Below are 102,500 nucleotides of genomic sequence, written 5' to 3'. Positions count from 1 at the left end.
GGCCTTGTCTGACCCGGTGACCGCCTCCTGCCTGCCTGGCCCAGCTGTGGCACCTGATGCCCTGCCCGGGCTGGTCTTTCCGTGTCACACCGTGTCCCCTCGGGGTCCCGCCCAGGTCCCCAGCCTCTCTGGGGCTTGGTGCTGGGCTCTGGGCGCTGGGCCCTGGGCTCGCCTCGGGTGACACCGGTGGGTGACCTCCTTCAGGCCTGGAGCAGACAGAACGGGCAGTGCCAACGAGTCGCTGCCGGTCGCCACAGCTGGCCTGGAGAGCCGAGGGAAATCCCACAGCTGCGTGCGCCTTGCCCCCCGCCTCCTGTTTGTCCGCAGGCCGAGGGTGAGTGCAAGGAAGGCGGGAGCACAGAGCACAGAGACCCCGATTCAGGGACTGGGTTCAGGGGGCTGAACCGCAGCTCCTGCTCCGGGGGTCCGGGACGGGGGTCCTCCCGCTCGGTGCTGCCCCCTGGAGTGTGGGTCCTCACTGCACCTGGGCCTGGGCACCTGCTCATGGCGCCTTTAGGCCGGCTCAGCGGATGCCCGGAAGGCCTGGCACAGCCTGGCACCATGCCACTCTGTGAGCCCGAGCTCTGGAGGAGCCTGCGGGGCACGCGGGCGGGAAGGGGAGGCCCGGGGGGGCTGTGCAGAGCCGGGGACACAGCCGTCTGGCTGCACCCGCACTGCCCCGGGCTTACCGGGCGAGGCGACGCCAGTGACTGAGGGGGATGTGGCTGGGGGAGAGGCTGTGGGAGCCCCGCGGTGGGTCCTGGGCACCCAGCGAGGGGGGGCTAGGGCCGCGGCACCGGCTCTGGGGAAACAGCGCCCCCTCCTTTCTCTGTCTTCTCTGAACCCTTCAGTGCCAGATGCTCCCCAGCTCCATGCCCGCAGGCCTGTGGCCATGACTCAGCGCCCCTGGAGCCTGAGGCCGCCCCCCCACCCCCCACCTCCAGCCGCCACCCAGGCTGCGGCTGGTCAGACGCCGGGTGTGGCCGAGGCGGGCGGCCGGAAGGGGCGTCCGGGGTCAGTGGCTGACAGGAGTGACGAGGAAAGGGGAGGTGTGGGCGGGGAGGCGGGGCAGCAGGTGCACAGCCCTGGCCTTGGCGGAGCCCAGGACCCTCCCAGGCAGAGCCAGGGCCCAGGGCCAAGGCCGCCGACAGCTCCAGGAATGAGCCGGCCTGGAGGCGGTCTGTCAGCTGCTCATCTGGGCTGAGAGAGGAGACCTCTTCCACTCCACTTCCTCCTCCTTCTCCTCCTCTCCTCCCCCTCTTCCCTCCCCCCCCTGCGTCCTCTCCTCCCCCCTCCCCCTCCCCCCTGCGTCCTCTCCTCCCCCCCTCCCACTCCCTCGTGTCCTTGTCTCCCTCTCCCCTCCCTCCCCCCTGTGTCCTCTTCTCCCTCCCCCTCCCCCCTGTGCCCTCTTCTCCCTCTCCCCTCCCTCTCTCTCCTCCCCTCCCCCGTGTCCTCTTCTCCCTCTCCCTCCTTCCTTCCCTCCCTCCCCCCTGCGTCCTCTCCTCCCTCCCCCTCCCCCTCCCCCCTGCATCCTCTCCTCCCCCCTCCCACTCCCCCGTGTCCTTGTCTCCCTCTCCCCTCCCTCCCCCGTGTCCTCTTCTCCCTCCCCCTGCCCCTGTGTCCTCTTCTCCCTCCCCTTCCCCCTGCCCCCTGTGTCCTCTTCTCCCTCTCCCTCCTTCCTTCCCTCCCTCCCCCCTGCGTCTTCTCCTCCCTCCCCCCTCCCTCCCTTCTCCCCCTCCTCTCTCCCTGACGCTGAGACCCTGGTGGGAGGTGAGACACAGCGATGGAATGTCACTATTCCCCTCCGGGCGGCTACAGCCCACAGCTCCCTGGGACCCCAGCCTCAGCCTGACCTGCCCCCGGGTGGAGGCAGGGACAGCCTGGCCCAGGCGCATCCTAAACGCCCTCCGTCTGTTCCCCCGGGGACTCCGTCAGGCTGCTCCAGCCGCGTCCTCACTGGGGGAGGAGGAGGGTGTGGGAGGGGTTTTGTCTGCAGAGTTCATGCAGGACCAAAGCCTGCTCTGGGCGCCTGGAGCTCTCCCTCCCTGCTCACTGGGCCTCCCTGCAGGCCAGCTCACAGCGGATGCCGGGGAGACCTGGCACAGAGCCTGGCACCACACCACTGCTCTGAGCCCAAGCTTTGGAGGAGCCTGTGGGGCAGGCGGGAGCCAGGGTACAGGAGCCGCCCTCCGACAGCAGCTCCTGCTGCGGCCGCTGGTCTTCCAGGCAGTGCGCTGGGCCGAGGCCAGGACCGGGGCCCGGGTTCCAGGCCTCAGGGCCCGGCTGGGGCCCTAGCTCTCTCCTCCACTTCTTTCTGGTTCTTTCCGTCCAGCCCCTCTGCAGAGCGCGCCCAGCCAGCTCTGACCCAGGCGCCCAGGGACGGGGCGGGATGGGTGGGGATGGTCGCCTGCCGGAACCCCTGCAGCCAGAGTGGAGGGGGCAGGAGTGGGAGCTGGGGTGCCACAGCCTGCGACCAGACATCCCAGCCCAGAGTGATGGGTGGGGGAGGCGGAGGGCCTGAAGGCAGCACGGGAGCCCCATGGGCACTGCCCGCTGTGGCCAGCCTGGCGCCTGGCATTGGCGCCGTGGACCCTGGCAGAGACCCCTCGCTGCTGCCTTGGCTGCCTGGGCTCCGCCACTCTCCACACGCTGCCTGACCCTCAAGGCGGGGGTGGAGGGTCCGGGCGGAGGCTGCCCAGGACGGGGGTGCAGGGCGGGCTGCTGGGCCTGGCAGACCCGGGCCACTCGGTGCAGGTCACTGCCCGGCCCCCACGGGCCCCCGGGCTTCTGTCCGGGCGCCTCAGGCCAGCAGGTGCGGGCCCTGGAACATGCACCCCAGCAGCCTCCTGCGGCCTGACTTCCAGGGGGCTGAGCTGGTGGCCAGTCCCCGCCGCCCGCGCCCCCTGGCGGCGGCTGTGAGCACTGCAGGGAGGGATTCGCTGGGAGCACAGCTCTGGGGAGGACCCAGTCAGCAGGGTGGCCGCGGGCTGAGGGACAGGAGACGGGGCGCCCCTGGGGGAAGGAGAGGGACCTGGGAGGCCAGGGCAGAGCTGGGAGGGGCTGAGCCAAAGGTGACCAGACATCCCGCTTTTGGCGGGACAGCCCCAATTTTTAACAATTTGTCCCGCCGCCCGTGGCGTTTTAAAAAAGTCCGGATTTTCGGACTAGCTTGCCGTGCATTCTTTCCAAAAATCGGGCTTTTTTAAAATGCCGAGGGACAAATTGTTAAAAATCGGGACTGTCCCGCCAAAAGCGGGACTTACTGGGGAGTCGGCAGGGTCACTGGAGGGGACCACCGTAGAGTTTCTACAGCTGAAACTAGAGGGGATTTCTGGAGAGTACCCGTGGTGCCATCCATTTAACACGCTTAGAGCGCTCCTGGGACAGGCTGGACGGGGCCATCACTGGTCACGGTGACTCATGGAGTGGGTCCTGGGATCTCCGGGGGCTGGGGCTGGGGCTGGGGCTGGGACTGGGGCCGGGGCAGGAAGTAGCTGACCGCTGGCTCCGGTTCTGACATCCGGTTGCCAGTCTGACTGGCTGAGGGTATGGAGGTGGGTTGTCTGCTTCCATGGGCCTGGGGCTGACCCCCTGAGGCCGGTGTGGTGTTGTTTACCCCACGCTGCTTCTGTGGTCAGCAGGTCGGAAGCTTTGTCCTGAGCCTCTTTGAGGCCGACCAGATGGTCATGGCGCGTCTAATGGGCTTCAGGCTTCAGGGCGTGGGCGTGGGCGTGGGAGGGAGGAGGCGGCGGGGAGCCGGTGCGGGCTGGGCCGGTGGAATCAGCAGGACAGACAGGAGAAGGTCCCGCTGAAGACACAGGCTCTGCGAGGTGGCACAGGGGCGTCCGGAGCTGCGGGAGCCGTGCTAACAGGAGACGGGGTAAAGAACAGGGCTGTGCCCGCCAGCGTGGCTCCGGGTCTGGACATTGACCTATGAACCAGGAGATCAGGGTTCGATTCCTGTCAGGGCACAGGCCCAGGTTGCAGGCTTGATTCCCAGTGTGGAGCGTGCAGGAGGCAGCCCATCCGTGATTCTCTCTCAGCATTGATATTTCTCTCTCTCTCCCTCTCCCTACCTCTCTGACATCAATAAAAAAAAAATAAAAAAATACATATATATATATATATATATATATATATATATATAGAGAGAGAGAGAGAGAGAGAGAGAGAGAGAGAGAGAGATTCTCAGGCTCATGAGAATCAGGGGAGCCACATGCTGCTGAGACAAGGGGTGCTGTCTCCTGGGGGTGAGGGTTGGCCTACGACGGAGCTGATGGGTACCTGGTACCCGGTGCAATACAGAGCAGCTCTAATCAATGCTGCGTCCCATCGGCGAGGGGTCGGCACGGGGGAACTTCAGTCAGAGCAGGAGCCACACAGCTGCTTGCAGAAAACACCTCTACAAGTTCTGCTGCAGATCCAGCCTGAATGCTGGCCCCTGATGCCCAGGTCTCTGCCACAGGGCCGAGAGGCATTCAGCGCAAACCACACACCTAAGTTGACATGTTTTGGTGGGCACGTTAAAAAAAAAAAAAAAGGAAAACATTTGACTTTGCGCAGTGAGCCCATGGTGCAACATAGAGTCTTGTAACACAGAAACCCACACCCGAAACCTGTATGCACCCCAATAAATGTAATGTAAAAAAAGGGAAGATAGAAAGTGAAAATAATTTTGGCAATCTAGTTTAGTGACCCCAATATAACAGAAATATGTATTCCAACCTGTGATCATGTAAAAATGAGACTTTCAGCTTCCTTAGCAGGAAGTCTTAGACATCCTGCAGCCACGTGCAGGGCACTGCTGGGGCCCCGGATTCTTCGGTGCTCAGCTGCAGCCTGGCCTGACCCCCTCTCCCTCCCCTAAACGGGCCTGGCCCGCGGCCGCAGCGGGTGCCGCCGGCCGCGGGTCAGGACCTCGGTGAGGGGGCCCTGTGCCCAGGCCACCAGCCCTCCCGGGCACGCTCCGCCGCTGCACTTCCACCGCCGCGCCGCCGGGCGTCGCCCTTTCACGCGCACCTGGGGCGTGGGCGGGACTTCCGGGTGCGCGGAGGCACAACTTCCGGAGGGAGGCGGAAGAGCGCTGGGTCTGCGCCGGGGTGTCCCGGGACGGCTGCGGGCCCCCGGGTGCAGGACAGAGCCGCCGGGCGGGCCGGCCGCGCTCGGGGTGTCGGGGCCGCCGGCCTGAGGGATGAGGAGGCGCCATGGCCAGCGACGGGGCCAGGAAGCAGTTCTGGAAGCGCAGCAACAGCAAGGTCCCGGGCAGGTGGGTGTGACGGGCGCGCCGGGCTGGGGTCAGGGGTCAGAGGTCGGCCTGCGGGTGGTGCGCGGCGTCGGGGTCCCGGGGCGGAGGGGCCCGCGCGGGGCGAGGGGCCCGGGTCGGGGCGCGGGGTGTGGGGGCGAGGCCGGAGCGGGGGCCGCGGCCGGACCGTGTCCCGGGCGCCGGGGCGGGTCCGGGCCGCGGGGCCTGGCGGGTCCGGCTGGCGGGGGGCGGGGGCGGGTCCGGGCCGCGGGAGGGCTGCTCGGGCGGGCGCCGCGGCTCGGACCCGCCGGCCGGCCGCCCTCCGCCCCCGCGGCCGCCGCTCTGCCGGGAGCGGAGTCCAGGGGAGGCGCCCGGGAGCCGGGTGGCCCCTCCGGCCTCAGAACCGCCGCCAGCTGGACTCGCGGCAGGAAGCAGCAACAACAACAACAACAACAACAACCGGCCTCCGGCCGTGACCGGCCGCACCCTGGACTCAGAGTCCTCCTCCGAGAGGCTGTCCCCGCCCGCCGGGCCCGCGGGACCGGGAGGACAGAGCAGACACTGTCAGGCGGCGCGGAGGGAGCAGCGCTGGTGGAGGGAGCAGCGCTGGTGGAGGGAGCAGCCCGGAGGGAAGAGGGTAAACAAACGCGGGATTTCTAAGCCCAGTTTTGTCTGGAAGCCGAAGACTAAGATGCTGGACATCCAGAATCGTGGTGTGAGTGTAAAACTCCCAGCGGACTCACCCCAGGCACGGCTTCGGCAGCAGGTTCCTCAGAGACACTGCGGTGAGCGCGGACAGCCAGCTGTGGAGACGGCTGTGTCTGGGCAGGAATTGTGACTCTTCAGATGAGGGACCCGCAGGCTGAGCCACTGACTGGGAGGGGTCCACCGAGACCCTCCTTACCCTTAGGACCGTGCTTGATTGAAGAACAGGAGGAGCTCTCACTGAAACCAGTGTTGGGGCGTCCCGGGTGATGTGAACATTCTGGAAGGGCAGCAAGTAGGCAGCCCCAGGAGCCACAGGGACAGCGCTCTGGGACGTGGACTCGGGGAGGAACCACGTGGCATCGGAGCACACATTGCCCGCCCGGCGTGGCTCAGTGGTTGAGCCTCGACCTTTGAACCAAGGTGTCACGGTTCAATTCTCTGTCAGCGCACATGCCCGGGTTGTGGGCTCCATCCCTAGGAGGCAGCTGATCCATGATTCTGTCTCCTCATGGATGTTTCCATGTCCCTCTCCCTCTCCCTCTCCCTCACTCTCTGAAATCAGTAAAAACATATTTAAAAAAATTAAGAAATGCACACGTGGGTTTTAGGTTTTCAGTCCGAATGAATGAACCACTTAACCAGTCAAGATGGAGGAACAGAGGAGCTCCCGAGCGTGGCTCTGACCTTCGGATGGATGCCTGTCTCTGGGTGATTCACCCTCAGATTGGGTTCCCTGGTGCCCCCCAAACCCATGAGCCTGTGACTGGGACCTTGTGTGGTGTAATCAGATCAAGGGTCGTGCTGTGGGTCCCAGTCCCGTGCCTGGTGTCCTGCTGAGAAGAGAGAACCTGGACAGAGACGCACATCTCGGGGAGACGGCATCTGAAGTGGAGGCCATGCTTACCTGCCAGGGGCGCCGTGGGGCTTGGGAGCCAGTGGGAGTCACAGGCAAGGGGACCTCCCAGAGCCTTCTGAGAGGGCGTCCCCGACACCTGGACTTGCTTCTAGCCTCCAAGCTGGGAGAGGACGAGTGTCTTGTTGGGAGCCGCTGAGTTGTGGCCGCTGGTTAGGACGGCTGCGGGGTACGCGGGCAGCCCTTGCCTTTCTTCCCATGTTCCCAAAGAGCCTTTTTCTCCGCCCGTGTCCGTGTCCATGTCCGTGTCCGTGTCCTGCCGTGTCCGTGCTGTGCCGGAAGGGCTGTGACAGGCGTTTCTGAGAGCAGCTCCGTGTCAGTGACTGTGCGGGGCCAGTGCAGGGCCCAGCGGGGTGGCCCGCGAGGCCTGTGCCGCTGCCCTGTTTCCGCACCCCTGCCCTGTGGCGGCCTTGCCCCGGCAGTGCCACTGCTTCGCGGACGGAGCTGCAAAGGTTGTCCTTCTCCTGCTGGTAGGTCAGTGGTGACCGTTGGCCAGAGGCACAGTCTCTACCCTGGCCGCACGCGCTGTGGGGTCCCCGCCAGGCCCCGGGGCTTTGCCGGCCCTTCCAGGTGCTGCGTGATGGTTCAGCTCTTCGCTCTGAGTGTGGCCCCGAGCCCAGAGGAACTGGGAGGGGGGAGGAGACGCCCACCGCCGTGCAGGCCGTGAGGGCCTTTATAGGGCACAGCCCGCCCGGCGAGAGGCTCCTCAGTGACCGTCCCTCACGCTCCCCCTGACCCGATGGGCCTGGGCGGTGTCCCTGGGTGCAGGCGGCCGCTGACCGGTGCTCGGCAGGTGTCTGGGGTTCGGAATGGACCAGACGCGCTCTGCGTCCACACGGTGCTCACGGGCTGGTGTGGAGCCCCTGAAAGGTGCTGAGCAGGAGTGTTTCCCATCATGCCTCAGGCCCTTCGGGACCGGCCTGCTTGGTCCCCGCCCCGTCTCCGGCCCTCCTTGCCTCAGCCGTGCGGAGCGGTCTGACCCGCAGGCGGCTCCGCGCTGCCCGTCCTGGTGATTCTCGTCTCCAGCACATCCTGGCCGCCGCCCGCCCGTTGTTACTGTAAACGTCCCGACCAGCGAGCTCCTGCGTCCGTGCGCCGGGCCCGGGTGCCTTGTGTGCACCGGACACCGGGCTGCTGCTGCTGCTGCTGTTCTCCAGGGACGGGAGCTCTGCAGCCAGGGGCGTGCGCCCTCGCCGCCGTCAGTGCCGGTAAAGGGTGACCCCCTGTCTCCGGGGCCCCAGAGGGAGGCTCGGCTCGGTCAGGGTCTCACCGGGAGAGGCGGTCTTGTGGTGCCCGCCTCTCACACCTCGTTCTCCCCACACGTTTGGTCGAGGCCTTAGCAGTTCTCTGGGGGAGGCGGTGAATGGCCGGTGGGGAGGCCGCTGACCAGGCCTCCTTTCCGGTTAGTCCCGTGGGCCTCCGGGCACGTGGCTCCTGCTCCGTCAGCGACCGCACGGGAGCCTGAGGGCGCGGGTCAGTCCGCCCGCTGACCTGCGGGAGGCGCTCCGCGTGGCCTCAGTGGTGGAATGGGAGGAGGCCGTCACCATTTGGAGTTTGGTAATTTATTTGCACACCCAATATTTCCTGGAGACATGTCGAGGAGACAGACCGGAGCCATGCTGTCCCAGCGTGCAGCTCCGTCCGAGGGGTGACTCGTCCAGATGGGAAGCAGGGAGGGGGGTGGAGAGTCCGGAGGCGGGTGCGGTGGGCGCCTCTCCCTCGGGCCTCCCGGGACAGGACGTGCAGGAGGGGAGGCACACCGCCGGGAGGCGGAGGAGGGGTCCAGGCCGTGCAGGAGGGAGGGGAGGAGGAGGGGAGGGGGAGTCCTGGGCGCACGCTGGGGGAGGGGCTCGTGGTCACAGGAAGGACGTGGGCTTTCAGGCTTTCCTGCCAGACAGGCCTCTGGGGGCTCCTGGGCGGATGGCGGGACCTGCGGGGCGTGTGGCGATTCCTCGGGCTGCGGGCTGAGGCGGGGGGGCTGAGCGGGAGCACCCAGGGGTGAGATGGTAGCTGATGCCCAGCAGCAGGGAGGCTCAGACACAGGAGAGGTCCGCCTCTGACCCCCGGGGCCTGTCCTTTCTCGGGCCGTTGACACGCTGGGCTCCCGAGGGGCCGTGGTTTCCGCAGCTGCAGTTGGCACGCTGGCCACACGGAGCGTCAGGTGCCAGGACAGAGCCCTCGCAGGCGGGCAGTCCGCCTCCTTTCCGCCGGCCCTGCGTGCGGGAGGCCAGAGGGAGAGCGGCCGGCGGTGGCGCTGGGTGAGCTGAGCGGGGGAGGCGGTCTTCCTGGTGGACCCCGGGGGGGGGGCTCCCAGTGTCCGGCCCTGACCGCTCAGTCACGGCACCGCCACGAGGAGCCGAGCAGGTGAGACCTCAGCAGGGGGGAGGGCAGCTCCCTCCCGCAGACACAGGAGCGCCCCCACGGCCGGGCCACGGCCGGGCCACGGCGCGGGCACGGAGGCGTGGCCTCCCGTGGCCGTGGGGGAAGGGGACAGTGAGCAGTAGACACGCCAATGTCAGACGTGCTCCGACAGCCACGCTCTGGGAACGCACGTGGGCAGCGTAGCTGGGCCCTCGCCGGGGAGGCTCATGTCCTCCAGAGGAGGCCTGGCGTTGGACTCGCCACACGGAGACCGGCGGCCCCGGGGAGGAAGCTGGGAGGGGAGCGAGCCCAGAGCAGCGGCTCAGGTCCATGGAGGAGCTGGGGTCTGGGTCCTGAGAGCCAGGGGCCAGAACGGGGTGGCCTGGAGGAGGGGGAGAGGAAACGGGCAGTGGTGGGTCACAGGCTGGACAGACGGTTCAGGCCACACTGCAGGTGGGACTCGGGGCACTGGGGGCTGGCACTGGGCGCTCGTGGGACCACCGGGTCTGGCCGAGGATGGGTGTGGTCAGCAGATAATGGCCCCAAAGATGCCCACGTCCTCACCCTGGGACTGCGGAGCGTCACGTTACGTGGCAAAGGGGAGTCGGTGGTGAGTGGTGTGGCACCCCCTGCTCTGGGTGCTGGCTCGGGAGGAGGGGCCAGGCAGAGGGTGCGGAGGCCTCCGGAGCGGGCAGCCTCCTGCTTCCAGCCGCAGGGCCTCCTGTTCTCTTTGGGCTCGGTGATACCGGGTTAATTTCTGTCCCAGGCCGGTCACCAGAGCCGCTGAGGCAATCATGTCCCAGAGGTGGTTTGCAGGAAGGGGCAGGCGCAGGGCCCGCAGGGGCCTGCAGGGGGCGCTGTCAGCCCTCTGAGTTGCCTCCAGAGGCGCCAGCACTGAGAGGTGCTCAGGAAGGCAGAGAGCGGCAGGGGGAGCAGGCGCCATGGGGGCTCCGTGTGACTGCAGGCCCGGGTTTGCGAGGAGCCTAGTGATCCTGGGGGGGCCCTTCTCCGGAGGAGGCCCCGCCCGGAACACTGCGGGCGCGGGGGTTCTGACGCAGGGGTGACATCGCGCTGGGCTGAGGCACCACTTGGTGTGCCGTGTCTGGTGGTCGGGCTGGGCGGGCCTGCTTGGCAGTGGGCATGGCTGAGGGCCAGGTCGGAGCTCTGCAGAGGGTTGGGGCCCCAGAGCCTGGCTGGGCACCAGCAGGCCCGCAGTCTTGGACCTGAGGGCTTCAAAGCCTCTAGACGTGTGTAAAGATAGCCGGGCCGGTCCTGGGAGATGCTGCCATACTGTGCGCATCCTGCTTGCTTTTCAGTGTCATGTCATGAAGGGAGCCTATCTTGATTCGTTAGCTGTGGCTCAGTCATGTGTGTTTGGCTCATATTCCATTGCATGTATATAGTCCAGTTTGTCTGCTCCTGTTTCAGATAATTCCTAAAACTTAAAAAAAAAGGGAAGGTGACAAACGCCCTGGCCCTGGCCCTGGCCCTGGGGGTGGGGCCGTGTCCTGTGCTCCTGCCCGGGGGGAGCCGGGGTTCCTCTGTAAAACGGGAGTTACTGGCGTGCTTCCAAGCAGCACGATTTATTAGGAAGCTTATTGGGCCGTGTGTTTGTAAAAGAGACTTCATGATCTGAAATGAGGTAGTTGCTTCTTATTTTTCTAAAATGGCTTCAGCTGAAACTTGTTTTTCTTTTCAGCTATGCAGGGCCCCATAGAGATGAAATTTTAATGAGACGAAATGAGGTTCCTTTTAGTCTGAGGTTGAACTTTGTTGGAACATTTTCTGCTCAATAAACACAAGTGGTTGCCCATGAAGAATTAATGAGCTCGCTGCTGGGGGCGGGAGGCCTGCAGCCCGAGATAACGCGGCCTGGCTTTCCGAGCTCGGCACCGGCAGGCGGCGGCCGCTCTGAACCGTGTCAGCTGCCGCGGCTCCCGGAGCAGGCGGATGCGCTGCTGAGTGCTGTTTGTACATGACTTTGCGGTACTCACACTGCTTTCGTACATGGTTATCTCACTTCATAGTCATTCTTTAAAAATGTTTATTGATTCCAGAGAGGAAGGGAGAAGGGGGTAGAGAGAGAGATCAACGATGAGAGAGAACCATTGATTGGCTGCCTCTGTATGGCCCCTCCTGGGGATCGAGCCCGCAACCCGGGCATGTGCCCTGACCGGGACTTGAACTGTGACCTCCTGGTTCAGAGGTTGATGCTCAACCACTGAGCTATTCCGGCCAGGCTTCATACACATTCTTAGTGCCATTTCTGGGACTAGGACGCTGAAGCTCAGAGCAGTTAGTTGGCTAACAGTGTGCCAGCTGTAGCTGTTGGAGGTGAGACTCAAACCCAGGCCTTTAAAAAAACTATTTTTATTGATTTCATAGAGGAAGGAAGAGGGAGAGAGATAGAAACATCCATGGTGAGAGAGACTCATGGATCAGCTGCCTCCTGCAAGCCCCCCACTGGGGATTGAGCCTAAAACCCATGCTCGTGCCCTTAACTGCAATCGAACCTGGGACCTTTCAGGTCCCAGGCCAACGTTCTACCCACTGCGCCACACCGGCCAGGGCAAACCCAGGCCTTTCGATTCCTACAACTGGAAACCGCCTGCCAAGGTCCGGAGGCCTGGGACGCTCCGGGAGGGCCTGCCTGTGGCTGTGGTGGTCCAGGCAGGCGGGCTTCCTTTCCCAGGAGGAGGTGCTCATGGTCCTGAGGGCCAGGAGCTCAGGCCTGACTCTGGGGGCGGCTGGTCCGCTCCCCCACGCCTGGGTGTCACCGGGCAGCTGGGCGGCCGGGATGCAGCGAGAAGGCTGGTCCCTCACGTGTCTGGCGGATGCGGGCGGTCAGCTGGCACCGCGGGCTGTGTGGGGCGAGGCTTGCAGGTGGGCTCGTGTGGCTGGCGTGGTGGCTACGCTACGGGAGAGAACCCCGCGGACCAGGGGCAGCCAGATTGCCTTAAAGAATTACGTTTGTCGAGAGCCACCTAATACCTTCACCCCTTTAGAGGCACACACAACACATCCACCAGTTACAGCTTTGCTCCTGTGTTACAAGAGTCGTGCACTCATCCTCACAGTAGTTTAGATGATGCTTACCGCTGGACAAGAAGCCCTGTCCCCTCTAGCTGTCCCCAGTCGCCCCTTCTCCCCCCAGCAGCCCCTCATCTATTTCTGTCTCTAGTTTGTCCGTTCTGGACATTTTATACAGAGAAAACATGACTGGCTTCTCGCACTTAGCATGTTTTCAAGGTTCTTCCGTGTGGTGGCGTGTCCGCACTTCACTGTACAGCGGAATAGCATTCAATTGTGTGGAGATAGCATGTACTGTTCATCCGCGTCTGTGCGGACGGGCGTTGGTGGTGCTGCTTCTGGCTTCCCTGGCTGTGCTGTGCAGACGCCGTGCCGTCCTGGGGGGAGTGCCTGGTCATACGGTCACTCTTCTTAAAGACGTTCGGGTCTGTCCGTGTGTCCCCACCGGCGGCCCCATGTTCCATCGCCAGCAGCGGGCACAGGGGCTGTTCCCGTTCTCTCGTTCACACGCGGTGTTATCCGTCTCATTGTAGCCAGCGAGCGTGCGTGAAGTGGCCGCTCACCGTGGCTTTCATTTCCTGAAGGACCAGGTGCTGAGCTGCTTTCATTGTTTCTTGACCTATCGTGTGTCTCTGGAGAAGCCGCTATTCAAATCCTTTTTCCTTTTTAAATGAGTTCTTCTTTCCCTTTGAGTTTGGAGAGTTCTTCGTAGGTCCCAGATGCAATCTCTTACCAGGTATGTGATTGCTCCCCCCATCTCTCCCCCTCTGAGGGTTGTCTGTTTTCTTCCTTTATGGGGCAGAGTTTTGTGGTTTTGTTCACACACATGCCCTGTGCGCACGGTCTGTCCACCGCTTTCCCGCTGTGCGGCCCGGCCCTGGGGCTGGGGACTGATGGCAGCCGGGCCGCCCCTCCACGGCGGCTCTGCGGGTCTTGGGCGGTCTGGGCACTGGAGATCTGTTCCCCTGGGCAGCGCGGATGCTCCTTGCTGTGGACCAGACACTCCGACAGCCAGAGCCGCCGGGCAGCAGCGCAGGCATCGCCCGGCCCTGAATCCTCTGCGCCCCCTGTTGGCGGTGCCTCGGGCTTCCCCATTCCGCTCCGTCTTGACATCTTGGTCGTGAACTGCTTGGCCTCTTTTTGACAGTCTTTGGTTTCACGAGGGTCTGAGGGCAGCCACGGTGCCTTCAAGGGAGACAGGACCCTGGAAACAGAGAACAGCGGGAAGAGGCTTCACACCGGTCAGCGCCATCGGCTGCCAGCCGCCGAGCAGGCAGCGTGCAGCTTATCTTGTTGTTACTGCTCTCGGCGTCATCCTGGGAAGCCTTTGCCTAATGCTTAGGCCTTTCATTTCTCTTAACGCTGTGTTTGAGTTTTCAGGGTCTTAGTTTCACATTCCTTTACGAAATACATTCTTAAGTGTTTCATTCTATTTGATGCCATTATAAGTGGGATTGCTTTTTTAATTTCATTTTTGGGATGTTCCTTGCAAGTGTATAGAAATGTAATTAATTTTTGTACATTTCTCTTGTATCTTAAACCTTGCTGAGTTTTTTTTTTTAGTGGATTTCTTAAGATTTACTGTACCCAGTGACTATCATGTCATCTTGTTCGGCAGTCTTCCTTCTTCCTTTCTCATCTGGATGCCCTTTATTTCTTCTTCCTGGTTCTCCGGACGGCCCCCAGGACCGTGTGGAGGAAGGAAGGGTGCGTCTCGTTGCCTCTTCCAGCCCTGGCCCGACGTGAGCTGTGGGCTTGCAGACGTTCTTGCTCAGAGGGAGGGCACGTCCTTGGAATTCCAGTTTGTGGAACCTTTTTCCATGAAGGGTTGTTGGCATGTTTACAGTGTCTGTTCTGCTGAGATGATCTTGTGGATTTTGTCCTTGAATTAGTGTGGTATTTTGCAGTAATTGATTTTTGGTTGTTAAACTGATACCTGAGCAGTGGATCGGAGGCCACCTGTCACTGCTTGAGCCAGATAATCAGAGGCAGGTTGAATCACGTGTGAGTGTCTGTCCCAATAACGCCGATAGTGTGGGGAGAGCCGTCGGTCACCTGGAATTCTGCTCTGACCCCTGGCCAGCTGGCTGATGACATGCAGGCGGTAGTCAGTGAGCTCCTGGTCAGCCTTCTTCCTGCGGATCACGCTCCCTGCAGGTGGCTGTCCGTGGTCTGGGCTCCGCTGCCCTCTCTCCGGGCCTGTCCTTGTAACACAGCCTTCCGTGTCCCGGAAGTCCCTGTCCGAGGTCAGCACAGTGACTGCCACCAGCAGCTGTGGTCCTCTGCTGAGGACATGCCCTCCCCCATCGACACGGGCCTGGCCTGGGGAAAGGAGGCTTATGCCGCACTCTCAGCACTAAGGAATTACAAAGAAAGAGCCTTGCATTCCCTGGGTAAATCCCACTTTGTTACGTCGGACAATTATTTTTTTAATCCTCACCTAAGGGTATGTGCCCATTGATTCTAGAAAAAGGAAGGGAGAGGGAGAGAGAGAAACATTGCTGTGAAGGAGAAACATGGATTGGCAGCCGCATGTATATGCCCAGCCTGGGGATGCATGGATTCTGCCACCTGAGCACGTGCCCCACTGAGAATTGAACTCGCAGCCCTTCGGTGCACGGGACAATGCTCCCACCACGTCACCTGCCCGGGCACACACACTTAAAAACGATCCTGCCTGGCCAGCGTTGCTCAGTGGTTGAGCGGTGACCTATGAACCAGGAGGTCACGGGTGTGCTTCCTGGTCAGGCCACATGCCCAGGATCCCCAGTAGGAGGCGTGCAGTAGGCAACAATCAATGATTCTCTCTCATCATTCTCCCTCTTCCTTCCTCTCTGAAATCAATAAAATTATATTAAAAATGACCTTATATTTCGTCCACTGGTATTTTGTTTGACTTTTGTATGTATATTTATAGACATACTAGTGGCCCAGTGTATGGATTTGTGCACACAGAAAGGAAATTAAAAGAAATATTTTAAGGTTGCTATTCACCCTTTCTCTATTATAGAAGTGTCAGAGATGAAGGAAAATTGGTAAAATGTATATGAAAATGGTATATCAGTATAAGTTGGTTAATAAATAGATAACAACATGATATAAAAACAACAAAAACGATATAAAAACCATGACTGATGAATTGATTAAGCTTACTCTGATGCCTCCCTGTATACCACATGAAGAGCAAAAGCACTTTCAGAGCGCTTGACTGATGTCCCTTGCTTCATATGTATCGCACAGGCATGAGCCAACATTATTTTTAAATTGGCAGTGTGTCGGCCAGCCAGTTGGATGGACATACTGCTGGTCACTTAGCTTTTTAGATATACACCGAGTGGCCAGATTATTATGATCTCTGAATGCATAATAACCTGGCCACTTAGTGTACATCCTACATAATTCTATATAATCAAAGGCTAATATGCAAATTGTCCCTCAACCAGGAGATCGATCAGCAGGCAGGCCCACGTCCCCTCCCCTGGCCAGGCTGTCCAGACCCCACCCATGCATGAATTCATGCACCGGGCCTCTAATATATTTACACACACACACACACACACACACACACACACACTGAGTGGCCAGATTATTATGCGTTCAGAGACCATCATAACCTGGCCAGTCAGTGTCTAGCATGGGTTGGTCTGCAGTGCCCTTCGCTGGCAGTGTGCTGGTTTGGTCGGCATCGGAGTGAGCTGGGAAGTGTGCCCTCTGCTCCCAGGTTTCAGAGGTATTTCTGAGGCTGGCATTCGTTCCTCCTCATTACTGGTGGGAACCGACCAGGGACAGCCGGGGCTGGGCTTTCTGTGGTGTTTTCATGACTCACTCATGTCTGTCAGATGTCTTCCGTTGAATCCCGGGGTCTCAGTCTTTCTGGGAACCTCCCGCTTACTCGGTCACCGCGCTGGTCGCTGTGCAGCTGCTCATAACGCTCTCCCGCCCCGGCCTGAGGCCTGTGGGGTGGACAGGCCCTCCCTCCCCGCGTCAGGAAGCGGGGTCTTCCCTCCCCTGTCAGTCCGTCTCGCTAAAGGTGCTGACTTCGCTTGTCTTTTCCAAGGCCGGCCCTCAGGTTCCTTACGGTTTTCTCTGCCATTTCCCTGAGGCCACGCCTTTTAAAGAAGCAGCTCAGTGAACACTTTCCCGTTCAGACCAGCCGCTCAGAGAACCCTGAGCTCCAGCGGGGTCCGCCTGGGGGTGCCTCTTCTCTGTCCCCCGAGTGGCCGGCCCGGCCTCGCGCACGGCTCTGCCCGTGTCTGCATCGTGCTTCCACGGGAAGTTAAGTGGAAAGTTGGGCTGTGGCTAAAACGCCCCTCAGAAAGCAGCCCACAGGACAGCCAGTGGCTGCACCGTTAGGCTGCTCAGAAAGCAGTCTTGGCAGAACGTGGCAAAAAGACGTGAACATGACCGTGAACTTCACACGCGTGCAGGGTGAGGGGAAACGTTGCCTGGAGACCCAGAGTCTTGGGCGGAAACGCAAACCCAGTGTCGGGTTCAGGTGTGGCCCCCGGGGAGGCGGCCGGGGAGAGGCGGGAAGGGACGGGCGGTTTCAGCCCTCCGTGGGCCGCAACGCCAGGCCCCGACACGGTCTCACTGCGAGGCGTGTGCGCGTCCCTGCTCGCTCCCTGGCTTTGTCCCCGCTGGCTGGGCTCACCTGGCGGGCTCCCCGTCTCCTTACCTCCCAGCGTCTGGAGGCCTCCGTGCGCCCCGGCAGTGTCTCCTCCCCATGGCACAGCCCACACAGGCACCGCTCCACACACCGCTCCACGCACAGCTCCACGCACCGCTCCACACACCGCTCCACGCACCGCTCCACGGCCGCGGGAAAGGGGCCCCTGGAGGGACCTGGGATTGGATTGGGCCCTCTGGGTCCTCCGGGACAAGCTCCAGGGCTTAGTCTCATGCACACTCCCGAGGCGACAGCACAGGTTCTGGAGTCAGGACGGGACATCCGTCAGGGCCCTTGCTCTGCCGGCCACACGGCCTGAATGACAGGAGTCCTCTGACTCCAGGAACCAGTAAGACAAAGGTGACGCCCCTCGGGGGATGGACAGGGGCCTGGCAGGGAGTAGACGGGGAGCACAGTGGCAGAAGGTGCAGGAGCTGCTCCCTCACGCCTGGTGGAGGAGGCGTACCGCAGAGCCCGCTTCCTCCGTCAGGTCCATGGCGCCCGCAGCGTGGCGGGGCTGCCGGAGCGGCCCTTCTGCCCTGGCCGTGCGCCCGCAGCCCCCTGCAGCCCTGCGTCCCCGTCCCAGGCCTCCCTGCCTGGGCGCGCATCCTCGGGGCAGAGTCCGGGCCGGCGTTTGTCCCCGGGTGCTGGCTGCTGCTTTGCAATCACAAACCCTCGATGGCAGCTGCGTGCCTGGCGGTCGGCCCTGGTCGCCTGCGCCCGGCGTAGCCACATGTGGGACAGTGGGCGGGGAGGTGTGCTGTCCAGGGCTGGCCAGGCGGTGATGAGTCCGCTGGCGCTCATTCCGTCAGCGCAGATCTTAGAGACTGGATTCAGAGCACTGATGGAGTTCCAGGGAATCGCAGGGGACGCGGGGGAGCCTGCATGCCCTGCTCGGGACTGTGCTTTCACGTGGACGCGTGCTGCCCAGTGTTTACAGCCGCCGAGCAGCCGTGCAAAGTAGGTCAGTGCGTTTAAGGAAGCGGAGGACAGCACGATGTGGGAGCTAGGCGTGCGCTGTTGCTAAGTAAGAGGGGATCTCATTCTGTTCCGACAAATGAAAACATCCGTCTGGTGCCTGACAGCTTGCTCTGCGTCTGTCCTCCCAGCCCCGCCGCGTCAGCACGTCCTCGGTCTCTCCCCCGTGCCCCACGGCAGGAGCACGCCTGCCTGCCGGCCTCACGCAGGCCGGCGCTCCCCGCCAGCCGGCAGGCACCCGCCCTCCTGCCCGCCGCCCGTGTGGGGCATTACTCCGTGTGTCTCTCGGGGTGTCTGGGCGCCTGGGTCCCAGGCCTCACGACGGTGTGCGGAGCGGGAGGAGGGAGAGCCGGGCTCAGGGTGCGCGCCCGCCGGCTCCTCTGTTAGGAGGGAGGCCCGCAGGATCAGGCAGGCCGGCCTCCCTCACGCCTGGTGGAGGAGGCGTACCGCAGGCCAGCACGCCTCTCATGTTGGTCTGCAGCTTCGTCTGCTCCACTCCCTGGCTGGCCGTGCCCAGGAGGCGGGGCTGCACAGCTGACCACCTGGTTGCTGCGCGGGTCATGCTGTTGCATCTTATTCTAAGTTTTCCCAGTGAGCGTCAGGCTGTTAAATAAACCGCTGAGTCTTTGAATGTGGTGTGTGCCTCTTCTGTGCTCGAGCATCGGCTTTAGACAGCTGGTGCCCGCTGGGCGTTTCCTGGTGCCACTTCATGGTCTGTCAGGTCCTGCCTGTGACACGAGGCCGTGTGCAGAGGCTGCTGGGACTGCCCTCGGCTCCAGCAGCCCTGTCCCTGTGGCGGAGCCCGAGGCCGTCCCCGTGGCCAGCCCTGTCCCCGTGGCGGAGCCCGAGGCTGTCCCCGTGGCCGTGCCCGAGCCCTGTCCCCGTGGCGGAGCCCGAGGCCGTCCCCGTGGCCATGCCCCAGCCCTGTCCCCGTGGCGGAGCCCGAGGCTGTCCCCTTGGCGGAGCCCGAGGCTGTGTGGACACAGCTGGGGCTGCGGCCTTCGTGGGAGGGCTGGACGCCCGCTCGGCTGTGGGCTGGGCCTGGATGGGCCGGAGGGTGGCCGGAGTTCTTGCCTGGCGGGTGCCCAGGGCTGGCCTTGGTCCCGCGGCCGCCGTGTCCAGGGAGCGACAGGAGCTAACGTGCTTTCCTTCCTTTTGGACCAGCATCCAGCACGTGTACGGCGCCCAGCACCCCCCTTTTGACCCGCTGTTACATGGCACGTAAGTGACGCCCGCTCTCCCGGGGGCTGGGGGTCCTGGGCTGGGTGGCCCTCCCGCTCCCTGGAGGTCCTGGGGGGAGGCGTGGTCTTCCGCCAGCAAACACGCGTTATACACTCCTGGGGGCGGGCGGGGAGATGTGGAGCCCGAAGTGGGGACATGGAGCTGGCTCCTCGGCCTGTGGGTGGTGGTGTCCTCGCTTTCCACACACCCCGCCCGGCTGCCCAGGGATCCCTCCGTTCTGGGTGTTCATTCCTGGCCACAGGTGGGCGAGAGGAACGTGTGGCCCAGTGGTCATACTGTGGGCATCATGCAGCCTCGGGAGGGGGCAGGGACGCTGGGCGGAGAGAAGGTGGGCCCTGCCCATGAGGCTCGGGCCTGTTCTCAGACCGTGTCCCCCTGCCTGACCCCCCGGCTGGCTCTGGGCTGCTCCCCTCCGCCAGCTCCCGGAGGGACAGCGGAGCGTGCTCACCGGGCTCCGGGCCAGTGACTGCCTTGCCTTGCAGCTTGCTCAAGGCCGCGCCCAAGGTGCCCACCACGCCCGTGAAGGCCAAGCGAGGCAGCACCTTCCAGGAGTTTGAGAGCAACACCAGCGACGCCTGGGATGCGGGTGAGGACGATGACGAGCTCCTGGCCATGGCGGCCGAGAGCCTGAACTCGGAGGTGGTCATGGAGACGGCCCACCGCGTCCTGCGCGACCACAGCCAGCGGCGGGAGCAGCACCAGCTGCAGGAGCCCCCGGGGCCTGGGCGGGAGCAGCACCAGCTGCAGGAGCCCCTGAGCCCCGGGCCGGAGCCCACGCCTGCGACAGAGCCGTCTCCGGTCGCCAGTGGGGACCTGCGGCTGGTGAAGTCCGTCAGCGAGAGCCACACGCCCGGGCCTGCAGGTGGGCTGGGGCTCAAGCTGGGGTGCATCCAGCAGGGAGGGTCCTTCCCTTGGCAGCAGGAGCCCTGCCCTGAGGCCTGAAGGGCGTCATCCGGGCCAGCAGGCTCCCCGGCAGAAGCAGGTCAGCTCTGTGCCGGCTCTCAACCTCTCTGGCCTCCCCTGAAAGCAGTTCTGGCCCGGGGTTACGGGCCGGGTCTAGACATTTCTGGTTTTCACATTGGGGCCGGGTGTTGCCGCTGCACGTAGTGGGCGCAGGGCAGGGGTGCTGTGCCATGTCCCTCGTGCCAAGGATGGGCCGCCCCCGGGGAGCTCCCCCTGCAGGTGCGCAGCAGGGCGAGAGGCGTGCCAGCCTGGTCTGCCGCCGGCGCTCCTGGTCCTCTGGGGACGGCCCTGCTGGTGCCAGGCCCCCAGCGTGTCTTCAGCGGCGGCACGGAGGAGAACACGGCAGGCCTGGTTCTCGGGGACCCGGTGCTGGCACGGGGAGGCTGCCCATGTGTGCCAGCTGGCACTCCGTGTTCTCATTTCCGTGAGACAGATGGGACACGGTGGCGGACAGGATCCAGCAGCACCCGGCGTGGGAGCCTGGCATGATGTCGTGGAAGCGGGGGCATGGGTGAAGGCTCCGGGCGGGGGACGCCTGGGGCTCCAGGGTGAGCCTTCTGGCGGGGAGTCCCACCAGCAGGCCAGCCTCCTCCCCCGGAGGAGGCTCATGTTGGTCTGCAGCTTCGTCTGCAAGTTCCAGAAGACGGGCCTTGTTCCGGTCCGTTTCTGTTGGCATCCGCTGTCCTTCCCTAGTGCTGTCCTCAGGGCCTGGTGACCACGGCCTCCCACTGTGTCCTGCCCCCTCCCCCACCCCATCCCCCTGTGCTCCACCCTCGTCCCTGCACAGGGACGTCCAAGCCAGGCCTCTGCTCAAATGAGGAGCTGTGACTTCTTTTTAATTTTTAAAATGTTTTTTTTTATTTATTTTTTTATGAAAGTGAATTTTTTAAATATACTTTATTGATTTTTTACAGAGAGGAAAGGAGAGGGATAGAGAGCTAGAAACATCGGTGAGAGAAAAACATCAACCAACTGCCTCTTGCACACCCCCTACTGGGGATGTGTCCGCAACCAAGGTACATGCCCTTAACCGGAATCGAACCTGGGACCTTTCAGTCCGCAGACCGACGCTCTATCCACTGAGCCACACAGCCAGGGCTGTGATTTCCATTTCATTTGGTTGCTCACATGATGGCGTTTTGTAATTCATGTCCTGGGGTGTTCCACTTCCCAAGGCTGTCCAGTCAGCACTGCCTCTCCTGCTTTGGGACATGCCCCCCAGCATGTATGTCGGGTGCCTGTCTGTCATGGGTGCGGCCATGGGGAGCAGCGGTCCCCTCTGCAGTGCCCACGGGGCCCTCAGCCTGGGCGGACGGCCTCCTGGGGCTCACGTGGTGCTGCCTGGGCTCGTAGCTGCCTCCTCGCCCGCGCCCCTCCCTGCCTGCTGCCCTGCCTTTCCCGATGACGGTCTGTCTGCGGAGGCCCGTGCCTGGGTCAGGTGCACTTGCTTGTTTAGGGAGCCTTTGGGCTCATGGCAAAGTGCATCCTGGCTGGGAGGGCTCAGTGGGCACGGCCGGTGACCGCTGTCCCCGTCGCTGACCGTGGCGGAGCTGCGCCCGGGGCCTGCGTGGCTGCCCGCAGGTGGCGGTTAGACCCGCCCTCAGGGACCCTCGGGGGACGTGCTGTTTCCCACGCTCCGTGGCAGGAAGACCTGGTGCTGTCTTCCTGTTTCCTCTGGCGTCAGTCACCGTGCCTTCCACGCCCCACCTGCCTGGTCTAGAGGGGGGCCTGAGACGCACTCTGCCCTGAGGGCGCGGTCCCCCCCCTCCGCAGCCCTGGCTCGTCTCCGAGTGCAGGTGCCGGCCAGCACCTTCGCCGCCACCCTGCGGCCTGAGCCTCCTGCTGACGCTGTCCTGTGGCTCCTGAGAGGCGGCTGAGGAGTGGGTTCTGGGGCGAGAGCCTGAGGCCGCCCGGTCCTGCCCGCGCTCCCCAGGCAGTGGGGGTGCTCCCTGCTCTGTCCACTTGGCTCAGGAGTGGGGTTGTCCCTGCTCTGTCCACTTGGCTCAGGAGTGGGGGTCTCCCTGCTCTGTCCACTTGGCTCGGGAGTGGGGGTCTCCCTGCTCTGTCCACTTCGCTCCCCAGGCAGTGGGGGTGCTCCCTGCTCTGCCCACTTCGCAGGCTTTTCTGGAAGCTTATCTGGGCCAGACTCTGCCCGAGGCCGCAGATGCCGTCCGTGCCCGAGGGCTCCTGTGCGAAGCCTTCCCCTCCCCTTCTGTGATGAGCTCACTCCGGGCCCAGGAGCTGTGGGTGCCGCCTCCCCCGCCTCCCGGCCTGGTGGCAGCTACCACTCACAGGCATCAGCACCTCCCGGGGTCCTCGCCCGTTTCCAGGCACTGCTTTCACTCACGCTCACTTTCTGCTGGAGGATGGGACAGCTGCGGGCTCAGAGCCTGCCGGCCTCTTGCTGCTGGTCCCTGTGGGTCTCGGTGGCTCTTCCCTTTGGCTGTCGCTGGTTCTGGCTGCTGAGGCGGCATGCTCTCTCCTCACCCCTGCGGGGTGTCTCCGTAGGCACAGGCTCCGCCCCGGGGAGGGGGCACGCAGTGCTCACGCCCTCCGCCTGCAGCCGTGGGCTCTGCTCCTGGTGGCGGAGACCTGGGAGGCAGGCGGGGCAGGAGCCTGCGCAGTGGTGCTGCTCACACAGCGTCCTGGTCGCCGGGGCGCCCTAGCCTTGCCCGCTGTCCTCAGTGCTCCCCGTGCTGCGGCCCCTTCATGGGTGACGGGCTTTCCTCCGGCTCAGGCCCCTCCTCCCAGCCGCGCTCACAGATCCTCCGGCTGCGCCACCCCGCAGCCCGATGGGGGCGTTCTGGCCGCGGTCAGGCCCAAGGTCGGAGTGTTCTGGTTGTCTTTCCTGCTGCTCTGGGGCGTGTCTGTCACTGGGGGTGACACCGGGCCAGCAGAGCGAGGTGACCTCACAGAGGATAGCGAGGTCAGTGCTGCTCGGAGACCAGGTCTGCCCCCGCGGCGCTGTGGGAGGGACACGGACCCGCAGCGTTCACGGGAAGGTGGCTCGTGGCCGCCCTCCCACCCTCACCCTCTTCTCTCCCGCAGAGTGCGCCAGCGGCCCTGCCCCTCTGCACAGGTCCCAGTCGCTCCCGCACGCGGCCAGCGCAGCCCTGGGCGGCCCTCCCGACCCCGGGACCCTCAGCAGCTCGGCGCTGAGCGAGAGGGAGGCCTTCCGGCTGGACAAGTTCAAGCAGCTCCTGGCCGGCCCCAACACGGACCTGGGTGAGTGGTTCTGAGGGAGGCGGTTCCCGGGAGCCGGTCTGTCCGCGGCACGTGCTGCTCTTGCTTCCCCGTCGCTCCCCTCGTTGCTCGTAGTAGCCATGTGCTTCCATCACGGACTTCCTGTTCTTTTCCTTAAGTCCCGGCGCCCTCCCTTGGCCTCAGAGAGCCACTGGTTAGCTCTGCCTGCTGAGCACTGGACCTGGCTGGTCACTGCCTGGGCGCGGCCACTGGCGTCTTGACCATCGCATCTGCGCCTCTCTGCTTGGCCTCCCCGTGGGGGCGGAGTGTGATGGCTATGGCCCTGCAGGGGGCCAAGGCCAGCAGCGGCCAGCAGGGATGGTGCAGCCAGCAGGGGTAGTGTGGTCAGTAGGGGTGGTGCGGCCAGCAGGGGTGGTGCGGTCAGTAGGGGTGGTGTGGCCAGCAGGGGCAGTGTGGTCAGTAGGGGTGGTGCGGCCAGCAGGGGTGGTGCGGTCAGTAGGGGTGGTGTGGCCAGCAGCGGCCGCAGGGGCAGTGTGGCCAGCAGGGGCGGTGTGGCCAGCAGGGGCGGTATGGTCAGGGAGGACAGTGCGGCCAGCAGTGTGTGCTTGTGGGTCGTGGCGCCGTGTGGACGCTCTGAGGCTCTGCTCGCTTTTGTCTTCTGGAATCCCCTCGGGTCACGCCCTCCCCAGGCTGGGGCGGCAGTGTCCTGGTCGCCTTGTCTTGCTGTTCTGCGGGGCTGGAGCGTTCAGGATGGGCACCAGGTCTCCTGGCGGGCAGAGGCCGGAGTGGGGCTCAGAGCCCCAAGGCCGGCAGTGCCCTGTGCGGCCACCAGGTGGCGCGTGAGGCCCGTGGATAGACAGCAAGGAGCTGCTGGGGGCTCGGAGGCTGGAGCCTGGCCGAAGACGAGGCAGCCGCGGGGCCGGAGGCTTGTGGTGTGAGACGCTGCTGCCCGGTGCCATTCTCGTGGGCTTGCCTCTCCTCGGCTTTGGCACATGCACACGTGGGACACGGGTGCAGTGCGGACTGTAGGTGGCCTGGGTCCTCCTGTCCCGGCCCCCCCCGTGCTGGTGCCAGCATCTTCCTGCAGAGGCGGCATGCGTGCGTGCGTCACATGACCTTCAGGGGCCCAGGTCACGCTTACAGATGCGTTGCAGAACAGTGCTGTGCCAGGCGCACCCGTGGCCTCTGTGCTGTGTGCACAGGTTTCCGTGACCCAGTGGGTCAGTGGATCGTGAGCCCTCGCCTCTGAGAACGTCACTGTGTGTCTTTTCAGCGACGTCAGTCCGTCACTCAGCATGGATAGGCACTGTCGTCTGTCCACGGCCATGTCCCTGGGCCATTGTCCCGTGATGGCCTTTCCTCTCTTCTGGTCTGGAGTTGGGGCTGGGCGTGGCGTCTGCCGTCACGGCTCTCGCCTCCGTGACCCCGGAGCAGCGCCCGGCTTGTGGAGTGGTCTCGGCCTGACATGGGTGTGGGGGTGGGTGCTCCCTCCGCTGTTCACAGTGTGGCCACAGAGTGGACTTAGGGGCACAGCAGGCCTTGGCACGCTTCGCCATTTACTACCCGAGGGGCCTGGGGCTCTGTCTGGTTTTCCCATCCTCTGGTCCCGTCTCCACACGGGTGCAGTGGGGGGGATGGTGCTGGCGTGCTGGAAGCTGAGGAGATGGCCTGGCGGTGCCACAGGGCCGGCCACCGCAGCTCTGCGTGGCCATCACTGTCCTTCTCTACAGACCCCTTCTCTCGAGAGGCGGCGAGAACGTAGAGGTGATTTGTTACCGTTTTTTCCAGTTAATATTATGTCGTAAGACTTCCCCTTGTTGCTAGTCTTCATAACCATCACTTTTAATGGCTGCTTAATGTTTTCAAAATGATCTTTACTTAAAATGGTTGTTAAAATTGTATTTCTGTCTAAGTCAACATTTAATTTATATGCTTAATCAAAACCTACACTTCCTTCACAGCACTCAGAAAGTGTAGCACAGCCCTCGCCACTGTGGCTCAGTGGGCAGAGCGTCGGCCTGCGGACCGAGGGGTCCGGGCTCGATCCCAGTCAAGGGCAGTACCTGGTGCAGGCTCCTCCCCGGCCCCGGCTCTGGTCGGGCGCGCGCAAGAGGCAGCAAATGGTGTGTCTCTCTCACATCCGTGCTTCTCTCTGTCTTTCCCTCTCTCTTCCACTCTTTTCAAAATCAAGAGAAACACATCTTCTGGAGAAAGAAAGAACTAACAAGGAAAAAAGAAAGTAACATAAACCACACAGAGAGCAGGTGCCCTGTGCCCTGGGCAGGGATGGAGGGGGGTGCGTACACAAGTCGGCACTGCCAGTTTGGGGGCTGGTAATACTCATTCTTACTCTGTCTACTCGGCTGTTTCCATTTGAGAAGGCAGCACTCTGCAACGTTTACACACTCACATGGCTGCGGAGGCCCATGTGGGACACCGACACCTCCAGCAGCGCCCCCTTCCCCTCCCGAAGTGCCGGTGTGTGCAGGTGGCTCCGGCGCCTGCGTGTGCCCCTGCCCCTGTGAGACGTCCCTCCCTGTGGTGCACCCGCTGGAGCGCAGGGGCAGGTGACACGCTCAGGCGCAGCCCTTTCACCCACGCGTGCACCGGGCACGTGTGCACATGGCAGGAGAGTCGCCACCTTCTCAAGTAAACAGGTGTGAAGTTGAGGTGAACCTCATGTAGCGTTAACTAAGCGTTTTGAAGTGCACGGTGCAGCAGTGTTAGTACTGAGTACATTCACAGCGTGAGAGCCGCCCTAAGTGTCCTTAATGCAAACGAGCTGCACGCGAATTAGCAGCTCTGCTTCTTGGCGTTTATGTGGAGAAAATGGCAGCACCCCAAGTCCATCAAAGGGTTGTTTGCAGTCGGCAGGACATGGCAACAGCCCAGCGCCCGTCAGAGGGTGAGCAGAGAGAGAAAATGGCACACGTGTACGTGCACACATACACATACATGTGCATGCACACACATGCACACGTGCACGTACACACACACACAGGAACATCACTCAGCCATAGGAAGCGAGGACATTTGTGACAAGGATGGACCTTGAGGGCCTCATGCGAAGAGAAAGTTCCAGGCAGAGAAAGATAGTGAGGACTCTCCCTCCCGTGTGGAATGGAGAGCCAAACCCAGACCCGGAGCGAGCACCCCGCTGGCAGACAGAGCAGAGAGGGGGCGCCGGAGGGGTGTGCTGTGCGATAGGCGCAGGGCTCAAAGGTGCAGCCCAGGTACGGTGCCTACGTCCCGGGGGGGGGGGGGGAGGGGTGCAGCGTGGGCGGCAGGTGCCACACACAGCCTGGGTGACGGTCACTGAGTCTGTCTTAAAGCCCTCGTCACAGCAAAGAGAAAGGGGAGCTGTGGGGTGTGGCTGCTCCTGTGCTGTGGGGGGGCCTTTTCAGCCACACGCGTACCGGACCCTGTGTCGTGTGCCTGACACGAATAGAAGCACATGTCGGTGATTCCTCAGTGAGAATGTTCTTCATGCAAAAGGGTTGTCAGACAGGGCATCGCCAGAAGCAGCTACTTTTTGAATGACAGCAATGACATAATTGGAGGGTTATTCCCATAGCAGGTGACGAGAGCCGCCTTCCGCGACCCGGGCTGCCCGCCCGCTGCCCTGTGATGAGCCGTTGATGGAGGGTTACATTAGCCCCGGGCAGCGGGTGCTCAGGCCGTGCCTTTGCCCGCAGTGAGTGCTGTGGGCAGCTTCGCCGCTCGGAGCTCCCCTGGCGCCAGGATTGGAGCGAGCCTTGGGGAGCGGGGAGCGTGCGGCTGCATGCGGTCCCCTGGACGCCATGCGTGGCTGGCTCCTGGGCTGTCCCTGCCTGGTCAGCAGGTGGCCGGTACACACTCCCGGGCCTGGCTGTGCACCGAGCCCTGGGAGGCGGCCGTGCGTCGGACCAGCCCGGCCCGAGCAGAAACGACTGCCAGGATTGACCCCGTCTGGACCCCAGTGTCTGTTCACCCACAGCACCGAGCTGCCTGGGGGACGGGAGAGTTCCAGAAATAACGTGTTTGCTGTTTTCACACGACCCAGCTTATTGTCGGGATTTAACGAACAGCAGAGCATCCTGGGAGCAGGTGACATTGGGAGTCAGGGAAGATGAAGCCAGCGCCCTCACAGGGTTTGCAGGAGCTTCTCGGGGCCCTCTGCCCGCACCCCCTGTGTGCGGGGAATAGTTAACCCGAGAGCTCAGTGGTTTCTGCGGGAAAGGACCTGCCCCCCACCTCCGGCATCGCTCCCCTCGTCGGCCCCGAGAATCCAGTGCAGTGTGACTGCCCCTTCCTGTGCGGCTCCACCGTGTCCTGCTGCTCGCCCAGCGGCGTCGGTGGGAGAGCCCCGGAGGGTGGGTGACGGCCCTCTGGGTGCGGCGTCGGTGGGAGAGCCCCCGGAGGGTGGGTGACGGCCTCTGGGTGCGGCGTCGGTGGGAGAGCCCCGGAGGGTGGGTGACGGCCTCTGGGTGCGGCGTCGGTGGGAGAGCCCCGGAGGGTGGGTGACGGCCCTCTGGGTGCCGCTCTGCGGTGGGAGAGCCCCCGGAGGGTGGGTGACGGCCTCTGCGTGCGGCGTCGGTGGGAGAGCCCCCGGAGGGTGGGTGACGGCCTCTGGGTGCGGCGTCGGTGGGAGAGCCACGGAGTGTGGGTGACGGCCCTCTGGGTGCCGCTCTGCGGTGGGCCCGGTGACAGCCTCTGGGTGCCGTTCTGCGCTCCTCATTGCTGCTCAGCCCGCTGTCCGCCCTGGAGCTGGTCCCCTGGGGCTCCTTGGTTCTGTTGGGACGAGGATTGTTAAAAGGAAGGGAGGCTTGGCCCTAGCCCTGTGGTCGGTAAACTGCGGCTCTCAAGCCACATGAGGCTCTCTGTCCCCTTGAGTGTGGCTCTTCCACAAAACACCACGGCCTGGACAAGTCTATTTTGAAAAAGTAGCGTTAGAAGGAGTTTAAGTTTAAAAAACCTGGCTCTCAACAGAAATTCCAATCATTATCTTGTTGGTATTTGGCTCTGTGGACGAATGAGTTTGCTGACCATTGCCCTAGCGTTTTTGGCTCAGTGGATAGAGCGTCAGCCTGCAGACCAAAGGGTCCCGGGTTCGATTCCGGTCAAGGGCACGTACCTTGGTTGCAGGCGCTTTCCCGGCCCAGGCCCTGATCAGGGCTCATGCAGGAGGGAACCAGTCAGTGTGTTTCTCCCTGTCTTTCCCTCTCTCTCCCACTCTCCCTAAACACCAGTGGGGAAAGACCCTCTGTGAGGGTAAAAAAAAGAAAATGGAAGGAGGGAGGCTTTATCCCCCGTCTGCCGCCGGGGGCTGGGCTGGGCTGGGCTGGGCCCCAGGTGGTGGGGCCAGTGTGTCAGGGTCCGGCCCCTTGGCTGTGGCCTAGGACGGGACTCGCTACCGAGCACTCTGACCAGGGCAGCAAGCTGGCCTCACACGCCCAGCGATGGTGCACGGTGACCTGGTTCGACGAGCCTGTTCTGGCCTGGCGCAGGCTGGAGGTGACCGAGGCCCCGCGGGGAGGCCCCGGCCTGTGGCTGAGCTGGCCAGGAGCGTCTGTGGGGTGGGGTGGAGAGGCGACTTCGGGCGGTGCCTCCGAGGTCGGGCAGCGAGGGCTGCAGGTGAACGTGTACCTGGTATTTGGCACGTTTGCCAGGACAGGCCCTGTGCAGGCAGCGGACGTGCGCTCCACCTGTGCTGTGTAGGGCTGTCGTTTGTGGGGTCATGTCCATGGGTGTGGGGCTGGGCAGGCAGAGCACCGGGGCGGGGCGAGGGAAGTGCGGGGAGCCGGGCCTGGGCAGTGACACCCAGCAGCCGCACAGGCGAGCGCTGAGCTGTGTGGGCGGCCGCGGAGCTGTTCTGGGAGCCGTGGAGCGGCGACGCCACCTCTCAGGGTCACCCTCCAGGAGAGCCGCACCGGAAGCAGGTGTGGCCGCACAGCGTCGCCCTGCGAGTGGCCAGCAGCTTCGGCCTCCGTCCTAAAGGGCTGCCCCCTCCCCGCTCAGTGCCACGCGGCTTTCCTCGGTGACTGACCGTGGCTGTGTTTGGTTAATCCTCACCTGGATGCTTTTCCATTGGTTTTTAGAGAGAGTGAGATGGGAGTGGGGAGTAAGAGAGAGAGAGGGAGAGAGAGATGCGATTGGGCCTGTGACCTGCGGGTGCGAGCCTGCGCCCACCTCTGAGCATGCGGCCTGGGCTGCCGCTGGCAGCTTTGCCCGGAGAGTGCAGGGGAGTGGGCTGGAGCTGTGGGTGGCGGGCCACCCGATTGTGCCTGGGTGCACCCTCAGGACAGCTCTTCCTGGTCGCGGGGGGCAACTGCGGGCGCGGGCTGGCCTCCGTCTGACTCCATGTGCAGGCCCGGCAGCGTGTCCAGGCCGCCCTGATGGCGGACGGCCCGCGGGTGGGTGCTGAGTGAATAAGTGGAACAGATAATCCAGTGGCCGCTTCCCCTGTGTGTGGAGGCGGTCGGCTCACCAGAGAGCTGTCGGCAGAGGCTGGCCGCCGCGGCTCAGGGCTGGGGCTGCTGTGCCTGCGGAGTGCGTTACGCTAAGCGCTCCTCACTGGGGATCGAGCCCGCAACCCGGCCAGATGCTCCAATTGGGAATTGATCGGTGACCTTCCGGTTCATTGGTCAATACCCGACCACTGAGCCACGCCGGCCGGGTTTGGCCACGGATTTGTTTAAGAGTGAGGGAACCGAGGCTCACAGAGGTCAAGAATGTGCCCCAAGGTCGTGGAGCCATCGAGGCCGTAGTGAGCCCAGTGCGGGGACATGGGGCACGTGACTGCTCCTTCTCACGGAGGCCGCGCCCGGCCTCCGCCCAGATCCGTCCGGGAGAGAAGGAAATTTTCCGTAAGCAGTTTTTCAGAGCGCTCCCCCGGGCTGATTGGCACGGCAATGAGGATTCCTTTCTGGGCTCCCCCGGCAGCCCCGGGCCTGGGCTCCGCAGGGGAGCACGCACGGGTTCGGGTCTGATTTATAGCTGCTGTGCCCACGGCTCCGGCAGAGGCTATAAATAAAATTAAAATAAATGGAAACAATGCACCTATAAATCGTGTTGCAGGAACCTCTGGTTGCCTTTTAGAGGAACCCCCAATAAAATGCTGTCTGGCTCTCCATCATCGTGGCAGAGCCAGGAGACCAGCAGGCGGAGGGGGCCAGACGGCGGGGCGCTGAGGGGTCCTGGGGAGGCTGGGCGGGTGGTTCCGCCTGGGGCCTGGTTGGTGGCAGGCCGTGGCCTAGGTGACTCCTGCAGGGAGAGCCCTGCTTGGGGGGCCGGCCGGCTGTCTCGGAGGCCCAGGTCCTGGGTGGTGAAGGAAGTGCCGTGTGCCGGTCTTGAATCTCGGTTCCCGGCGCTGCGGCTCTGGCCTCTGCAGAGCAGCACACAGTGTGCCGCAGCACCGCCTTCCTGCCCTCGGCCTCGGGCAGCCTCCCGTGCCCGCGGTTGTCGTGGCGAGGAGAGCTGGAGCGACGGCCGGGCTGTAGGGGTTGCTGGGATTCCTTCGGAGAAGGCCCAGCTCCCTCAGCACCGTTATCCCCTCCAGACCGAGGAGGTGCCGTCCTCTCCGCCGGCATGCCGGCGCTGGGCGGGGGCCGGCGGCACGCTCCGTCTTCTGCGCGGGCCTGAATGCGTCTTTTGTTCCATTGAGAAGATTAAGGGCAGTATGTGGTTGAAAAAATTTTAATGAAGCACCTAACAGAGCTATTATTCATTTCTGAAACAAGCTGCTGCGGTTGCCATAGCAATGATGAGCCTCCCCTGCACGTTCTCCCTCAGCAGCGCCGTTCCCGCGCGCGGCTGCGGGGGGAGCTGCAGGTCCACGCCGGCCTGGGAAGGCTCCCGGCTCCGCGGAGTTCAATCACTCGAGGAGTTGATGTTGTAGGACATAAAGCTTATAAGTCTGGTTTATCACATCTATCATTTAATTGTTCATGCAAGCCAGCTCTTCATGTAGCGATTTACAGTAATCTCGGAGAAATAACAGTTTGTGTCACAGAGTGAATAATGCATGCACAGAGACGGGAGCTCCTCCGAGTCCTCCCGCTCACACCTCCGCTCCTCCAGGGAGAGGGTAGCCAGGCTCGTGCCCGCGCTGCAGCCCGGGCCGGCTGTCCTCTGTGTGCGCCGGGTGGCCAGCCCTCGGGATGGGAACGCTGTGGTGACGTTGCCGGGGGACCGTGCACCTGGCCGCAGTGATGCTGCAGGCGGCAGCTGGCCCGGCACCGGGCAGCTTGTCGCCGAGGCCAGAGGGCTGGTGCCGGGAGAGCTGGGATACAGCGGGCTGAGGCTCCGACCTGCATCTGGCACAAGCGTCGCTGTTTGCCGTTGGGCATTGTGAGGTCCAGAGCCTGGAGGGCAGAGTGTGCCCAGGGCTCCCCTCCTTTCTGTCCACCGCCCAGCAGCACACGGGCGTGATCTGGTGTGTGAGCAGGGAGGCGGACACGCGGCAGCTGCTGCTGGTGTTCAGGAGGAGGACTCAGCAGGCGCTGTCATGCCTCGGCGTTGATCCCGGGCCTGTGACCTGGGACAGAGCTTTGGGCCTGTGAGTCCATGCTCTGCTCACCGTCCCCCGGGCACGGGTTTAGAATGAAAAAATCTCAGTTCCAAATGGACTTTTATATACAAACATTAAAATACTAGGGGCCCAGTGCATGAATTTGTGCACCTTGAAAGAAACTGTGGCTGCGAGGCTGCAGTGGGCACAGGGGTGGGTCTCGGCCCATACTCTGTGCCCCTGCCCGGCCCTTCCCACCACAACCCCTGGTCCCCTGTCTGCTGGCAGCCCCACTCCCATTGCCACCACCACTCACACTGATGGCGCTGGCCCTGCTGGCATCCACTGACGGTGCGGAGCGATTGGGGCTGATGCCTGTAGCAGGTGTGAGTGGGGCTGGTGCCAGCAGCAGGTGCAAGCGGTGGCTGCCAGCCCCGATCGCCTCTCAGGAGCAGGGGGAGGTAGAGAAGCTCTCGGGCGATCTGGGCCAGCAGCTGCCCCTTGCACCTGCTGATGGCACTGAGCGATTGGGGCCATCGCTGGATGCCGGCAGCTGGTGCAAGCAGCGGCTTTGGTGCCAGCAGCAGGTGTGAGTGCTGGGTGGGACCATGCACGGCACATGGCAGCAAAGAATTTTCAGTAACCACCAGAGGCTCGCCCAATGATAGCACCTGACACCTCGCCTTGGTCTGGTGCCCCCACTCACCTAGTCCACCATCCTGCTATGGCCGATGCCCAGTTCTGTGCTCTGCCGCCTGCTGCCTATGCCCGCTGTGTTCCACGCACGCCCCCTGGTGGTCAGCACACATCATAGCAACCAGTTGTTCTGCCATTCGGTCTATTTGCACATTAGCCTTTTATTACATAGGATGCGAAGGGCCTGCTGTGCTGTGGCACCTGGGGAAGTAGGGGGAGAGTGTGTGTGCCCTGGCAGGCGGCACCATTGGTTGGTGCATTGTCCCACACACCAAAGGGCTGTAGGTTCGATTCCCGGTCAGGGCACCTATCTGGGTTGTGGTTGAACCCGTCAGTGCACACAGGAGACAACCTATCCATGTTTCCCTCCCTCTCCTCTCTCCCTCCCTCCTCTCTAAAACCAGTAAAAACACGTCCGCGGGTAAAACTAAACACAGGATGGAAATGAACGCAGTGAGCGGACGGAGGCTGTGCCGTGAGCCGGGCGGGCCCTGCCCGCTGTCCTGCCTGGACATTCTTCTGGCGACAGTTGCTCTTGGAAGGAGGAGCGGGAACGAGTGGGAGAGTGAACTTGAGGGTAGGAGTGTTTGCTTTTCAGAGCGGCTGTGAGCGCTTCGTTTGTGTTCCCGCCCCCGAGCCACCCAGCGGAGGCCAGGAGTGCTCTCTGGTTTGGAGTGCTCTCAGCCGCTCTGCCCGCCGTGTGAGTCCCTGGTGGACGGCGGCTCTCCTGGGGCCGGAGAGGGGGAGGGGCTGCAGGAGGGGCTGCGCCCACACAGCCTGAGCCTGGCCGCAGGGAGCGGAGTGCAGGCCGCGTGTGCGTGCCAGCGCTGCTCCTCAGGGCTCCGATGCGGGGTGCTGGGTGCTCAGACCACGGACAGGGTGTCAGCGCCCAGACCGGACCCCCATAGGCTGCTCGCCCCGCCTCGGATGACGTCTGTGCTGGTGCCGTGTGCGACCTGCTTGTTGCAAATCGTCATAAATCCTGTCCGTCCTGACCACATGCCGACGTGCTCCTCGGAGGACGGGCTGCGGGACTTCCTGTGTTTCCTGTGTTCCGCCCAGCACTGGGGCCTCGCCGCCCCTTCCAGGCTGCAGGCCTCCTCGTGTACTTCTGAGCTCCGACAGCTTTCCTTTACTGGGGGACACTCCGGGCAGCGGCCCAACAAGGGACCGTCCTCTCTCGGGACACAGATTTCTGTCTGGCTCTGCCACCCAGGGGCTCGTCCACGTGGCAGGTGGTCTCCAGTTGGCACTGCCACTGCTCTGCGGCCGCTCCCGGGCCACAGCCTCAAGACCTTTGCCAACCCCAGCTCTCCTCCGCGTCTGTGCATCAGTGCTCCTCGGAATTCCGAGGCGACGTGGGGGCCGGGCCTGTTTCCGCCTGTGGGACCCGGGGCGTGGCTCCGCTGCCACCTTCCTCAGCGAAGGAGCTGCCATCTTCCTTAGCGAACCGCTCGCTCAGGTCACCGGCCCTGGGCCGGACGGCCCAGACGCCGCCGGGAGACCCGGCCTCCTCCGGCCTGCGCGGGCTGTCGGAGGGGCCGGCCTCGTGCCCGCGCGGCAGTGGGTGCGGGCCCTGTGGCTGCCTGTGGCGTGCACTGTTGAGCCTTGCCCAGTGGCAGTGTTGTTGGCTTGATGTGTCGGGATTAGGGCTGATGGCAGTGTGACTGTGTGAGCGTGTGTGAGCGTGTGCGTGGGGATTTAACACGCATGTGTGTGCAGAGTTCTCTCGGGAAGGGATAAAGGGAACTCGGTGCGCGGGCTAGAACTGCGCGCTCCTCTGCAGGTGGGAAGACGCCTTGGGGAGGGCTGGGGACGGATTCAGAGGCGCTGGGGGCGCAGCCGCTGTTGCCAGCGCTGACCAGGCAGCGCCCTCCGCGTCCCGCTGCCCTCGGTGCCAGTGGAGGACCTGGCGGCCCTGAGTCTGGAGGTGCCGCTGCGGTCCCTGGACCTGCACCTGGACCGAGCGGGAGGGAGAGCCCGGGCTTCGTCAGAGCCGGCGCCGGCTCATCCTCGTCGGGAAAGGGGTGAGGACTGCCCCTCGGGCGGGAAACTCCCCTGGAGATAAATCTGGCACAGCCTGGGCCTGGCGCCGTGGCGCCACAAATACGGCTCCGGTCCCTCATCACCTCCTCCTCCCCTGATCAGCCGCCCTCCGCTTGCACAGCCTCCGCCTGGCTCTGCCCAGCGTGGCTCTGTCTGGTCTGCAGCGCCGTGTCTGCCTGGTCATTGCTGAGGTCATCACCCCGCTCCCCCTGCTTGCCCGCTTGACGGGCCTGCCCAGGCCAGCCTCTGTCCTCTGCCCGTCCGTGAAGTGGCTCTGACTAGTCCCGCCTCCCTGGTGCGCTAACGCATGGGCTGGCTCTCACCCGCCTGATTGGTGCCGGCGGCTTCCAGGCAGTCAGGCTCGGCCCTCAGGGCCTTCGTCACGGGCTCCTACTGACTCGTCCACCCTCCGGCCACAGACACAAGCCCCCCCGGGCTGAGGGTACCCCAAGGCCCCCGCTGCAGGGGAACACATGCTCCCCTCACCCCCTCCCGGCTCCCTCTTCCCGCTGAGCAGCCATCTTTGCCCTCCATCACTGCCGGCACCCAGCTCCTTACTGAGTTTCCGGGGCCCTCGAAACAGACCTGACAGACCAAATAGCATAATTTTGATTCATCCACACCAGACGGCTCTGCTGTGTTGGCTTCGTTTCCTTATTTGACCATCTCAGGGCGAAGAGGTCAGTGCCCGGACTAAACAGTCAGGCGTGGCATGTTCTGACGGGGCTGGCTGGCGGGCAGGCTGGCTGGCGGGCAGGCCGGCTGGCGGGAAGGCTGCTGGCGGGAAGGCTGGCTGGCGGGAGCAGGCCTGTCCGTCCTGCGGAGTCGGATGCCCCTGCAGCGTGCCCTGTTGTGCGGGAAGAGCCTTCAGCACCCAGTGCGGGGCAGCTTCGCTCAGAGTTCCAGCAGCTCAGGGCATCGCTTAGAGCCCAACCCAGGGCGGTGGTGGGCGCTCGGGGCCTGCTGGCCCGTCCTCCCGGAGCCCGAGAAGCCAGCTGCCGGGCTGGACGGATGGGTGGTCACACTCAGGCCAGAGCCAGAGCCAGAGCCAGCCCTTCCCCCGCGCCCACCCCTCCTCCCTTCCAGCCCTTCCCACCTCCCTCCTGAGCCCCCTTCAGTTCCCTGTGCTCCTCAACCTCCGCAGCTCGCAGACGGCAGCCCTGAGTGCCGCCTCCTGCTGGGTGAGTGGCCCCTGAGTGCCGCCTCCTGCTGGGTGAGTCCCGGAAGGGGGGGCCTGGGGCCTCCAAGGGCAGCTCGGCGCCCGGCGTGGGCAGCACAGACCCGCGTTCACCGGACGAACAAGGTGCGCATGGACTCACAGAGTCGGGCGTCTGAGTGGTGGGCCCAGGGCAGGCTGTGCAGAGGGTGCTCAGTGGGTGCGGTGGCGGGATGGGTGCTATCAGACTTCCTGCCCTGGGGAGGGAGACCTGTGCTCATGCTGACGCCCTCCTCCCGCTGCTCAGCTTTCCTGTGGGTTCGCGGTCAGCGCGGTGAGTGCGGCTCACTCTCCCAGGTGCTGTTGCTGTAACAGTTACAGGAGATCAGAATGGAAACGAGTTAAAAGACTGGAGGGTTAGGAAAAAAACTCTAATTATGGATCGACGTTTCATTATTCCTGGCATTTCAGAAGAAAGGTCCGCATTTCCGGATCCATCTCAGGCGGGGTCATTTGCATCCCGTTAGGACGGACGGTCCCCTCCGCTTCGCCATTCGGTTCTGAGAGCGGGATGAGCAGTTCGTCCGTGAGCGTGACCGTCCGTTCTTGCTCCGCATCGAACACGCAGCTCACAGACGCCGTGTGCTGCCTGCGGCCCCGGGGACTCTGACTGAGCCAGGCGGCCCTTCCATGATCCACGTTGGAGGGGGGACGAGCTCTGAGAGATGGGCCTGTCCACGCACGTACACTGTGGTCGGCCGCGCTGGGCCTCGGACCCCGTGGCACCTGCTCCTGTGCCGTGTGCCGCCCTCCGCCCCTGAGCCACGTGTGCCTGCCGGGCCCGCTCCCGGCGGGATTGTGCTGGCAGCCGTCACAGCGCAGAGCACAGGCGTTGTGGTCTTGGCATTGTTTTCACAAAAACAGTTCAAACGTTACTTTTCAGGTCGCAAACCCAGTTGTAGAGACGTGTCGTCCTCGTTTATCGCCAGCCCATCCGCCTTCCTCCCGCTTCTGCTCGCGCTCTGGGAGGACGGTGGGCCGGGGCTGACGCGGCGCCATAACAAAGGCCGGGAAAGGTCGAGCAAACATCCATCACCGGAAAGCTCATTGCTTCTAATGTCAGGGAAGGTAAACATGAAGACAAAGGTTTTATTGGAACCGAGGGATGCTTCATGGTGATAAAAGGCTCCCTCATTAAGCAGATAACATCTCTCCGAATGTGCGTGCACTAATAATCCAGGTGCACAGTGTGTGAAGCCAGCATCGACGGGAGCGGGAGGGATGGACACATTCCCCATCAGAGGCCGACACGGAACTGCCTCCTGAGTGACAAACGTGCACTGGAAAATCGGCAAGAGGAGAGAGGCGAGCGGCCCTGCCCGCCCTGGGACTCCCGAGCGAGGAGGCACCCGCCGCTGGGGGATGCCGTCCGTCTACGGGCAGACAGGGCGCCACGGCACCGAGGGCCGGGTCATCTCCCCAACGGCTTCCTTCCGTCAGAGCTCAGGCCGACGGTGAGATCCCAGGAAACCCTCCGGCATCTGGACCTTGTCAACACGCTTCCGTAATGAGGCACGGTTCACAGAACCACAGGGAACAGCTGAGAACATGTGAGTTGAGTGATGACCGCACATGTCAGAATGTGTCTGCTGCACCTGGAACACGCGTGGAGGGAAGTGCGTATGGGAAGAGGATCGAGGCTTCGGGTCCATCATCAGAGCCACCACCGCGAGAAGCAGGAGAAGAGGAGGAACTCAGCAAACCACAAGAAAGAGGGGAGGGAGTGGATGGACGTGAATCTGAACTGGAAAGTGGAGGGTGAAGGCGACTCAGCCAAGTCTCAAGTAGCTTCTGAGAGATCAGTAAAAACCTGTAGTTAGCCTTATTAACAACAACGACAAAAAGGCAAACGGCCAGGGTCAGGCGTGGGTGAGGAGTCGGCAGCACAGGTCCACAGATGTGAGAGCTAACAGGGATGTTACAGTCTGCGCCAAAGGATCGCGAACACAGGGAACGGACACACTCCAGGAGATGGGGCCTGCGGGGGAAGGGACACGGGAAACAAAGCTTACCACCCGCTGTCAGTGTGGAAGGTCAGAGCGTCAGCACCTTACGGGGTCCAGCGTCAGGTCAGATGGCGTCACCTGTGCGCGCTGAACGGTTAAAGCCGGGGAGACGCAGCCCCCAGGCCCTTCAGAGGAAGGGGGGCCAGGCCTCCTCCCCGCCGTCATTCAGGCAACAGAGCCCAATACCAGGCCTCACGGAGAGGCTGAGGACAGAGAAAGCAGAGGCGGAGCTCTGAGGAATCTAGACACACAGTCCGAGCATGGGCCTGGCCATGCCTGGGGGGGGGGGGGGGGGGGGGGCTGTGGGCCTGGCCGTGCCCCAGGCCGGGAGTGGGGGGCTGTGGGGCTGGCTGTGCCTGGGGAGTGGGCTGTGGGGCTGGCCGTGCCCAGGCGGGAGTGGGGGGGCTGTGGGCTGGCCGTGCCCCAGGCCGGGAGGGGGGGGGCTGTGGGGCTAGCCGTGCCCCAGGCCGGGAGGGGGGGGGGGCTGTGGGGCTGGCCATGCCCGGGGGGTGGGCTGTGGGGCTGGCCGTGCCGGGGGTGGGGCTGTGGGGCTGGCCGTGCCCGGGGGGTGGGCTGTGGGGCTGGCCGTGCCCCAGGCCGGAGGGGGGGGGCTGTGGGGCTGGCTGTGCCCTGGGGGGTGGGCTGTGGGGCTGGCCGTGCCCCAGGCAGGGGGGGGGGCCTCTGGGGCTGGCCGTGCTTGGGGAGGGGGGGAGAAGAGGGGGGAGCTGTGGGCCTGGCTGTTCCCCGGGGGCTGGGCTGTGGGGCTGGCCGTGCCCAGGGGGTGGGCTGTGGGGCTGGCCATGCCCCGGGGGGTGGGCTGTGGGGCTGGCCGTGCCCAGGGGGTGGGCGGGCTGTGGGCCTGGCTGTGCCCGGGGCTGGGCTCTGGGGCTCGCTGTGCCCCAGGGGGGGCGCGGCTCTGGACTGGGCCTGCGCCCCCTCCCTCTTGGCCTGTGTGCCCAGGGACGCGCTCTGAAGTAGCTCGCTCAGCGGGCTGGGTCCCGGCCTCTGTAGGTTTGAGTAGAACCCGTCGCTCTCTGTGGGCTGGTGTCCATTTCCCGTTAGCTTATGCCTGTGACCTCTTCACTTTATGGGACTGTTTTTGCTGGTGGTTCTGGGTCTGGCATCGTGCTGAGCTCGGAGCCCGGTCCCATCTCCTGTGCTGCCCGCCTCTCCCGCGGCTTCCCCCTGAGGAGGGTCTGGCTCCTCTCCGACCCCTCACCTCCGACCCCTCACCTCCGACTCAGCCCTCCCAGGTGTCCCAGCTGCGAGGAGGCCCCCAGGAGCCCGCAGCTCTCTTCGCTGACTGCTGCTTCCAGGGTGCGGGGCGGTGTGCACCCCGAGTTCTGGTGGACGGGACGGCGAGTGGCCTCGGGCGGATGCACTGACCTCCGTGGTGGCTTTCCCAGCGGCCCAGCCAGCACGCAGGAGAGCCCGCTCTCGGGGGCACCCTCGGGTGCCCTTCCTGGAGCGTCTGCTTCTGCCTGGGCGCTGGGTCTGTCGTGGGCCCTTGGTCCGAATCCACCCCTGAGCTGGTCTGTGTACAAAACCCTCTTCTGTGCGGGCGGCCATGGGGTGGACAGACCTGCGAGAGGGTCCCCCGGCCCCGGCCGCCGCTGCCTCATCTCCGCGGGGCACGCCTCTGGCAGCGCCCTGCCCCCGCTGTGTCAGAGCCCCTCAGTGCGCGGTCTCGTCCCTGCGGAGAGGCTCAGGGACTGGGACCGGAGGAGGAGCCTCAGGGAGGGGACGGGAGGACGGCCTCTGAGGGGCTGTGCCTCGGACTCCCGGCTGGAGCTGCTGCCCGTCTCCGCGCTGGCTCGGCTTGTTAGGCGTAGAGCCGGGACCCAGTGCGGGCTGGACTGTTTGTGAATTGTGTGACGGAGATTGCCCTAACCTCTCTGTTCCGGTGCTAACCGCCCGCTCCCATCCGTCAGGCGGTTCATAGAGGGAAGACGCGCCTGCTCCAGGGTCAGGGGGCGAGTGGCGACACCCCTGCACTTTGAAATGCGTTTCTAACGTGCAGGGCATGTGCGTGGGACTCAGGGAGACACGGGGGTCAGGCAGCGTTCAGGGCTGTCCCTGCCACTCCGTCCTGCTGCGTCTCCCCTGCCCCGGCAGCCAGCCCGCCCTCTGACCTCCGCACGGCAGGTGCTTGTAGGCAGCACGGCGGAGGAGGCAGTGGGGGGAGAAGGCAGAGAAGGCAGTGGGGGGGGAGGTAGAGAAGGCAGTGGGGGGAGGGAGGCAGAGGAGGCAGTGGGGGGGGAGGCAGAGGAGGCAGTGAGGGGGGGAGGTAGAGAAGGCAGCGGGGGGGGGAGGGAGGCGGAGGAGGCAGTGGGGGGAGGAGGCGGAGGAGGCAGTGGGGGGGAGAAGGCAGAGAAGGCAGTGGGGGGGGAGGTAGAGAAGGCAGTGGGGGGAGGGAGGCGGAGGAGGCAGTGGGGGCAGGGAGGCGGAGAAGGCAGTGGGGGGGGGCAGAGAAGGCAGTGGGGGAGGAGGCGGAGAAGGCAGTGGGGGGAGGGAGGCGGAGGAGGCAGTGGGGGGGAGGGAGGCGGAGGAGGCAGTGGGGGGAGGGAGGCAGAGGAGGCAGTGTGGGTGGGAGGTGGGAGGCACTGCGGGGGGGGGGGGGGGGGAAGCTGGGACCCGGGTGCATTGACCAGCGCGTCCCCTGAGGGGCCGTGGCCGGTGGCGTTGACTGCTGGGTGCTGAGGGCACTCGGGAGGTGCCCATCAGGAGGTGCCTCCGCTTCTGACTGACCCCCGTTCCCCTCTCTGCCCGCAGAGGAGCTGCGGAGGCTCAGCTGGTCCGGGGTCCCGAAGCCCGTGCGGCCCATCACCTGGAAGCTCCTCTCGGTGAGTTCTCAGGCGGCGGCTGCGCTTGCTTTTGCTCTGGTCAGGCCAGGACTCGGGGTGGGGCGGGGACAGGCTGCTAAGAACAGGTAAGAACAGGTGCTTCTGCGGTGGCGGAGTCCAGCGTCCTCACCTGCCCAGCTCGGGTCTCTGGTCTGGGGGCGCGTGGGGAGGGGCTGCAGTCTGGTCCTGGGCCTGCATGGGCTGGGGCGGCGGGAGCCAGGTCGGTGGGGGACTGTTTGCTCTAAACGGCCGCTGTCACAGTTCGGAGGCGCCTTCTTGCTGACGAGTGTTAATGAGGTTGCAGCTCAGGGTGTGACCCTCACCGCGATGCAGCCCGGGCAGAGGCTTGTGCTGATGAAAACTCTGCCGTCGCATTAGGCCTGCTGCTGCAGGGTCTTGTGTTTCTCTCTGGTCTCCCTTTCTTTCCCGGCGGGTTCGAGCTCCTCGGGGATTGTGGGGCGTTAGGAGGACACACCGCCAGGCCCCTCAGGACAGTTTGTGTGGTGGAGGGTGTGTCACTCGGGTGACGGCATCCTGTTCCTTTTCCTTCGGTGCCCGATTCTGCGGGTCTTGGTAGATCCTCTGCCTGCTGGGAGTGGGCGCCGCGGGCCTGGGAGCATGAGGTCCCGGGGGCTCCGCAGAGGGCTGGGTGCTCTGTCTCGTCTCCTCTGCCTCCAGGACAAGGGCTCAGCACTGAACCCGATGGAGAAGTCACCATTTATCCAGGACCACAGCCAGTGTCCTTGAACTAGACCCTGTGTCAAGGCCTGTGACCTGAGGACTGTTCCCACTGGTCCGGTGGTGTGGACGTGCTGTCCTCAGGGACGGTGGCCCTGGGCCTCGGGGGGACAGGAGAGACCCGCCTGCTGCTGGGAGCCGGCTGCCCCGGCAGAGGCTCCCGCTCTGCAGGCGCTGAGCACAGCATGCTGAATGGGACACGTAGACGGGTCCTTTTTAAGGAACGTCTCCGTAACCTCGGGCGCAGCTAGTGACGTGCCCGCCTGCACTGGGTAGAAGGGCTAGAGGGCGGGACACGGGGGCCTGGGTCCCGCCTCCGGGCGGTGCGCACGGGGCCACAGGGCCTGGTGCTGGTGTCGCCGGGGGCCTGGACCCGAGCCCTGCGCGTGTTGGCTGACATTTGTGATTAGTGTGTTTGCAGCATGCTAATACAGCAATTAAGGCTCCTGTCATTCTGTCGTTTAGGATTCATCACAGGCTTGCATATACCTCATTTGCATAATTTCTAGTTTTGCTTAATTATCGAAAGGCCTTAACTCGCACATGTGTTTTCCTCCAGGAACGGGAGCACAGGAGGGTGTGGGCTGATTGCTTTGAGAACTCTGCTCCAATGAGTGAAGCTAAAGTTTGGGGGACGGGGCGGAGCCCCGCAGCTCGCCCTGCTCCCCGGGGCCTGGCGTCCTGCCTGTGGGCCGTGGGGGCGGGTCCCTCTCCGGCCTGCCAGGTGGCCCGCAGCCCTGGCGGAGTCGCGTGGTCCGCATCACCTCCGTCTGCCCGCAGGGCTACCTGCCTGCCAACGCGGAGCGCAGAGCCGCCACGCTGCAGCGGAAGCGGGAGGAGTACTTCGCCTTCGTGGAGCACTACTACGACTCGCGCAACGACGAGGGCCACCAGGACACCTACAGGCAGGTGGGCCGCCCTCCGCCCCTCCCGCGGCCCCGTTCCCCCCGTCCCCGCGGCCAGCGCTGCTTCCTGGGGGCCAGTGCGCGGGGACAGACGGCGGCTCTGGGGTTCCCCGAGACAGCTGGGCCAGGGGCAGAGGGCGCCTGGAGGGCGGTAAAGGAGTGGTCCTCCTCCTCCTCCTCCTCCTCCTCCTCCTCCTCCTCCTCCTGTCCTGACATATGGGCGGCTCCCAGCCTGGCCCTGCACCCGCCACGCAGGAAGCCGGTTTGGGACAGAAGGCGCTTGCTCAGGGGGCGGATAGTGTGCCTGCCCCCCATCCCCTTGCTGGTCTGAGAGAAGAGTTGGCGTTGAGAGTGTTGAACACGTTTCGATGTATTCTTATTTAAGAAAAAGACTTTGGCGGTGACTGGCATCTCTCCGGAGGGTGCACAGCTCCTTTTGGGGGTCCGGCAGGGTGGTGGCTGGGTTGCGGTGAGGGCGGGGCGAGTGGAGCAGCCTGCCTGGTCGGCCTGGCGCAGGCTGGCGGCGGGAGACAGGCCCAGGTCACCTGCAGAGACGGGGCGGGACCTGAGTTCACCGTGCAGGCGTCCCCTTGGCCGGCTGGCTGTGTCCCTGCCGGTGGGTGTGAAGCGGGCCGTGGGGATGTTCGTGGTGTTGGTGCTGGAGGCAGCGTGCCACCAGCTCGTGCCCCGACACTGTTTTGGCTGCTTCCTGAGCCTCGCGTGTCCCTCTGTGAGTGGGACTCTCCCGGGCCCCTCCCGTGGGCTGGAGCTCGGGTGCTGCCTGTGGCAGTGGCTGGGTCTGCAGGCCTGCGGCGTGGCGGATGGCCTGTTCCGAGCAGCACTGCCGCGGCTGAGCGGTGGCTGGTGCCCGTTCCCGTCCCGGAGCCGCTGGAGTCTCCGCTCGCCGATGGCTGTGGGTCGGGTTGTCCGGTGCTGAGGCCTGTGCTGTCCTCATGGCAGCCGCCGCTCGGGCGGGCCGGTCAGCCAGCGTCCCGCCAGGACTGGGAGCCCCTCCTAGGCCAGCGTCAGAGCAGACCGCGGGGCCGCGCCGGCGTCCCCCTCGGTAACACCGGGGCCGGCGGCCATCCTGTCTCTCCTCCTCCGTCTCCAGATCCACATCGACATCCCGCGGATGAGTCCCGAGGCACTGACGCTGCAGCCCGCGGTGACGGAGGTAAGGCACCGGGCCCTTCGCTCAGGGCCCCCTCGCTGGGCGGGCACCCCCTCACCGTGTGGGCAGGGGGCGCGGGACCCAGGCCGTGCCCACGGTATGGCTGACGGTCACTCACTGCTGAGAGGAGCCTCACTGGCCCCGTGAGCATCGCCGTCTGGGCTCGGCATCCCGGCCTGGCTCACGCTGGCTGCTCTGGCTCCGGCATCCTGTGTGCGCCCACCAGCAGCACTGAGAGGGCGGGGGGTGGAGAGGTGGGGGGGTGGGGAGGGCGGAGGGGGGGAGGGCAGGGGCAGGGCATGCCCTCCCTTCAGCAGTGTCTCTTACCCAGGGGCTCTTGCACTTCTCCTGTCCCTCTGGCTGGGCCGCACCCCGGGTTGCTCTGTCTGGTACAAACCAGACATTGTGGCTCTGACTGCCATGGCCATGTGCCCTCTCAAGGCTGGGCCTCTGGTAGGCCGGGCACTGCTGCCCCTTGGCCCAGCCGGGCGGCCGTACGCGGACGGAACCGAGGGCCTGGAAGAGCCGAGAGCCGCCTCCCCGGTGTGGTCCCTGACAGTGAGGGGAGTCCGGGAGAGGCTGAGCACGGGGGTTGTTTGTTAGTATTTTAACGGCAGGAACTGGGAAGTGGGCAGCTTACGTTTAAGTAAAAGCGCACCTGCCGCTGCTGCGTGTGCGCTGCTGGCCTCCCCACGTGCTCCGTGTCTTCCAGATTTTCGAGAGGATCCTGTTCATATGGGCCATCCGGCACCCCGCCAGCGGCTACGTCCAGGGCATCAACGACCTGGTCACCCCCTTCTTCGTGGTCTTCGTCTGCGAGCACGTGGGTAAGAGCGCGGCCTGGCCTCGTCCTCGGGCTGGACCCGGACCCCTGGCCTCTCTGGGGGTGCGGCACACTGAGGACCACCGCTACGCGGGGCGTCGCGAAGGCGAGCTGCAGCGGGAACGTGGTTTCCCGCCCCCGAGGCCAGGGGCCGCTGCCACTGTCAGCGCCTTGTTTGTGGTGACGCGAGAGGGGAGCACCGTCCGCCCGAGGGCCTCGCTCTCGGTGTCAGCATCGGCTCCCTGTGCGGCTGTGAGCTGTGTGTGCGTGTGTGCGCGTGTGTGCGCGTGTGTGACTGTGGGAGGTGGGGGATACTAGCCGCTGTGAGCTGTGTGTGTGTGTGTGTGTGTGTGTGTGTGTGCGTGTGTGTGTGCCTGTGGGAGGTGGGGGATACTAGCGGGTGTGAGCTCTGTGTGTGTGTGTGTGTGTGTGTGTGCGTGTGTGTGTGTGTGTGTGTGCGTGTGTGTGTGTGTGTGTGTGTGATTGTGGGAGGTGGGGGATACTAGCGGCTGTGAGCTGTGTGTGTGTGTGTGTGTGCGCGTGTGTGACTGTGGGAGGTGGGGGATACTAGCGCCTGTGAGCTGTGTGTGTGTGTGTGTGTGTGTGCGCGTGTGTGACTGTGGGAGGTGGGGGATACTAGCGGCTGTGAGCTCTGTGTGTGTGTGTGTGTGTGTGTGCGCGCGTGTGTGTGTGTGTGCGTGTGTGTGTGTGTGTGTGATTGTGGGAGGTGGGGGATACTAGCGGCTGTGAGCTGTGTGTGTGTGTGTGTGTGCGCGTGTGTGACTGTGGGAGGTGGGGGATACTAGCGGCTGTGAGCTGTGTGTGTGTGTGTGTGTGTGTGTGCGTGTGTGACTGTGGGAGGTGGGGGATACTAGCGGCTGTGAGCTCTGTGTGTGTGTGTGTGTGCGCGTGTGTGACTGTGGGAGGTGGGGGATACTAGCGCCTGTGAGCTGTGTGTGTGTGTGTGTGTGTGCGCGTGCGCGTGTGTGACTGTGGGAAGTGGGGGATACTAGCGGCTGTGAGCTCTGTGTGTGTGTGTGTGTGCGCGTGTGTGTGTGTGTGCGTGTGTGTGTGTGTGTGATTGTGGGAGGTGGGGGATACTAGCGGCTGTGAGCTGTGTGTGTGTGTGTGTGTGTGTGTGTGTGTGATTGTGGGAGGTGGGGGATACTAGCGGCTGTGAGCTGTGTGTGTGTGTGTGTGTGTGTGTGCGCGTGTGTGACTGTGGGAGGTGGGGGATACTAGCGGCTGTGAGCTGTGTGTGTGTGTGTGTGTGCTCGCGTGTGTGACTGTGGGAGGTGGGGGATACTAGCGGCTGTGACTGTGTTGGGGGAGCTGTCCCCTAGGGCAGTGGTCGGAAACTCACTCGTCCACAGAGACAGATAACAACAGTACAGCAATAGAAATTTCTTTGGAGAGCCAAATTTTTTAAACTTGAACTTCTTCTAATGCCACTTCTTCAAAAGAGACTCGCCCAGGCCGTGGTATTTTGTGCACGAGACATAGTCACCGCTTTAGTGACGTAGTCAAGGGGCCAAAGAGCCGCATGTGGCTTGCGAGCTGTGGTTTGCCGACCACGGCACCAGTGGGCTGCTTTGCTTACGAGGTAAAGACGACCGTCTCCCATTGCATCTGCACATCCCACCGCCTCTGCCTCTGCCGCCCGCGGTGTCCGCTGGGGACTGCTGTGTGAGTTACGTGCGGGATGATGGGCTGACGGGGGATCGGGGACGTGGCTGCTGGTGAGCCCGCGCGTGTGCCTCCTTCCATCCGTGACCTCAGGCGAGTGCAGGCAGCTTTGTGCGGTGAACAGGGTTCACGTGTAAACGCTCCGATGCTCTGTGTGCGGGCGCCCTGTTAACACCCTGCGGGCAGGCTGGCCCTCTGGCTGCAGCCGTCTCTGTGGGGCCGCCCCGGCGTTCGCTTGTTGTTGTTACATGTTTCTGGCCGATTCCGTGCCCAGTGGGTCCTGTCCCCGCAGCTGGAGCCGCCGGCTTATGGGAGGATGGCTGTCCGAGGAGGACCGGACTCGGTTAGGGCTCATCATTGAGCCCCCGGCTCTTTGTTCCCCGTGGGCGGGCAGAGGAGGTCTTCTCATCGCTCCCTCCCTCGTCCCCCGCCTCGGGAGCGGCCGCAGGAGGCCTGCCTGCCCTCCACTCCGCCGGGACGGCAGCTCTGAATGCGCCGAGCAGGGGCCCTGTCAGCAGATGCCAGGGCTGCTAACGAGGAGAGCAGCGGAGATGTGATGGAGAACTGGTGCTCCGTGTTAACCAGGCCATTAATTAACGTGGTAAATAAGTTTGTCTTAACGGCTTGGCCCTATCGCTCTCGAGGCCCAGCAATCCTGAGCGCGCTGCTGGCTTAGCAGGAGGACGGGCGGAGGGTGTGGCCGTGGTGCTGATGCTGCAGGAGAGCAGTGGAGGCCGCTGTGGGGTGGGTGCCCAGAGCTGCGGGGACAGGGCTGGTGGGCTCGTCCTGCCCCCAGTGTTCCGGCCATGAGGCTGGGTTGAGTTTGGCTCCGGGACCTGACGTGGCTGCCCGCCGCAGGTGGAGGCTGTCTGTGGGAGGAGCCTGGGCTTCAGCAGGCGGGCTGCTGCCACTGCCGAGGGTCCTGTGCTGGGATGCGGCTCCGCAGCCCCCAGGTCAGGCCACTCTGCCCAGCTGCGGGGTCTGGGGGGGTCTATGGGGGCTTATAGGGCCTGCGGGGCCTGCCTCTCTGGCTGCTGTTCGGCTGAGTGAGTGTGGACAGGAGGTGTGCAGAGCCACGTGCCAGGTGCGAGGAGTGAGCAGGTGCTGCCGTGGGCAATGGCGTGTGCCCGGCGCCTCAGCCCTGGCGCTCCTGCACAGAAAAGGCAGCCCGGGCCTCCCCCGGGCGTGAAGGGCACAGGGCCGGAGGCCACATGCATGTCAGCTGAGCGCTGTTCTCGCATCTTCCCCACCTGCCCTCGTGGGCCCCTGCCCCGGCGGGTCTGCGGGCCCTCCTGGCTCTGGAGACAGGACAGGGATCTCAGGATCCAGTGTACAGGGAGGAGCGGTGGGCAGCGTGCGGGGCCACAGGCGTGCGGCTGGGACTTGCCCGAGTGCCTGCCGTTGTAACCAGCCAGACATGGGCACAGGGTGTGGCAGGTCCAGCGGACGAGCGTGAGCCCCTCCGGGGCCGCAGCGGGGACACAGACGGTGGATGGAGTGGCCGCAGGCCCTCACCCTGAGCGCCTGCGTGTGCCTGACCGGAACTGACGCGGTGCCTTAGTTCCCCGCGTACAGCATCGAGGCTGGGAACTGCTCCTGTGAGCCGGTCCCCACGCACGCCCAGTTCACCTGTCTCCAGAGAGGGGCGCGCTTCCTCCTCCTCCTGGTGGGAACGCTCCAGAGGTGCGCCCGGCGTCCTTAGCCCCAGTCCCCGAGCTCACATCACCACGGTGCACGGACGGGCCTGCGTCTGTGCCCGTGACCCTGCCGCCCCGGCTCCTGTGCAGAACTCTGTTCCGGAAGTTAGCGGGCGGTGGGAGCCCGTGCCCTTCCCTGGCGGCAAGGTCGTCCTGTCTGCCTTCGGGCTCCTCTGCGCCCCGCCGAGCCCCCGCTGCGGGGACTCCTGGGGCGGCTTAGTGAGCGGGTTTGTATGGGAAGCTCCCGTGGAGGGAAGAGCGGTGGGCGTGGGATGGTCATGGCTGCCCAGCCATCACCGCCGTTAACGTGAGTGTTTTCATGTCGGCGGAGGAATTGCAAACCGAGGAGCGGTCACTGCCCCGCTTCCCTGCCCCGCCCCGCCCCGCCCGCCCGGCAGCCTCCGGCTCCTTTTGCCCGCAGCTCACGTGAGTGACTCGTGCTGTGGGTCTGTCTTTGCCCGTCCATGTCATGGCATGTACCCATCCATGTCGGAGCGTGTCAGTGCCTCAGCCCCTTCACGGCCAGCTAGCACTTCATTGTACACACGGACCACGTTCCCAGATCCGCTCATGTGTGGAAGGGGCGCTGCTCTCTGGGCTCCGTGGTTGCTGGGAATGCCGCTGCCAAGGACGTGGGCTCAGGTGTCATGAGGACATGGTGTCCTCTCTCGGCATGCACCCAGCAGTGGATTGCTGGGCCACACGGCAGCACCATGTGTCACTGTTCGGTGGACTGCAGACTCTGTCAGCGTGGCCACGTGGGCACTCCTGGGGAACGACGCTGCTGTGCGTGTTCCCGCTACGTCGATTTCCGTGTGTGGTATTTGTGTGGTCCAGAGCATATCGTGTCTAGAAGTCTGCCTTGTTCCCAGTTAACCTCGTGGCACAGGCTTGCCCTGTGTTGTGTCTTTAAGGAGTCTTTGTCAAGGTCACTCTGGTCCTCATGCAGCCTTCGGTGCAGGTGATGTAGCCTGATTTGTGAAGCCCGTCCACTGGTGTGCAGTTTTGAGGTACCCCTCCCCCCGCAGGGCGTGATGTAATTTTTAAGTAAAGCCAGTATTTTTCAAACAGTGACTGTCATATTCCTTTTAACAATGTTAAATTCGACTTAAAAATAAACATTATTCCGTCACCTTGAATTGCACAGTTTAAGCAGAGCGCTATGTTTTACTAAATAGTTTCACGTATGAAAACGAAGCACCCCATCCTCTATTGAAATTCGGACTCAGTTCTGAGGGCACTTTGGGCCCACACCCTCGGAGACGACGTGGGCGGGGCCGTGGGAGGCGGGATGAGCGGGAAGGTGAGGGGTGTTTACAATCCACGCTCATTACTGCACGTGTGAGGTCAGGTTTGCTTTTCTGTGTCATTTTCTCTTAAAATAATTACTTTGGGAACCAGCGTGGAATGGGGCTGGAATAAACAATGCGTGTACTTAGGAATGTGAACGTTTGTGTTTTCCTGTTTGTGAGTCAGAATCTCAGAAGTGGGTGTTTTTAAATGTGCGCATTTCCCCAGTGTGGCCGCGGAGCCTGGAGCGCACGGCGTATTTCTCCGCGCAAGCTGCGAGGGAGGGCGGTGGCACGGGACCGAGCAGGGAGGCCTGTCAGCCCCTTGCTGGCCCCACAGCCCTCTCTTGACTGTGTCGGTGACCGGAGGAGAAAGCGGACTGAGTGACGGAGGGAGAGCTGTGCCAGTTTCTCATGATAAATCACAGTTAAATTGTTTCAACTTTCCTCGTTTGCATGTACGTTTTAGCTCATTGCAGAGGCAGTAAGCATGGTTGCAAAAGTCTTTTTAAGAAGGAGTGACACACCACTTCCATGAGAGGGAGGAAAGCTAGGTAGAAGCTCACCAAGGAGCCAGAGGAAGACTGAGCCGAGCAGAAGCCAGCTGGCCCCGGTCCACAGGGCCCGCCCGCACGGCCGCTCCTCTCGGCGCCCGCACCGGCCGTGCTGGCCCCGGAGGCAGCCCTGCACACGCGGGGGCAGGCATGCGCAGCGTGTCCTCTGGCCACAGGGAAAGAAGGAAAGTCTGGACCTTGACAAATATCGAAAATTGTAGAACACACCAGAAGCATCGTGTTAGAGAAGAAAGCGGAAGGCAATTAGAAATACTTTGAAGTGAGTGAAAATAAAAACACGGCCTACCACAACTTACGGGCAGCAGCTGGAGCAGAGCTCCGAGGGAAGTTTACAGTTGTCACTGACTGTGCCAGAAAGAACAGCTCAGATCGTTGACTCTTCAGTTTCATGAACTAGAAAGAGGAAAACAGACTGAAGCCCAGACAGACAGCAGGCAGGAGATGAAGGTTGGGGCAGAAGTAAATGAATCAGGGAAGAGAAGAACAGAGAAACCAGTAAAACCAAAGATGGTTCTTCACAAATCTCAGGGAAGCGGACAAACCTAGACGGACCCCGAAGGAAGGCGCCCTCGGGTCCCACACGTCACGGAGGCGAGAAGGAGCAGCTGAGGGCGGGCAGGAGCAGCTGAGGGAGGTCCAGCGGAAGGGTCGCTCTCACCGAGGACGCAGTCACCCGTCGCCAGGCTGTGGAGCCTGGGTTTGCTGGGCCCCCGGCCGGCCCCTCTGTGAAGGCCACCTTCGCGGTGACGCACTGGAAGGACTGCGTGTGTGAAGCACGCTGCCTGCGCGGGTGGGCCTCTCGAAGGGTTGGCAGCCCTCAGAGCAGAGACTGCGATTCCCTGAGGAAGGAGAAAAATTACCCCCGACAGAACCCAGCCGGGGTCCCCCGCTTGCTGGCCTGTCCTCAGATCTCAGCCTTGCCAGTCCCGTAACCGGGAGCCTGTCCCTCACAGTAAATCTCACTCTCAGCACATGTGTGCACCAGCCTGTCGTACCAACGCCTGTGTGGGCAGATACGGGAGCAGTGAGGGAAGAGGCCGAATTCAGTTTGAAGAGTCCCTGCAGAGAAAAGCTCAGGACCGGACGATCTCACTGGTGAGTCCTGCCAGGCACCTAACAAAGAACCAGCAGCTTCCTCACACGTTCCTCCAAAACAGGAGCGGTGGGAGCTTCCAGTTTATTCTCTCGGCCAGACCCGCCGGTCCACAGTGAGAAAGGACCTCCCCAGGAGGAGGACGCAGAGGAACGCCTTAGGAAGATGACTCACCAGTCTCCTGAAGCAGCAGCGCAGCAAGGGGGAGGCACCACTCTGGACGGGAGCATCCCAGGAAGGCAAGGTTGGTTTAACATGAAAACCCATGAGTGCAGTGCACTAGGCCATTCACAGAATGAGGGAAAACACACATGATCATCTCAGTTGATGGGTATTTGACAAAACATAGCACTCTTTCATGAAAAACAAACATTCAACAAACTAGGCCTAGAAAAGCTTGCTCCTGTAAAGAGTGTTCGTGGAAAACTCACAGTGAACATCGTACTGAAGGGAGGACGGAGAGCTCTCCCTCAGCATGTCGGCTCTCGCCACCTGTTCAGCGTGGCACTGCTCCGGCGGGGCGCCAAGCAGAGAGGAAGCGCGGGTGCCCGCAGGGGGCGAGGCGGGATCCTGTAGCTAGGGAACCCAGAGGACCCGGGACAGCCAGGAAGGCTAATACGCAACAGCAGCAAGCGGGGAGGACTCCAGACCCAGGTGTTACACTGGTTGTATTTTTCTGCACTTGCAGTGTGCAGTCTGAAAATGAGATTGTGAAAACGATTCCATTTATAATGGCATCAAATTAACTAAGTACACATTTAGCCAGAAAAGTGTATGATTTGTCCTCCCTAAATCAGAAAACCTGGTTGCATGGAGTTAAAGGAGCTCTAAGTAAGGGGGGACATCCGTGTCCGTGGCTGGGGGAGGTGGAAGGGTGTGGATGGCCGTCTTCCCAGACTGACCTGAAGACTCGCCGCCGTCCCGGTCAGACCCGTCCCTGGCTTCGCAGCAGGAATGGGCGGGTTTGTCTGTAATTCATACGGAAACGCAAGGAATCGGAGCAGCCGGACGACCTTCTGCCGAGCTGCTGTCACCGAGCAAGCGCACTCTCCGTGGACAGAGCGTGGCTGGCGGAGCAGCAGGATGTGTGTGGCATGGACCTTCACCTCGGGGCGATTGCTTTGACTCGGGCGAGATGGTCTTTTTCAACAAGCAGTGCTGGGACATCTAGACGCCGACACACAGACATCTAACGTTCCATCCGTGCTGTCCACCGCAGCCAGGTGGACCAGACGGGGTGTCAGAGCTGACTCCGGCCCTCCTGTCAGGTGCACGGCCGGTCTGCAGCCCGGGCGAGGCGTGGCTTCGGAGCTGTGACACCGAAGGCAAAGTGACACCGAAGGCCCACCGCGCCGAACGCGCACTCCCTCCATCCTGCCCGGCCAGTGTGTCTCTGAAGCCGGCGCCGCCAGGAAAGGCAGAGTGCTGGCAGTGACTGGGTTTAACAGTGACGCAGTGTGACCAGGAGGAGGGGCTGTGAGAGGTTCCCTGGGCGGCGCTCAGTGAGCCCCGCCCTCACCCCATGCACCTAGCACATGCTGCGGGCGTGGCAGGAGGCGGGGATGGATGGAGGGAAGGTGCCACAGTCCCCCCCCAGGTGCCTGCCCCTGTTGTCAGTTCTCAGGTGGAAGTATCTGCTCGGCCAGCATCCCTCCGCTGGGCTCTGCGGCAGCCCCGCCCAGGCGGGGGCAGGGCCGGACACAGCCCTGGAGGGAGGAGGCTGACACGGCCCCGCCCGCCCGTGAGGCCCTGGTGGCGGACACACTGCGAGGAATGAGCGGTGTCTTCACATTCTTTTGGCATAAATTATAAAAATGCTCCCGAGTGTGACGGCCGATTGAGAAGGGAATGCCTGGCCCGGAAGGTGAGGGACCCTCCCGGGACCCTCCAGGGAGCGTTGGACCAGGCTGGCAGTGAAGGGGTTAGCCTGCAGTATTTTATTGAACCACAAAACCCTATTTATAACCCGTGTCAGGAGCAATTAAACTGATTGATGATTAAGAAAGTTTAATAGTTGACTAATAAGATGCGGTCTTGACAGCCATTTCTCCTCATTGGGAAGCACGCTTGTGCATTAATAACGGCGTGAAGGATGGGCCGCGGGACCTGCCGTGGGTGACTCGCTGCGACGCGCTCTGGTACTGCGCCGGGTGCTCCTTATGAAAAATTAAAATGCCAGTTACAGCCTTTTGATTTATTATCGAAGCGGCTTGTTAATGTTGACTTACTGCAAGCAGGGTTAATTAGTACCTATCGATGTATCTGATTAAAGCACGCTGAGTGGGGTCGCGCAGAGAAGGTCAGGCAGCGTGAGTTACCGCCCGGCCGCTCCCGACACGGCAGGACTCGCCTCCCCCCTGCGTCCCTGAGGAGGCCCCACCGCCCGGCCGGGCGTGCTCCGGGCGGCGGTGCCCGCAGCACCCTTCCCGCCCCGCCCGCAGCACCCTGCCTGCCCCGCCCTCAGCGCCCTGCCCGCAGCACCCTGCCCGCCCCGCCCTCAGCGCCCTGCCTGCAGCACCCTGCCCGCCCTGCCACGGGGCGGGAGGCGGCAGCAGTTTCACCTTTAAGAGCCATTTCCTATCTCTGTGAAGAGCGAATGGATGGTTAAACCTTCTTTTGGAAACAAGCAGAGATGTTACAAAGCAGGGAACAGGAGTGGATAATAAACTTAAAAAGAAAAGCCCCGCTAGGTCATAATGAGGGAAATGCCAATGGAGCCAATCACGGGGTTCTGTTTTTGTCTGCCAGATTAGCAAAGGTGAAACCGGTTTGGCTCAGTGGATAGAGCGTCGGTCTGTGGACTCAAGGGTCCCAGGCTCGATTCCGGTCAAGGGTATGTACATTGGTTGCGGGCACATCCCCAGTGGGGGGCGTGGAGGAGGCAGCTGGTCGATGTTTCTCATCGATGTTTCTAGCTCTCTATCCCTCTCCCTCCCTCTCTGTAAAAAAGTCAATAAAATATATTTAAAAAGAGAAAGAAAGAAAGAGGACGACCCTCAGTGCCTGCAGCTGAGGAGGTTGGCGCCCCCCAAACCCCCAATCCGGGGCTCAGTCTCCTGGAAGGGTCCCCGGGTGGCGGCCCTCAGAGGCGGCTTGTGGGAGCCTCAGCCCTGGGGCGCTGGGTTCCCTAAGCATCCTTCCTGGGCGTGACAGCGACCTTAATAAAAGCCGGAGGGCCTCTCGCCCGCACCTCAGTGCTGGCTGGTCAGGCTGTCTGTGGCCCGGCCGGCGGCTCCGGCTGAGCATCGACCTGTGAACCAGGAGGTCTCAGTTCGGTTCCCGGTCGGGCACACGCCCGGATTCTGGGCTCGATCCCCAGTGTGGGGCGGGCAGGAGGCAGCTGATCCATGATTCTCTCTCCTCTTTGGTGTTTCTGTCTCTCCCGCTCCCTTCCTCTCTGACATCAATAACAAGAAAAGAAGTGTGTGCGCATGAATGTTATCCCTGACTTCTACCCCTCCCCACCCTCAGCTCAGTGCTGGAGTGGCCCCGCCTCAGAACGTGGCTGTGTTCGGGTAGTTACAGGGTGACGAAGGCACCTGCGGTCACGAGGGTGGGCCCGGTCCAGCGTGACCGTTGTCCACGTAGGAGATCAGCACAGACACACACGGCTGGTGTGGAATCCCTGGGAAAGGCATGCTGCACGCCGTGTCCCACGCAGGCGCGGGCCTGGCTTGCGCTTTGCAGCCCACACAGTGGAGCACAGCCCGAGTCTGAGGCGTCACCCCTCTGCCCGCCCCCACCCTGCTGTCCTCGGCCCCTCTGACACCTAACACTTATGTTTTCAGTTTTAGACTTGTTTTCCTCGCAAAGATGCCTGGCACAATTGCAAAGTAAAACAGAAGCCAATTAAATGAAAAAACAGGATGTGCCATTTTTTTTTAGATCCTCTGAGTATCACACTGGAGGGGAGCGTTTTTTAAAAGGACCTGAAATTAGTGTGTCCAGACGTCGGCCATCTCAGTGAGGCATCTGTTGTGCGTCTTTTGACTTTTAAATGGTGTTTCCTCATCAGGTTTCACACTGGAGGGACATCGTGGGGTCTCGTAGCTTCTCTCGCAGGCGCCTGCACGGCTGCCTTCTTGGATCTTTGCTTGTCAATCCGAGGATTTACCTTCCATGGACCTGAAACTTCTCACCTTGGAAACGGGTCTTAGAGGATTACCGCTGAGCGCGTGAGGAATATCTGAGAATCGGGCTTGAAAGGGTTATGGAGAAGTCCGGACCTCCGTGAGGAATAAGAAATCTGTGCGGGCTTTCTCTCATTAGAATGTGCATTGCCGGAGAAGCATCCATTTGTAATGTATTAATTATGTTAATTAACTGGAGAGGATTCAGAATATTAATCGTCTGCATCTGATTAGGTATCAGAATGGAGGAGCACTAAATGATGAGGGGAATAGACGTGACTCTCCTCCTTAGATCAGGAGGAATGGGCCTGGCCAGGTGCCAGCAGAGCAGCCGCTGCGGCTCCACATGTCCTTGTCCCATGTCCGTGTCCCCTGCTAACTCGTGTCTTTCCCACGCTCTGCAGAGGAGGAGGACGTGGACATCGCCGACGTGTCCCGTGTGCCTGCGGACGTGCTGCGCAACGTGGAGGCCGACACGTACTGGTGCACGAGCCGGCTGCTGGACGGCATCCAGGTGAGCCGGCTGGGGCGTGCCCCCCCCCTCCCCCCCGCTCTCTGCCCCACGTGGGGTCCTCGGAGAGGCGGAGTGTGTCCCACGTGCACAGGGAGAGGCGGAGTGTGCACAGGGAGAGATGGGAGTGTGCCCACGTGCACAGGGAGAGGCGGAGTGTGTCCCATGTGCACAGGGAGAGGCGGAGTGTGCCCACGTGCACAGGGAGAGATGGGAGTGTGCCCACGTGCACAGGGAGAGGCGGAGTGTGTCCCACGTGCACAGGGAGAGGCGGAGTGTGTCCCACGTGCACAGGGAGAGATGGGAGTGTGCCCACGTGCACAGGGAGAGATGGGAGTGTGCCCACGTGCACAGGGAGAGATGGGAGTGTGCCCACGTGCACAGGGAGAGATGGGAGTGTGCCCCCGTGCACAGGGAGAGACGGGAGTGTGCCCACGTGCACAGAGAGAGGCGGAGTGTGCCCACGTGCACAGGGAGAGGCAGAGTGTGCCCACGTGCACAGGGAGAGATGGGAGAGTGCCCACGTGCACAGGGAGAGGCGGAGTGTGCCCATGTGCACAGGGAGAGATGGGACAGTGCCCACGTGCACAGGGAGAGATGGGAGAGTGCCCACGTGCACAGGGAGAGGCGGAGTGTGCCCACGTGCACAGGGAGAGGTGGGAAAGTGCCCACGTGCACAGGGAGAGGTGGGAAAGTGCCCCATCTGCGGTCCGCAGGGAGCGGCGCACAGGGAGGCCTCGGGAGGAAGGCCGGATGGCGGGGCGGGGCGGGGCGGGGCAGGGTGGACGCCTTAGAGCGTCCCTCAGGCACAGCCTGTGTGCCAGCCGCTGCAGATGGTGCCCACGGGGAGAGTGCGCTGGCGCAGGGAGCCGTGGAGAGGTGCCCGCTCCAAAAGCCGCTCCCTGGCGCTGGGGACCCTCCAAAGCCGCTGAGACATGGGAGCCTGGGCCAGCCCAGACCTCGCCTCCATCTCAGCTGGAAGAGGGGCTCAGGGGCTGCTCAGAGCTGGGAGGTGCCGCCAGGCGGCCCGGCCCGGGTGGGGCCTGCTGGTGGAGCCAGTGTGGCGGGAGCAGCGTGCCTGGCGCCCGTGTGGGTGGAGAGGGCGAAGGAGCGGGCTGCCCCCCTCTCGTGCGCCGAGTCCCGCTCGGTGGGGAGAGCCTGGGAGCCAAGATCGCAGCCCCGGTCGATACATTGACCGCTCCTGGAAGCATCGCACAAGGTTATTAAACTGAATGTCAGGTCCTGCGGCTGCAGCAGAGGGTTCATTAAGAATGAGTCATTGAGCAGCAGCTCAGAACTGAAAATGGAAAAAGACTCAATTTACAGCAGCGTCGAGAAACGTAAAATCCATGCTGGTGCCCCAGCGAATAGTTCATTCCTCTTAATTACCACACAGCCCTCGACGGCCTCTGCCCCATGGCCTCTGCCCTCGGCCCGGCCTGGCCGTCCGTCTGTCCAGCTCTGGCATGGAGTTTCTGTGCCGTCCGAGCGCCCGTCCTCTTGGCACGAGTCCCCTTCCCGGGTCAGTCCCTGAGGACCTGGCCAGGTCGTGCTGTAGGAGAACAGTCCGTTTTCACACAAAACACAGCCAGCCCCCCACCAGTGGTGCTGTTTGCACACCCGACAGCAGGGCGTGGTCTGGCATGTTCTCCCTGCGGAGCAGCCTTTCACAGCCGGGGTTTGACAGGTCTCCCCGGGGTTCGGGGGGCCAGCTCATGCTTTAGCCAGTGCTTCCTGCTGAGCAGAGCCTTCCTCGTCTCAGGAAGGAGCTGGCCGTGAAGGCTCTTTCCCGCCCGAGAGCAGGCGGGAGGGGCCCACAGGTGGGTCTGCGCTGGAAGCTCATGCGCAACCACCTAAGGACCGGGCAGTGGGGCTGCTGGGAGCCAGGCGGGGGGGCTGCTGGGAGCTGGACAGGTGGGGTTGCTGGGAGCTGGGCGGTGGGGCTGCTGGGAGCCGGGCGGGGGGGCTTCTGGGAGCCGGGCGGGGGGGCTGCTGGGAGCCGGGAGGGGGGGCTGCTGGGAGCCGGGCGGGGGGGCTGCTGGGAGCCGGGCGGGGGGCTGCTGGGAGCTGGGCGGGGGGCTGCTGGGAGCTGGACAGGTGGGGTTGCTGGGAGCCGGGCGGGGGGGCTGCTGGGAGCTGGGCGGGGGGGTTGCTGGGAGCCGGGCGGGGGGGCTGCTGGGAGCTGGGCAGTGGGGCTGCTAGGAGCCGGGCGGGGGGGCTGCTGGGAGCTGGGCGGGGGGCTGCTGGGAGCTGGGCGGTGGGGTGTGGCCTGGATTGAGTCGGCACGGGCAGCCACACACCGGGCAGAGGGAGAGCGGCTTCCCTGGGCACTGGCCCGCAGGCTGTGGCTGGCGTGCCCCTCTGAGAAGCACCAGGGCCTGCCGGCCAATGGCAGGGTCGGTCTCACCCGCGGCCGCGGAGGGGAAGACATGTCCAGCAGCGGAAGCAGTCCCCAGGGTGGGCAGTGGGATCCTCTTCGGTCCCGCCACCACTGGCGTGTGGAGGTCCGTTGCTGCAGGCGGCCAGCTGCTGCCTCGTTCTGAGCATGTCCGAGCGCTGGCCGAGCCGTGGCCGTGGCCATGGCCGTGGTGTGGGCAGCAGGGGGACGGGGTGCTATGCCCTCGAGCCGTGCTGGGCCCAGGGTGGTGGCAGTGCTGGGTGTGGGACCCTGTTTGCCAGGCTGCGGCGGGGACCGGGGGCAGCCCCGTTCTCCCAGGCACACACGGCGGGAGCCGAGGAGGGCACAGCGCCTGGCCAGCCCCGTCTGACCTAAGGCCCCAGTGCCTAACCCGGTGCTCCTGTCCCCGTCTGTGTCGCACCTGCGTTCACTGGGGGTGGCCACCCGCTCACTCTACCCTCGGATTGTTGGCTGACATGGCACTGCCAGCACCGGGCCGGTCGCCATCCCACGTGGCTGTGCCGAGCGCCGTCTACTTCCAGTGACACTTCCTGAAGGGAGCACTTCCTGAAGGGACCACTTCCTGAAGGAGCACTTCCTGAAGGGAGCACTTCCTGAAGGAGCAGCACCTCAGTGTCCGAGTGTCCCTGCTGGTGTGTCTCCCGCTTGAGGGACAGACGCCACATTCACTGCTCCTGGGACGGGTGCCGCCTCTGACATCAGAGGCAGCTGGACCTCCTCGGATCGCCCTCCCGGCACTGCCAGGGTGTGTGCAGCTGGCACCCGGACACGCGTGCCCCCTGTGCCCCCTCTGGAGTGCTGCGTGCTGTGGGGTGACCATCGCTGTTCTCCCTCAGGACAACTACACCTTCGCCCAGCCCGGGATCCAGCTGAAGGTGCGGATGCTGGAGGAGCTGGTGAGCCGCATCGATGGTGAGCCAGCCCAGCCCAGCCTCTGTGGGCGCGCAGGTGGCTGTGGCGCCTGGGACTGCCCTGCAGGGGAGGGGCTCCTCGCCCAGCCCGGGCCCCACTGGCCTGGCAGCACTGGGCCTGGCAGTGTGCGTCCCCGAGGCCCCCCTGTGAGGGAGTCGGGAGTGGGCAGCCCTCACTCTGGAGCCGGGCTGCCTCCGCCTTGTGATGTTTGTGCTCCCGCGTCCTGGGCCTCTGCTCCCTCCCTGTGCTGGGGGCTGTCAGTCAGGGATGCTGGTTCTCACGGGTCCAGTCACGGGTCTGGAAACGGCCCCTCCCACGTCCCGGAGAAATCAGGGTGGGCTCAGGCCGCCCTAGGCTGTGCTTGCTGTGTAGGAGGGGGGTGGGCTCAGGCTGCCCAAGGCTGTCCCCCGCCCCGGAGCCCCCCTGCGGTCGACTGTCCGCGCCGCCTGCCTCTCTAGCGTGTTTGCCACGTGTGGACTTCCCGGGAGGGGACGCCTGGGGACTTGTCTCAGGGCGGCCCCCGGGCCCGGCGAGGAGGCGGGCCTGTGACTCGGAGGCCTCAGCCCCTCCCTCCTCTCAGTGGGCAGCGACCTGCTCCGCCGGGCAGCCCCCTTCTCAGGTCACCGTGATGACGGGGCCACTGCCCTGGGACGGCCCCGGGTTCCAGAGGGCCCCCCAGCCTCGCAGCTGGCAGCTGACCGCTCGCCGGGAGGGGCCTGGGCGGGCGCGGGGACTCGGGCCGGGGGGCCCACTGCAGCCGCCGAGGATGAGCGCTCGTCCCGGATGGGAGGCTGCGCGCCAGGGATGGCGGCTGGTGACCCGGCCCTCCTCAGAGCCCCGCCGTCCTCCCAGCCCCAACCTGGAGCCCAGGCGCCTGCCCCGGGCGGGGGAGGTGGAAGCCGTCCCTGCGCGCTGGCGAGCTCCCCTCTCCTCTCAGTCCCTCCACCTCCAGCCTGGTCTGCGAGGAGAGGGCCTGTGCCCGTGCACGGCTGTCCGTGTCCCGCCGGTGTGAGGCGTGGCTTCCCCAGGCCCTGTGGTGTTTGAGGGGGTTCAGAGGGGGCGCAGGCAGGGAGGGCGCAGGCGAGAGGGCAGAGCTGAGGGCTCCTGACGCGGCCCGTCCGTCCGCAGAGCAAGTGCACCGGCACCTGGAGCAGCACGAGGTGCGGTACCTGCAGTTCGCCTTCCGCTGGATGAACAACCTGCTGATGCGGGAGGTGCCCCTGCGCTGCACCATGCGCCTGTGGGACACCTACCAGGTGAGCCCCCGCGGCCGGGGCGGGGGGAGCCTGTGGGACACCTACCGGGTGAGCCCCCGCGGCCGGGGCGGGGGGAGCCTGTGGGACACCTACCGGGTGAGCCCCCGCGGCCGGGGCTGGGGGAGCCTGTGGGACACCTACCGGGTGAGCCCCCGCGGCCGGGGCGGGGGGAGCCTGTGGGACACCTCCCAGGTGAGCCCCCGCGGCCGGGGCGGGGGGAGCCTGTGGGACACCTCCCAGGTGAGCCCCCGCGGCCGGGGCGGGGGGAGCCTGTGGGACACCTACCGGGTGAGCCCCCGCGGCCGGGGCGGGGGGAGCCTGTGGGACACCTACCGGGTGAGCCCCCGCGGCCGGGGCGGGGGGAGCCTGTGGGACACCTACCGGGTGAGCCCGCCGGCCTGTGGGACACCTACCAGGTGAGCCCCCGCGGCCGGGGCGGGGGGAGCCTGTGGGACACCTACCGGGTGAGCCCGCCGGCCTGTGGGACACCTCCCAGGTGAGCCCGCCGGCCTGTGGGACACCTACCAGGTGAGCCCGCCGGCCTGTGGGACACCTCCCAGGTGAGCCCGCCGGCCTATGGGACACCTACCAGGTGAGCCCCCGCGGCCGGGGCGGGGGGAGCCTGTGGGACACCTCCCAGGTGAGCCCGCCGGCCTGTGGGACACCTACCAGGTGAGCCCCCGCGGCCGGGGCGGGGGGAGCCTGTGGGACACCTACCGGGTGAGCCCCCGCGGCCGGGGCGGGGGGAGCCGGCCGTGTCCTCAGAGCCCGTGAAGCAGAAGGGGCTTCTGAGCCGGGTCTGCAGCTGTGTTCCTCCTGCCGGCGAGCGCCCGGGGGTGGCGGGGTCGCTCGTGATGCGCTGGTCTGAGCCACATGTGCCAGGACTGCACGCTCCCCCCGGCTGCACTCCCAGTTGTTTATATTAGATTTAAAGACGTGCCGGCGGCCAGTGCAGCCTGAAGTTCCCTCCTCCGACCCTGATGGAGCCATTGCTCAGGAGGCTGTGTTTCTGGAACAAACCACCCCGTTCCCGAGGGTCCCATCGCTAACCTGGCCTTTCCGTTTCGGTGTGATGATTGCTGCAGCCGAGGCCGGGCTGGGTGACTCACGGTCGGCAGCGCCGTCAGCGGCTGGAGTGCCTCCCAGGAGGCTGTGCCCTGAGAGCCGCGTCCTGCCTCGGTGATCGGGCCGGGCCTGGGGGCTGCCCGCAGAGCCAGAGCCGGAGCTGCTTGGTCGCACTGACCCGCAGCCTGCGTGGACGGTGTGGAGAGGGTGGGAGGCCGGGCCTGCCCCAGGTGCTCCCTCCTCCTGGTCTCCGTGCTCCGGCTCCATGTTCTTCTTCCCTGACGCTTGCTTCCCTTCCCTGTCGGCTGTTCCCCGAGGTGCTTGTTCTCTCTAACCTCGTCCTGAGCAGCTGGCTGCTGGTGATGCATTTGTAAACGGGTCGTGTTCTCAGTCCTCTCCCGTAGCCACGGTTGGTGCAAGGAGCTGGCTTTGTACATTCTTACCCTGCACCTGTGCCGGCTGCTCATCCAACGGGGAGGACGTGATCTGGAGCTCACTGCACTGCTTGTTCACACAGCGGGATTCACAGCGGCCCAGATAGGGGCACCTGAGTGTCTGTCAGCGACGGCTGAGTGAACACACACACACACACACACACACTCTCATACACACACATTCACACACACACACACACGCACACGCACGCACATGCACACACATTCACACACACACATGCACACACACATTCACACTCACACACTCACACACACACTCACACACACACACACATTCACACACGCACACGCACGCACACACACATTCACACACGCACACACATGCACACACATTCACACTCACACACACACACACACACACACACACACACACACACACAGCGTCATTCAGATAAAGAAGGAAGCCCATGCATGTGGCCGGGCCTGGGGAGGGGGAGAGAGGGGGAGGCAGCCTGGTCTGTGGAGAGGGAGAGGGAACTGGCTGAACTGGCTGAACTGGCTGGGCATCAGGGAAGTCTGGCAGAGCCCAGAGCAGCTGTGCGATGGAAGGTCCTGGAAGATGGAAAGGCCCGTAGGGTAGCCAGGCACAGGGGGGCACTTCAGCACTTGAAAAATGTGACCGAGGGACTGGTTTTTAAATTACTTCCTTTTAACTCATTGAAACTTAAACGGCCCAGGCCCCGGCACCAGGCCAGGGGGCGGGGGGGAGTGCCTGCTGGGAGGGGCGCCCCCTCCGTGAGCCACAGGGTTCCCCACCAGGAGCGCTGCTGATGGTTTCATTCTGCCCCTCCGCTCCTTCCCGTGGTCGGCCACTGCCCGCCCGGAGCGTGTCGCAGGCACACCCTGCGGCGGCCGCCAGGCACCGGACAGGAGCGGGGAGTTCGTCGCCCTCGGCCTCCATCTGGTCACTCACCGTCCGTCTGGGGCGCCCCCTCCCGAGGCAGGGCTCCGCCCACGAGGCTCCGAGCACCCAGGCCCTGGCACCCACCACGCGAGGGAGGTGGCACTGGCCACCAGTCCATGGGGCGTTTCCCCCGGTGATGCTCCGAGCTGCTTGCGTGTGCCCAGCGCTGGGTGCTGTCTGTCAGGAAAGGGTGTGCCTGGGCACTTTCCGGAAGCGTGGACGCCGGTCTGCTCGGGCTCCACAGCGCTGTCTGCTGCTGGCTGGGCACTGCCCGCCCGGCTGTGGGTCTGCTGGGCAGCAGCAAGGCGCCTCTGGTGCACGGCCGGCAGGAGACGCCCGCGAGGGCAGGCAGTGTGAGGCCACGGGCCGGCCAGTCCTGCTGCCCTGCCTGGTGGTCTGGAGCCCGCACTGCGTGGCTGCGGGCCAGCACGTGGCCTGTCAGTGTCTCGCTCAGGGCCCACAGGCTCCCAGGACGGCCGGTGGAGCCCTGTGGGGCGTGGCCCCGTGGGGCGGGAGGGGGCTGGGGGTGTCCTCTGCACACCTGGTTACTCTGGTCCTGAGACAGCGCCCTCGTTGTTTTTAAAAAAAGTATGTATTTTTATTTATTTCAGAGAGCAGGAGGGAGAGATAGAAACACCAATGAGGAGAGAGAATCATGGATCGGCTGCCTCCTGCACGCTCCCTACTGGAGATGGAGCCAGCACTGGGACACGTGCCCTGACCGGGAATCCAACTGTGACCTCCTGGTTCATGGGTTGACACTCAGCCACGGAGCCATGCCAGCCTGGCAGTGCTCCAGTTGTCTTGACTTGTGTTCCTGGTTATACGGCCCCCTTACCAGGCAGAGGTCAAAGAGCAGAGGGCAAAGGGCAGGGCAGGCATTCATGATGGCAACTTCCAGGCCTAAGGAGGGATAGTGTCACAGTAGGCACTGGAACCCCTTTCCCCCTGCTGCCCCGCCCACCTGCGCCCCTGCAGCACCAGTGAGCACAGGGCTGTTTCCCCAAAAATAAGACATCCTCCGAAAATAAGACCTACTTACAGGTTTCCTTCTGAGTGAAATATAAGGCATCCCCCGAAAATAAGGCCCCCCCTAGACTAAACATGAGAGATTTGGTCCATTGATTCTGAAAGAAACGGAGTCACAAGAAATTCACCAGGAAATTCAGGAATTGGATCGTTTTGATGATGTTCCAGAAGATGATGACATGATTGTCATTGAATAAATGAGTAAATTCTTGATACTGTAGGATTCTCAGTTTGTCTGGTTTGTGTTGACAACTACCGTACTAGTGTACTGTATACGGTAATAAATTTCCTTTATTTTCATTTAACAATAAATATGTACCATATTCTTCTACATGGAAAAATAAGACATCCCCTGAAAATAAGACCTAGAGCATCTTTGGGAGCAAAAATTAATATAAGACACTGTCGTATTTTCGGAGAAACAGGGTAGAAGGCCCTGAGCAGGGAGGGGGCGCGGGGGAGGGCTGCCTCGGGCGGAGCCTGGGCTTACAGACTCCTCGGAGGCAGGCCCCCTGACGGCCTCCCAGGATGTGCTGAGGTGGACGTTCGCCTCAGAGCTGCCCGGCGTGTCCTCAGCGTCACGGTTAGCGCCCCGTTTCCCGTGACCTTCAGTGACCACCAGCAGCGCCTCGAGAGCGAGGGACGCGGCGCTGCAGCCGCTGCCTCCTCCCGGCGGGCCCGGGTCCGGGCAGCCCCGGCTCCTCTCCCGGGGAGGGTTGAGGGTTCCGAATACCAGCCTCCTGGCGCCCTGGCAGCCTCTCGGCGCTTCACTGAGGAGCACAGGAGCGGGCGGAGGGCGCGCCCGCCGGTGGAGCCGGGTGGAGCCGGGCGGAGGCAGGGGATGGCTTCTCGGAACGGTTTTCAGATGAGAGTTTTGCCTGCGGTGGACGGGCCTGCCCAGTGCCCAGGACCTGTCTGCTTCCACGTGGAGCTCGCCTGCCGCCGCCTGGGCCCGGGGCCATCAGGAGCCCTTCGAAGGCCGTCTGTCCGCTGGCTCGCAGGGCCGCTCCGCACCGAGGCGCTCGCTGAGCATGAGCCGTGGCGGTAAGGCGCTGCGGTTCTTACTGCGTGAGCGTGAGCAGTCAGACGGGGACACGTGCAAACGCAGCCTCGTCAGCTGCTCTGACCGCCGTTCAGTGGCTGAGGGCTGTGTGGTGGAGTGTCTTCGGGGGGACGCCGGGCCCTGTCCTGGGGGTCGGGCGCCCTCTGCCCTGGCAAGGTGCCCGCGGTGCTCCGTCGTGCACCGGGAGCGGATGCTGTCCGTGGAGATGGATGGGACCGCCTCCTCTCATGAGCGAACAATGTCCTCGGGGCTCTCGCAGAGCCAATGTGTGGGGTGAAAGGAGACGGGGGGCGGGGGGGGGGTTTGAGGCCAGGGCCCCATTGGGGAGCAAGGCTGCAGCCTCGCCTCGGACCCTAATTAATTCTCCATCAGCCGGTTTTCGGGAGCGAATGGGAGAGACAATTAAAACGATGCGCGAGGCAGGGAGTTAGGATCTGGGGAGGTGAGGGCGAACGGGCTCAGTGCGCAGTTACACTGTCCTGGGCCTGGGCCCGGGCCTGTGCCTGTGCCCGTCGGAGCGCGTGCTCGCTCACAAACACCCTCCGGGCTGCTTCCAACTCAGGCTCAGACGTTTTAACAACGTTAAGTGGCTAATTACTCTGTCCCCAGTTAAAATGCTCCTGTTGCGAAGTCTAACCGGACAGCGGAAGTTGCACAAGCAGGCTTTTACAGGAGCTCCTGGGGCCCAGCTCCCTGGCGTCAGGACGGTGCACCCCCGACCCCGGGCCCCAGGCCGCGGGCACCGCTGGGCAGACGGGACGCGAGAAGAGCCGCTGGTCCAGGCGGAGGGCGCCGAGCGCGGGCTGCCCTGCGGTCCCCGTGCCCACGAGCAGGTGCCAGCAGGCTCCTCCTGCCCGGGGCGTGCCAGCTAGGAGGTGCTGCCGTCCGGCTCACACGTCGGGTCCTGGGCCCCTGGCAAGCACGGCTCCCACGGAGACTCCTCCCGCCCCCACGGCTCCCGATGGTCTCCCGTGGGGCGCGTGGTTTTGAATCACACACCGAGACCACCCGGCCATCCCGTTCCCGGGTGCCTCGGGGTTTGCTGAGGTTATTTTGGGGGGGTGTTTGCTGAAGTTATTTTAGGGGGGCAGATTGAGGTTATTTTGGGGGTGTGTGTTATTTTGGGGGGATGTTTGTTGAGGTTATTTTGGGGGGTGTTGAGGTTATTTTGGGGGGATGTTTGCTGAGGTTATTTTGGGGGGGTGTTTGCTGAAGTTATTTTAGGGGGGCAGTTTGAGGTTATTTTGGGGGTGAGTGTTATTTTGGGGGGGTGTTGAGGTTATTTTGGGGGGATGTTTGCTGAAGTTATTTTGGGGGGGTGTTAGCTGAGGTTATTTTAGGGGGGCAGATTGAGGTTATTTTGGGGGGGTGTGTTGAGTTATTGGGGTGAAATCTGAGCGCCATTCTTGGGCTGTTTGCAGCGGATGACTTCACACTCGCTTCGGAGACAGCTCCTGAGCTGAGGGAGAGAAGGTGACGCCACGTGGCGTGGGGGTGGGGAGGTCGGAAGGGGGCATGGTGAGCACCCGTCTTTCCTCGTTAGGGTGCTGCGCCGGGGGTCAGCGAGGCCCAGGCCGCCTCTCCGGAGCGAAGGGCCCGGGCTGGGCTGTGGGAGTGCCCGTGCCTGGCCACCTCCCCTCCGGGACCTGCTGCTGTGCCGGCCGCCGGTGCTGAGTGTGTCAGTGTGAAAGCCAGCGCTCCGGGTGGGCACGTGTGTGCTGGGCCCAAGGCTCCCAGTGCACACAGGCGGGTGTGGACACAGGGCCCACGGGGCAGAGGCAGGCGGGAGGCCCAACCCCCTGGGGTTGGGGGAGGGGGGGCCCCAGCCCCCTGGGGTTGGGGGAGGGGGAGGCCCAGCCCCCTGGGGTTGGGGGAGGGAGAGGCCCAGCTCCCTGGGGTTGGGGGAGGGAGAGGCCCAGCTCCCTGGGGTTGGGGGAGGGGGAGGCCCAGCCCCCTGGGGTTGGGGGAGGGGGAGGCCCAGCCCCCTGGGGTTGGGGGAGGGGGGGCCCAGCTCCCTGGGGTTGGGGTTGGGGGAGCCCAGCTCCCTGGGGTTGGGGTTGGGGAGGCCCAGCTCCCTGGGGTTGGGGTTGGGGGGGCGCAGCTCCCTGGGGTTGGGGGAGGGGGAGGCCCAGCCCCCTGGGGTTGGGGGAGGGGGAGGCCCAGCCCCCTGGGGTTGGGGGAGGGGGAGGCCCAGCCCCCTGGGGTTGGGGGAGGGGGAGGCCAGCTCCCTGGGGTTGGGGGAGGGGGAGGCCCAGCCCCCTGGGGTTGGGGGAGGGGGAGGCCCAGCTCCCTGGGGTTGGGGGAGGGGGAGGCCCAGCTCCCTGGGGTTGGGGGAGGGGGAGGCCCAGCCCAGCCAGGCGCCGCCCTCACCGCTCTGTGCCGAGGCAGCCTGTGGTTCTGTGAAGCGGCCGCCGAGCTGCGCTGCCAGCGGTGGGGTGAGCGGGCGGTGCCGGCCCCCGGGAGGCAGGCGGTGATGGTCTGCGTGCAGCAGAGGGGTGTCCGCTGGGTCTGCACCCGGCACGTCTGGACCCCATTAGCACCGCTGCGCCTTAGCGCCTCTGCCACACTGCCTGCCACGGGGGCCGGGAAGCCGGCCCTGCGCAGGCTGCATGGTGGGGGGGGCCTGGCCCCCAATCTGCTCACCCAGCTCGGAGCACCCCCAGAGCTGGGCAGAGTCAGCGAGCCTGTCCTTGCCGTCGGGCGGTGAGTCTCTGGGCTGGTCCCCGTGCTCCCGCATGAGGGCGGCGGCTCCAGGCCCGAGGGAAGGCCTGGTTCTGGGCAGATTTGAATGTGGATCTGAAAGCCCTAATTTATTAAAGGCTTTCTTTTGGGGCCGGTCCATGCAAATAGATTTTCTCTCCCTCTCAATTCTCTCTTAAAATTTAATGCTGCCATAAAAGTGATGGATCAGAAATTATTCCAGGAGAAACGATGCTGAGGGCTCCCTCCCTGTGAGGCAGAGGCCGGGCTTGTGAGGAAGGAGGGGCCGTGTGCTCTGGGGAACCGCGCCCTGCGCCCCGCGCCCCATGTTCTGCGCCCCGCGCCCCGCGCCCCGGGCCCCATACCCCGTGCTGCTCTTCTGGGCGGCCCGCGCCTTTACGCACAGCCACGTCTGTCACATCCTGCCTCCTCGAGCTCACCGTGCAGCCCCCACTAAGGACCCTCGATCGCCCTAAGTGGGTAGAGCCTGCGGACTGAAAGGTCCCAGGTTCAGTTCTGATCAGGGGCATGTACTTGGTTTCGGGCACATCCCCAGTGGGAGGTGTGCAGGAGGCAGCTGATCGATGTTTGTGACTCCCTATCCCTCTGCCTTCCTCTCTGTAAAAAATCAATGCAATGTATTTGTAATAATAATAAAAAAGGACCCGCGATCACAGCAAAGGGGGCGGGGGCGATCCCACACTGAGGTCGGAGAGGCCCGTGTGACGGCAGCCTCGCCCGCCCCTCCCAGCACAGCGCCCAGTTCCTGCGTGTGCTTATGATCCGTGTGAGGCGCCGGCCGCAGGCCGCCGGCCGCCGGGGGAACATGGAAGCCGAGACCTCAGCACAGGCGCCTGCGCAGTGCGAGGCCGGGCGTTCTCCCAGGCCGGCTGGTGGGAACCACAGAATTAGACGCTGTCAGGTCTCAGAGCAGCAGCGGGGCTGGGGCAGCTGCCGCTGACACCGCGCCCGCAGGTGGCCATGGCAGGGGAGGGGGTGGAGACGGGAGACAACACTGGGTATTTCCGAGGAGACTGTGCGGTGCAGTGAGGGGTGCGCCGGGAGCCGGGCAGGAAGGGGAGCCGCTCCTGCCACTGGAGCCCGGAGGGGGGCGTCCCGTAGCCGCGCAGGCGGAGCAGCCGGCATCGGCAGCCCGGCGCTTCGTTCCAGCAGAAATTACCGGAGAGCTTAACGACGCAATTAAAGGTGAAGGACGACTCCTTTATTACGTTTCTCTTCCAGAAAAAATAGAAGGAACGCCGTTTCTGTGCCTGACTTCCTGCCGTAAAAACTGCTGTCACACCTAAGTAATTTGCATTTAGTTAATCTGCAGCCGTTTCGAACTTTAATTTTTCGTGTTGTAAGCAGAACTATCTCTGCTGCAGAGCCCGGAGCGCGGCTCCGAGGAGGACAGAAGGAGGGTGCGGGGCGGGCGGGCTGGGCGGCGCCTCTGGGGGGTGTGGTCACCCCGAGCGGCCCCCAGAATCCGGGCCAGGAGGGCGGGCCGCGTGTCTCAGCAGGGCCTGGACCCCGAGAAGGCGCCAAGGGGATGCCCAAGGTCATGGAGGTCAGGGCTGAGGATGGGGTGCACTCAGGCCAGCGTCTGAATTGCCGTGGGGGGAGGGAAGCCGGGCCACGAGCACAGCGGCCCCTGCAGGAGCCCGTCCCTGCCCGTCCCTGCCCCCGGAAGGACCGTGCACAGGGCCGTGTCGGTGTGATGCGGGCCTGTGTGATCTCTCGTCACAGTCTTAGTTGTTCTGAGTTCTCTGACTGCACACAGCGCTCCAGGGCCGCCTCCTGCGCGCCCTCCAGGTGCAAGGGACGGTGTGCTGAGTGGGCGCAGCCCCGGGGCAGGGCGCTCTGAGCGAGGGGCAGCCCGCGGGCCAGCTGAGCCGGGAGCTGGGGAGGGCGAGGCGTGAGGGCACTCCCTGGGCGTCAGTCCCTGCAGCGCGGGGAGAGGAGCCCTGGTGTGGGGCAGGCCCGCCCCGTTGCTGTGTCCGCCATGGCTTCCGTGGGTGGCCGCCCCTGTGCCCGGCTCCCGCCACGGGCCCGCCTGCTGCCCCCTGTGCAGCAGACACAGGCCGGTGTGAGCTTCCTCCACCTGCTCAGCGGGCCGCAGTGCCTAAGGAGAAACGTGCTTATTTGATGCGATGTGCGGGGGGACCCTGGTGCCCGCTGTGGTCCCAGAGCCCGACGGCACGCGTTCGGGGTGGTGGTGCCGGCCCACCCACCTAACTCTCACCTTTTTTTGTTTGTTTGAAGGATTACAAACAGTAGTACACACGTCTCCTTTCTTCCCCCCGACCTCCCCCAGCCTCCCCTCCCCCCGCATATGCCTTCACCCACCGGGTCTTGTGTCGTTGGTCATGTCTGTCGCCTTCTCTCTTGCAGTCGGAGCCCGAGGGCTTCTCTCGGTTCCACCTGTACGTGTGCGCTGCGTTCCTCGTGAGGTGGAGGAAGGAGATCCTGGAGGAGAGGGACTTCCAGGTGAGCCGGCCTCTCCCCGCCTCCCGTGGGCGCCCTCGTGGGGCTGGGCCCGGGGCCAGCTGCCCGAGCTTCCCTGAGGCTCAGGCCCCGCCCGGCAGCTGGGGTGGCTGTTTCTCGGGCTCCCGGGAAGCCTCAACCCGTTTCCTCAGCAGCGTGTGGGAGAGCCACGTTCACACCCTCCTCAGAGGCTCCGAGCCCCCGGCCGCCTCGGCTGAGCCCCAGCCTGTGCCGGTGCCCTTTGGCCCTGCTTCCCGCCGTGCCTGGAGGGCGGGCCCTGGGGCAGGGACGCGACACTGGAGTGGTGGGCGGGCCAGCCCGGCTCTGCGCTTCCTGGAGCCCCTGGCCTCCCCGGGACGGCAGGGCGGGAGCCAGGCCGGGTCCCGGTGCGGAGTCGGCAGCCCGGGTGCTGCTGAGGCCTGGGCGGCGTGTCCCCACACCTGCGGGCGCAGCGTGCTTGCCGTCCGGGGAGACGTGCCCTGCCGTCCCCGGTGTGGCCTGGGCAGCTGTGTCACCTAATTAGTCTGAGGATTTCCAGGGCAAACACGATAGGATTTCTCCGCTCGGTCTTGGGTTTGTTTTCTGAGATAAAGCACACAGAAAGGTGCATTGATCTTTTAATTCCTCATGCAAAGAGAAAACATTTGCTCTCCTCTCATTTAGTGTGTCTGCTTCTCCGCTGGGCCGGCGGGTGGCTGGGGTGCCAGCCGGACGCACGCCGGGCACGATGGGGGCTCTGTCTCTCTGTCGGGGCTCTGTTGCTGGGGCCGGGGACAGTCGGCTGCGGGTCTCTGAGAACTGGCCGTGGCCAGGCACACCGGATGCCGGGCCCCGGCTGTGCTGGGCCAGGCTGGGACCCAGGCCTCTGGGCGGTAGCTGGCCGGTTCTGTCCTGACGGCCTTCACTGACCTGGGACTGTGTGTCAACGTGGAGAGTGCGTGCCAGGCTGACTGGAGGCGGGCAGGAGCCGCGCTGCTTGGCCGTGCTGGCGCGGCCCCCATGGACGGGGACGGGGACCGACGCGCTGATGTCACCGCGTCAGTGCGGGTGCAGACCCCATGCAGCTGTCAGGTCCGCCAGCGCGGAAAAGCGAGGCTTAAACTACGTTTCCTCGCATCGCTGGCTGACCGCTGGCCGCTGGCCGCTGCCTCAGCCCTCCCCTGCGTCCCAGCCCAGGGCCTGTCCCGGAGAGCGGCCGGTGTGGCGCAGTGAGGCCTGAGCGGGGTGGACGCGCAGGGTGCGAACGGGCCGGTCCTCCTGGCGGTCCCGGTAGGAGGCGGCTGTGCGAGAGCCTGTGTTTACGGACGGCCCGCCTGTCCCTGCCTCCGCAGAGGTCGCCTCGCAGCCACGCGGCATTCCCGTCTCCCTCCGTCCGCTCGGCACCAAATTAGATTCCGGAATGGAGCTCAGCCTGCTGGGAGGGACTGCGGTCACCTTGCGACGGGAGGTCAGGATGATATGGAGCGGAGTGGATTAGGAATAAGCCCCGGGCGTTTATTTACGACCTGCGCGGAATTGGATTGGCACCTGTGTGGGTCGCGTCGGAGAGCGGGCGGCAGATTGATGCTGAGTCGTCCCCGGGGACTCGCCGGGACGCGTGCTCCGAGAGCTCAACGCTGAGGCCGGGAGGAGTCTGAGCTAAAGGGACAGAGCGAGGGGAGGCAGGCCCCAGAGACCCCGCTGGAGCCGAGGCCGGGCAGGGGGCTCAGACCAGCTCAGGGCCACGTGGCCACACACACAGCCCTGGGGAAGGGGGCTCCGACCAGCTCAGGGCCACGTGGCCGCACGCACAGCGGGGGAAGGGGGCTCCGGCCACACTCACAGCCCGGGGGGAGGGGGCTCCGACCAGCTCAGGGCCACGTGGCCGCACGCACAGCCCTGGGGAAGGGGGCTCTGGCCCAGCGCACAGCCCGGGTGAGGGGGCTCCGGCCCCACACACAGCCCTGGGAGCCAGGCCCCTGCTCCAGAGGAGCCCAGCTCACCAGGGCGGAGGCACATGCTGACCCCCCACGTCTATGGGAAACGGGCTGGAGCCAGAGGTGCCCACGGCCACAGTGATGAGGGCAGTGCCTGCCCCTGTGTGCCTGCCCCTCTGGGGGAGGGGGCACAATCACTCTGGGCTACTTCCTACAGGGGGCTGATGCCTTGGGCTCACTGCACCGCTCGCTGCCCCGGTGCCTTTTCCTGGGTCCCCCCCGCGGCGCCTGCTGACCTGCGGTGCCCGCTGACCTGCGGTGCCCGCTGACCTGTGGTGCCCTCCGACCTGCGGTGCCCGCTGACCTGTGGTGCCCTCTGACCTGCGGTGCCCGCTGACCTGCCGTCTCTCCCCAGGAGCTGCTGCTGCTCCTGCAGAACCTGCCCACGGCCCACTGGGGCGACGAGGAGATCAGCCTGCTGCTGGCCGAGGCCTACCGCCTGAAATTCGCCTTCGCCGACGCCCCCAACCACTACAAGAAGTGAGCGGCCGCACAGGCCCACGCAGGACGAGCACCGCCCGCCGGCGCCGGCCGTGGCCAAGGAGCGGCCGGCCGGACAGCCCGCCCGGCACCTGCCGGGAGGCGCAGGCACGGCCCGGCTGGCAGGCGGCGGCCTGCTGCCGAGATACCAAAGAGAGCAGGGAGGGTCCGGCCGTGTGGGCCGGCGGTCGGGCCCTCCCGTCCTGGAGGACCTTTGCCAAATGACCCTCCGGGGACCCAGCGGCGGCCCTCGGAGAGCCTGCGTCGGGCGCAGGGACAGAGGGACGGGAGCCGTCATGCACCGGCTCTGAAACGCAAACATTCTGTTCTGTTGAGTGAAAGAATAAAGTACAAACAAACGGTCAGTGAGGCGAGCCTCGTCGCGGCTGGGCACGGCGCTGCCGGCTCCGCCGGAAAGCGCCCAGACGGCGGGGTGTGGTCGGGGGCCTCGAAACCGCCTCAGCCCCCTCCTCCCCTCGGGAGCCCCGCCCTGCTGCGCCCTAGCCCAGGGCGGCTCCGCCACCTGCTGCCAGTCCTCTCTGTCCGTCCAGGGGTCCCTTCGGGCAGGCATCGTGGCTCCTCCCTCTCCCCGCCCTGCCTTCGGCCCAGGGGGTGCAGAGCAGCAGCATGGCACACACCCCACTTTACCAAGGAGGAAACTGGGCAGGAGGGGTCAGACAGCTCTCCAGGGTCCACGCTCGCCCTCGCTGTCCTCGCAGTGGGGCCTCCTTCCGTGCCCCCAGTTTGGAGATGGAGGGAGGGGTTTGCAGTGACCCCTCAAGGTCACGTGACCGGCCGAGGCCTGCTGAGGCCCTGGGGCAGGTGGTGGGCGTGGCTCCTGGGGCGCCTGCCCCCACCCCGTGCGCCACGTGCGCCCTCCTCGGGGCTCCTACCCTCGCCCGCTGCCGCTGGGCCCTGCGGGCACCGGGCTGCGGAGAGCCCTCCCCTGAAGGATGGCCAGCGATTTGCCAAGTTAATGTGTTCGCTCTCCGCGTCCCGGAGCCCTAATGAGGTGTCCGCGGGGACGGCGGGCTGAGCGGAGCAGGATGACTGCGGTGGTGTCATTACCTCTTGTAATAAGATTTACTTGTCGCTGACATCGGAGCGGCGTGGTCATTTACTGGTGACTGATGGAGCCGTGCCGCTCGGGGCAGCCGGGCAGGGCGGCTCCTCCCACCTGGCCCCGGGCCCCGTGCGGCCCAGCCGAGTGCAGGCGGCTGCGCCCGGCTCCTGGGTCAGAGCGTCCTTGCTCCCGCCGCGCTGCTGCACGGCTGTGTCCGCCCTGAGCGAAGGCCGGGGAGCAAGGGCCGGTGCCTGGCACGCCGGTCAGCCGGCGGGGGGAGGGGGGAGGGGCCTTTCCAGAAGCCGCAGGCTGGACACCGTGTCTTGGGGACCATCCAACCGGGGAGGGTCAGGGACCTGGGGCAGAGGATGGGGCCGTGAGGGATGCGTAGGGGTTTGCTGGGGAGAAGAGGGCATTCTGGGAAGGGTCGCTGGCGCCTCCCCCTGCCTGCCCCGGGCTGGAGAGGGGAGAGGCATTTCCCATTAGTGTCTCAGGTGTGTGGGCCGTGTCTCCTCTGCACGCCACATGCCCACTCAGCCGACACGGGTGGACAGGCGATGGGTTTCCACATGCAGGAGGCTGGCTGCTCCTCGGGGCACCGGCCTGTCCCCCCTTTGCCCCCCCCAGGCGCCCACCCCCTCCCCACCCCCCTCGGGCGCCTGCCCCACGGGCCCCGAGCGGCTCTGGGTTTGGGGGGTTTGCCTCCCCCTCCTCCTGCACGCGGTGGGCCCTGGGAAGTGGTATCAAGGGCGCCTCCTCCTGAGAACCCGGTAGACGCCTCCGCCGGGGCCTGAGGGGAAGCGGGTGCCCTGGCGGCCATGGGGGCTGAGAGGGGATGGGTGTGGGGCCAGGGAGCCCTGCCGCCCGTGTGCGCGCAGTGGGCGGGACTCAGGAGCCGTGGACTCTGCCCTGGCGCCTCCCCATCCGCATCCCCCCACCTCTGCCAGGGCCTGGCCCCTGCACCCCGAGAACCTTCTCCCTGGGTTCATGAGGCAAGAACGGAGCCACGCCCAGAGCCAGACTCGGGTCCCAGTCTCCACGCCCGAGCCGCCTTCCCCGGAGCCTCGGCCAGAGGGCCAGGCCGCCGTCCCCGGAGCCTCTGTCAGACCGTCGGGCCGCCGTCCCCGGAGCCTCGGTCAGACGGTCAGCGCCGTTCCCGGAGCCTCGGTCAGACGGTCAGCGCCGTCCCCGGAGCCTCGGTCAGAGGGCCGGGCCGCCGTCCCCGGAGCCTCGGTCAGACGGTCGGGCCGCCGTCCCCGGAGCCTCGGTCAGACGGTCGGGCCACCGTCCCTGGAGCCTCGGTCAGAGGGCCGGGCCGCCGTCCCCGGAGCCTCGGTCAGACAGGCCGCCGTCCCCGGAGCCTCGGTCAGACGGTCAGTGCCGTTCCCGGAGCCTCGGTCAGACGGTCGGGCCGCCGTCCCCGGAGCCTCGGCCCCGGAGCCTCGGTCAGACGGTCAGGCCGCCGTCCCCGGAGCCTCGGTCAGACGGTCAGTGCCGTTCCCGGAGCCTCGGTCAGACGGCCGGGCCGCCGTCCCCGGAGCCTCGGTCAGACAGTCAGTGCCGTTCCCGGAGCCTCGGTCAGACGGCCGGGCCGCCGTCCCCGGAGCCTCGGCCAGACGGCCGGGCCGCTGTCCCGAGCCTCGGTCAGACGGTCAGGCCGCCGTCCCCGGAGCCTCGGCCCCGGAGCCTCGGTCAGACGGTCAGTGCCGTTCCCGGAGCCTCGGTCAGACGGTCAGGCCGCCGTCCCGGAGCCTCGGTCAGACGGCCAGGCCGCCGTCCCCGGAGCCTCGGTCAGACGGTCAGTGCCGTTCCCGGAGCCTCGGTCAGACGGTCAGGCCGCCGTCCCCGGAGCCTCGGTCAGAGGGCCGGGCTGCGCCAGCTGACAGCACGTCAGTCACCCTGGACGGGGACGGGGCCGGGGCCGGTCACAGGACCGTGTTCGTGCTGCGCTCTTTCTCCCTTCACCTTCGTGCCAGCTTCTCTCTTCCTTCTAAGCGTGTCCCACGCACTCACGTGTGGAGCGTGAAGGTGGACAAACACGCACATGCTCTGTGTGCTCGGGCTCTTGGCTGAGAAGGGGCGAGGTCTGCTGTTTCCTGCACCCCCTTCCTGCTCCCACTGCTCCCACTATCCCGCCTGACTCCCTTCCAGGCGGAGTCTGAAAGGTGACTCACCTGCTGTCACACGGAGAGCTGTGGTTCCCTGTCAGCACGGCGGCCACGGGCGGAGGGTTCACACGGGCTGACATTCCCGCCTCCCGCTGGAACCGGCACTCCGGGCGGAGACAGAAACCGGAGCAGGCCTCAGAGTCATGGATGGAGGAATAGTAGATGGTGGATGGGTGGAGGGATGGAGGGAGGGATGGATAAGTGGATGATGGAGGGAGGGAGGGAGGGAGGGATGGAGAGAGGGATGGAGGGATGGGTAAGTAGATGATGGAGAGGGATGGATGGAGGCATGGAAGGAGGGATGGATAAGGGAGGAGGGATGGAGGGATGGAGGGATGGATAAGTGGATGATGGATAGGAGAGATGGATAAGGGATGGAAGGATGGAAGGAGGGATGGATAAGTGGATGATGGACAGAAGGAGGGATAGATAAGTGGATGGAGGGATGGAGGGATGGATAAATGGATGGATAAGGGATGGAGGGATGGATAAGAGGGATGGATGGAGGGAGGGAGGGAGGGAGGGAGGGAGGGATAAGTGGATGATGGATCGAAGGAGGGATGGGTAAGTAGATGGATAAGGGATGGATAAGAGGGAGGGAGGGAGGGATAAGTGGATGGTGGATGGAGAGAGGAAGGGATGGGCACGAGATGTTTGCCTTTCACATTTAGTGCCTGCCTCCCAGAGTGCGCTCTCCTGGAAGGTCCCTCATTTCCGGACACATTTACCCCCACGTGCTATCCACCCACCAGGCGCCAGCCCCTGTGGGACGCGCTTTCCCACCTGATGGGCCAGACACGCCTTGGTGGTTCCCAGCTTGGCTATGACCATGTCCACCCCAGCCTGCTCCTGCTCACTGCCCCCCTGCCCCCGCTCACCACCCCCCTGCTCCTGCTCACTGCCCCCCTGTCCCCGCTCACCACCCCCCTTCCCCCCTCGCCCTGCTTACCACCCCCCTACCCCCACTCACCACCCTTCCCCTGCTCACCGTCCTCCTGCCCCCTCCTCTCCCACTCACCGCCCCCCTGCCCTCTCCCCCTTCTCACTGCCCCCCTGCCCCCACTCACCACCCTCCTGCCCCTGTTCACCGCCCCCCTGCACCCGCTCACTGCCCTCCACGCCGGAAGCCGGGACCAATTCCGCATCTGCCTCTGGCGTCGCTCCTGGCTGTGTGCCAGACACCAGGGGCGGCGGCTGGGCCTCAGGAGAAAGGGAGCCTGTCCTTGAGCAGCCGAGAGCCGTGCATCTCCATCAATGACACGGGCCCACATGGGCCGTGCGTGTGCCATGTGCTTAGGGTGCCAGTGCGGCGCTGGGATGGGCGGGGCCCAGCAGCGGTGAGCACTGGCGGGGAGGAGAGCCCGCCGGGCAGCGGGCTGTCCACCTGGTCTCAGCTCTCAGGGCGCTCTCCTGAGCCACCCCACCGGCCACCATTGCTCCAACGGCTCTAGTCCAGGGCCGGGACCTCATCTCCACCCACACCCAGCCCACCTCACCCCTCCTCGGAGTAGAAGGGGCTCTGCAGGTGGGCCCTTCATGCCTCTGCTCCCCACAGGACGGATCACCCACTTCCCCACGGAGAAAGCAAGTACCCAGCGAGCCAGCTCCTTGGTCCCGCCGCTGGACCAGCCTCCGCGTGGCACTTACGGTGCATTGCTGACTCCTGTCTTCGCGGCCAGAGCTCAGGGGTGGGGGATTGCATCCCATTCATTTCTCCATAGGCCTTGGCACACAGTAGGACCTCAGTGATAACCTACTGAATAAATGCATAAGGGGGGCAGGGAGGAAGGAAAGATGAAGGAGTGGATGGATGGGCCAGTGGACAGATAGATGAATGGGTGAGTGGATAGATGGATAAGTGGATAGATGCATGGATGGGTGGGTGGATGTATGTATGTAAGTGTGTATGAGTGGATGGAGGGATAGATAAATGGACGGCTGCGTAGATGAATGGAGGGATAGGTAAGTGGATGGATGGATGTGTGTGTGGGTGGATGGATGGATGGGTGAATGGATAGATGGGTGGATGAGTGGGTGGGTGGATGGATGAGTGATTGGTGGAGACAGCTGGATGGATGGGTGGATGAGTGGATGGATGGGTGGGTGGATGGGTGTGTAGATGGGTAAATGGATGAGTGCATGAGTGGGTGGGTGTATGGATGGGTGGGTGGATGAGTGTATGGGGAAATGAATGAGTGGATGGATGAGTGGGTGGATGAATGGGTGGGTGGATGGATGAGTGGATAGATGAGTGGGTGGGTGGATGAGTGGGTGAGTGGATGTGGGTGGGTGGATGTGTGGATGGGGAATTGGATGAGTGGATGGATGAGTGGATGGATGAGTGGGTGGGTGGATGGATGAGTGGATGGATGAGTGGGTGGATGAGTGGGTGGATGAGTGGATGGATGAGTGGGTGGATGAGTGGGTGGATGAGTGGGTGGATGAGTGGATGGATGAGTGGGTGGATGAGTGGGTGGGTGAGTGGGTGGGTGAGTGGGTGGATTGGTGGGTGGATGAGTGCTGGGTGTTTGGACACTGCTCTAATTTGGAGAAGGCTCATGTGTCTGCAATCCTGGGACCACTGGGCAACCCAGGAGCAGTGGGCACACTGTCTTCCCGCGCCCTGGAAAGGCCTTTTTCTTCCGGAAACGAGGCCTGGCCTGCGCGTCTGTGGTCGCGGCCACGGCGGTTGGCGAGGCCGCCTGCTTCCTGGGCCAGAGCTGCTCCCCGGGGTCCTGCTGGCGCTTTGCTTCCCGCTGGGACCGCAGGCGCCAGTGCAGAGCCCGCAGTCTGGGGTGAGCATGCCCCACGGCCCTCCCCGCGTCCCCTGCCCCTCCCCTGCCCCCCCCCCCCCCAGTGTCTGCAGGGCAGGGGCGGCCTCACGGAGGGACCAGGTGCCCCTCCAGGTCCCGGGTTTGTCTCTGAAGCACCAAGTGAGGACCAGCAAGGCCTCGGGGTCTCATCTTGTCACCCCATCCTGGCACCCCGTCCCGGCACCCCATCCCATCACCCCGTCCCGGCACCCCATCCCGTCACCCCATCCCGGCACCCCATCCCGGCACCCCGTCCCGGCATCCATCCTGGCACCCCATCCTGTCCCCCCATCCCGGCACCCCATCCCGTCACCCCATCCCGGCACCCCATCGCATCACCCCGTCCCGGCACCCATCCTGGCACCCCATCCTGTCCCCCCATCCCGGCACCCCATCCCGTCCCCCCGTCCCGGCACCCCGTCCCGGCACCCCGTCCCGGCACCCCGTCCCGGCACCCCGTCCCGTCCCCCCATCCCATCACCCCGTCCCGGCACCTGGGAGGAGCCCCTGCCTCTCCCAGACTGGGACCTGGAACCCAGCGCAGACGGGGAGGCCTGCCCGGGCCTGGCAGGGTTCCTGAGTGGGTGCCCCGGGGGAGGCAGTGGCAGGGCCGCTCCCCTGGAGACACGTTGCTATGCCGACACTCCGGGCACTGGTCCCGCAGGTGCCAGCCGGCCCAGGCCCCTCCGGTCTCGGGGTGACCACGGCCCCGTCTCCTTCCGGGCTCCCTCCCGGACCCTCAGCCTGTGAACGGGCTTCCCAGAGGCCCAGTGAGTCTGAGGGAGGACATGACCCTGCTCACCAGGGGGGGCAGCTGAGGGGAGGAGGGCGGCCAAGTCCTGGGCCCAGGTCCCGGGGGCCTCCTTTGCTCCCCAGGGAACAGCCCCTCAGTGTGGCCGGGACAGGCCCCAGTGTCCCCCGAGAGGGACCCCAGAGCCGCGGGGACGAGGCCTCCTTAGGTCCCGCCGAGTCCCAGGTCTGGACTCTGAACCCATCGTCCCCCCCAGGCGAGGGGCCCCGAGGCGGGAAAGGGGGGCAGCAGGGAGGAGGGGATCCCGGGATGGGGCTCTCCTCCTGCCACAGGCTCCCAGCGCCTCCGGCTCGCCCCGAGGCCCGATGTCCCCAGGCGGTGCCATGGGCCGGCTCCCAGCGCCTCCCTGACCGAGGAGACAGCCTCCCCCGGCCAGCCCTCCCGCCCCAGCCTGCGCCCGTGCTGCCCGCCCCGTGCGGGCACATGGCTCCCGCCACGCTCGGCCGCCACCTTGGCGGACCTGGGGGACCGCGGCCGGCTCCACGGGCTGACCGAGGCCGTGACAGAGACCACGTGACATGCATCTCCTTAATGCGCTGCCATACTCGCGAGATTCAGTGAGCTGTTTTCCCTGCACAAGCTGGGACCCTGAGCTGGCTGCTGGAACTTTCTAGAATACTGCTCAGAGTGGTGAGACCCCAGGAGATGCCGAACTCCCAGGTGGCCAGGCCCCCCCCCGCCCTCGTCCTCTGGTGCCAGCCGCCCCCGCGCCCCCCCCCCCCCCCCCCCCCCCGCCATGACACTACGGCGACATTCCTGAGCTCCAGCTGCTTAACGCCAGCCACGGACTCCCCTCCCGCCCTTTCTTCTCTCCCTCTCCCCTCTCCTCTCCACTCTCCTCTCCCCTCTCTCCGTCCCCCTCCCCTCCCTCTCTCCATGATTGACGTGACTGAAGGCACGTTCATGGGGAAGTGAGCCGTCCTCTCCCTGCAGACAGAGCAGGCGTGGCGGGCGCTGAGCAGGCTTCGAGCAGGACCATCCACCGGCTCGATGCACCGGCTGCCGACGTGGCTGCTGTTGGACGCCTGACCCCCCAGAGGTGGCTCCACAGGTGCGGCTCGTCCCAGGCCGGGCTCTGGGGACAGAGCCGGGCGCCCAAGGAGTCTAGACGGGTCTCCAGACCCGGGTTCCGGCTCCCACTGCGGCCAGGGTCCCCCTTCCTGCCGGGGTCCCCCTCCTGCCACAGCTCCACTTCCGGACGGCGCCCCAGTCCCCTCGGCCCTGTCCCTGTCCCTCCCCGTCCCCCCCAGTGACAGCACCCCGAGGCAGGGAGGGGCGATGGCTGGACTGGAGGGAGCAGCCTGGCAATGAGCTGCCTCCCCTCCCCGCCCCGGCTCCTGAGTGCTGCCCCGGGCCCCCACCCAGTCCCTCAGCCCTGCCTCCTCACTGGCCGCGGATGGACAGGATGGGACAGTTATTGGCTAACCGAGCGGCTGTAACGAGATGGCGGGTCCAGAGAGCAGAAAATTAAATGTCCCTGCGTTCTCTCATCAGGATCTCCTGCCCCGCTGCTATTGGAGGTGACAGCGTCAGAATCCAAAGACGCGCCAAGAGCCCCCTGCGGCCCCGGGGGATTCTGAACAAACACGCTCTGCGGATGCAGACACTGCATTTTATTAGCTGCGGCCCCGTGTCGTCCGCTGAATTCTGATCGCTCATTACCATAAGCAGAGCCGGCCCTGTTCCCACGCGGGCAGCCTGCTCGGCGGGGCCGCACCGGCTCGGCCGCCGCCCCAGACAACAGACTGCCCGGCGCAGTGCGTGTCCGCGGCAGACACGGCGCAGCCCCCGGGGCCACGGCGGGGCCGGAGGGGGGAGCCGGCCGGGAGTGGGCCCCGCGTGGACGGGCCCTGGAACGGGTGCAGGGAGGGGGCCCCGGCTCCTGCCCCACCCCCCACGGCTGCCTCCTCCCCTGCAGGCCACGCGGGCACCGTTAGAGCGAGGGTCACAGCACGCGTGTGCCGGAAAAGGGTGTGGCCCCGAGAAAGGAGAGACCTGTGAGAAGGCTCCTGGCGGTGACGGGCTCCACGTTTAGAAAACAGCCTCGCCCACTCTGGGGTGTGGTCGGTCCCCCAAGAGGGTTGTGGGTTCAATTCCGGGTCAGGACACAGCCGAGGTTTTGGGTGAAATCCAAGGTCAGGGCTTGCACAGGAGGAAACCAGTTGAGGTTTCTCTCACATCATTGTTTCTCTCTCAGACACAGAGAGCAGGTAAATAAATAGATAAATAAGTGAACGCTGAGCCTGGCGGCCATGTCTGCACCGGCCTCCCTCGGGCACAACGGCTTCGGGCGCTGCGGGGCTGGTGGGCTGGTGGGCGTGGCTCCGCGATGCCCTGGCAGAGCTGTTTTGGCGGAATCACGCCGTCTCCGAGGCTGCGGGGCTGCGAGGGCCAGGACGGAGGCCGCGGCCCAGGTTCTGCTCCGCGTGGGGACCGTCCAGCCGGCATCGGACCGGCCCTCCTGCACCCCCTGCTGCCCATCGGCCCACGGCGCGTGGGCTCATGGAGGGGACGTGGCAGGAGCAGAGCCAGCGGCACCAGGACGCCGGAGCCCGACCCGGAGCCATGGGAGGGCCGGCACGGAGGCAGCCCTGCCTGGGTGATGCCCCCACACCCACCTGTGGACGGCCCCGCCCTCCCCCACCCTTCTGGTCCCAGCGTGCGGACCGGTGCCTTCCTGACCCGGCACCCGCCTCCCTGCTCGTGTGCCACCTCCGCTGCCCGCCCACTCCCGCCCTGTGCCTGCGGGACCGGCCTGGGTGACACTGCAGCTCCTGGGGGAGCTGGCCCGCCGCTGTGGGGCCGCCTCTGCTGGCGTCTCTCCTGCCACAACGACCAGCTCCCGGGAGGGGCCTCGGACCCGCCACGCGGGCTCGGCTCCCCGTGGCCCGGTGCGCTCACAGGCGAGGCGGCCCTCACAGGTGGGGCCACACTCACAGGCGGGACGGGGGTGGCCCTCACAGGCGGGGACGGGGTGGCGCTCACAGGCGGGGACGGGGGCCGCGCTCACAGGCGGGGCGGCCCTCACAGGCGGGGACGGGGGTGGCGCTCACAGGCGGGGCGGCCCTCACAGGCGGGGACGGGGATGCTCACAGGCGGGGACGGGGGTGGCGCTCACAGGCGGGGCCGCCCTCACAGGCGGGACGGCGCTCACAGGCGGGGACGGGGATGCTCACAGGCGGGGCCTGGACCCGCCACAGACCGGGTGAACTGCCCGGAGAGATGCCCCGAGGGGGACCCGGGACGCCGAGCCACGGGGCCGGTGTGGAGGGAGCGTTTACCCCGGCTCCAGGCCAACAGGGTGAGACGGGGTCCCGCCCAGAGCCTGGTGCCCCCGGAAGGACAGCCCCCCAGGCCCCCCAGATGTCCCGGAAAGACCAGGAGCCGCTGCGGGCGGGGAGGGAGCGGGAGGGCAATGCCTCAGCGGAGTCCGCGGAGAGCGGAGGGCTGAGCCACCCGGGACCAGAGGCCCTGGCCCCGCCGCCTCTGACCCTCAGGCCCACCTCTGCTGACGCCGCGGAGTCGCCCGGGGACCGTAGGCACCGGCCGAAAGGAACTACCCGCCGAGAGGAGCCACCCGCCCCGTGCCAGGGAGGCACCTCAGAGTGACTCTGCTCCCCGTTCACAGTGATCCCCCCAGACAGCGCCACGCCAGGCCCTCTGGGGAGTGCTGGGTGTGAGCGGGTGTGAGCGGGGTGTGAGCGGGGTGTGAGCGGGGTGTGAGCGGGGTGTGTGCTGGGTGAGAGCGGGGTGAGAGCGGGGTGTGAGCGGGGTGTGTGCTGGGTGAGAGCGGGGTGTGTGCGGGGTGTGAGCGGGGTGAGAGCGGGGTGTGTGCTGGGTGAGAGCGGGGTGTGAGCGGGGTGTGTGCTGGGTGTGAACGGGGTGTGTGCGGGGTGTGAGCGGGGTGTGTGCTGGGTGTGTGCGGGGTGTGAGCGGGGTGTGTGTTGGGTGTGAGCGCGGTGAGAGCGGGGTGAGAGCGGGGTGTGTGCGGGGTGTGAGTGGGGTGTGAGCGGGGTGTGTGCTGGGTGAGAGCCGGGTGTGTGCTGGGTGTGAGCGGGGTGTGTGCTGGGTGTGTGCTGGGTGTGAGCGGGGTGTGAGCGGGGTGTGAACGGGGTGTGAGCGGGGTGTGAGCGGGGTGTGTGCTGGGTGTGTGCTGGGTGTGAGCGGGGTGTGTGTTGGGTGTGAGCGGGGTGTGTGCTGGGTGTGTGCTGGGTGAGAGCGGGGTGTGTGCTGGGTGTGCTGGGTGCGAGCGGGGTGTGTGCTGGGTGTGAGCGGGGTGTGAGCGGGGTGTGTGCTGGGTGTGAGCGGGGTGCGAGCGGGGTGTGTGCTGGGTGTGAGCGGGGTGTGTGCTGGGTGTGAGCGGGGTGTGAGCTGGGTGCGAGCGGGGTGTGAGCGGGGTGTGTGCGGGGTGAGAGCGGGGTGTGAGCGGGGTGTGTGCTGGGTGTGAGCGGGGTGTGAGCGGGGTGTGAGCGGGGTGTGAGCGGGGTGTGAGCGGGGTGTGAGCGGGGTGTGTGCGGGGTGTGAGCGGGGTGTGAGCGGGGTGTGTGCGGGGTGTGAGCGGGGTGTGTGCGGGGTGTGAGCGGGGTGTGTGCTGGGTGTGAGCGGGGTGTGAGCGGGGTGTGTGCGGGGTGTGAGCGGGGTGTGTGCTGGGTGTGAGCGGGGTGTGAGCGGGGTGTGAGCGGGGTGTGTGCGGGGTGCGAGCGGGGTGTGTGCGGGGTGTGAGCGGGGTGTGAGCGGGGTGTGTGCGGGGTGTGAGCGGGGTGTGAGCGGGGTGTGTGCTGGGTGTGAGCGGGGTGTGTGCGGGGTGTGAGCGGGGTGTGTGCTGGGTGTGAGCGGGGTGTGTGTGGGGTGTGAGCGGGGTGTGTGTGGGGTGTGAGCGGGGTGTGTGCGGGGTGTGAGCGGGGTGTGTGCGGGGTGTGAGCGGGGTGTGTGTGGGGTGTGAGCGGGGTGTGTGCGGGGTGTGAGCGGGGTGTGTGCGGGGTGAGAGCGGGGTGTGTGCGGGGTGAGAGCGGGGTGTGTGCGGGGTGTGAGCGGGGTGTGTGCGGGGTGTGTGCTGGGTGTGAGCGGGGTGTGAGCGGGGTGTGAGCGGGGTGTGAGTGGGGTGTGAACGGGGTGAGAGCGGGGTGTGAACGGGGTGTGAGGGGGTGTGAGCGGGGTGAGAGCGGGGTGTGAACGGGGTGTGAGCGGGGTGTGAGTGGGTGTGGGGTGTGAGCGGGTGTGAGCGGGGTGTGAGTGGGGTGTGAGCTGGGTGTGAGCAGGGTGTGAGCGGGGTGTGAGCGGGGTGTGTGCTGGGTGTGAGCGGGGTGTGTGCTGGGTGAGAGCCGGGTGTGTGCTGGGTGTGAGCGGGGTGTGTGCGGGGTGTGTGCTGGGTGTGAGCGGGGTGTGAACGGGGTGTGAGCGGGGTGTGAGCGGGGTGTGTGCTGGGTGTGTGCTGGGTGAGAGCGGGGTGTGTGCTGGGTGTGTGCTGGGTGCGAGCGGGGTGTGAGCGGGGTGTGAGCGGGGTGTGTGCTGGGTGTGAGCGGGGTGTGTGCTGGGTGTGTGCTGGGTGAGAGCGGGGTGTGTGCTGGGTGTGCTGGGTGCGAGCGGGGTGTGAGCGGGGTGTGAGCGGGGTGTGTGCTGGGTGTGAGCGGGGTGTGTGCTGGGTGTGAGCGGGGTGTGAGCGGGGTGTGTGCTGGGTGAGAGCGGGGTGTGTGCTGGGTGTGTGCTGGGTGCGAGCGGGGTGTGAGCGGGGTGTGAGCGGGGTGTGAGCGGGGTGTGTGCTGGGTGTGTGCTGGGTGAGAGCGGGGTGTGTGCTGGGTGAGAGCGGGGTGTGTGCTGGGTGTGTGCTGGGTGAGAGCGGGGTGTGTGCGGGGTGTGTGCGGGGTGAGAGCGGGGTGTGAGCGGGGTGTGAGCGGGGTGTGAGCTGGGTGAGAGCGGGGGTGTGTGCTGGGTGAGAGCGGGGTGAGAGCGGGGGGTGAGCGGGGTATGAGCATGGGTGAGAAGCGGGGTGTGTGCTGGGTGTGTGCGGGGTGTGTGCTGGGTGTGAGCGGGGTGAGAGCGGGGTGAGAGCGGTGGGCGGGTGTGTGCGGGGTGTGTGCTGGGTGAGAGCGGGGTGTGAGCGGGGTGTGAGCGGGGTGTGAGCGGGGTGAGAGAGCGGGTGGGAGAGAGCGGTGTGGCTGTAGAGAGCGGGTGTGTGCTGGGTGGGAGCGGTGGGTGAGCTGGGTGTGAGCGGGGTGTGAGCGGGGTGAGAGCGGGGTTAAGAGGGTGTGCGGGTGTGAGCGGGGTGTGGGGCAGGGGGTGGGCGGGTGAAGCGGTGGGAGCGGGTTGGAGCGGGGTGTGAAGCGGGGTGTGAAGCGGGGTGAGAGCGGGGTGTGAGCGTGGATGGTGTGGCTGGGTGGAGAGCGGGGTGTGTTTAGCGGAGTGAGCGGGTGTGCGCTGGGTGAGAGCGGGGTTGAGCGGGGTGTGAGCGGGTGTGAGCGGGTGTGAGAGGGGTGTGAGCGGGGTGTGAGAGGGGTGTGGGGTGGAGCGGGGTGAGAGCGGGTTTGCTGGGAGAGGCGGGGTGAGAGCGGGTGTGTCTGGGTGTGTGTGGGGGCAGCCGGGTGTGAGCGGGGGAGAAACGGGTGTGACGGGGTCCACGGGGTGTGTGCGGTTGTCTCGCTGTTGGTTTCCGGGATAGAACGGGGTGTGTCGGGGTTGAGTTTGCTGGGTGAGCGGGGTTAAGCGATGGAGCGAGAGTCCGGGGTGGGAGCGGTGTGTGCCGGTGAGGCGGGCTTGTTGTGGAAAGACGGGGTGTGCTGGGTTAGCGGGGTTGTAGTGCTGGGTGAGAGCGGGGTGAGAGCGGGGTGTGAGCTTTGTGGGTGGTGGTGCTGGGTGTGTGCGGGTGAAGCGGGTTGTGCTGGGGGGGGGTGGCGGGGTGTGAGCGGGGTGAGAGCGGGGTGTGAGTTGGGTGGAGAAGTGGGGCTGGTGAGCGGGGTAGAGCGGGGGTGGTGGAACGGGGGGTGTGAGCGGGTGAGAGCGGGGGGGGTGCGGGGTGTGAGCGGGTGTGGAGCGGGGTGTGAGCGGGGTGTGTGCGGGGTGTGAGAGGTGGTGTGTGGACTGGGTGTGTGCTGGTGCGAGCGGGGTGTTGCTGGGTGAGAGCGGGGTGTGGAGGGGTGTGAGCGGAAGCGGAGTGCGGGGTGAGAGCGGGTGTGTGTGGGGGTACGGGGTGTGAGCGGGGTGTGGAGCGGGTGTTGGCGGGGTGTAGCGGGGTGTGAGCGGGGGGGGGTGAGAGCGGGGTGTGTGCGGGGTGAGAGCGGGGTGTTGGGAACGGGGGGTGGAGGGGGGGTGTGTGGGTGTGAGCGGGGGGTATGTTGGGTGTGAGCGGGGTGTGAGTGGGGTGTGTGCGGGGTGTGAGCGAGGGGTGCTGGTGAGAGCCGGGTGTGGGCTGGGTGTGGCGGGGGGAGAGCGCCGGGTGTGTGCGGGGTTGGTGAAGCGGGGTGTAACAGGGTGAGCATGGGTGGGTGAGCGGGGTGTGTGCTGGGTGTGCTGGGTGTGAGCGGGTGGAACGGGGTGAGGCGGGGTGTGACGGGTAGTGTGCGGGGGTGTCGGTGTGTGCGGGGTGGGAACGGGGTGTGGCGGGGTGTGTGCTGGGTGAGGCGGGGTGGAGCGGGTGGGACGGGGTGTGAGCTGGGTGTGAGCGGGGTGTGAGCGGGGTGTGAGCGGGGTGGGAGCGGGGTGTGAGCGGGGGGTGAGCGGGGTGTGAGCGGGGTGTGAGCGGGTGTGAGCGGGTGTGAGCGGGTGTGAGCAGGGGTGGGAGCGGGGTGTGAGCGGGGTGTGAGCAGGGTGTGAGCGGGGTGTGAGCGGGGTGTGTGCTGGGTGTGAGCGGGGTGTGAGCGGGGGGTGAGCGGGTGTGAGCGGGGTGTGAGCGGGTGTGAGCGGGGTGTATGCTGGGTGGCTGGTGGGGTGCGAGCGGGGTGCGAGCGGGGTGTGAGCGGGTGTGTGCGGGGTGTGAAGCGGGGTGGGTGTTGGGTGATGAGCGGGGTGTGTGCGGGTAGTTGTGCGGGTGAAGAGCGGGGTGTGTGCGGGGTGTGTGCTGGGTGCGAGCGGGGTGTGTGCGGGGTGGAGCGGGGGGAGAGCGGGTGTGTGCGGGGTGTGAGGGGGTGCGAGCGGGTGCGAGCGGGTGTGACGGGTGGTGAGCGGGGTGGTGGCTGGGTGGGAGCGGGGTGTGAGCTGGGTGCGAGCGGGGTGTGAGCGGGGTGTGTGCTGGGTGAGAGCGGGGGTGTGAGCGGGCTGGAGCGGGGTGTGAGCGGGGTGTGAGCGGGTGTGAGCGGGGTGTGAGCGGGGTGTGTGCGGGTGTGAGCGGGGGGGAGCGGGTGTGGAGCGGGGTGTGTGCGGGGTGTTGCGGGTGGTGAGCGGGGGTGTGCTGGGTGTGAGCGGGGTGTGAGCGGGGTGTGAGCGGGGGGGTGTGCTGGGTGAGAGCGGGGTGTGAGCGGGGTGTGAGCGGGGTGTGAGCGGGGTGAGAGCGGGGTGTGGGCGGGGTGTGAGCGGGGTGTGAGCGGGGTGTGAGCGGGGTGTGAGCGGGGTGTGAGCTGGGTGTGAGCGGGGTGTGAGCGGGTGTGTGCTGGGGAGAGCGGGGTGGGGTGCGTGGGTGAGAGCCGGGGTGTGTGCTGGGTGTGAGCGGGGTGTGTGCGGGGTGTGTGCTGGGTGCGAGCGGGGTGGGTGCTGGGTGAGAGCGGGGGTGTGTAGGCGGGTGAGAGACGGGGTGGGTGCTGGGAGTGAGAGCGGGGGGGGTGATGGGGTGGGACGCGGGGTGTGGGTGCGGGGGTGTGACTGGGTGGAGAGCGGGGTGCGAAGCGGGGTGATGACGCGGTGGTGGGGGAGCGGGGTGTAGTGTGGGGTGTGAGCGGGGTGTGTGTGCGGGGGGATAGCGGGGTGTGTGCTGGGTGCTAAGCGGGGTGTGTGCTTGGTGGGAGCGGGGTGGTGAGCGGGGTGTGAGCGGGGTGTGAGCGGGTGTGAGCCGGGTGTGAGCGGGTGTGAGCGGGGTGTGAGCGGGGGTGAGCGGGGTGTGAGCGGGGTGTGAGCGGGTGTGTGCTGGGTGTGAGCGGGGGGTGAGCGGGGTGTGAGCGGGGTGTGAGTGGGGGTGTGCTGGGTGTGAGCAGGGTGGTGTGCTGGGGTGCTGAGACGAGGGGGGGAGAGGGGTGTGAGTGGGTGTGAGAGGGGTGTGAGCGGGGTGTCGAGCCGGGGTGTGTGCGGGGTGTGAGCGGGGTGTGTGCTGGGTGAGAGCGGGGTGAGAGCGGGGTGGGACGGGGGTGTGACGGGGGTGAGAGCGGGGTGGTGTGCTGGGTGAGAGTCGGGGTGTGTGCCGGGGTGAAGCGGGGTGTGTGCGGGGTGGGTGACCGGGGTGGTGAGCGGGGTGTGTCTGGGGGTGAGCGGGGTGTGTGCTGGGGTGTGGCAGAGGGGTGAGAGCGGGGTGTGTGCTGGGTGTGAGCGGGGTGAGGTGGCTGGAGTGAGAGGGGGGGAACTGGGTGTGAGCGGGTGTGTGCTGGGTGCGAGCGGGGTGTGTGCGGGGTGTGAGCGGGGTGTGTGCGGGGTGTGAGCGGGGTGTGTGCTGGGTGTGTGCTGGGTGAGAGCGGGGTGTGTGCTGGGTGTGGGCTGAGGTGAGAGCGGGTGCGAGGCTGGGTGGTGCTGGGTGCGAGCGGGGTGTGAGCGGGGTGTGATGGGAGCGAGCGGGGTTGAGCGGGGGTGGAGCGGGGTGTGTGCTGGGTGAGAGCTGGGTGTGTGCTGGGTGAGAGCGGGGTGAGAGCGGGGTGTGAACCGGGGTGTGGTGCTGGGTGAGAGGCGAGGTGTGTGCTAGGTGAGAGAGGGGTGGTAGAGCGGGGTGTGTCTGCGGTGTGAGAGCGGGGTGTGTGTGCTGGGTGAGAGCGGGTGTGAGCTGGGTGAGAGCCGGGGTGATGAGCGGGGGGTGTGTGCGGGGTGAGAGCGGGGTGTGAGCGGGGTGTGAGCTGGGTGAGAGCGGGGTGTGAGCGGGGTGTGTGCGGGGTGTGTGCTGGGTGTGTGCTGGGTGCTGAGCGGGGTGTGACGGCTGGGGTGTGAGGCGGAAGTAGCGGGGTGTGTGCTGGGTGTGACGGGTGTGTGAGGGTGTGTCTGGGTGTGTGGCGGGGTGAGAGCGGGGTGTGGGCGGGGTAGAGCGGGGGTGTGGTGCGGGATGTGAGCGGGGTGTGTGCTGAGGTGAGGAGCGGGGTGTGAGCGGGTGTGAGCCGGGGTGTGAGCGGGGTGTGAGAGGGGTGTGTGTGAGGGTGAGAACGGGGTGTGTGACGGGGTGAGGCGGGGTGGTGCTGGGGTGGTGAGGGGTGTGGAGCGGGGGTGTGTGCGGGGTGTGAGCGGGGTAGTGTGTTGGGGTGATGAACTGGGTGTGTGCGGGGTGTGAGCGGGGTGTGTGTTGGGTGTGAACTGGGTGTGAGCGGGGTGTGAGCGGGGTGTGTGTTGGGTGTGAACTGGGTGTGAGCGGCGTGTGTGCGGGGTGTGAGCGGGGTGTGTGCGGGGTGTGAGCGGGGTGTGAGCGGCGGTGAGGCTGGGTGATGAGAGGGGATGTGGCGGGATGAGACGGGGTGTGAAAGCGGGTGTGAGCGGGGTGTGTGCGGGGTGTGAGCGGGGTGTGAGCGGGGTGTGAGCTGGGTGTGAGTGGGGTGTGAGCGGGGTGAGAGCGGGGTGTGAACGGGGTGTGAGCGGGTGTGAGCGGGGTGTGAGCGGGGTGTGAGCAGGGGTGTGAGCGGGGTGGGTGTAGGGTGTGAGCAGGGTGTGAGCGGGGTGTGAGCGGGTGTGTGCGGGGTGTGAGCTGGGTGTGAGCGGGGTGTGTGCGGGGTGAGAGCGGGGTGTGAGCGGGGTGTGAGCGGGGTGTGAGCGGGGTGTGAGCGGGGTGTGAGCGGGGTGTGAGCGGGGTGTGAGCGGGGTGTGAGTGGGGTGTGAGCGGGGGGGGGGCGGGGTGTGAGTGGGGTGAGAGCGGGGTGAGAGCAGGGTGTGTGCGGGGTGTGAGCGGGGTGTGTGCGGGGTGTGAGCGGGGTGTGTGCGGGGGGTGAGCGGGGTGTGTGCGGGGTGTGAGCGGGTGTAGTGTTGGGTGGTTAACTGGGTGTGTGGCGGGGTGTGAGCGTGGTGTGGTGCGGGGGTGGGAGCGGGGGTGTGTGTTTGGGGTGTATGAACCCGGGCTGGTGTAGCGCGGGTGTGAGCGGGGTGTGTGCTGGGTGTGAGCTGGGTGTGAGCGGGGTGTGAGCGGGGTGTGAGCGGGGTGTGGGCGGGGTGCGAGCGGGGGGTGTGCGGGGTGTGTGCGGGGTGTGAGCGGGGTGTGTGCGGGGTGTGAGCGGGGTGTGAGCGGGGTGCGAGCGGGGTGTGTGCTGGGTGTGAGCGGGGTGTGAGCGGGGTGTGAGCGGGGGGTGAGCGGGGTGTGAGCGGGGTGTGAGCGGGGTGTGTGCGGGGTGTGAGCGGGTGTGAGCTGGGCGAGTGGGGGTGGGTGGCTGGGTGTAGCGGGGTGTGAGCGGGGTGTGAGCGGGGGTGTGCGGGGTGTGAGCGGGGGTGTGAGCGGTGTTGGTGTGCGGGGTGTGAGCGGGGTGGTGAGCGGCCATGTGTGCTGGTTGTTAGCGGGGTTATGCTGGGTGGTGAGCGTGTGTGGTGGCTGGGTGTGAGCGGGGTGTGAGCGGGGTTTAGCGGGGGGTGTGCGGGTGTGAGCGGGGTGTGAGCGGGGTGTGTGAGGGGGTGTGGGGCGGGGTGTGAGCGGGTGTGAGCGGGGTGTGTGTTGGGTGTGAACAGGGTGTGTGCGGGGTGCGAGCGGGGTGAGAGCGGGGTGTGTGCTGGGTGTGTGCGGGGTGTGAGCGGGGTGTGAGCAGGGTGTGAGCGGGGTGAGAGCGGGGTGTGAGCGGGGTGTGAGCGGGGTGTGAGCAGGGTGTGAGCGGGGTGAGAGCGGGGTGTGAGCGGGGTGTGAGCGGGGTGTGAGCGGGGTGTGAGAGCGGGGTGTGTGTTGGGTGTGAACTGGGTGTGAGCGGGACAGCAGATGTGCACGTCCCCTGCCCGCCGCAGTGCTTTCTGGAAACGGCAATCAGCTCCTCGCATGCTGCTGATCGTGTGGTTATTAAACAGTCGCCGCCACCTTCCTGGGGAGTGAGCAGATGAACCCGCGTCGCCCCCATGGGGGGAGGGAGGCTCAGAGCAGTTCATGCCGCTCATCCCGACACCTCTTCCCCCTTCTCCGGGCCCAGCTCTGCGGGGCCCCTGCCCTCAAGCTTCACCCCAGGGCCCTCAGCCACGGACGCCCCCCAACCCCTGTGCCCCCCTGCGGGCGGGGCAGGCCCTGGAGCTCAGGGACCAGGGACACGCAGACCCGCCCTCCGGCCGGCCTTGGCCTCAGTCGTGGAGAAAACCGGCTCTGAGTGCTGGCAGCTCAGACGCCCGAGGCACACCTCCGGAGCCGGGCAGGAACGGCCAGAGGGCCCCTCGCAGCCCCTCTGCACCAGGAGGAACCCGCGGAGACAGTTCTAGGAACACGGCTGCGGCACCGAGCGAGGCAAACCCTGCACAGCGTGGCACGCCGCCAGAGAAGTTTCCGGCAAAGACGCCGGGAAATGTGACCCCAGACGAAGGAATCATCGATCGGAGCGAACTCCTGACTGGCACAGATAATGGGATGCGCAGGGGAGGACATTAAAGCGGTTATTATGGCGGCGCCCCATATGCTCCTGGAGTTAATTCCGTCTGTTCATTAACAATGGCGACAGCGCCCCCCGTGGAGCATCGGGAGACGAGACTGCGGAGCGTGGGATGGAAAGCTCCCGGAGAGGAGGCGGGAAGAGGAGTGACGTGATGACACGGCCGCGGAACGTATCCACACAATGAGTAAAAGCGAGATATGCTGATTAGACCGGACGGCCGACCGGACGGAGCCGGGGCTGCGAGGGGGCCTGGTCCCGGGTCCCGGGTGCTGGGGGGAAGGAAGGCCTGCTCTCGCCCGAACGTTGTGCATCGGGCCTTGAGTCCAAAATAAAACAGAAAAGGCTTTTAGGAAACGAACAGAGCACCCGTGAGCTACCAGACAGCGTCCGCCGGCCTCCTAAATGCGCACTTTGGGTCCCTGAAGAAGATGATGGTGGGGAAAGGGGGGAGAGAAAGCGTCTGAGCTTCCACACGGGAGCTCCGGGGACCCCAGCAGAGGCTCATAGTGACCAGTCTGCTCAAAACCACCGTAAGCAGGAAGTCTTAACGGATCCGGAGGAAACAGCACGTTAAACGCAGAGGCACAAAGACACGACCCGAGAGGAAGTTTCTCACAAAGACACAAGCAGGAAATCTCACAAAAATGATGGAAGACATAGATGCTCATCTCTCCTTCCTCAACAAAACAAAACAAAACAAACAAACGAACAAAACAGAACAGCGGCGTGGGGAGACAGAGGCGGCATTTTTAACTCACCGAAAGAAGAAAGCTCCAAACCCAGAATCCCATGCCCCCTCACGCGGCATTAATGCAGCTTTCCTGGTCTCACCGCCCCCACCTGACAGCTTACTTGCGATACTCACTAGTGAACTAGGACAAGTTAAAAAGCAAAGGCCATCCCAGATTAGAAAGAAGATGCAAACTGTCTTCATTCACAGACAACATTATTGTCTGTAGAAACTGGATGAATATCCGAGAAAGGCTAGTAGAATTAATAAGTGAGCTTAACAGGTTACAAGGTTACAGATTAACATACAAAAGTCAATTCTATATCTATATATTGGTAACAATGACATTTTGAACTTTTAGAAAATAATAGCATTTACAATAGCATTTCAATTGGAAATACTTTGGGATAAATCTGACAAAAGATGAGATATACACTGAGTGGCCAGATTATTATGATCTATGAATGCATAATAATCTAGCCACTCAGTATATATATTGAATATATATATATATATATATATATATATATATATATATATATATATATATATATTAGAGGCTTCGTGCATGAATTTGTGCATGGGTGGGGTCCTGCCAGCCTGGCCAGGGGGAGGGGACGTGGGCAGTTGGCCAGCCTGCCTGCTGGTCAAACTCTTGGTCGAGGGGACAATTTGCATATTAGCCTTTTATTATATAGGATATACACTGAGTGGACAGTTTATTATGCATTCAGAGATCATCATAATCTGGCCACTCAGCGTATGTTTAGACTGAAAACTGAAGTTATTGCCAAGAGAAATTAAAGGAGACAAATAAATGTTCATTCATTGAAAGACTCAATCTGGTTAAGATACTAATCTTCACATTGATCGATAGATTTAATACACTACTAGTAAAAAAAATTAAATAAATCAGGGTCCTTTTTGTAGAGGTAGCCAAACTGATCTAAAATATTGTGGAAACACAAAGGACCTAGAATAACTAAACAACTTTGCAAAATAAGAACAAAGTAGGACAGACAAGTAGAATTTCCTGATTTTGAGACTCATGACAAAGCTGAACCAGCCAAGACAACAGCAACTTAGACAGATCAACGGGGCAGGATGGCAAGTCCGGAAACACCATGCCGACGTGTGCAGCTGATTTCCGGAGACGTGAGGGCAATCCAGCGCAGCAGGAGCCATCTTTCCCACAAGCGGTGCCGGGAAAACTCGGACATGCAGGTGCCAACATGTCAGTTCACACCGTATGCAAAGGTGAACTTAACGAACAACTATCCTACATAATAAAAGGGTAATAGGCAAACCGACCGGACAGCGGAACGAGAAACACGCTCACGTCCGTGGAAAGGTGAGTCGCAGACTCGAGGGAGGTACTTGTGAATCCCCTATTGGCCCGAAGCCGTGTGTCCAGATCGGGCGCCTCAGAACGCCGGGAGCCGGACAGCCTCGCCCAGCGAACACGCCGACGGCAGACCCCTCCCCGGGCCAGGAGCGGCGGCCCCGCACCCACGGGGACATGGCGGCCTCCGGCGACCGGGGAGCGCGGAGTGAGGGCGCGGGGAGGCCACCGGACCCTGGGGTGGGGGTGGGGCTTACACGACGCCGTCCGCTGTGGAGGAGGAATGTGGAGCCTGGGAGGGAGCCGTGGTGACAGCTGGCGGGTCCGGACACACTGACCGTCTGTCCTGTCGCCCACGCCCAGGGGTTAGCCCAAAGGAACACAGGTGGACGTGGTGTCCCGGCGCCTGCTCCGTGACGTCCAGCGATGCCCACCCAGCAGCTGAGAAGACACAGGCAGCTTGAAGGGCCCCCCCCCCATGGCGACCGCGTCGGCGTCAGAGCGGTTTCCATGGCGACGTCTCTGAGAAGCACAGGGCCTGCCGAGCCCGTGTCGTCGGCTTGTGCCGAGCATCTGTTGGGATTGATTCTCCTGATATTAATTAATTGATTTCTCAGTAGGATGGATGCCAGGTGATCGATGTGGGGAGGACGACCCAATCGGAGCATTGCTGCGTACCCACCCACAGTCACAGGGGATTCACGCGGGAACCAGCCAGGCTGATGCCCGGGGCCTCCGAGCCCCTCCCACAGAGCACCCGTGATTACAAACAACACCCCAGACCAGAGCAGCGCCCTCACAGGGGAGAAGCCCGGCGACATCGCCGTGATCCAGTGCCCGTGATGGATGGCCGCTCTCCGGTTCCCGCTGGTCTGTGCGGCCCTGGCCTCCCGTTTGTGCGGTTCGAACAGGGACGGTCTCCGTGCCGCCAGGTGATGAACACGTCACGCACGTGCACTGGCTGCCTCCACGTGGCCCCTGGGCGTCCACCACAGCCAGTGACGGGGCCTGAGACTCCGGGGGAGATGTCAGCCCCCAGGCGCCCCCACATCGGAGCGCCCCTCCCAGCCGCCCGCCAGGCCCAGCCGGGCCGTGTCACCTGCCGGGCCGGCACCTTGTGCCGCAGCCTCAGCGGACGGGCACATTCTGACGACGGGACACCGACAGGCTGGTGCAGAGCACACGCCATCCCAGAGGCCGTACTGTGGCTGAAGACCACCCCGGGCCCCTCAGACCCCCCCCAACACACAGACACCCCGCAGAGCGCTCCGCCCCCGGAGCAACATGGAGGCCACGCAATCCGGGCAGCCCGAGGGACGCCCCAGAACGGCCCCAGGAGACGGGGCGAGAGGGGCCATGGCCGGGGCGGCTCTCCTGCCACGGGGACATCACGGGGACAGTGAGTGACATGTCAACGGGGACAGTGAGTGACACGCCAACGGGAACAGTGAGTGACATGCCAACGGGGTCTCTGAGTGACACACCAACGGGGACAGTGAGTGACATGTCAACGGGGACAGTGAGTGACATGCCAACTGGGTCTCTGAGTGACACGCCAACGGGGACAGTGAGTGACACGCCAACGGGGACAGGGAGTGACACGCCAACGGGGACAGGGAGTGACACGCCAACGAGGACAGTGAGTGACACGCCAACGTGGTCTCTGAGTGACACGCCAACGGGGACAGTGAGTGACACGCCAACGGGGACAGTGAGTGACACACCAACGGGGACAGTGAGTGACATGTCAACGGGGTCCCTGAGTGACACGCCAACGGGGACAGTGAGTGACACGCCAACGGGGTCTCTGAGTGACACGCCAACGGGGACAGTGAGTGACATGTCAACGGGGACAGTGAGTGACACACCAACGGGGACAGTGAGTGACATGTCACCGGGGACAGTGAATGACACACCAACGGGGACAGTGAGTGACATGTCAACGGGGACAGTGAGTGACACGCCAACGGGGACAGTGAATGACACGCCAACGGAATCTGACACGCCAACGGGGACAGTGAGTGACATGTCAACGGGGACAGTGAGTGACATGTCAACAGGGACAGTGAGTGACACGCCAACGGGGACAGTGAGTGACACGCCAACTGGGTCTCTGAGTGACATGCCAACGGGGACAGTGAGTGACATGCCAACTGGGTCTCTGAGTGACACGCCAACGGGGACAGTGAGTGACACGCCAACTGGGTCTCTGAGTGACATGCCAACGGGGACAGTGAGTGACATGCCAACTGGGTCTCTGAGTGACACGCCAACGGGGACAGTGAGTGACATGTCAACGGGGACAATGAGTTACACGCCAACGGGGACAGTGAGTGACATGCCAACGGGGTCTCTGAGTGACATGGACAGTGAGTGACATGCCAACGGGGTCTCTGAGTGACATGTGACCATTTACCACAGCATCTGTGTGCATTTGACATTGTTTCAAAATAAAAGGAGAGAAATCGCAGTCCTTGTGCCTCGTCCCGGCCCGAGGAAAGGGTGAGAGTGCACCTGTGTGTGTGTGGGGGGGGGGGCGAGTGTGTGGGCGTGTATGTTTGTGTGCATGTGCATTCGGCTGTATGTGCACGTGTGGCGCGTGCGTGTGTGCATGTATATGTGCATGTGTGTGTGTATGTATGTGTGTGTGAGTGTGGGCATGTATGTATGTGTGCATGTGTGTATGTGCATGCGGCTGTATGTGTGCACGTGTGACGCGTGCCTGTGTGTATGTATATGTGCATGTGTAGATGTGTGTGTGTGTGTGTGTGTGTTGGGGACGCGTGCTCCGGGCCCAGCGGGGGAGGGGGAGGCGGTTCTGCACCCACCAGCCCGTTCCCGCCCCGGGACCCTCAGGCCACGAGGCTCCGTAGCCACCCGGCCCCGCCCTGCCACAGCCCTGGGAGCGGCCTGGGCGCCGGGTCACCGGGAGGGATGGGGCGGGAGGCGTGGGGGAGGGAGCTCGGAGGCCTCCTGTGCTCACGGTTGTTAATAACGCAGCACGGAGTCTGTTAGCCCGGCAGAGGTGGTGGCTGTGGCCGGTGGGGAAGGACATTATGCAAATGCGGGCAGAAGCAGCTTTTAAAAATGCGCATATTTAACGAAAAGCATCCCGAGTTCCCAGCCGCTGGTTTCCGTGTAAAAACACCCCCGGGGAGGCCTCGCTCAGCCGATCCGGCCTCCGAAGAGCCAGGCACCGCCCCGGGCGGCCTGCTCCCCGGCCGGGCGCCGGGCGCCGGGCACCGGGCGCCGGGCACTGGGCACCAGGCACCGGGCACCGGGCGCCGGGCACCGGGCGCCTGGCGCCGGGCCCCAGCCCTCCCGGGGTTAACCCTCCTCAGCCCCCGGGCGCCCTGACAGCCGGTGGGGGAGCCGGAGGAGGCGGCGCTGGGCGGGGCCGCGGTGCTGGCGGCTGCGGCCTGGCACGGCGCCCTCCGGAGGCGCTGGGCCCACCTGTGCCATCGGCCCGGTGACAGCGGCTCCTCCGCCGCCATGGAAACGGCCCGCGAACAGCAATTAGCGCAGGTGTGCGCTCAGCCCGCGCGGCAGCGACGGCGGCAATTAGCCCACCTGACGGGCAATCGCTCCCGATCGGGGGCTCCCGGGTCGGCCCCACACCCCGCACGGCGCCGAGCCCGGCTCCGAGCTCCGGTAATTAAATCAGCGCGATTTCACCGCAATTAGGCCGACCTGCAGCGGCCGGCTGTGGCTGCTGCCCCGCCCCGCCCCGCCGCTCTGGGAGCGAGGGAGCGGGACGGTGTCTGTGGGGCAGGGCTCCCCTCGCTGCAGCCAGCGGCCGTGCGGGGAGGTGAGCCTCGTTGTAAAATCACGGCGAGCCCCGATGCGAACCCGCAAACGTGTCTGGATCTGACTCAGCCCGAGGCGCCCGCGGACGGCACCGCCTGCCGAGGTTCCAGCAGGAGCGAGAGCTGACGGCCCCGTGGCCGTGGCCGCTGGGCTCAGACCCGGTTCGTGTCCCCTTTGACGCTGTGACGCCGAGGAGGGAGGGCCCGCCCAGCCCCCACGGCGGCCAGAGGCCCGCGATGTGGGGACCCGCGGCCAGCGCGTCCGGGTGAACCGGTTTCTGGGCGCAGACGGGCTGGCTCTGAGGCCCGGATCTTCCTGGACGTCAGTGCCGACCCAGCTCCCCGAGCGGACACGTCTGAACACGCACCTGGAGGACAGACGGTCCCCGGCTCGGCACCCACGGCTCCCGGCGCCCCATCCTCTCCCCTGGGAACAAGCATTTACACACACACACACACACACACACACACACACACACACGCTGCTGGCGGGGGTGAGGCCGAGCTGTCCTCCTGTTCCCAGACCATCGCCACCTCCACGAAACGCGCCCGTCTGGGTGCCACACGGGAGGTCACCGCCCCCCCCCCCCCCGCTGAAGGCCCCTCCCCCCGCTGAAGGCCCCTCCCCCCGCTGAAGCCCTCCCCCCGCTGAAGGCCCCCTCCCCCCCGCTGAAGGCCCCTCCCCCCCGCTGAAGGCCCTCCACCCCCCCCCCCGCGGAAGGCACCCTCCCCCCCCGCTGAAAGGCCCCCCCCTCCCCCCCCCCCGCTGAAGGCCCCCCTCCCCCCAGCTGAAGGCCCCCCTCCCCCCGCACCCCAGCTGAATGCGCCCCTCCCCCCCGCTGAAGGCCCCCCCCTCCCACCCCGCTGAGGCCCCCCTCCCCCTCGCCTGAATGCCCCCCTCCCCCCCGCTGAAGGCCCCTCCCCCCCCCGCTGAAGGGGCCAACCCACTCCCCCCCGCTGAAGCCCCCCTCCCCACCACGCGAAGGCCCCCCCCCCCCCACTGAAGGCCCCCTCCCCCCTCCCCCGACTGAAGGCCCCCTCCCCCCCCGCTGAAGGCCCCCCCCCCCCCGCTGAAGGCCCCCTCCCCCCCGCTGAAGGCCCCCCTCCCCCCCGCTGAAGGCCCCCCCCCCCCCCGCTGAAGGCCCCTCCCCCACCCGCTGAAGGCCCCCTCCCCCCCGCTGAAGGCACCCCTCCCCCCCGCTGAAGGCCCCCTCCCCCCCCCCCCGCTGAAGGCCCCCGCCCCCCCCTGAAGGCCCCCTCCCCCCCGCTGAAGGCCCCCTCGCCCCCGCTGAAGGCCCCCTCCCCCCGCTGAAGGCACCCCCCCCCTGAAGGACACCCTCCCCCCCGCTGAAGCCCCCCCCCCCCGCTGAAGGCCCCCCTCCCCCCCGCTGAAGGCCCCTCCTCCCCCCGCTGAGGCCCCCTCCCCCCACCGCTGAAGGCCCCCTCCCCCCCGCTGAAGGCCCCCCTCCCCCCGCTGAAGGCCACCCCCACCCCGCTGAAGGCCCCCTCCCCCCCGCTGAAGGCCCCCCCTCTGCAGAGCCGCTGCGGCCGGGCAGCCTGCCCCCCGCTGAAGGCCCCGCGCTGACCGGTGAGGGAGAGGGAGAGACAGACCGTCTCCCTCGGGGCCGTCCGGGCCTCACCGCCCATGAGGACATGGAGCCGCTGCCTCCCGGCCGGGCTCCCGTTTATTTAAACGCCGTAACAGTGAGATAAACCGGACGGCCAAAGCCTGCTTTTCTAACCGCCGGAGAGGGCGTCGCCTGTGAACGTGAGCGAGCGAGAAGCGGCTTCCGTGTGAGGTTATGAAACAATAAATATCTCCCCGGCCCCACGCCTGCCACTCCTGGCGCCCGGGAGGGGCCTGCGAGAGACTCGGGAGAGGACAGCGTGGGGGACCCTCCCCACCCGCACTGCCCGCACCTCCCGCCCAAGCGGCCAGCGGCCTGGGCCCCGAGCCTGTCACCCAGCCCCCTGCGCCCAGAACCCACAGGGGACACGGCCAGGCCGAGGGCGGACAGGGCCCAGGTGCTCCATGGACACGGCATTCCCGGAAGGCCGCCCGAAGAGGCCAGACCCTCTCAAACAGGGACCGAGCCTGGCAGGCGTGTTTCGCTGGCAATCGAACATCGACCCACGAACCAGGTTCAGTTCCAGTCGGGGCCGGGCCCGGGCCGGGCTGTGGGCTCCATTCCCGGGGAGGGGCGTGCAGGCGGCAGCCCATCGGTGTCTCCCTCCCTCCCTCAGCCCTCCCTCCCTCAGCCCTCCCTCCCTCCCTCAGCCCTCCCTCCCTCAGCCCTCCCTCCCTCAGCCCTCCCTCTCTCAGCCCTCCCTCCTCAGCCCTCCCTCCCTCCCTCAGCCCTCCCTCCCTCCCTCAGCCCTCCCTCCCTCAGCCCTCCCTCCCCTCAGCCCTCCCTCCCTCAGCCCTCCCTCTCTCAGCCCTCCCTCCCTCCCTCAGCCCTCCCTCCCCTCAGCCCTCCCTCCCTCAGCCCTCCCTCCCTCAGCCCTCCCTCCCTCAGCCCTCCCTCTCTGAAACCAATGCAAACAGAAAGGACAGAAGCTCAGAGGGAGCCAGGGCTCAGGTTCGGGCAGCTCCCAAAACACGACGGAAACACGTTAAAAGCCCCCGCGTTCCCGTAAACCACAGCTCCCCGCACACCGCAGGCGCGAGGACCGAAAGAAGGTGCTGGAAGCAGCTCCAGAGGCAGCAGCCGCGCCGGCCCCCGCAGCACAGCCGGCGGGTGTCCCAGTGGCAGAGCGGGCGCTGGGGCGGGCCACCGCGTCCTGGGGGGGGGAGGGCGGGCACCGCGTCCGGGGGGGGGGAGGCGGGCACCGCGTCCGGTGGAGGGGGGAGGCGGGCACCGCGTCCGGGGGGGGGGGAGGCGGCACCGCGTCCGGGGGGGGGGGGAGGGCGGGCACCGCGTCCGGGGGGGGGGAGGCGGGCACCGCGTCCGGGGGGGGGAGGCGGGCACCGCGTCCGGGGGGGGGGAGGGCGGGCACCGCGTCCCGGGGGGGAGGCGGGCACCATGTTCCGGGGGGCGGGGAGGCGGGCACCGCGTCCCGGGTGGGGAGGGCGGGCACCATGTTCCGTGGGTGGGAGGGGAGGCCGCTCCCAGAGAGGAAGCAGCCTCGGCGTCCTCGGCCTAAGTAACCAGATAACAGCGCTGACAGTGGACCCGGAGCCCTGCCTCGGGGACAGTGTGTCCGTCCGGAAGTTTCCGAGGGCCGAGGGCCGAGGGCCGAGGGCCGAGGGCGAGGAGAGGGGAATGGGCCCACAGGCCCGGGGAGGTGGCGGCCGGACGCCGGAGGACAGCCTGCAGAGCCGGCGGAGGCGGGAGGGCACCGCGGCAGGCAGTCCGTGCCCACCCGGCTGGCGTCGGCCAGAGGAGGCGCTGCGCCTGCACTTCTGGGGCGAAAAGGCAGGTGCTTCCGGGGCCACAAATAAGAGCAAGCAAAGGCGCAGACACCTGGCCGTCAGCCACAGGAGATGGTGGACAAACACCTCCGTGCGGAGCCCCTTCGTGCCCTGGGGCGCGCAGGAAGGGAGTCAGGCTCCCCCGGGGGGGGTCTGTGGGCGCTGGCCGGGGCCACCCCGCCGTGACTGCAGCCCGAAGGCTGAGGGTGCCCGCTGGCCCTTCTCCCTGCCTCCACCAGGGCATCGGAGCCGTGCCAGCCAGGCCCCCTCCCTGCGAACCCTGGTCTCCTGGCCTCACTTCGCCGTGCCCGCCTCTGGGCGCTGGGCCTGCGCTGCCTCTCTGCGGAGCCCGAGCTCTCCTCACCAGCGGCACTGCAGTTCCCTGCCTGGGGTTAATGAAATAAAACATTGAAACCTGTAAAGAATTTTGTGAGTTTATTTGAGCCAAACTGTCGACAAATGCCGGGAAGTAGAACCTCAAGGAAGTGAGATAATGCTCCAGAGAATGGCGGGTTTCATGTCTCTGTTTATACTGAAATCAAAGGAGGGACATAGGTGGGTCACATGAAATCCATTGGTGACGGAGTAAGGAGGCGGGAGAAAGCCAGCAGTGGAAACCCCTGGGATTGGATAAAAAGTGAAATGATGGACACACACTTAGATGGATGCAGGAACAATTAACATGATAAAGAAGGAATCCGAGGCATCAGTCCTGGCCAAACCACATCTGGTTGTGCCCCAGGGGCTCCGGAAAAAGGGAAGTTACAAGTTACCCAGACATCTCACAGATGTGTTATCTTAGAGGCAAAAGGCAAACGGGCTCAGGAAAGATCTAAGTTGATCTTTGGGAAAATATCGGCCTAGGACATGGCTGCCCACTGTAACCTGTTTGCGGTTAGTCAATCTTCAGACCACCCTTTGTGGTGCCTCCAGGTCTCTGAGTCTGCGGAACTGCCACGCAGGCCGCCCCTGAGCAGTCAGGGCAGCACGTGGCTCCTCCATCCACGGTGGAGTCACACCTGAGCGTTGCGGGAACCCCTTCACGTCCTGGTGGTTCCGGGTTCCGGCTCCGGGTTCGGGTTCTGGAGGAGGCCGCACACAAAGGAGGCTGCACACTAGGAAAGCGTTAATTGGGGGCCAGGCGGGAGCCCACCTCCAGGGGGAGGACTGCCTCTGCTCTGGCCCCGCCATCCTTCTATTAAGGTTCTGGGAAACACCAGAGCCCTCCGGCAGGAAACGCCAATCGCAGGGGTTCCCACAGGCCAAACGGGCGGAGGCTGCTTCAGCCACCGACGTCTCCACAAACAGAGGTTCCCCGTCCACACGCTGCCAGAGGGACGATGATCGGCTCCGACAGAGCGTGCTGTTCTTTAAACCGGAGTAACTGCTTGTTCATTAGGCGACGAGGTGTTTCTGTCTGCAGGCGGCACGGGCACACGGGTCGACAGGAAGGAGCTCTCTCCAACAGCTCAGGTCCCTGTCCTCCGAATCTGCTGGTGCATAACAAGCACCTGACACGGACGTGGCTCAGCCCGCGGCGGCCTTTCCTTTGCTCAGGGATCCGTCAGGGGGCAGGGTCCCGCGGCCTCGGCTCAGCTCCAGGGCGGTCAGGAGGGGGCGCTGGAGGGTGGAGCTCGGCCATCGCTGGGGCCTCGGGGCGTCTCCGCTCCGCGGGGCCGCTGGCTTCCTCCCCACATGGCCACAGAGTGCCGCAGCCCCTGCTCTGGGAACCGGGAGAG

The 102,500-nt window shown here is 64.9% G+C and overlaps 1 protein-coding gene across 4 annotated transcripts; it reads left to right on the top strand.

Annotated features, from left to right (window-relative positions):
• The first annotated feature begins 5,068 nt into the window (after nucleotides 1-5,068).
• Nucleotides 5,069-72,323, top strand: TBC1D22A (TBC1 domain family member 22A). 4 transcript variants are annotated; one of them, XM_036420216.2, is made up of 14 exons: nucleotides 5,069-5,266; nucleotides 19,063-19,119; nucleotides 19,623-19,859; nucleotides 19,899-20,002; nucleotides 23,152-23,328; nucleotides 40,532-40,602; nucleotides 42,121-42,249; nucleotides 43,357-43,419; nucleotides 44,129-44,243; nucleotides 55,114-55,223; nucleotides 58,476-58,551; nucleotides 59,680-59,807; nucleotides 69,415-69,510; nucleotides 71,839-72,323. In XM_036420216.2, exons 1-14 carry the CDS (start codon nucleotides 5,205-5,207, stop codon nucleotides 71,965-71,967), a joined length of 1,554 nt encoding a protein of 517 aa, XP_036276109.1. In that variant the 5' UTR covers nucleotides 5,069-5,204; the 3' UTR covers nucleotides 71,968-72,323. The 4 variants fall into 4 exon arrangements, with proteins under 4 accessions (XP_036276109.1, XP_036276108.1, XP_036276107.1 ...); XM_036420215.2 differs by having other exon boundaries at nucleotides 19,623-20,002; nucleotides 44,129-44,239; nucleotides 55,110-55,223; XM_036420214.2 differs by having other exon boundaries at nucleotides 19,623-20,002.
• Nucleotides 72,324-102,500: the final 30,177 nt, after the last annotated feature.

The sequence above is a fragment of the Pipistrellus kuhlii genome, unplaced genomic scaffold, assembly GCF_014108245.1.
Source record: "Pipistrellus kuhlii isolate mPipKuh1 unplaced genomic scaffold, mPipKuh1.p scaffold_m20_p_64, whole genome shotgun sequence".
Classification (NCBI taxonomy): domain Eukaryota; kingdom Metazoa; phylum Chordata; class Mammalia; order Chiroptera; family Vespertilionidae; genus Pipistrellus; species Pipistrellus kuhlii.
Note: the sequence above shows the minus strand (reverse complement) of the source record. Positions and strands in the feature narration are given on the sequence as shown.

Coding starts and splice junctions, on each gene's coding strand:
- TBC1D22A (XM_036420215.2), top strand. CDS start 5,205: ATGGCCAGCGACGGGGCCAGGAAGCAGTTCTGGAAGCGCAGCAACAGC. Junction 55,224..58,475: donor GGCTGCTGGACGGCATCCAG/GTGAGCCGGCTG, acceptor GTTCTCCCTCAG/GACAACTACACCTTCGCCCA. Junction 59,808..69,414: donor GCCTGTGGGACACCTACCAG/GTGAGCCCCCGC, acceptor TCTCTCTTGCAG/TCGGAGCCCGAGGGCTTCTC.